The following is a 144,179-nucleotide window of genomic DNA, read 5'->3' on the forward strand; positions in this document are numbered from 1 at the left end:
AGTGAAAGCTAAAGAAATCAGGCATTTTTTAAAGCCTCTGCTTGCATCAAGTTTGCTAGTGTTCCATTTTCCAAAGTAAGTGTCCTGGCTGAGCCAAAATTCCATGTGAGAGACACAACCAGAGGGCACAGATCCAAGGAAGCAATCCTTGTATATCATCTAACAATCCTCTGCAGAGGCGGGCTAAGGAGAGGGGATGCATACAAGAAACACAGAGAAAAGCAGGAGGTGGCTTCCCATCAGCTGTGACCTCGATGCATGTCAGAAACTTGGACATGTCCTTGAGTAGGCCCCAAGCCCAAGTGACCAGGAAACAAGATGGGGCAGGGTCAGTAAGGAGATTCGGGTGGAAGATGTTAGTGTTGGCTTCTGCTCAAGACCCTGTTCTCCATGAACAGGTCTCATTTGGTACAGCTTGGTATTTTCTTTTCTATTTCCTTTCGGTTGTTAACAAGATTCCTTCCCCATGCCATATTAAATTATTTTCACTAAAAAAGAAATAAATAAATAAAGCAAGAGGCGAGGGTGCAGAGTAGGGGAGGGCGTGAAGCTGTGCACCCAGCATCAGATATGGTGAGGGCAGTGGGATCAGAGAGAGAAACCCTCAAGAGACTTGAAACGCAGGATGCCCTGCGGTGCGGGGATGGCAGTGTCCTACCTACATGCTCCGCAAGATCTCCCTGCTTGTCCAAACCTCAATAGACTTTGTGGCTTGTTTAAATAATGGAGGTCTCAGTCCCACCGATTTATCTTCCAGGAGAGAGACTATGAAGGAAGAAGGAAGACAGGTGTGGCCAGCCCCTTTACAATTTCCCATTGACTGGAGTTGAGAGCCATCAACTTTGTTTGGAACTTTCCCACATTGGTAACATTTGTGAGCCTGAGTCTGTGTCTCCTGCCACAGTGGGCCACAAAACCATTAAACAACAATGACAAAGAGTCAGAAGAGTGTATGAATGGCAGCCCAGCCCAACACTACAGAGACAACAGAAGGTACTCAGATACGTTTTCAGATTTGATTCTCAAACTGCCCTAGACTGTTAGCTTCATCAAGACAAGAGAAATCATGTCTGTTTCATCCACTGCATCCACAGTGCTTAGAGCAGTGAGTGGCACATAACAGGTGCCCAATCCGTATTTGTTGAATACATGAACGCTATGAAGCAAAGAAGACAAGTCATTATCCCATTTTATATTTGAAGCCTAGAGTCTCGCAGTTAATAAATGGCAGAGCCAGGCCCAAGTGGAGACACTCATCCCCAGGTCATTGCTAGCTATTTTGTCTTATGATGCTTCTAGGTCATTAGCCTCAGGTAGCAAAGAATCCGAAAGGCATTTATGTGTGGAGCAGCTGTACAGGGCACAGGCAGAACCTCTGGAGCTTTCTAGCACTAAGCAAGATTCACAAAGAAAGGACAGAGATGTGGATGAGTAGCTGGCCAGAAGCTCCCAGTCTTCCTGGTGCAGCAAAGGTGCGTTCCCAGCGCGCGGTCCCCAGCCAGGAACATTCGCAGCTCTTCAGCCTCTCCTGGAGCAGAGTTCCAGAATGGAGCCTCCTCTGGCAGCCCAGGTGCTCCCATGAAAGCCAGATCCAAACACATCAGGGTTATGTCTAACTCATCTGTGCACGGTCCACTGTTTAGATATTACCCATCCTAAGACTCAGGACCCATCACTGCCACTCTTTGTTCTCTGGAAGAGATAACCGTCTCAGGAGGAAATAGTCTTACTACAAATTAAGAGGCTAAAGTGCATAGTTGACCATCGAGAATGACTACACGACATTAAGTTCTTAAGGTCCAGTGAAACCCTGAAAGGACCACAGCCTGGGTCCCTTAGGCAAAGGTCTGGAAGCAGTTGAAACAACATGCATGTTGTAAGTGTTCTGAAGGAGAGAGTCCATGGCTTCCATCAGATCCTGACAGGAGTCTCTGATTCAGTTCCAGCCACAAGATCTAGAATGGACTTGTCATCTTCCCAACTACTTGGCTTTGCTCAAAGCCCCAGGGATGGGACATGTCCTTAGCAAGACAATGCATACTGTTTCCTGTGGTCACTGCCTGCCTCCCACAGAGAATGAAAAGTGAGTAGGTGGTCCCAATGGGACTAGAGCAATGCCTCTCCCTCCTCGTGTCCAACACACGGGGTCAGAGCCGGAACGGTAGCATGCAAATGCTGGAACAGGCTCCAGAGGACATCAGCAGGCATAGAAGATGATTTTATACTTCGTGTAAAGACAACTAATGCCTAGCTCCCCCAAAGTGGCGTGTTTCAAAAGAGATTTCTGCTCCTATGTCTCAGAAGAGCCTTACATAGAAGCCAAGCCTTGAGCTGGTGGCATCCATCAGCCTCAAATTCTAAAGGATGCTGCCCCACCCCTTCCAGGGTTCAGTAAAGGAGGCGAAACCCCGGGGTTTGTGCTAAAAGTGATTCTCTGGTGCCACCTGGTGGTCAGTACTTATGAATGCACCTTTTACAACACAGACTTCGTACTAAGTTTGTACTTTGCTTTTTACCGATTTCAAAACTGAACTCAGTTCAAACTCCGCCCATTACTGACATGCAAGTTGAAGCTCAGGGATGGCATAATATAGCAGGTGGCTCATCAGTGGCAGAGACTACATTGAAGCTCAGGCCTTCCCGTTCTCCTTCCGGAGCATTCTCCCACCCTGTGCAATGTTAACTTTTCGTTCCACTTCACCCTTTTCCCAGGACAGGAATTTTCCATCTGGAACCAATGTCTGGGCTGAATGCCCTCCTTTGTGCTCCTAAAGTCCTCTAAGTTTCCCTCTGCAATGGCCTTCTGTACCCAGGTTGTCCTACTGACTTTTCTGCATCCCTCACTCAAAAAGAGACCTTTGAGAGCAGAGACTGTTCAACACTCTGTATCCCAGGACCCAGCCTGGAGCCTGGAACACACGGACAGATGCATGAAGTTCCCCATCACCCAGATGAGCCGTACAGTATGCATGCGGGCCAGGAGCACCATTGCTGCCCCTGTCACCATGACCACTGTCTTCCTACTCCATGCTGTGGACCCCTTATAGTTCAGGGTCCTGAAGAGAACAAGACATGGTCCCTATCGTGTGGTGCTCCAGTCAGGGAGGAGACCCAGCAAGGTCAAGTATGGATCACAATATGATGTGGGGAGTCCTACACAGAGGTACCCTAAGGGCAGAGAGAAAACACTGGGGTGAGGCTGTGAATCTCGAGATAGTTTCTGAGACTTGAAGGTGAATGGAGGTGGCCCTTGGTAGAGGGCATCCGACAGCAGACAAAGCCAGCCCCAGAGGTGTGAACAAGTAGGTGTGGAAAGGGTATATCTGGAGTATAGGATGCATGTGAGAGTTGTGGGTGAGAAAGGCAAACTCGGGGGCCAACTCACAAGGGCTCCTCATGCCAGGAAATGGGAGCTTAGCCTCTGTTTCTAGGCGTGAAATCCCTGCAAAGGATTTTAAAGACAACAATGAAATGGGGGTCTGGGCAGCAGTGGGGTCAATGAAGTCGGAAACATTAGAATAAAGAACGTGGCCCAGGAAAAGTTTATAGAGCTGGTGTTCTCCAACTTTAGTGTGCTATGGGATCTCCAGGAGGGAGAGCTTCTAAAGCAGAGTCCCGGGACCCCTCCTGGGATTCGGCTTCAGCAGGTCTGGGCTTGTGCCCCAGCACTTGGCATTTTTAGCAAGAATTAAGCCTCTGCTACAAACAACTCAAGGGCCGCACTTGAGGCACCACTGGAGAAGAATGAGGGGAGCAAGGGCCAAGGACAGCGAGAGACGGGGCTGTGAAAAAGATGCTTTGTGGTGGGAGCTACAGAGGAACAATTGGAGGGGTAGGAAGGGACAAGGGAACAAGCAGTGCCTATAAGACCACAGGAAAATTGTTTTAAGGACAGAATGGTTCCCCAAAGCAAACTCACCAGGAAAGTTAAATTAGGTATGAAGAGAAAATGCGGTGATTGGCTTTGGGCAATGAGGAGGTCCTTAATGACTATCCTGCAAGCGGTTTTGTGGGAGCAGTGGGGACAGAGCCAGACGATAGAAGGTCAGAAGTAACTGGAGAAGAGAAATACGGACACTCAGGGGCTCTCCCTCCCTCTAGAAGCCTGACCTGGAAAGAAAATGAGAAAGAGAATGGAAGCCAGAGGGGGACGGAAATAGGTGCCAGAGAAGAATTTTGGTGTTCAGGTCGGAAAAGTTGACTATCTCTCTATGGTATGGAGGCCGAGTGGCTGAAGATCACAGCAGAGGGTCCAGGAGGGAAGGGTGGCCAGAGAAGGGAGCATCCTGGAGAGGACCGGGAGCTGGGGTGAGGTCCAGAGCCCCTCTCTCCTGAGGCCAGTGGGGAGAGGGAGGGGAAAGGTGTGCTTGAAAACAGGTTTGCAGGGTGATTCAAATGAGGTACAAAGATAACAAATACCATAAATATATCAACTCACTTTGCCAAAATCTGAGTTGAGATAAATCTGGGAGAAATAGTAAGATCATTAAACAACGGAACGAAGATCCAAAAAGATGTGAAGTGTCTAGAGTGAAGAGCTAAAACCCAGCTTTAATTTAGCAGACATGAACTCTGTACTTGGTTTAAAAGTCAGCTTCCACAAGCACAGAAGGGCAACTTGACTGAACAGCAGACAACGGTTTAAAAAATTAATTGACAATATTCTCCACTTGACCGAAAAGGATTACAAGGCTTTTAAAAGCTAAGGACCTCAGGTTATCAATGTGAGATCCCAGGATTTAGCAAAATTCTAGCCTATCCACTGTTACTTTTTCACACTTTTCTAAAGACGCGACGGTGGGGAAGAGTGGGTGGTATGATGGTTGAGACAGCTTAGTCTGTACTCTGCTTAATAAATGTTTTTTTAAAGTAACTCATTTGCAAACCTTGATATTTTAACAATAAGTGGAAGCCAGTTCCTTGTGATGGATCTCAAAACTGATTGAACTGATTTCACCAAACCAAGTTCACAAATCTCCCTGAACACCTGGGGAGCTTTGCGAGAAGACATCCCCAAGACCTTCTGTCTGGCCTCACAGAGATTCTGATTGGGTAGATCTTGGCGGGGGCGGGGTGGGGGGCTGTCAATGAACCACAGTGAGGTTTAGAAGACACTTAACTGGTTAGGAAATCTTTGGCGGTGTCTGATTCCCATCCTAAGCTGCTAAAGAGACGCAAAACATTCTTCCTTGTGTTTCATAGGTATTCAGAACCAACAGATCGTGTCTTTAGTGACTATGACGACTTACGTGCTTGAAGCTATGGCTAATTTTGGTATACTTTATAATTTTATAAAGTTTTTTTATAAAGTTTTTTTATAACAAATTTTTGGGAGACTTTATAATTTTGGTAGAATTTTGGGCATGTGTTGGTATCACATATAAAAGTGTTGGAAGACTGGCTTAGATTCATAAACTTCTTTTCTCAAAAGAGTTTAGTTTTCAATACAAATCTCTATATATCTATTCTAATCTTTTCAAATGGCTAGTTATTTATGAGCAGCATATCCATGCGTAATGATGCCGTGGGTGTTACGGAGAGAGACGGGTAAAGTTAGGAAGAGGTGGTTTGGAATGAACTCATCCCACCCAAAGATCCCAAAAAAGGGACCAATCATTTATCATCTTTACCATTTAAGTTTACTTTTATTGGCTGACGTGTCTCTTTGAGTTAGATTTTATATAAAATCCATCCATTATATATATTTTTTTGTAAATTTACACAGCCTTGCAACCATTCACCGCCATCTAGAACCCTGCCACCCTCCAGAAAGTTCCTTCACGCCTGTTGGCAGCCTGATAGCCTGTGTAAACCTCAGATCTATTTTCTGTCTCTAATGTTTTGTCTTTTCTAGAAACTCTACGTAAAGAGAAGCCCAAAGTACTTAGTCTTTCACAGTTGGCTTCTTTCACTTTGCTTAACACTTGTGAGGACATACACACAGTTTGCTCTCTACTTTCAGCTCTTACATTTCAGTCTACGATCTATTTTTTAATTCATACTTTTGTGTCATGAGAAGAGTCTAAGTCTATGCATTTGTATATGTGTGTATTTTTGCCTGTGAATATCCAATGGTGTCACTACCATCTGAAAAGGCTGTCTTTCCCCCTTGAGTTGCCTTGGCATCTTTATTGGAACCATTGATCATAAATATGTAGGTTTATTTCTGTACTCTGTCTTCGGTTCCATTGATCTACATGTCCATCTTGTAGGAAGGATAAACACTGATTTGTGAAAATATTGTTTCGGTTATATGTACTAGGTGAGTGTGTAAAGTGTATTTCTTACCGATGACTGTGGCAAACATATCTTCTTGAAAATTATTTATCTAAGCAGTGCCTGAAAATACAATAATACACAAAAAAAAGGGTTCTCAAATAGGCTATTGGCACCCACAAAGACTGTGGAATAGAGTACAGCCTCACACTTTGCAGAAGAGGAAACTGAGGCCCATAGGGAGGAAGCAAGTTGGCCACAGTTGTGCTACAATGCAAACTGGGGTGCCTTTCCCAGAAGCCCCCATTTTCCTGATGCTCCAGCCACCCCTCCTGTTGTTTTGTGAATCCTTGAGGGGCTCCCACCTCCGCCCGTTGCAATGAGGTCCTGCAGTCAACAGCTGGCAGAGCTCACATGGGCACAGGACCGGGCAGGAATCCTGGGGGCTGTGACCCGCCAATGCCCCCGTCTTCCCCTCTCTCTTCAGCCTCCCCCTGCAGGTTCACTGAAAGAGGTCTCCACAGACACTGCATTGCCTGGTGGGTCCGGCCCCAGATGACTGTTCTCTGTGCTCCTACTCCTCCCTCCCCACGGACTGCAGAGTTGGCTTTTCTTCAGGGACTCTTCTCAGAATGGAAAAAAGAGGGCAGCACCACGGACGTCAAATGGCTCTTACACAATGGCAGCATCTTGCTGAGAGTCATGTAAATAAGCCTGGGAACATACGGATTGAATTTCCCTCAACTTACCCAGGAATGTAATAAGTCAGGGCCATGGAAGAAGGCTGCCGCTCGGCCAGGCGCTCAGAACACTTGAAAGACTCCTCTCCCCGCCCCAGAGACATCTTACCCTGGAGGTCTCCATCCCTCTCAAGTTCCAGGGCTCCTAGCCTTGATGAGGCACAGACACTTGGCTCTGTCCCTGGCACGCTGGGCTCTTCAGAGGGAGACAGTGCTTCCAACCTCGTAAACTGGGCAGAATGTCTGTTCACTTCTTCATTCGTTCCGCCACTCGCGCACCTAGTGTTATTGAGCACTGTGTCGGGAGGGTAGGAATCTCACAGGATACAAGACAATATGGTCCTGCTGTCATGTCTAGTGAAAGAACTTTCTAGCACCCCGAGTTATCAAAGCTTTTGAATAAGGGCAGCTTCTCAGCATTGGCAAAGTTGGAGCAGAGGCTGGTAGAGACATAAGCCTCAGATGCAGAATTGGGCGGCTGACCTCCAAGGTACTTCTCAAGGGCAAGCTTCCTGAGGTCTGAAGTTGCTGGAGCACTGCCATTGCTTCCTTCCTGCCTCCTGCCTGCACGGCTCTCTCCCAAAGGCACCTGCAGGACCTTTGCCCCGGAGGTTTTTGTTGGAAGGCATGGGAGGTCCCTGGAGAAGCAACAGTGGGTCCAGAAAAAGCACAATGTTCATCTCTCCTGCTGAGAAAACCACTATCATTCTGATTTCTTTTTAGTTTCTGTCTTCTGTGGCCCCTCCGAAGAAATCTGAAATCTTTCTCCCGAGTGAGGACGAACTTGAAAAATAAAACAAAGGCGTATCCACCAACATAAAAGTTCTAGTTAAATTATTCCCATGGGGAAAACTGCATGAGGGATACACGAGGACTCTAGATTATTTATTTTAACTGAATGCAAATCCACAAGTATATCAAAAAAAAAAAAAAAAGGTTTAGTGAGACCTAAAATTTCTTGCTAACTACACTATGCGTATGTAAGATGTTATCTTTAGGGGAAGCAGAGTGAGGATGTAATGGGCATCTATGCAGCTTCTCCAATTTTTCTGTCAATCTGAAATGACTTCAGAGTAAAAAAGTTTAAAAGAAATTTGTAAAAAATGCAAGAAACTGCTTATTGATAGTGGGGGTGGGGGCAGAACACTGGACTGGAAATTAGTAGACATTGCCTTTCCATGTGACCTTGGGCAGGACCCTTCTTCTCTCTGGCCCTCAGTTTCACCACTCGTAACGTGAAGGTGCCCCACTCTTTTTATATAACATCCTGCCCCATCTGTGGTCCAGTTTGTGGCCCTGGGTCTATGTCAGTCTCACCCTCTCTTCACCCTTTTCCCAGCCCAGCTGCTTAGATTCCCCGTCTGCAACATAGGAGTAAATAACATTTATTTTTTTAATTGTTAAATTAAAGAGGAAAGGAAAGGAAACAGTAGATGCCAAGTGCCTGACTCGTAATAAAGACTCAGGAAATATTTGATTCCTGCCCCTTTGCCCCTTTCCCACAGAGCAGAATTCGCTGAGTTCCTCCACCTTCCATCTCTCACCGCCATGCCCTGACCCTGGAGAAAGCACACAGCCTTTAAGAAAAACCTGTGAGGTTCCCCCTGGGAATAGCAAGACATCAGATGGAGCACGTGGGTCCTCAGTTTCCCTACAACTGTGGTCTTCACACTTTGGGTGCATCCAAATTACCGGGGGCGGGGGGCAGAGCTTGTTAAAACCCAGAATGCTGGGCTCTGTCTCCAGAGTTCTCCTTCGGTAGATCTGGTGCAGAACTTTAGAGAACGTGGGATTCTAGCACGTTCTCAGGTGATCCTGCTGCTAACATGAGTTCTTAGCAAACCCAAAGGATAGCTACACACCCCATGTTGCAGAGGCAAAGCAGACTTGCCAGGGAGCTTGGCCCTAAGGGCTGGAGCAAGGGAGTTAAGCCAAGGAGAAAGAAATTCAGGTCTGGGGGAGGGTGACATCTGGGCTGGGCTCCGGGAGATCAGAGCAGGGACCTTTTCCTGAGGAAGGCTAAAGAGAGAGGAGCTGCTCCAGCTTTTCCTTTTCCTCCCCCTTTTCCACCCAAAATAAAGCACTGCCCCTGGCAGGCCTCCCTCTAGCCCATGGGAAGGCTCCAGAGCCATGTAAGGTCAGGGCTCAGGCTGAAGGGCTGACTGCAAAAGTAGAAGGCAGGAAAGACAGGAGGGGAGGAACGTCTCCAAAGCCCAGGACACACGAGCCGAAAGGGAAGTGGAAATTTAATCAATCCTGAACTGGTTTGTAGGGGGAACATTCCCGGGTGATTTGGGGGAGCTGCGTAAGTAGGAGGTTGGCTGCGGCCCGTGTTTGTCAACACCCACGTGCTCGAGTGGAAAGTGAGGCGAAAGATGAAGAGGAAGGAGGAGAAAACGAAGAAGCATCTCACTTTTATTGTTTAAGTAAGTGCACAGCCCTGGGCTAAGCACTTATCTCTGTGAAGCAGGCATTACCACGCCCCCCCCCCCCCAACTCCTTCACACATAGTAACTACTCCCAACTTACACAGGTATCCACATCAACGGACACCTGACTTCAGACCCCGCTCTCTCCACTGGTTTACTGCCTCATGACCTTCTGGGCTTTGTCACCTACAATCTGTGTGAATTTGGCCAAATCAATATTTCTCAGACCAAATTTCTCTGCCAGGGGAAAAAAAAAAAAGAAGTTGATATCAAGTACTCTCTAACGGGTTTTGAAGCAGAGAGAGAACAGCCAGGGAAAACTATAAGGTAAAATGCAGCCTGCTGTGGGTGTCTCAACCACCCAGCTAAAGATAACGACCGTGACTTCTAACATACAGGATGGTAAACACTTAGAGGTCTTATATTTGGCTTCTGGGCACCACTGGGTTAACATTTCCATCCTGTTGTAAGTAAAGCCATTACTCACCAGTGTAACTAATGTTTCATTATTGCTAATTCCAAAGCCATTACACCATGGAGCCAGAGTTTAAAAAGAATTTAATTGAAGACCAAAACATGCCCAGTAGCAATGCCTCTTTTATAAATAATTTCTGCTCCAAATTCTAACTTGGCATAAAAGCTTTTTGTGTCTATTTCATTTTTTTTTAATGTGTGATATACAATGTTTTCACTATATCTCTGGGCAGAAGCCTGAGATATTCAGAAAAATAACACCAGCCATAACAGTCCTTCTCATTTTAAAGGTGCCAAATGGTAGGCTGAACAATGACTCCTGTCCCACGAGGAAACACATACAGGCAAGTTACATGGGATGCCCAAGTTCTCAGAGCTGTGTCCAACCATCCAGGTAGTGTGGGTGTAGACCCAGTCCTCGTTTTGTCCCATCGTTCTTCCACAGAACATTGGAGAAAAAAACATGCCACCCCACCCAACGTCAATAGCCCACCCACCTACACAACCAGCTCTCTTTTCATGTGAGTGTGGATTAGTTCCTCACTGGGAAATGCCCCCTTAGAACCAAGACTATGGAAGGAGTTTGGAGATTGTCTAAGGACTGACATAAGGTACTGGAGTTCTGAGAAGTCAAAACAGCCTAGGATTACACCGCCAGAAGGGGTTAGGAGCCCTTTTCCACCATCCTCAGACCACAGAGATCTGAAGAGGGGGTGATTGGGTAAACCCCTGCTAGGAGAGGATGCTGAGCTAGGATGCACTCATTCCTTCCCAACAAGCCCTGATTTCTCAGTGCGCAGTTGTCAAGCAGTGAAGGGGACTTCTCGAACATCAGAACGTGAAAAACATTATGATTATTCTGGAGAGCCCCAAATCTAAATTTTCATACATGGCATTGAATTCATAGTCCATTTAAAGAATTATCAACTGCTGCTGCTGAATGAGATCCTAACTAATCTGTTTATTTTTCACACGGGGGTTCTGAAGTTCTAACACCAAATGTGACTTATTCAAAGCCACAAACATTTCACTGTGACAAAGGTAGGAATTAGTAACAACTACTCAAATTTAAGAACCAAACCGTGGGATGGGGCACCTGGGTGGTTCAGTCAGTTAAGCGGCCCGATTTCAGCTCAGGTCATGATCTCGTGGTTCACGAGTTCAAGCCCTGCGTCGGAATCTGTGCTGATGGCTCAGAGCCTGGAACCTGCTTCAGATTCTGTGTTTCCAACTCTCTCTGCCCCTCCCCTGCTCACGCTCTGTCTCTCAAAAATAAATAAAAAACATTAAAAAAAAATGGGTACCTGGGTAGCTCACTTGGTTGAGCATCCGACTTCAGCTCAGGTCATGATCTCACAGTTCGTGATTTCAAGCCCCACATCGGGCTCTGTGTGGACAGCTCAGCCTACTTCAGATTCTATATCTGTGAATCTGGAGCCTGCTTCAGATTCTGTGTTTCCCTCTCTCTGTCCCTCCCCAGCTTGCATTCTGTCTCTCTCTCTCTCTCTCTCTCTCTCTTTCAAAAATAGATAAACATTAAAAAAAAATTTAAGAACTAAACCATGCACCAGGCACACTGCTAAGAGATGTTCATGTAACATATCATATAATGCTTACAACAAATGAGGGATGAAGTGGAAGGGAAAATGGTTCTTCCCCATAATCAAATATCCAGGAAATGGCAGTCTGGATTCACAGCCAGGTCTGTCAGGCTGCAAGCTCATGTCTCCTCCTCCATGCACTATTGCCTCTCGTGATATTATGATTTATCATAAGAAACTCATATTTGGCTTTCATCCCCATTTCCGGCCCAATGCTCCCAAAACCTTTGGAATTTCCCAAGTGATGAATCATAAAGGTGTCCTTTGTTATGTTAATGAGATGACTTTTGGACCCTGCCTGAGGATGGGGGCCAGTTGCCAGAGGAATCAACCCAGTGATTTAGAGGGTTGGAACTTTTAGTCCCACTCTCTGACCTCAGGGAGGGGAGAGGGGCTGAAAGCTGGATCCATTGCTGAAGGCTGATAATTTAATCACCCATGTCTATGTAGAAAAGCCTTCATAAAGAACCCAAAAGGATAGGATTTAGAAAGCTTCTAGGTTGATGAATATGTGGAGATCTGGGGAAAATAGTCTGCTTGGAGAGTGTATGAAAACTTCATCTTCTTTCTCCCTACTTTGTTCTATGTATCTCTTCTATCCAGCCGTTCCTGAGTTATATCCTTGGTTCCTGAGTTATATCCTGTTATAATAAACTGATACTCTAATAAATAAAATGTTTCTCTGAGTTCCGTGAGCTGCTGTAGCAAACTAATCAAACTGGAGGAGGCGATCATAGGAACTTTGATTTATAGCCCGTTGATCAGAAGCACAAGTAACCTAGACTTGCAATTGGCACCCTGGGTTGGAGGGGGTTGTTGGAACCTTCAGTCTATAGCTGGTTGGACAGGAGCACCGGTGACAGCCTGGACTTGTGACTGGCATCTCAAGTCGGGGGAGAGGGGGACAATCTTATAGGACTGAGTTGTTAACTTATGGAATCTGAATCTGATGTTGTCTCTAGGCAGATTGTGCCAGAATTGAGTTGAGTTGAGTTGCTTGATGGTGTTGAGTTGCTTTGAGGCTTGAGATGCTTTGGAATTGGGTACAGGAACCCAAATTACCTCTCAATCTGTTTGAAAAGAATCACTGATGAGCATGGTGGAGAATACATGGGAAGTTGCAAGTCTGGAAAAATGAAAGCCAGTTCAAAGGTGCTCACAAAGTTCCCAGTGACACAGTGAGGGCTTGGACTTGGACAGTGGCAGAGGGATGATGATGTGGAGGTATTTTAGCATCTGCCCTATCCTCTGCTGAGACTTGGCATGGGTGTTAACATGAAGATAAATGCCACCATCCACAGGGAAGCTCCTATAGCCCACGGTATTTGTTCTCAGAAAGAGATAATCAGCTGTGAACAGGTTGGTTAAGGGTATTAACAACCTTTCTCTGAGCATCATAGAATGGACTTGGAGTACATTGCAGATGCAACTCTGAGCCAGGGCACAGTGAAGGACACCAGTCAAAATGGATCCATTTTTCTAAATTCCTCCAATCAAGGAGGATAAAAATAATATAAACCCATCGGGGGTATTTTGTGGACATCTTCACCTGGGTCCAGTGGGGTCTTTCTGAAATCCCAGCCCAATCATTTTTAACAATATTCATTCTGACAATCTTTTATTGATTAAACACATGTTTAGGGAGTGTGAAGCACGCCTAAGTACATGAAGCATTGCACAATGCTTGGGGGCTAGAGCAATGACGTAGTTATAAGTATATTACTCAAGAGCTTACAGTGTACTACAAAGTATAAAATACAGGTATAAATGACTGAAATGCAAGGGCGGCAGAGATACATGACTTCAGAAGGAATGTAGAATGGCTCTGAAAGTTGAAAAAGGACCCTTCTAGCTGAAGAGGTGTGAAGGAGAGAACAGTAAGGGAGGATTCCTGTACAGATGACAAATAAGAGAGTGATTTAGAGGATTTTCAAGTATGTTTACTCTTTATCTCCCAGATTCTCCAGGAAAACTCGAAGGAGTGCACTAGAATTATCATTATCATGTTACTATTGTTATCATATTCTAAAGAGGGAACTGAGTCGCAGGGGGGTAAGTTTATTTTTTAAGGTTCACACCACCAGAAAAAATAATAAAGGCAGAACTAAAACCCTGATCTTCTGCTCCCTACTAGTCCTATTAATCTACCAATTGGTTTGGCCACGTCCCTGAGGATATGTTGGAAAGGATCTTTCATACATCGTAAGTCCCCATTCCAGCTCCTTGAATAGCTGATTTTATAGACCATTTCCCAGGCACTGGGAATTACTTTGGACTGTTCTGAGCCAACCAGCTGTGTTGTGGAGCTTTGTTGATCATATTCTCTATAAGCATGTCTCTGGAGAGTTGTTCAGATTCACAGGGCTCTGGGAGTTTCCTGTTGAGACCATTGTCCTGGAAAGAATCTGGAATGACTCTTAAATGACTTTATCTTTTCTCAGAAATACAAGCATGAGGCATTTCCAGGAGTGTGTACTCACATGTCTTCTATTTCTTGATAGACAGTGGAATGTTGTGGTTTAAATTAGAGACACTAGATTCATGTGAATAATGTCACTTTGCCACTTGATAGGCATGTTGACACTGGACAACTTACCTAATTTCTCTGAGCTTCAATCTCCAAATCTGTACAATGCAAATAATAATAATACTGAACTCAGAGGGTGACATATGGTAAGTGCTTGATATATGTGAACTGTTATTTTAATTATACCTCTCTCACCCTCAAAATAGTATAGACTCTTCTACTTCCAGTGAAAATAGCTTTTAGAAAACAAGAGCAAAATAAAGGCTTTTCCAGATATACAAAATTTGAAAGAATTCATCAGCATCAGATCCACACACACACAAAAAGTGTTAAAGGTGTTAAAGGAACTCCATCATACAGAATGAAATAATACCAAATGGAAATATGGATCTACACAAGAGAATGAAGAGCACTGGAAATGCTAAGTACATTTTAAAAAACATGAGTTTTTTTACTATTATTTAAATCTACTTAAAATGTAATTATCTTTTGGGGCACCTGGGTGGCTCAGTTGGTTAAGAATCTGTTTCTTGATTTCAGCTTGGGTCATGATCTCATGATTCCTGAGTTTGAGCCCCATGTTGGGTTCTGTGCCGACAGTGTGGAGCCTGCTTGGGATTTTCACTCTCCCTCTCTCTCTCTCTGCCCCGGCCCCTGCCCTGCTCATGCTGTCTCTCAAAATAAGTAAACTTAAAAAATAAAAAAAATAACAAAATAAAATGCAATTATCTTTTAAAAATATAATAATACCAACATACTAAGCTGTTTGTAACATGTGTATAAGGAACATTACTGACAACAGCAGTATAGTGACATAGAGGAAAATGAAATTATGCTATTGTAAGGTTCTTATAATATACATGAATGTGTATAATGTCACTTGAAGGTAAACTGTGATATGTGAAACCCTAAACCAACCAGTAAAATAACAAAACAAGGAATTATACCTAATTAGCGCATAACAAAAGAGATAAAACTAAATTATAACACATATGCTTATTCTAATCTAAATTAAGCTAAAAAAAGGAAAAAGAAAAACAAACAACAGATGGGACAAATAGAATACAAAGACTTGTATGATACACTCAAACACAACCATATCAATAATCACATTAAATGTAAATGATCTAAACACATAACTGAAAGGCAAAGATTGTCAGATAAATTTTAAATAACAAGACCCAACTGTATGCTGTTTATAAGAAACATATATTATTATTTTAATGCTTATTTATTTATTTTGAGAGAGAGAGAGCATGAGTGAGGGAGGGGCAGAGACAGAAGGAGAGAGAGAATACCAAGCAGGCTGACAGCACAGAGCCCGACATGGGGCTTGATCTCATGAACTGTGAGATCATGACCTGAGCTGAAATCAAGGTCAGAGAGGAAATCAATGAAATATAAAACAGAAATTTAATGGAGGGAAAAAAATCAATGAAACCAAAACTAGTTTCTTTGAGGAGGTAATAAAATTGACAAATTTCAATATAGACTGATCAGTACAAAAAGAGTAAGAATACAAATTACCAAATTCAAGAATGAAAGAGGTTACATTACTGAAGATTTTACAAATACTGAAATCGTAATAAGAGAATGCTGTGCACAATGTTATACCAATAAGTTTGACAACATAGACAGAATAGATCCCTGAAAAGTTTACTCAAGATGAACTAGATAATCTGAATACTCCTAAACCTATTAAAGAAATTGAATTTGCAGTTAAAATTTTTCTCATGAAGTAAAAGGGAGGGGCAGGCCCAGATAATCTTTTTGGTAAATTCTATTAAAGATTTAAAGAAGAAATAATATCAATTTGTTTATTTATGTAGATAAACTTCCAGACAATTGAAAAAGAAGGACTATTTTTCAACTCACTATGAGGCCATATTTTGCTGATATTACAAGAAACCCAGACTAAAATGTTACAAGAAAATTTCAGAGCAATATTTCTCATAACCATAGATACAAAAAAAATTTAATAGACTTTTAGCAAATGAATTCAAACATATGAAAAAAATAATATATCATGACCAAGTGGGGTTTATCTCAGGAATGCAAAATTAACTTTCTGGAAAAATGAAGAAAATAAACCAGTGAAATTTACAATATTAATAAACAAAAAATGAAAAATCATATGACCATCTCAAAAATGAAAAATAAAAACAATCGGTAAAGTCCAACTGCCATTCCTGATGGAAACTCTCAGCACATTAGGAATAAAAGAAAACTTCCTCAGCTTGGTAAGGGGCAATCACAAAAAGCCTATGGTTAACATCTTACTTTGTGGCGAAAGACTGGGTATTTTCTCCATAAGATCAAGAGCAAGACATTTATGTTCACACTTCTACTCACTATTGTACTTTTGGTTCTAGCCAGTGTAACAAAGCAAGAAAAAGAAATAAAAGGCATCCAGATTAGAAAATAAGTAAAATTCTCTTTATTCTTTTGATGATATGATCATCCATGTAGAAAATATAATGGAATCTTAAATTTTAAGAAGCTACTAGAACTAAAATGTGAATTCAGCAAGGTTGCAGTATATGAGATCAATATACAAAATGAATTGTATTTTTATATGTTAGCAATAAACAATCAGAAATAATAATAAAAATCATTTACAATAAAATAAAAATTTATGAAATACTTAGAGATAAATATGACAATAAGTAGACAAGAACTATTCACTGAAAATAATAAATCACTGTGAGAAATTAAAGAACGATATAAATGAAAAGACATACTGTGTTCATGGGTCAGAGCATTCAATATTTTTAAGATGTCAACTCTCCTCAAATTCATTTATAGATACCACACAATCTCAGTCAAAATCCTAGCAAGCTTTCTGGTAGAAATTGACAAGCTTTTTCTAAAACTCCTTGGAAAAAGAACAAGGTTAGAGAGCTAATACTACATGATTTCAAGTCTTTTTCTAAGGCTACAGTAATCAAGATAACGTGGTGTTGGTGCAAAGATCAACAAATAGATGAATGGAACAGAATTGAGACACCAGAAATAGATCCCCACATACAGGACAACTGACAGAAGTGCAAGGGCAAATTGATCGAGAAATAATATAGTCTTTTTAACAAAACATGCTAGAACAATTGGATATCTAAATTAAAAAAAAAAAATTCTCCTAGATCCATTTGTCATGCCATATATAACAATCAGTTCAATGTGGATCATACACCTAAATGTAAAGCTAGAAGTATAAACATTCTAGAAGAAAATACAGGGAAAAAAATCATTATGACCAATGGACTGAATGCTTGTGCCCCACCCTCAAATTCATGTTGAAGCCCTAACCCCCAAAGTGATGGTTCTTGAAGAGGGGGCCTTTGGGAGGAAATTAGGATAGGATGAGATCATAAAGGTAGGTCCCTCATAATGAATCAGTGTCCTTATAAGAGAAGATACCAGAAAGCTTGCTTCTCTTCTCTTACTCCCATGTGAGGACACAGCAAGAAAGTAGTCTGCAAGCCAGGAAGAGGGCCCTCACCAGCAACGAAATCTGCTGCCTCCTTGATTTTGGACTTTGCCACCTAGAGAATTATGAAAAATAAATGTCTATTATTTAAACCACCCAATATGTAGTGCTTTAATATGCCAGACACTTGGGTTAAGCAAAGATTTCCTTGATATGACATCAAAACCATGATCCAGAGGGAAAAAGATTTCTAAATTGCACTTTATCAAAATTAAAAGCTTTTGGGGGCACCTGGGTGCTCAGTCAGCTAAGCATCTGAGTCTTGATTTTCGCTCACATCATGATTTCACAGTCATGAGATTGAGCCCCACACTGGGCTTTGCACTGAGTCCTCTCCCTCCCGCCCCCTCACTTGCTCATGCACATTCTTTCTCCCTCTCTCTCTCTCTCTCTCTCTCAAAATAATAATGATAAAAGCTTTTTTTTTCTTCAAGACATTAACAAATAGAAAACACAAGGCACCAACTAGGGGAAAATATCTGCAAATCATGTATCTGAAATGGATTTGTATATATAATGGTCTCAGGATATATAAAGAACTCAATAATTAGAAAACAAATAATATGATTGAAAAAACAGGCAAAAGGTTTGAATGGACATTTTACCAAAGAAGATAGAGATACAGAAAACAAACAAATAAAGATGCTCAAAATCATTTTCAGAGAAATGCAAACTAAAACCCAGCGAGATACCTCTAAAAATATATAAGAATGGCTAAAATTAGGGGCGCCTGGGTGGCTCAGTCAGTTGGGCGACTGACTTTGGCTCAGGTCATGATCTCACGGTTTGTGGGTTCGAGCCCCGTGTCAGGCTCTGTGCTGACAGCTCAGAGCCTGGAGCCTGCTTTCGGTTCTGTGTCTCCCTCTCTCTGCACCTCCCCTGCTCGTGCTCAGTCTGTCTCTGACTCTCACAAAATAAATAAACGTTAATTAAAAAATTAAAAAAAAAAATAATGGCTAAAATGAAAAAGACTGACCTTACCATGTGTTGGCAAGGATGTGGCACAACTAGAATGTTCACTTCGAATGTTCACTTTGGGAAATTGTGTCTACCATATGACCCAGCCATTCCACTCCTAGAAATGTATCCAAGAGAAATGAAACCATGTTTCCAAACAAATACATGCATGTGAATACACTCACAGGAGCTTTATTTGTAGTTACTGAAATCTGGAAACAACCCATATGTCCATTAATGAATGGATAGATAAAAAATTGTGGCTTGTGAACTAATGGTGCATGCAACATGGGTGAATCTCAAAATAATTACACTGAGTGACAGAAGCCAGACAAATATGGGAACATAACGTACAATTCCATTTGCACAAAATTGGGGAAAATGCAAATTCGTATGCATTGACAGAAAAAGCCCAGTTTTTCCCTAGGGAAGCAGGGGCACGGTGGAGGGGCAAGGAGAAACTACAAAGGGACACAAGGAACCTTGGGGGATGGTGAAAATGTTCATTGTCTTGATTATTGTGATGGCTTCAGAGGTGCAAACATATGTCAGAATTTATCAGATAGCACACATTAAGTTTGTGTAGCTCACTGGATGTCAATTATACCTCAAAACAGCTGTCTTAAAAATAAAATGACACAAGCTACTGAGAAAATAGGAGTATGAACACATGAAAAACAATTATTTATTGAATAATGAATAATTTCTCCTTAAAAAAAAATCATAGACTCGAGGTGCCTGGGTGGCACAGTCAATTGAGCTTCAGATTTTTTATCTCTGCTCAGGTCACGATCTCATCGTTCATGAGATCAAACCCTGTGTCAGGCTCTGTGCTGACCTCATGGAGCCTACTGGGGATTCTGTCTTTCCTTCTTTCTTCCCCTCCCCTGCTTGTTCCCTCCCTCTTTCTCCCTCTCTCTCTCTCCTGCTCTCACTCTTGCACTCTCTCTCTCAAAAGAAATAAACTTTAAAAAAATCATAGACTCTAAGGTTGGGAGAGTACTTGGAGATAATTCTAGATGAACCTCCTTATTTTGCAGATGAGAATAAATAGCAAAACTCAGAAAGAGAAAGCGACATGTCCAAAGCTGCACAACTAACGGGTGTTAGGTTATAGCGCTTTTTCCGTTAAGCCATCTTGTGGTGGAGAAATTGCAAGGAGCAGGAGACTTTATTTTTAAAAAAAAAATTTTTTTTTTGAACATTTATTTATTTTTGAGACAGAGAGAGACAGAGCATGAATGGGGGAGGGTCAGAGAGAGGGAGACACAGAGTCTGAAACAGGCTCCAGACTCTGAGCTGTCAGCACAGAGCCTGACGCGGGGCTCGAACCCATGGACCATGAGATCATAACCTGAGCCGAAGTCGGCCGCTTAACCGACTGAGCCACCCAGGCGCCCCAAGGAGCAGGAGACTTTAAAGATGTTCTATCAGGAAAATTTTCAAGCACACCCAAAACTAAAAAGAATGGCACAGAGAACTAAGTCCCTACCTCCATTATCATCTCATTATTTCCCACCCTAATTTTCTGTTTCCTTGTCTCTAAAATGGGGCTAACGATCACTGACTTGTGAAGATCGAATAAGAGAATGCATATACTGTCTGGCACACAGCACAGGCTCCACAAACGGTCAGCTCTATTATTCGTTGTGCATCATGCCTCCATCCCTGGCCTTCCCACCTCACTTTTTGCCATTTCTGTAGCTCCTGCCCGGCCATCAGCCTGTTGAAGTCCTATTCATTGTTGTTGTTGTTTTTTTTTTCAGTCCCAACCTGAAGGCCACTTTCTACATATACCTTTCATGATCCTTCTACCCTACTTTCCAACTATGCTAATAATTACTACTATAGGCTGAGACCCCAAAAATGGACGGTCGTTTTGCGGGTGGTTTAAAGATATTACCAGGGGGGTGCCTGGGTGGCTCAGTTGGTTGTTGAGCATCCGACTTCCGCTCGGTCGTGATCTCACGGTTCGTTGGGTTCGGGCCCACATTGACCTTTGTGCTGGACGTGCCGAGCCTACTCTGGATTCTCCGTCTCCCTCTCTCTCTGCCCCTCTTCCACCCATGCTCACACGTTGTCTGTCTCTCTCTCTCTCTCTCACTCGTTCTCTTTCAAAAATAAACATTGTAAAAAAATTTAAAGGTATTACCAGGGAAGTTGTAATCCCTGATCCTACAAACAGGTATATGAGCATTTTTATTTGAATACACAATTTTCTCTGGAGGGCAACAATTTTCATTAGATCTCTCAGAGGTGTGCATTATTTAAAAGCCTTTAAGAATAACTATGTCCTTGAAACAGTATGTAGGGAAAGTGTTATCATCACTCCCATTTATGGGAAAAAAATCCAAACAACTCAGGCCCAAAGAGTTGGGTCACGCCATGACTTACCCAAATGCCTTGCTCTCCTAATAATGCAGCAGTAAGCATCATGTGCTAAGTGCTTACCTAACAGGGTCTACCGGCAATGTCTTCAGATGAGTCACCCTTTTTTCTTGGTCAGACATGGTAAAGACAGAAGGTCCACAGAGCTTTATGCCCTTTCCACGTGGGCTGTGGTTGAGCCCAACCTTTATAACAATTGCCTAAGGGGTAGCCAGCTTTCCTGAGATGTTTTTTTTTGTGAAGAAGTATTTTGTTTGTAAGGTCCTGCTTTAAAAAAAAAAAAAAAAAAAAAAGCCGTGGTCATTCAGGTTTGCTGTGTTGTGACAACCGAAGGGTTTGAATTTGCCCTGTGGTTTGGCCCGAGAATACAGCCAGCCACAAGCCCCATGTGCTCCACATGAGCCGGAGCCTCAGCCAAGCTGTGCTCTGGGCTGGGTCGAGCTGGGAGGTCTTTCCAGCTCTTTCCCAAACTGCCTTCGTTTCATTTCATTTTCCTGAGTCTGGGAGTGGCAGGAGAATCGGGGGCCTGGCTACGTAGGTATTATTAGCTCCCGGGATATCCTCCAGGCTCTGACCAACTCACTTTAATCACCCCGTGTGCTCATTCATCAAACATGCATTTTCTTTTCCTTTCCTTTCTTTTCTTTTTTTTACTGTTTTTCCAAACGTTTATTTATTTCCGAGAGAGCCAGCGTGAGTGGGGGAGGGGCAGAGAGCGGGAGACCGAGGATCTGAAGCAGGCTCTGCACCAACAGCCGCGAGGCCGACGTGGGGCTTGGACTCATGAACCAAACCTCAAGTTCATGACCTGAGCCGAGGTCAGATGCTCAATCAACTGAGCCACGCAGGTGCCTCCAAACATGCATTGTCTAAAACACTGTCTGATCATGTCAGCCTTCGCTAAAAAATCTTTTCCGCCTTCCTGTTGCCTAAAGACTCAGCGGTAGTCCTCAACCCTTTCAAGATCCTGGACCAGTGGTGACTTTTCCACAGCTGGTGTGGCGCCCAGGGCTGGTGATCTGGAAAGCCCTGCTCTCCTCCTCTCTTCCCTGTCTCCGTAAGTGGTACCGGTGCCACCTGAAGTGAGCATTCCGGGTGCTCTATCTTTGCTTTTTCCCTTCCCTCATCATTCCCCACTCTCAATTTACGGCCAGGTTTGGGCTCTTCTTATCACAACACATATTTTGCCTTGGTCCACTTGGCTCCACTCGGAACCGTGCAAGCATTACTCTTTCCCAATCATGGCTGCTTTATGACTTTTGCGGGCTCTAGGCACTTCTGCCTTTATGAGCCCCTCCATCCATCTAAAACATGAATAAAAATCACATTTTAGCCATGCCTTGGTATAAAGGCAAATGTAATCCAAGCCAAGTGCATTATTATATATTTGTTTGTTTGTTTTTTAATTAAAACATTTTCACAGGCTCCAGGCTCCGGGAATGCCTAATGGATGAATGAGTCCTGTAACTAACCACTGCAACAGCCTCCTACCTGGCCTCCCTGCCTCCCATCCTCCAAATCCATTTTCCTCATGATACCCAGCAGGATTTTTTTATCATTGTGAATTGGGTTGTGCCACTTTGCTGCCTGAGCGCCCCTGACCAGGCACAAAAGGCTTTGCGGTTTGGGAACTAGGAATGAAGCCTCTCTTGACCACATCCACCACACATGTAACCGGTTACGTTGGCTAGATCTCCTTCCCACGCTTCCTTCTAAGACATATGCCAAATACATGCAAAATGTCTATGATATGTACAAGATATGGATTGTTTGGTGAGCCTATTGTTTTGTCATTCAATAAATAGTATCCTAACACATGTATATCATCCTTCAACCTTCCCTTTTCACTCAGTGCTAAGTCTTGGAGATAAATTCTTGTTGCTGTACATAGATCTTTCCCATTTTCTCTCACTGGTGCTCCATACTACATCTAACCACTATTTTACCGAGGCTCATTTTTCACCTTACAAACGATGCCACAAGGAACATGCTCGCCCATGTGAGTGTTTCTCTAAGACGGATATCCTGAAGTAACATTCTTGATTTGTAAGCTATGCACATTTTTGTTTTACCGATACCCCCAGCTTGCCCTCCAAGTGGCCATGCCACTGTCTGTTCCTACAAGCAATATACGAGTGTGCCTATTTCTCCACAGTTTCGTCAACACTAACCATCTCCAACATCCTCCGGTGATTCTTTCTGAAAAGACCTGCAAGTGATAAGCTTTTAGAGCCTGAGTATGTCTGTATTTCAGCTTCACTTACATAATCCTCTGGCTAATGTAGAATGACAGGCTCAAAGGATTTTTCTTTTGCACATTAAGATATTTTTTCCTTCCCTCTCGTTTCCAGGTGGCTGGCAGAAAATCTGGATATTAGTCTGGTTTTCATTATTTCTTTTTGGTAATTTTTAAGATTTTAACTCTACCTCTGATATACTGAAATTTCACAGCAAGGAATCGATGTATAATTTTATGTATGTATCTCACATGAGGCTCGGGAGATCCTTTCGGTCTGAGATTCATGGTTTCGTCTCAATTCTGGGAAAACTGAGACGAATGTTTCTTTCTTTCTTTCTTTTAAAATGTTTATTTATTTTTGAGAGAGAGAGACAGAGACAGAGACAAAGAGTGGAGGAGTGGGGGCAGAGAGAGAAGGAGACACAGAATCCGAAGCAGGCTCCAGGCTCTGAGCTATCAGCACAGAGCCCGACACGGGGCTTGAACTCACAGACTGAGAGATCATGACCTGAGCCGAAGTCAGGTGCTCAACCAACTGAGCCACCCAGGAGCCCCATGAGACCAATATTTCTTCAAAGATTTCTTCCTTTCCCTTCTCTTTATTCCATTTGTAATGAAAATTCCACTAGACACACATAGGATCTTCTGATTCTATACTCCCTTTACTTTTCCATACTTCTGATCTCTTTATCTGGGGAAATTCCTCAGCTGGATTCTTCAGATCATTCACTTGTGACCATTCATCCATCACATTAGTGCTGCATTTTATTTTTAATTTTAATACGTGTACTTAACATAATTATATTTAATGAATACAAAATTATTGGTTTAGTTTCACTGATTATCCAATTACTTCCTTTTGTGTTTCAATCTATTCTTTTTTCAGATCTTTCTCCTCTTCTTGTTTCATAGATGATACACCGTCCTTTAGCACTCCAGAGATAGCTTACTTTAAAATGCTGCTCTTACATTTCTGTTCACCCTATTTCCTTACATAACATTCTTCTCTTATTGAATTTATGATCCTTTTTCCATATACAATCTTTAAAAAAAATATCTGTTGATGCTTGCTCGGTGCCCTTTCTGTGTTGGTGGTTTCTATTTCTTAACAAGTGACTTCATGATACAGCCTTGTCAGAATCCAGCTTCCCCATGGGACCTTGATGGCTTTCCACATGGTCAGGATGGGTTCCCACAGGATGAGTTCCCATGGTCAGGATGGGTTCCCCGGATCACTGCTACAAATTCTCATCTACAGACCTCCTTGTGCAGACTTTCTCATCCACAGATCTTTCCTTTTCTTGCTCCTGAGTGCAGCCGTTCATTTATTTCTCTCATTTCTAGTCTTTCTTAGTATGTCTATGGATTGGGTACAGAAATTGGAAATTTCCATTTCTCTTGATGTCCAGGTAATATAGTCCACCCTTCTGAACCCACCAACCCTTCCTTAGCTGACGTGTACTCATTCTATTCAGCTGCCATATCACCATGACTTTGCTGACCACTTTTATAATGTAACACATGCAATAATGTAAAGTATGTATAAGGAACAAAGGTAGTATTTACTTCTCCACTGGGTGATCAGAGAAGATCTCCCAGAAAAGCTGACATTTACGCAAGATTTCAAAGGATAAATTAGAGAACGTTCTACAAGAAAATGAGGAAGAAAATAGCAGTAAAGAGCAAGAGAACCAAGTATATAAGTTCACGCATGCATGAAAGAGCGTAATGGAATCTGGAATAAACTATGAGTTTGGTACCAGTTCTAGACATTAAAGTGTGTGTGCCTAAGTGAGGGGAAGAATATAGACGTGAAAAGAGCAATTCGACATAAGAGCATCGTGTGAGTTGGGCTAGGCTAGATCATCTACAGAAACAAACAAAAACCAAAAGCTCTGTGGCTTTATACAACAGTTTCTTTTTCTCACTCATGCAAAGTGTGCTGTGGACCCAGCGCACTTGCCAATGCAGCTGTCCTCCACATGCTGTCTCAACACTGCAGACTATTTCAATCTCATGGCACCTCATGTCAACATGAGGCTTCAGGGTTCAAATGTTATTTTGAGACACTCTTATTTGCCTCTTTAAGCAAAGGAGGGCGTTTAGGAAAAGGTTTAACAAAGGAGAGAATTAATGAGTTTGTTTTTTTTTTTTTTTTTAAGAATGGTGCTGTAGAGAGAAAAACCAATTAGGAGGTTATTGAGACAAGCCAGTGTGAATTAATGAAGCCTTCCACTAGGATGCTGGATTTGCAAAAGACTTACATGCAAATAATGGGACTTATTGATTAATGGCACATGAGGAGAAAGGAAAAAAATACATCAGAGCTGACTCTCAAATATCTGGCGTGAGTTTCTGAGCTAATGGTGGTTCACGAACATAGGTGGTGCAGGAGAAAGAGCAAACTGAGAATGGAAAGATAGTAACCTCTGCCCAGTAGAAACCTCAGATGGAGGTGTGAACAGACACTTGATCGGTGGGCGAGGAACTGTGGGGAGATAATAGACTACAGAAATAGATTTGTGAGTAATCAGTATACAACAGCATTTAAAATTGTAGTCATGAAGTGCATGAGAAATATTCAGGAAGAAGGGTTAACACTAAGCTTCTGAGTTTCAGGGCCTCAGAAAGGCCATCAAGACCCAGACATTGTATGCTAAGTTTTAAGAGTATGTGCATATTTAAATTTTTCCCTGGGAGGAAAGACCATTCCACAAATGTTTATTAAGGTCCTACTAAGTACAAATCAAAGGCAGTGGACTGGAATTGGAAACAGAGCAGTAAACAAAAAATACAAAACTACTTGTCCACCTGGAGATTATGCTATTCCAATGGGATGGGAAGGGAGCAACAAACAAATAATAATTAAAATAAATTGTACCTTAGCTGGTGATCAGTGCCATGAAAAAAACTGGAACCAGGTCTGGGGGTTGTGAGTGTGGGTCGAAATACAAGCGATAGAATAGAGTGGTCAGGAAGGGTATCACTAAGAAGGTGACACTTTTAGAAAGAGTTGAAGGAGTTGAGGGATGGAACTATGGGGCTTTATGGGGGGTATTCCAGACAGGAGATCTAGCTTTCATTAGATTCGTAATGATTCACTAGGAAGATAAAGAATCATTCCTCTGAAGCAAGAGGAGAGCTGAGAAAACAGGGAGAGAAAGAATAGAATCATCTGGGGTCGCCTGGGTGGCTCAGTCGGTTAAGCGTCTGACTTCGGCTCAGGTCATGATCTCGCGGTCCGTGGGTTCAAGCCCGGCGTCGGGCTCTGTGCTGACAGCTCAGAGCCTGGAGCCTGTTTCAGATTCTGTGTCTCCCTCTTTCTCTGACCCTTCCCTGTTCATGCTCTCTCTCTGTCTCAAAAATAAATAAATGTTAAAAATTTTTTTTAAAAAAAAGAACAGAATCATCTGCAAAAGAATGCTGGCGATTGGTTGTGGGATTCAGAAAAGATGGAAAGGCAGGAGGACCTGATAGACTGAAAATAGAGTGGTGTCAAAGAACAGTATGTCTTGATGAGATTGAAGTCTACTGTTACTGCAATCTGTAGGGTGATGGAAGGAGCAAACGACCTAGAAAGATAGGACATGGTGGTCAGAAAATGGGGCGTTTCTTATGAGCTGAGGACTTCAGAGGTGGATGTGACTATGGATGTAGTAGGTGGTTAGGGTCAAGTGGAAGAAGTCATCATTGAGGATGAGGATGTTAAAGGATGAAGGCCTAGGGTCACTCAGGATGTCAGGAGGAACGCGGAAGGAAAGGTAAGCAATGGTGCCACACGCCTAAGTTCTTAAAGAAAGGAGCAAAGGATGGGAACAAGAGATTGGAAGGTGGCAGTAACAGCGATGAGCAGTTTGCCAGAGTGATAGAAGGGCAGGGGAATTTGGAAGGAGGGTGGAAAAGTAATAGTCATGAAATAGCAGTAGAGAGTTAGGGAAGTAAGGACCCTGACTCATCCACGATCCGAGTCTGCCCCCCAACAGCACCCCACGGTCTTACCCCAACTGTCCATTTGCTTCTTATGGTCTAAACAACTCTGTCCTGTGGTTGGATCTGCTTGGTCCCTGTGGCCTTAGCATCCGGGGAACCTCTGGGAGAGGGAAGACATAATGAGTGAATAGAAACTACTGTTGATATAAAATGGACTTAGGTGAGCAAGGGTAAGGAAGGTTGGGAGGGCTTATTGGTTTCCTAGGACTTCCATAACAAAATACCACAGACTGGGTTACTTACACAGCAGAAATGTATTTTCTCACAGTTCTGGAGGCTGGAAGTCTAAGATCAATGCGTTGGCAGGTTTGGGTTCTTTTGACACCTCTCTCCTCGGCTCGCAGATGGTTACCTTTTTACTGTGTCCTCACATGGTTGTCCCTAGGTGTCATCTGTGTCCTAATCTCCATTTCTTAAAAGGACACCAGTCATGCTGGATTAGGGACCACCCAACAGCACTTTTTTAACTTTAATTACCTTTTTCTTTTAATTCGAGGGAGAGAGAGAGAGAGTGAGCACAAGCAGGGGGGAAGGGCAGAAGGAGAGAAAGAATCTTAGGCAGGCTCCACACTCAGCACTGGAGCTCAACATGGGGCTTTATCTCCCCACCCTGGGATCATGACCGGAGCCAAAATCAAGAGCCAGATGCTTAGCCAACTGAGCCACCCAGGTGCCCCAACTTTAATTACCTTTTCAAGGCCATATCTTTAGGGGCGCCTGGGTGGCTCAGTCGGTTACGTGTCCGACTTCGGCTCAGGTCATGATCCCGTGGTCCGGGAGTTCGAGCCCCACGTTGGGCTCTGTGCTGACAGCTCAGAGCCTGGAGCCTGTTTCAGATTCTGTGTCTCCCTCTCTCTCTGCTCCTCCCCTGTTCATGCTCTGTCTCTCTCTGTCTCAAAAATAAACAAACGTTAAAAATTTTTTTAAAAATAAATAAATAAATAAATAAACAAATAAATAAATAAAGGCCGTATCTTTAAATGTTATCCTATTCTGAGATATTGGGGGTTGGGACTTCAACAAATGAATTTGGGAGGGGCAAAATCTCTGCCCAAACAGATGGTGTATGTCTCAACCACTTAAGAATCCCAGGATCATTCCTGAAACGTCACCTGTCCTCCTGCAAGGTCATCAAACAGAAAACCAGGTACCCTGTGTTACCAATGAGGCTAGTTCCTGGTTCCACAGACTTGAGCCCTCTAGTAAAGCTGGGCTAGATGACAGGGCTTCTTTGAGTCAGAAGTTTCAGTAGAGCATGCCCACCCCCTGCCAGAGTTTAAATCCTAACATCCTCCCCTTACCACTCTTTGGCAAGGAGCATAGAGAAAGAAGAGTAAAGAGAGAGCCAGAAGACCTAAAGAAGGCTAGTTGCTAGTTGTTGGTTTTTTTTACTGAATAAAAGAAGGCAGGAAGCAAGAGAAGCTGATGTGTATGACCAGTTGACTCATTTCCACCCATAAACTTAGACTCCAGCCTAAAGAATAAGGAAGAAGGTGGGAATCAGGTTGGGCTGAGAGGTGGGAAAAGGGGAGGGGTATCCTCTCTGATACAGAGCCCAAAGTAGATTCTAGAATCTATAAGCCTACTGGCAACTGATGAAGATTTTGCTCTTAAAGGGAGGTCCAAACACCTCAGCATACCTCTTTGTTCAATAAAACTGTGCAATAGAGAGCCAGCTGTGCTGGCCAGGCAAGGGTCATTTGGGGTCTTCCGAAAAACAAGCAAGTTTCTTTTTAAAGTACTCAGTTTCAAATAGAGTGGCCTACAACCTAACGTAAAAGAGCACTGGAGTAGGAAACTCTGACTCATATCTCAGCTCACCACCTAATTTCAGTGTGACCCTGGACAACACATTTCTCTCTCTAGGCCTCTGTTACGTCACCTCAATATTATTAATCATACATGTAAAATGCCGATAATAAGGCATGCCCTTTAATGGTTATTTTCAAGAGGAAAGCGTTCTTCTCGAAAATACTTTCTTCTGTTATATCCCAGAGTACACCCTCTTTGTAAAGCCACTTTGAGATCTAAAACATTAGTCCAGGATGGATAGTAATGCATCGGGTATGGTTCCACACACTGAAACAAAGCAATCTTAAAGTGTTCGAGAAAGGATACCCTTTAAAAAAAATAAAACAAAAACGAAAACAAGACTGCTAATCCAACATCATCATTGCGAATTAGAAATCCAAAGCCTAAGGAGGACAGACAAAAAGCTCAGGACTTCTCAGTGGGTTAGGGCAGAATGTGACCTCTGTTCTCAGCATCCTGACTCATAGGCCATGCCAGGCTGCTTCTATTGTGTCCCCCCTCTAGAGCAATGCTTCCAATATTTGGCCACATTTATAATTTTTTTCATATACATGAAAACATGTTTATTGTTATTTATTTGATATTTTTATTTAAATCTACTCCAGATTTGTTTTCTTTTTTAACTGAAATCCATATATGTGAAAGTATGTTGCCGCTCTAAATATAAAAATAAAAATAATGAATAAAACGTTGCTAAACTCTAGAAGAATAATATGGCCTCTGCAAGACTATGAATTTGGGACCCACCTGTCCTTGATAAAAGGGTAATTAGCATTTATGGCATAATGGCATCACCCTCAGACTTTCTTCTCAATACTATCAGGAGTGAAAGGGAAATGAAGAAGGCAGGACTTTCTTGGCATATGGTGTGACAGACACCGAAGGTTGACTCATGCAATTTCCGTTTCCAACCCCTGTCTTCCTTGCTGCCTGTCTCGGCTATGTAAGCTGTAAAACTAAGAATTGGACTTCCCATGTGACCCAACTCTGGTCTGTGGGACATAAGGAGAAGTCCACCAATTCCCTTTCCCTCTTCTTCCTTTTTTTCTGTTTAGAATGTAGACGTGACATGTAGAGTTACAGCAGCCTTTTTGTGACCATGAGGTGGCAAGCATGAGACTAAAAGCCCATATCCTAAGGCTGGCAGAGCAAAAAGAAAGAAAACAATGACCAGCAGCTGCCCCAGACCTATGTCCCTCCTCACTTCTTGCTATGTGAGGAAAATAACTTCTCTTTGAACATTAGTCAAGGTTTCTCTTCTTATCTACCAAACAGAATATCAGCTTCCCCGGCACTTTTGAATCCCATGTCCGTGGCATCTGAAAACGGCCTGACACCCTGCTGGCATGTGCTTCCTGCTTTTCAAGACCCTTGTGTAAGAGAACATGGGCTAGGGCTGCCGTGACAAAGTACCACATATTTGGTGGCTTAAACAGCATAAATTTATTTCCTTATAGTTTTGGAAACCAGCACTTCAAACTCGAGGTGTGGGCAGGTGTTTTCCAGTGAAAGCTCAAGGTGTTCTTTTAAGGCACCTCTCCTTGGCTTGCAGATAGCCACTTCCTCACTGTGTCCTCACATGGTCTTTTCCTCTGTGATGTCTGTGTCCTAATCTCCTCTTATCATAAGGACGCCAGTTACCGGTAAGATCGCCACCCCCCCACCCGCCGCAATGGTCCCATTTGAGCTTAATCACCTCTTCAAGTCTCTATCTCCAAATTGTCACATTCCGAGGTCCTGGGGGTTAGGGCTTCAACGTATGAATTTAGGAAGGACACACTTCAGCTCATAACAGAGCCTGATAGTTTATTTTTCAACAGATACACTTTTTGCCTTCCCTGAACTCTTGCAGACACGTGATAGCATGGCTCGTGGGTGTTCAAAGTCCACAGGCAGGATCGGGAGCCTGCAGGTGAAGGGAAAGAGTCCTGGATCCGGGGTCAGGGGGCCTAGACTCCACATGGCAGTTGTCCTCTTACTGGCACGGTCTCTCTGAGCCTCAGTGTCTTCCTCTGTAAAAATATGTGACTACTACATGTAATAATGTATATGGAAGCATCTGGCACATGCTAAGGATACTTCATCAAATCTAAAATGCCATCAATTTCTGTTTGGATGATCCGTCCATTGTTGTAAGTAGGGTGTTTAAGTCCCCTACCAATATCGTATTGTCATCAATTTCTTCCTCTATGTTAATAGTTGCTTTATGTTTGGGTCCTCCCATGTTGGGTGCATAAATATTTACAATTGTTAAAAAATATATATACAAAACTAAAAACTAAAATAAAATGCCATCAATGATAAGATGTACCATTATGGTGTATGTACCCAGATAGGCAAAAACATGCCATGATGACTTTTATTTTTTAATGTTTTTTTTTTAATTTATTGTTGAGAGAGAACACAAGCCGGGGAGGGGCGGGGGGGGGGGGGCAGATAATCCAAAGCAGGCTCTGCGCTGACAGCAGCGAGCTCCATGTGGGCTTGGGCCCACGAACCATGAGACCATGACCTGAGCTGAAGTCGGCCGCTCAACCGCTGAACCGACTGAGCCACCCAGGTGCCCCTAGGAGAGCTTTTAAAATTAGAGATTCAGGCTCTCCACCCCAAATTCACTGAATTTGAATCTCCTGGGACGAAGTTTAGGGATTGGTATTTCTTTAATCCCCCCCCCATATTATTCTGAAAATATGATAGGCTCTGAAGCAATGGCTTTCAACATAGTCAATGTATTGTATAACCCAAAATATAATTATAAGGTGCCATCTTTGGGGCTATTTACCAGTTTCTTAGATATTCTATAGGAAGCCTGGATTTCAGACTTTGCCAACAAAATCCCATTGCCCAAATACTTGACATTTTCTAGCACATTCATGGGATTCCAGAAAGTCTCGGCTCAGGAGTCGTATATAATAAATACTCGGTACAACATATAAACCAAGCCCGGTTCTAGTGGTAGGAATGCTGTCACATTTACCCTCTTAGTGCTGTATTTCTGACCCCTGTCTTGCACTCTAACCTGGGGCTGTTGAGCCCACCTCTGTTGTTCTACATTTTAGGATTCTAAATGAGGTACTGTTAGTTGATTGGATGTATATTTTAAGCGTTTTGTCAAACTTTTAAAAACCTAGGTGAATCTTCTTAAAAATTATTTTTCTGAATAACCACGACAGAATCCTGAGCAATGTCATGTGCGATGATCGCAGATAAAGCAAGTGTCGAGATTAGTTGGCCGCTCTAGACTCGACTCTCTTCGTAGGTCATGAGAGCAACCCTCGCAACTACCTTCACTGCAGGGTTATTCCACAGTTCTCACATCCACATTCATAGGTGTTCCATCATCTCAACGGGGTCCAATCCCTGAGTTTATAGTGGAGCAAAGAGATGACCCTCCCCTCCCTACCCCCAGCCAGGAAAGTCGCTGCCCAAGGTCACATACAAGTTAGCCTACTGACACCGAGCCTACTCCCAGACCAATCTCCCTTGTGTTCCTCCCACTTCTCATGGTCTGTTAATGATACTTCAGAGAGTGTTTTTTTTTTAAATCAAAAGGTCAGGACAACATCACCAATGTCTTCTAGTCTAATGGGAAACTTCCCTGAATCTCACCCAGATCATTCACTGAGCCAGCCACACACAGTTCCTGTTTTCATGCAGATTCCATCTGAGCCTTGGCGAACTCCCAGGGAAACACATATCAGATCTGCTGTCTATTGGCAGAACTTTGGCTTAGAACGTATTTCAAATGCCTCCCATTGAACATTGGCAGCCTTGAAAAAATCTGGCCAGGAAATTATTCTGGGAAGCTCAAGTGCTCTATGACACTTACAAGGAGACGCTGATGGCTTTCTCTCCCAAGCTCTTCCCTCTGTGCCCAGAACAAATGATTGCATATTCCTGTATGTGCCCTAAATTAGGAGAGGGCCAGTCCTGCTGCCACATGAATAGAGGGAATGTCTGTGACGGGCAGGGCCCTCTGCATAGCACACTGTGCTTTGAGCCAAGTTCTTTCTCCTTCGGTTTAAAAACCCTGGGGTATTCCAAGAGAAATGCAATCCATGTGTTTCTGATTCATTTACACTTAAATCATTAAAATGTTGTTTTGCGAGAGTTATTTGATGTCTGAGGAGCCTATGAGGCTTCTTAATGGGACTTTTAAACGTTTTTTTCCCCCTACCCTGCCTGAAACAGAAAGCAACATTTTGCTAAAACAGTGCCTGAGTTCAAACATATTCTCTCATCTCATATATTTGCACCCACATTATCGACCACAGCCTCTCACTAATGCCAGGCCTGGCAAGACTGACATTTGAAAGTGTTAAAATAGAGAAACTGGAGAGAAAACGGAGGCAAGAAGAATTCTGGGGGGGGGGGGGATTCAAACCCCTGTTCCCCCAAATCTGCCAAGGCAGCAGTACCCGAGAGTGGAGAGTACCTGTGTCCGTGACCTGGGTTAGACCGGGTGGGGGTCCCTCTCTCAGATACACCACCAGGCAGCTAGCAAAGCACTTCCACAAACATAATCACCCTGAAGCCTCGTAGCAAGCCTCCTTTCCCTGACACAAAGCAGGATCAGAGATGTTAATAAAGTATTGGGCCCAACGGTGCACAGTCAGCTCGCACAGAAAGGAAAGATTACAGCTAAATTCGGACTCCGAGCCTACTGCTCTTTCCAGAATGCCTCAAGTCAAGCTTCCCTGTGGATGCTGTATTTGAAATGCCAGACACATTATAATATATGAGTGAGGAGCAGTGCAAGACTGTGGGTAAGGTCTCAAATTTGTCCCCTGTCGCTTTCTAACTGTGTGATCTTGGGTATACTACTTAATCTCTCTGGGCGGTTTCCTCATCTGTAAAATGGGGCTAAGCCTACTACCCAACTCTACGAGATATAAAGATGATTGAAGGAAATTAACACATTACTAGAACAGTCCCCGACACAGAGGGCTCAACAAATGTCAACTCTTGGCGGTAGTAGCAAAGGAGTAAAGAAGAGCTGGATGATCTTGGCACCGTGTAGAACCTCTCTGAGCCTCAGTTTTCTCATCTGTAAAATGAGTACAATAGGGTGACCCTTACAAATCCTCGGGAGTACTTGAGACCATGCTTATGCTTAGCGCTGTTCCTAACACAGAAAAGCTTCTCCGCAAAATCTATTTTTCATGCCCAGATGTCTCTCTCCGTATTGAGTATTGGTTGCCATTGTCGTGGGGAAGTAACTGTCTTATTCAGCTCGACTTAGATCTGGTGCTGCATTTCTCCACAATCTCAGGGTGTAGGCTGGTACACAGGCCCAGGTGTTTCTATCCCCATAGGGTGCGGGCTCTCCTGCTGTTGATGGACCCGCACTGGGCTGAATTAGATCTCCGCACACTGAGCTGGTAAACAGCACAAGTTTTGCTTTTAGGTGGAGGAGAACCACTAGCCAACTGTAGGACTTGGGGCTCCCTCCCATTCCTGGCCAGTGGCTCTGTTCGCAGGAAAATCTGTTGCTGTTTGCAGGCTGTCTGAGGCTTTGGGATTTGGACCTTTTTTCTTTCCTAGTGTAGATGTCAGAATTGCCTTCTTAGTGGGTTGTTTCTGCTTCACTGGTGTCTTTTTGCCGGTGTCCTGAAGACGAGCAGAAAACTATAGCCATCTGGCAGGGGAGACTAAAGAGAAATTAGACTTTGTCCCTCTCCACCATTCACACACACACACACACACACACACACACACATTCTCTCTCTCTCTCCCTCTGTCTCTCTCACACACACACACAGATACAAATACCTTTTTGAGCTTCCCAGTTATTTTCTCTGAAGAGCTGGGGCCAGCCACACAGGATAAAGGAAGGAACTGGGAGAGCAGATCTTTTCAGGAAGAAGACAGATTCTGTTCTGTCAGGTTCCTATGAGTGTGTGTAAGTGAGAGTCAGAGGAGAGAGGGAGAGAGAGGAGGGAGAGAAAGAGAGAGAGAGAGAGAGAGAGGGAGAGACAGAGAGGAGAGAGAGGAAAAGGCAGAGGGAGAGAGGGGGAGAGGGGATCTGTTGCAGGCAGGGGAAGGCGTGACCTGAATGGAGAATGCCAGCCAATTCCAGAGACACACAGGGACCTCAGAACAAAGATAAGGCATCGCTGACACCACACCGGGGACAAGCTCACAGGAAAGTCAGACCGGGGGGACCAAGGCCAGGCAGCTAGGAGCACCCAAGGCTGGAAAATGAGGTGAGTGCCAGGGCAGGAGTGGGCACGGGTGCCCTTTCAGGAACCAGGTATCAAGCAGCCCTGGAGAGTTTGACCTTGTCTCTAGGCAGACTCACCTGGGCGTCCTGGGGGTGTTGCAGGGGGTTCTTGTCAATCCTTGGGGCTTTGAGAAGGGAGATGCGGGCTGGGCGCTGCCCTGGGACGGCGGGGACACCCCAGCTCGAAACAGGAGACTTTGTGCAAATCCTGCTGGGACACTGCCGAAGCTCAGTTTCCCCCTCTGCCAGCACAGGGTGCTGTCTGCTGGCAGATGTGACTTTCCTCCGGTGCCCGCAAGGCTGATTTTTTGTTTTCCTCCTCTGCAAAGAGCACTGATTTATCTCTTCCAACACTTTGTGAGTTAGGTATGTGTTTGTGTGTTTATTTGTTCGGACCGGAAAAGAAACCAGCTTCCCACAGCTCAGCTCTGTGGTTTCTTAAACCTTCAGAAGTTTGCCAGTCAAAACCTCAATTTAGAAGACAAAAAACCTGTCCCCATTTTACAGTTCCTTATAAATTTCTGCATTTCTCACTGAAATCAGAGGCAGCTGGTGGTATGAATCAGGCTATGAATTGCACCGAATGGCTCTTAAAGGGATACCACAAATTAAAAAAAGAAAAAAAAAGGAGTCTTTGGCGTTCTAAATCTAGGACTCTAAATTCTAATTGTTTTTAAACTCTTCAAGATTTCCTATTCCTCAGCTTATACTTAAGAGTTACTTGATCCTTCTTACCAGGCATTTCTTCTAAGTTTTCCTCTGCGAGTCTCAAAACCCAGCCAGTGCAATTATTTTTACTATTTCTAAGCGTTAATGCTGTTAAAAATACAGGGGGGAAAAAGACAGAAAAAGAAAAACACCCTGCAGATGTGTTAAGTCCCCGAGCACCTCTTTTCCCATTGATTTTCTTCTCAATTGGAAAAAGAGTTTCTATTTGTTTCTCTTCTGCAAAGTCACCTAGCAACTTTTCTGGGTCTGGGGCCACTGGGGGGCTTCAGACTGTGTTAACTCTTTGGGCTCAGATTACCTGTGGTTCAGAGAAATAATCAGGTGTTTACGATTCATTCTATCTGTTCTTTTAGAATCCATTGTAGCGTTAAGCTTCCCATCGAACTTCGTTTTCCTTTATCCTGCAAAAAGATAGGATTTCTGTTCATCTACGTGGAGTGACAATTTGACTGATGTGTCACTATTCAAATCCTGCTGTACCAGCCAATGCCCCAGCATGCCAACATACAGGCTGATTTACAGTTCTGTATCATCCCTTAGTGCAGAACCTCTCTCCTCCTTATTTTCCACCTGAAGCACCCGACTGTTCAAGCCACAGCTCAAACATGATGTCCTCTGCCCTGGCCAACATCCCCAACATAAGCATCCTGTCCTTTGCACGGTCTCTGTTCCTGGGAGCTACATCTCTTTTCGTCTTTGTAATATTTCACCGCTCAATTATCTATCTCCTCGTCCAAGACTGAATGCTCCTTAAGGTATAGGATCTAGGTCTGTTTATCTTAGTGTGCCCAGCCCCTAGCATAATGTCTGTTTCCTATTAGGCATTCAAAAAATAGTAGCTGAGCAGAATTCAGTTGGCCACCAGTGGAGACGTGCTCTGTGAGAAGTCTCCAAAGGGTCTTGCCTCTCGGGGACACAGCCCTTCAGAGTTTGAGAAGCACTTTTATAGGCCTGTCTCATCTGGTCTTCAGATTTTAGATGAGATGAGGATTCACGGAGAAGTGGGGATAAAAGCAGTTAAGCAACTTGCCCGAGGCCACCCTGATGATCTTGAAAAGGCTCCGACTCATACTTGGGTCTTTGGACTCCCAGTCCAAGATTTTTTTCTGCTACATTCCACCAGACTCTCAACCAAGTGTATTATCCTATACCAAGAGCTCTTGATTCTAGCTGTACATTAGGATCATATGTGATGCTTTCAAAAGGGCCGATGACCAGACCTCACTCCAGACCAATTAAACTAGAATTTGTTGGGGAGGGGCTTTGTTATTAGTATCTTTTCTTTTAATTTCTACGTAAAGCCATGAGTTTTTTAATTATTTTCCACAGGATTAATTGCTTTGGCCAAATGCCTGGGCATGATATGGGCATGGACCCAGCAGGTTCCTCTGTTAGCTTTTGTGATTCCCTTCTTCTGTGGAAGCTAATTCACCATCTGCTGTTGGGCATTACATACCACTTCTTGGGATATCCTTTTCATCATCCGTCAAATAAGGGCATTGTCCAAGGGATCTACCTATACAGTGGCTTTCAAATCTTCTACTTAAAAAAGTTTTGGTGCAGTGTAGGTTGAAGTGAGGGGAGGGAATAAAGAGGATAGAAAGTGCTATTTCTTCTGCGATCATTGACACACACACAGGCATTTTGTGCACTCCGGAGAGCCTCCTCGTGCAGGGGGGTCCATCAAGTCCCAGCTTTATGTATTATGTTTGACATCTCAAGCAAATGTAGCTAAACTTTTTGATTAGCTCAAGAATAGGTCGCAGGTGTGGGGAATTGTACAGCCAGTGCGTGGTGTGTAAGAAGCAAAAAACATTCAGAGAGTGTCACGGGAAACAAAAGCGTCCACTTGTGTTCTTCGATCAGCAGCCCCTAAAGCAAGCAAGCATATGCTCAAACCCATTATGTGCAAGGAGGTATTTGTTTCCTATGTTTGAAACTGTCTTGAGATGCAAACAAAATAGAACAGAAAGCTTTGCAGGCCTTCCTCCCACACTGGCTGGTTACCTACCACATGTGGGCCTTTGAGGCTGAATGGGGCTGTCAGCCGTCAACTCTTGACAAAACCAGCATTAGGAGGCTCCGAGTCTCCTCCATGCAGTCTGGAAAAAGCAGGCATGGAGAAAGTTGACCTTTCAGCCTTGCATAATCTGGGTGTCGCTATTGCAGGAAAGTCCAGCTTGGGAGCCAAAGCTCTTTCCTAACCGCTGCTTTTCGGGAAGCAGCATGATGGGAGTAATTATCACTAACATTTGCTGAGGGCTGGACGGTTAACAAAGTACTTTCTAATCCTCCTTTGCTCTGATAGCAGCCCTAAGGGAAGTCGTTATTACCACTACGGGATGAGGAAACTGAGGCATTACCTGGCTTCCCCAAGATGGGGCAGAGAAATCAAGTCAAAGGCTGGACTTGAATCTAGCTCTTCTGACCCAAGACCAGTGCCCTCCCCTCCCCAGGCGGAACTGAACCAGAACTCCCCGCCCTGGTAGCATCGGTACATTTCCTCGCTTGAATGTGGGGCTGCCTGGGCCCTGAAAGATAGAGTTTCTGGACTCCGCTTTCCTGTGAGTGCACTGGAGAGCTTGGACTTAGGCCTTCCCTTCTGTCTGCCTTGGAGGCCCTCCCTCCTAGATTGGTTTTTAGAAAATATTGACACTGGCAACTGGATTAAAACATTTTGTTTCCTTTGTTGAAATCTTACATGTTGCTATTGTAGGGACCTTGGAAAAAATTTAAATAACTTCATTATTTTCTTTTTCTTGAAAAAACAGTACAGCGGGGCGCCTGGGTGGCTCAGTGGGTTAAGCGTCCGACTTCGCTCAGGTCATGATCTCACAGTTCGTGGGTTCGAGCCCTGCATGGGGCTTGTGCTGACAGCTCAGAGCCTGGAGCCTGCTTCAGATTCTGTGTCTCCCTCTCTGCCTGTCCCCCACTCACACTCTGTCTCTCTCTGTCTCTCAAACATAAATAAACATTTAAAAAAATTTTTTAAAAAGAAAGAAAAAACAGTACAAGGTCCTTCCTGACAAGTGTGAACATTTCATATACACAAAGATGACATTTAAAATATTTATATTCCCATTTTAGAGATAACCACTGTTAATATCCTGTTAATATCCTTCTAGGCCTTTTGCATTTACCTATTTACCTTTTATGTAAATACAATATTGAGATGGCTAGATAATCTATATTTACAGTTATCTTGTGTTACATCTTCAAAAATTCATATATGTGTATATATGCATCTGTGTGCTGTGGAGGGAGAGTTGGTAGAAACAACTTTCTGATTAGCAATGATGGAATCATTACAATAGTACTGTTTATGCCTGGAGGATAGTTTCCTAGACCCTCCCTGGATACCTGAAACCACAGATAGCAGGGAACCCTGCTAGCAAATACAATGTATTTCCTCTATATACATACCTAGGATCAGGTTTAATTTATAAATTGGGCACAGTAAGAGGGGCCCTGGATGGTTCAGTCAGTTAAGCGATCGACTCTTGATTTCAGCTCAGGTCATGACCTCACAGTTCGTGAGTTCCATCACCTAGTCCAGCTCTGTGCTGACAATGGGGAGTCTGCTTGGAATTCTCTCTCCCTGCTCCTCTCCTGCTCTCTCGCTCTCTCCCTCTTTCTCAAAATAAATAAACTTTAAAAATTAGACACAAGAAGAGATTAACAATAGTAACTAATAATAAAATAGAACACTTATAATATACTGCAATAAAATCACCTGCATGTGATTTCTCAAAGTATCTTTAAAATTTTTTTAATGTTTATTAATTTTTGAGAGAGAGAGAGAGAGTGAACAGGGGAGGAGCAGAGAGAGAGGGAGACAGAATCCGGAGCAGGCTCCAGGCTCCGAGCTGCCAGCACAGAGCCCGACGCGGGGCTCGAACTCACAAGCCGCGAGATCATGACCTGAGCTGAAGCTGGATGCCCAACCGACTGAGTCACCCAGACGCCCCGATATAAGTCTTTCTCAAAATATCTTAACTGTACTGTACTCATCCTTCTTAGGATATGGAGATGATAAAATGCCTATGTGATGAGATGAAATGAGGAAAATGATGTAGGCACTGTGATGTAGCATTAGGTTACTACTGACCTTTGGACAATATGTCAAAAGGAGGATCATCTTGCTTCTGAACTGGGTCTGACCAAGGGTAACTGAAACCACAAAAAATAAGGTCGTAGATAAAGCGGGATTACTGTCATCCAAAGATGCTGGTATAATTTCCCAGTATTGACTTAGGCTGTAGAAGACTCAGGCACACTTTCATCCATCCATCCATCCATTCATTCATTCATTCATTTTATTCACCCATCACCTATTTTATACCAGGCTGTATACTAGGTCCTTTATATACATCATCTCTAATGCTCATGGGAGTCCTATAATTAGAGATCATACTCCCCATGTAACAGATGAGGAAACTGGGGCTCAGAGAGACTTATCTGGTATTTCACAGCCAGTGAGTAGAAGAGTTGGGATTTGAACCCAAATATCCGTCGCTCCAGGGGCTGCATCTGAAGCAGCCCAGGGTGATGCAGGCAGAAAGGAAGCATGTACGGGGAGCTGTGGGATCTGGAGGCGTGATGAGCGCACCATAGCCTGGGAAGCTGTGAGCTGGGTGGTGGAAGATAAATAAGACAAGCAGACGAAGAATGGGGATGGTACACGCAAGGGGACCGAGGCGTGGACAGGCATGGCATGCTTTCAGAATGACATGCCAGGGCACAGCTGGCCCCGAGCTGAGGCTGGACCCGCAGATCAGCCCTAGATCAGAACGGGCTAGTCCACGATCCCAGGGACAGAGGCCTGAGACCACAGCCACAGTGAAGCCGCATGGTCATGTGTGTTTTGGAAAATCAACGTCAGCAGCAAAGGGCTTAATGGTATCAAGTGGGGGACAGGGAGATTACTTAGGGTGCAATAACAATAGGTCAGATAAGAATGTGTAACGTAATTGACAGAAGAGAAGCGGATGGCCTGACATATGAAGCAGAATAAAGAGGACTTAGGCAAGACGTTCATGAGCCAGGTTTGGGGTGTTTGAGCTCAAGGTCCTCGGGTCTTGCAGAGGAACAATCTATTAGAGGCCTGCTGTGGTGCATATTGACCATTCGGGTTTTGACTAGCCGTGGACATTCTGCCTCGCCATTGCCTCCGCCACTTGGGATGTGTTCTGTGAGTTTTACTGGGTTTTCCTTGCCCCCGAAGCAATTTTTTTTAACAGTCCGTTATCTCTGATTCCTACAGCTGGAAATAAGTTGCAGGGTTTTGATCCTTTCATCGGAATACTTACCCAAGGGGGGAACATGTTTTGCTTACTCTTTCTTAATTCCAAACTTTGCGTACCTTGACCGATTTTGTCGAATCTGTTCGAGGTCCTGCAAGATCCCATCCTGGAGCATAAATCTCCTCCCAACATTACCACGTCACTGTTACTCACTTTTGACAAAACTGAATCCAGAGTCCAAGATCCTTAAATGAAGCTGAGTTGAAGGAAGGACATCCACTTTTACCTAATCATGAAACTTAAGTTTTCAACAGTAACATGATACGTGTCAGAGTCGCGACTAGGGGACTTTCTAGGAGAGCTGGATACTGTTAACAAACCTTCAGAAGAGCACAGCTAGAAGAAACTTTAGGAATCATGGAGTTACCATCTCCCTGTCGAATAGACTGGGTAGGCAAGCCCAGAGCGGGGAAGAGTACCCACAACACGTCAGCGGCAGAGATCTGCCAACAATGTGGTCTCCTGGCTGCGGACTTAGTTAAGTGGTGAGGACCTGTGTCCATGAACATAAGTAGATCCATTCATGTCTTTCAGGTGGCTCCTTCTCTGTCACGCTCTGTGCCTCTCCTTGTTGAAAGCTTCGGCCCATACCGTGGAACTTAACAATATGTTTGGTCAGATCCAGTCACCTGGCTATCCAGACTCCTATCCGAGTGATTCAGAGGTGACTTGGAATATCACTGTCCCAGAGGGATTTCGGATCAAGCTTTACTTCATGCACTTCAACTTGGAGTCCTCCTACCTTTGTGAATATGACTATGTGAAGGTGAGACCCCCTGATATTCCCTCACTGCGCCAGGTTCTCTACTGGGAATCAGAGAAGAATTAAACACTGTGTTTTCCCTCCCAGGGTAGCAGTCCAGTGAGGAAGGCACACAAAGTTACAACATGATGAACGAAGGTTGGGATGATATGCTAGGTGCAGGCTGAGTGGGAGATCTAGAAAGGACCACAAGGGAAACTGAGGCGGGCAAGGTGTAACTCAGCCAAACGTAACCTCCCCTGTTTTCTTTCTGTTCTCAAAGTCCTTAACGTTTCCACTAACCTCTGCTCCAAGGTCACCTTTACAAGCAGCAAGAAAAGGGCAGAGACCCCAGAGTAAGCATAACCAGACTGACACACAGCCATAATCATGTCCAAAGCTGAGGCATTTGAAAGCCTTGCCTACTTCCCTAAGTAATGATCAGGTATTTGGGAAGGCTGGGTATACAGTAGCAGACAGTGGGAGGTGAGGTCCGGTTGGATTGGGGTGAGATTCTGAAGGGTCTTGAACGTGATGCTGAGAAGTTTAGGTTTTCTCTGCAAAGGGTGTGGGCAAGGTTGGGGGGTCAGAATCAGAAGTGCATGTAAAGATCATGTGGAAGAGGAACAGGAAATGATTACAGCATCCAAGCAATATTGCCTCAACTTTAGAGGGACCCCACAAACATTTCCATGGATGGGAAGCTGTTCTCTGAAAGTAGGGCTGAGAAAGGTTGGAGTACGTCTGGGAGATCAAGTTTATTAAGGTTGTATCTGGCTCAAAAAGATGTGGAGACCTACTAATCTACTTTCTAAGCTCTCTCTGGCTTTCTGGAAAAGTTCTCACCAAATCACTCCAGAGTAGATTTTATATATTTTCAGTCTTATCGTAGTCTCTGTTTTCTACAGCCAGGAATTCAACAAGAGTTAACCTTGTATTAACCAGAATGTTTGACAACAGCAAAGCAGTGAGTTTACAATGTACATGGATACTTGAAATCTCATTCAATCTTTAAAAAAAATTCTATAAGACAGACACTTCACAGGCAAAGAAACAAACCCAAGAAGGTGAAGCGGTGGGTCAATTTACAAACCCATGTCTTGTGACTTTCATTTCCATGTTCTTTTGGCTACACCAAACGAACGGCTCTCAGGTCACACTCCACTGGGCCCCAGGATACTGCAGGGGCTTATAAGACCACTGTGGGGGTAGAGGAGGCTGATAAGTGGGACTATGAATCCCCACCCTGTTTAAATTTATTTTAAATGTTGTGTATTGCTTATTTTATACATTGGGTCTCCACCAACTATCTCATTTACGGCAAGGTTTCTAAGATTAAAAACTTTCCCAAATTGGTGGTCTACGACAGAGTGTCTTAGCTTCAGCGCTGTGGATATTTTGAGCCAGATCATTCTTTGCTGAGGAAAACCGTTTTGCGAATTTTAGGATTGTTAGCAGCATCCGTGGTTTCTACTCACTAGATGCCAATAGCACTCCCCTTCCAGTTGCGACAACCAAAAACACCTCTGGAAGTTGCCTATATCTCCAGAGGGACAGCATCTCCTAGTTTGAGAACCACTGCTCATTGTGATGCCGCCCGTCTGTGAATGTCCTATGCTAGGGACTATGAGAATTTAAAGATACAAAAGATCTGGTCCCTCACAGAGAGACGTGAGCCTAGAAGAGTGGCCATTGCATAAGATGGAAAAGAATAATGACAATAAAAGATTGACAGATCAAGAATGAGAAGAGGTAGATCTGGATGCTCTAGGAGATGATGTGGGTTGGCAATCTAGACTGACATATAGTTTCCCTAAATTAATTAAAAATGGAGCCAACTGGTCAGAGTCACAGGGATCCAGCAGGCAGTATTGAGCAAGACGTGAAGTGTTCATCATCCTAAATTGAAATTTCTGACAAATACATTAGTTATGTCTTCCAGGATGTAATCTAGCCTCTCCCATAGCCAGACTCCAGGAGAAGATGCATTATGGGTAGGGGACATTAGGTTGGCAGACTCTTCCAGGCCATTCCCCCAACTAATGCTGGTCATAAAACCATGGCATCCTCAAATATTTGCATTAGAAAGTGGTCTTAACCAGAAGGAAAATGACGAAACATTGGCTTAATACAACAGTAGTTTCCATAGGTTTAAACAAGGTTAGATGTGAACTTCCTAACTGCTTTCTTCTTATTTTCAAACATGTCAACCATCTAGAATTTTTTTGCAGTGGGAAAAAGAAAAAAACTTGCTTTTGCTAGTAGCTGAGGCCTTAAGACTGTGGAAATTACAGAATTTTTTTCGTTAGCTGTAACAATGACTTACTTTCATTATCCACCCCCCTTCCTCCACCCGGAGAATTGACTCTCAATTCATATACACTGAGCAATCATTTCTCACCAGTTTTCCTCTTGTTCAGACAGATGCCAAGCTTGACCTTGTTAGGACTCCTTTATAGAGATAATAAACACACAGCAGAGGATTTAACTCATTCCTTTGTCCCAAATAAATGGAGTCTCCTGGCAAGGCAGATTAAGGAGCTGACATCAGCTGCATTTTGTAATGGGAAAAAAACGACAAGGCACTTTTCCAGTCCAACAATAGAACCCAAAGACCTCTTCTGACACTGAATTAAGGACCCTGGAGTATTCTACCCAAAGCTTGACCTTTCTAGCTGAAGAATACTTGGGAAACTAACTGATAGTTTCTATCAGGGACTGTGAGACACCTTCAAGAAAGTCCAGGCAGATGGAGGTAGGTCCTCTGGAAGGGCAGCATGGTCCTGGATGCTTGCCCGGGATCCAGGAAATGCCTGGTCTAGTCCCCAGTCTGCCACTGACTCCTGAATGAAGGAAACGTTATAGCACTCTCTTCACTCCAGAATAAGACTGTGACCCCTGGACATAGCAAGGAAGCAGTCTGCTACCTGAAGTGCCCCACAGTCCTCGCGTCTCTGGTTCAGACACCTTTTCCCAATTCGAAAAGGGATTCATGTAGTGGGCAGGGAGGGCAAGATGTATCTCTCTTCTTGTGCTGACTGCCTTCCAGAATGTTATCCCGGGCATCAGCATTAGCCTCCCTACAGAGGTTCCAACGGCCACGGGACCTGAGCAGGCCTCCCCTCGCAGGACGTTGCACCCTTGTTGGCTGGTAACTCATGCTAACATAGCAACACGCTCTGTGCCCCTGCCCACAGGCACCTGGCGGAGTTCCTGTCTGGAGTCATGAACTCCCAGAATGTCAAGTTGCCTTGGCCCTCAGGAGACTCAGTTAATCCCCCACTGTTGTTGTTATTATTGTTTTTCAAACATTTCCGCCCCGTGAAAGTTTTCATCTAACAAATTTCTGGGAGGCACGATAGAGAAAACACAAGAGTGGCCGGTGGGTAGAAGGTGGCTCTGAAGCTCACTCATCCTCCTGGAGCACCCTGAAGGTCAGCATTTATGACTTGAATACTGCTTTAGTCCCCACCAGACAGAAGAGGAGACTGGGAGCTCCAAATTCTGGCACAAGGCTAGTACTCTGGCCTCTGAACTTCCAAACCCAGAAGCCTTCCACATACAGTTGAAATCCATTCACTTCTAACTGCCCCCCTCCCTCTGCCCTCCAGAAAAGGTGCCTTTCCTGGCTATGAATGAGAGGGAAGCTCCTTCCCTTCCATCTGAATAAAGCAGGAACATGCCATGTCACTCCTGGGTAAGTCAACATTCCTCTCCAAAGTTCTATTTTCTCATCTGTTCCACGATGGGGTGACATGAGATGATCCCTAAAGTCTCTTAAATTCCTAGACTCTAACCCTAATGCTCCTCACCAGAACTTTCCAGATGACCCCACCAAACCCTCATTGTCCTAGTTAGGATAATGCCAGAAAATGGTAATCATATGTTACAACATCCACTTCTCCAAGTTCTGTGGCCATAAGCATTCCAATGAGAGCCTACCGTCCGCGGGGGATGTCATTTAGAGAAAACTTGTAAACACGCCATGCCACCACTGTCCTTTCCCAAGCAACTTTAAATATCCCTGATGTCCCTTTGGTGGGACATTATCCCCTATTTTGAGGCTTTTACACTCTGTGACTGAATTCCCCTGGCAGGCCTAGGAGTAGATTTAAAGCACCCTCGAGCTCACAGGGACCCTTGCTGGCCCAGCCTAAACTCACAGACACAGACTGTCCTTCCCACCCAGGCCCATCAGGGTAACAATAATGGAACTGCTGACTCCATAGTTCAGAGGCTTGAAGAAGAGCAGGACCCCAAGGCTGTGGTCTGGATGCTCTCATTTTATGAAAATTCCTCTCTGGCCTGATTTCCCGCAGTCCTTGGTCTTCGAGGCGTGTGCACATCTGCACGACAGCATCTGCCTCCTTGGAATGTGGCTGCAATGTGTGGATTCCTGCAGTGCACAGATGAGGCAGATGAGTCACAGCTGGTTAGCACTGCAGGCACGGGACACAGCACGGACGCTGGCTGTGGTGGAGTCAGAAGGGTTGGACTCTTGGGGTCATTCTCCACTCACTAGCCTTGGGCAAGTGAGTATTTCTAGAGGGGATTCAACTTCCTCTTTTCTCATACAAGGCAAGTTGAAACAGACGGTCTCCAAAGCCACCCCGGCCTGGATATTCTATGCATCTAAGACCTCAGAAATCATGGTTCAACTCCACGACCAGACCAGCATGACCGAAGCCTAGGGAAGGGGCCATTCGTTGGCCAGGGCCACACTGAGAATTTGTATCTCAAGACTCTCAGTCTTTTCTTCTTTAAAAAAAAAAAAATTGGGGCGCCTGGGTGGCTTGGTCGGTTAAGTGTCCGACTTCAGCTCAGGTCACGATCTCACAGTTCATGAGTTCGAGCCCCGCGTCGGGCTCTGTGCTGACAGCTCAGAGCCTGGAGCCTGCTTCAGATCCTGTGTCTCCCTCTCTCTATGACCCTCCCCCTTTCATGCTCTGTCTCTCTCTGTCTCAAAAATAAATAAACATTAAAAAAAAAAATTAACAGTGAAGTCCCACCGGGTGGGTGCTTAGGTTTTTAACATAATGTAAATGTAAGTAAGTGCCATGAAGGCCAACATTGTCTCTAGTCAATCCTATTTGGTCTCTTCAGTACAATAGAGCACAGAAGAACCTTTTGTCGCAGGAATACAGCAAATTAGGTCCTTTGGTTGGGCATCAGATGAAGTGGTGACTTGTGCCTAGAGAAGGTCCCCGGAGCCATGGTCACTGGAAAAGGTCCTGAGAAACCAGAACCCCCAAGGGAACACCAAAGTCACACACCCTATCTTCAAGTTCACTTCACAACATCTGTTCACTGGAAAAAGAGACAATAACAACCTACATTTGGTTTCTATTCTCTCTCTTTTTCTCACTGAGTACATATAGCTCAGTTGGCATCTGCCAGATGCTCCTGTGACGTCTCACCAGTGTTCTCCTGTTAACCCTCTGTCCTCGACGCGCTCGGCGTTTCCTCCATTCTTCCCACTGTTGGCACCTCCATTCTAATTCTTATTCCTCTCACCACGTCTACTGCAATTGCTTCCTAAACGTCTACCAGCTGTCAGTCTTTCCCCATCCAGTCCACCTTCTGCCTGTGTCCAGAGGTATCTTTTTTTAAAACAATTTTTTTAGTGTTTATTTTTTTTTTGAGAGAGACAGAGACAGAGTGCAAGTGGGGGAGGGTCAGAGAGAGAGGGAAACACAGAATCTGAAGCAGGCTCCAGGCTCCGAGCTGTCAGCACAGAGCCTGACACAGGGCTCGAACTCACAAACCAGGAGATCATGACCCGAGCCGAAGCGGGACGCTCAACTGACTGAGCCACCCAGACGCCCTCAGAGAGATCTTCTTAAAACACCTTTTTGACTGTGACACTCTCTAATCTTTCAGTGACTCCCCATGGCCTATGGAATACAGTCCAAGAATCCCATTGAAAACCTACTGTAAGCAGGACACTGCACCAAAGACAGGGCGCACGAAGATGAGTGAGACAGTATCTGCCCTCCAGGAATTGGCAGTTTCATAGCGAGTCACGAGACAAATATCTAATTAATACATCAAAGCTGTGCAAGTAACACAAAGGGGGTGAGGCAGTATACAAGTCAGGGAGCAGTCATTTCCAGGTGTTCAGGAAAGACTGGGGAATAGGAATAATACTAAATAACAATAAATAGGAATTCACAGCGCAACTCCCTAAGCTTCTCGATCTCCCTAAGCACTGGTTTTATCGCTAGTACAACAACAACCAAAAGAAGTTTATCATGACATGGTACCTTCCTGGAAGGTGGTGGGAGGGTTTAAACGAAATGTTGGCTGGAAGTAGAATTCATAGCGCAAGGGGCAAGCACACTCAGTGGTTCCGAGATCAGGCTTTAGAGCAAGTCAGACGGCGGGGGCCGGGGCTGGGGCGGGGGGGGGGGGGGGAGTCCTGCCTCCACCCACCTCTTACAGCAAAATGGGGGATAATATAATGCCTACCTCATGGGCTTATCGCAAATGCCAAACGAGGCAGAATTTTTAATGACATCTGTCCAACACGTATGGAATTCACTCAGTAATGTTGTCATAGCAGTAACGATGGCAACCGTGTGCATAATAAAGTGCCTGCTGGTATCGCCAGGTGCTGCATGAGCATCGCGTTTCTCATCCACTCTGCCCGTACCACTAACTGGCTACCCATGACCTTGCTCGTGCCCCTCGGTTTCTTCAGGCAACTTATGGGGGAATATTTCAAAAGGACTGGTCAGATGCGAGAGGTCATTTCTCCTGTGTGTTTACCTTTCAGTCACACACATTTGTGTGTTACCTTTCAGTTACCTTTCAGTAACACACATTTGTTCCCCATGTATTGCAGCATTTGATTCTTGGGGGAAGAGCGGGGACCATTACACCTACTTTACAGAAAAAGAAATCATGCAAAGAACCCAGGTGGACTTGTCCAGTCTTTACAGAAAGCCAGTTCTCAGGCCCTGGTCTGCTTACCCCCAAGTCATAATTTTGTCTCTCCATTTAGTCATTCTGTTAGAACAGGCTTTGTCCTAGAAGAGACCTTTTGGTATGCTTCCTGGCTATGTATTACTCCTAAGGCAACCCTGCCCGTCAGGGTAATTTAGTAAAATTTGGTAAAACAGAAGGACTTTGAGGGTCCTGGTATTGTCTAGAATCTGTTAAAGAACTTTCTCTTTTATCCTCACTTGGAGACGACATCTATTTTACAAAACTATCAGGAAATGGAGACTGAGCTGTGAGGGATGAGGGCTTGATTTATCTGTGTATGGTACACACGCCCTAACAGTGAACTCCAGGTCGTTTCACTAGACCGTCAGCGCTGGCACCTTGGGACCCATGTCTAGATTTGTTTCCAGCGGCGAGAGCAGGCAGAGCAGGAAAAGGCCTATGTGTCCCATTAGTGAGCATAAGGAAAGGGCCCTGGCCTAGAAGGCAGCCACTGACTCCTGCTGAGATGCTGGACGAGTGAGCTCCCTGCTCTGGGCCTCAGTTTCCCCAGCTGCCCAGTGAGGGAAGAGGACTTGTGGGCGTCTCCAACCCCTCCCAGTTCTGACGGCCTACAGCTCTCAGTCCAGTGCTCCCTTCTCCAGGCCTCATAGGGTCAGTCTGCATCCTGCTGTGGAATGGCAAGATAAGTCCCTCCCATGGCCCTGCTCCAAGCCCGAATCCCCTGACCCCCGGGCTCCTAATTTCTGTGCAGTGCTCTGTGTTTACTCAGAACATGCCCTCGACCTTCAGGCTGTGGCTGACCCCAGCTACCGCAGCAGCTCTGCTAATTCTCTGGGAGTGGACAGGCGGCCTTGGCCTCTGAAGGAAACGAGAGGAGGGGAGATGTTTCTCATGAATCTCGGTTGTAGTCCCTGGGGGTATTCTTCCACTCCTGAGATAGTGGGTTCCAATGCTAGGGACACAGAACCCAGGAAGTGGAAATGAGCTTCAGAGAAGTGTGACAAATGCTCATTTTATGCAGGAAGGGCAAACAGCGTAGGCTCTGGGGGATGGAAAACAGAAGGAAGGTCCCAATGCCGGGGCAGGGCACACAGGCACACTCAGATGGGTGTGAAGCGGGGGTGCTCTGGGGTGCCGGGGCACCTGGTGCACAAATCTGCATGCCTGTGTGTGCGCAGACCGATCTCTGCTCCACCTCGGTGAACAGCAGAGCTTGAATCTACTTTGGTGTGCTCAAAGAGGGAAAACTAGTTACTAGAGCTTGGGGTACAGCAATAATGAAAACATACAGGAACCCCTGCAGGGTTCTTATATTGCCCTGGGGGGAGACAGATAATACACACCGAACATAATCCATAGATAAATTATACAGGGCGTAGTAAGGCGATAGGCAGAGACACGCAATGCAGCAGGATAAAGGGTCACGGTGAGGCAGGGCAAGGGTTGTGATTTAAACGCGTTGGTCAGGGGGTGCCTGGGCGGCTCAGTTGGTAAAGTGTCACTGTGGATTTCGGCTCAGGTCATGATCTCATGGTTCGTGAGTTCGAGCCCCACGTCGGGTTCACCGTGTAGAGCCTGCTTGGGATCTCTGTCCCCCTCTCTCTGTGCCCCTCCCCCACTCGCTCACACACACTCTCTCTCTCAAAAATAAATAAATACACACTTTTTAAAAATACAAAATTAAAATAAATAAACACGTCGGTCAGGATAGTCCTCATCGACAGGGTGACCCTTGAGCAAAGACTTGGAGAAGTTGAGGAAGTTAGCCATGTGGCTTGCTGGGGAAAAGCCTTCCACCCAGAAGGAACAGCCAGGGCGCAGACCCTGAAGGGGGCACGTGGCCAGTCTGTCTAAAGAACAGCAAGAAAAGCAGTGTGACCGGAGCAGGAGGTACAGGGATGAGAAATGGAGACAGGTGCAGGAAGGGAGCCGGGAAGGACGGCCAGATCACCAGGCGGCTGGGAAATAGGGTCCCTGCTCAGCGCCCACAGCAATGACAGACTTTACAAGCTGTTTTCATGCCAGTGTTTCATGACCTCTCAACTCCTAGAGGACACTATTAACATCCTGCCCCCACCTTAGATGCTTGTGAACACTGAGGCCTGATGACAGAGGTGTGCTTGTCAATGATTAACAAGTGGCTCTGGACTTGGGGGTAGGCGGGGAGGGCAGGGAGAAGAGATGCTCAGAATTCACACACCGTTCACCATTCAGGTACCCTAGACACTCATTACCTCCAGGGCATAGGTAACCAGTTAAATACTGACAATGGGAGGTGATGACCTTCTGTAGAAGTTGTCTCCAATATAATTTAATTAATTGCAACTTTCTGAAACGGAATTGTTAACGATGGCTGTGTTTTAACAACCGGCTGCAAAATCTCCGAAAAGTTGACCCTTTGCACTTATAAACTGGTGGCAGCCAGCTCTGCCACCCTACTGTCTGGGGAGGTTAGGGTGACACATGCCATGAGAGGCAGGGCGGGCACCCAGGTCCTTTGGTCCTTGTTCCTGTGCTCTGCAGGAGTTTTCCCGTGAAGATCTGAGGATGTTCATGAGGGCCGGGGCTGGACAGGGTCCTTGGCAGGAGCAGAAGAATATGCCAGCTCACACATTCCTGGGAACTCTGCCTGGGGACCCTGGCCTGTGGCAGGCCCCTTCGCTGCGCTCAGCCCTTACTCAATCACGGTTTACACCCCCAGCCTGCCTGTGACATACCTTGAGCCAGGCTGCCTCTGCTGCAGAACACAACCCTGCTGTGTTTTCTTGCCCTTGGACTGTTTTCGGGCTCCAAACAGTTTGAGGCCCAGCCCCCCCCCCCCCCCCCCAGTCTCTGAGAGGATTTGCATGTGAATGAGCCTGGCTCTGAAGTTCCAGAAGGCACGGGGTGGGGAGTCTTTCACAAGCTGGAGAGAGTGAATCCTTCCTGGCCCTCCTGCCCAGCCCCAGTTCCCAGACTCTCCCGCCTACCCCCTCTCTACCCCGCTCCTGCTGGGACAGTGGGCATTGCCAGTTTCCCACCTGCGGGACGCCCCGCTTCCCAGGCTCTTAGAGCCCCTCCCTGCCAGCCCTCTTTTTCTCCCCATGCTCCTGCTGCCTGGAGACCATCCCCTTTTCTGTCCAGAGCCCTTCTTGCAAAAGGGCAATCCTTCCCGGGAGCAGTGGGAGTCTTGGACTCCGAGGACCCGCCAGCCATGGCTCAGGACCCCACGCCGTTAATGGTGTGTGCCATTTCCATGGACACAATACCTTCTTAGGGGCTTACCCAGCTCTGTTAGGAGCTTTTTACTGTGATGAACACATAAGTAAGAATACCGTACTGGGACTATGGGACACACCCCTGCCGTTATCAGGCCATGTGGCTTTGAAGGGGTTACTCCGTTTCCCTGAGCCTCACTTTCCCACGTAAGAAAGAGAAGAGATAAACTTGGTAGCCTTTCATATCCTTTCTATCTCTGACCTTCTGTGGTTCTCTGGTTCCAGTGACTGGACCAGGGCTGGAAGTCAGGATATCAGGATTTTGTCTCAGGGCTGCTACTCCTAGGCTGTGTTCCCTTGGGCACTCATGTCACCTCTCTGGGCTCAGAATCACAATGTGTGCCTGAAGTGCATTCCTTGCAAGAGAGCCAGCAGAAGCAAATATAATAAAGAAGGTGAAAATACCTGTCAGCTGGAAAGTTCCACACAGAGGAGGGAAATGACTGTTACCAGTGCTATTATTACTATTATTATTATTATTATTATTACCTTATGACCAAATGACTTGGCTGAAACCCAAGCATCAACCTCCAGCCCCTCTCGGGTAAGGCCAACTTGAGCCTTAGACCCACCAGCTGTGCTATTTTACTTCCATGGCTTTCAAGAGCTTCCAGAATGCAATACACAAAACGCACTCATACGGACACACACACCTCCTTTCTTCTCCAGTCCCAGGCTCTTGTCTGGAATCCAGTACCCGTAATTTGCTCCTTGTCGTGATCTTTAACTGAAATCTGGGCAAGTGTGTAAAGTAGAAGATTGAGCTGTCCAGCCCTGGCCTGGTCCCTGGAGGTGATAGACTTACTGAGAGGGTGGCTTCAGGAGCACAGAGCACTCTCTTGCGAGTCAGAAGTCCTAGCCCAGGGCTGCAAGTGAATCCCTGACCTAAATTCCCACATCTAGAGCAATCCTTTGTTTTTTGTTTTTGTTGTTGTTTTTTAAATATAATTTATCATCAAATTGGCTACCATACAGTGTGTAAAGTGTGCTCTCGGTCTTTGGGGTAGATTTCCGTGGTTCATCGCTTACATACAACACCCAATGCTCATCCCAACAAGTGACCTCCTCAATGCCCATCAGCCATTTTCCCTCTCCCCACCGCACCCACCCCCCCCCCCGTCCACCTTCAGTTTGTTCTCTGTATTTAAGAGTCTTTTGTGGTTTGACTCCCTCCCTCTCTGTTTGAAACTATTTATTCCCCTTCCCTTCCCCCATGGAATAGAACAGTCCTTTGAAACACAGGGAAGTGAGGAGATTCCTGGACTTATATTCCCTTGCGGGATGGAAACTTTGAGAGCTCCCTCACATTCCTCTGTGAAATCAGTGTAATATCCTCTGTCTGTCACCCACCTCCCGGGATTGCCAGGAGACGCCTCGAGTGCAGAGGGCCAAAGGAACTTAAGATAGACGCCACCTGCCAAATGAAGTGGCCGGGCTGTGAGGGGTCTCAAGGTGCCCCTCCCTCTCCATCGGCCTGGGCTCTGGGGTCCTCACAGGATGAGATGTCTGTGCTGATGGCTTCAGTGAGATCGGGAATGAAGGTATGAAATTGGAAACCAGAGGGGACACGGGGACAGTTCCAATCTCTCCCTCTTCTTCAAACAGTGAAATTACCCATGCCCACCCAGCAGGGAGTGCAGAAGGGGGTCATCTTGGATGACCGGATCTCAGCAGTCTTGTTCTTCTCACTGATATCCTGAGAGCTGACTAGATTCCAGGTGCCCTTCTAAGTGTTCTACGCGTATTAACTCATGTCACTTTCACAACAGTCCTGTGATATTAACGCTATCGCTGTCACCATTTCCCAGATGAGAAAACCTGTATACAGAGCATAGCCGTTTCCTAGGGCTGCCATCACAAAGCACCACAAACTAGGTGGCTTATAACAGGAATGTATTGTCTCACAGCTCTGGAGGCTTCAAGTCTGAAATCAAGGTGTTAGCAAAGCCACTCTTCCTCTGAACGCTCTAGGGAAGAATCCTTCCTTGCCCCTTCTGGCTTTTTGGTGGTTGACTGCAATCCCCGGCATTCCCTGTGTGTGGCAGAATGTCTCCAATCTCGGCCTCTGCCTTCACACTTGACTCCGTGTGTGTCTCTGTGAACAAACGTCCCCCTTATAAGGACACCAGTCTTTGAATTATGGGTCTACCCTAAGCCAGTATGAGGTCATCTTCCCTTGACTACATCTGCAAAGACCTACTTCTGGATAAGGTCGAATCAAATCCAAGGGTTAAGACTTGAATATATCTTATGGGGGGGGGGCCACAATTCACCTACAACGCAGAGAGTTTGAATGATTTTCCCAGCATCTAATAACTGGTGAAGACTCATGTGCAACTCATGTAAAGATGAGGTCTCACATGATCCAGTGTCAGTAAGGGATTACATTAAAAAAAAGAAGAAGAAGAAGAAGAAAGGAAAAATTTTGGTGGCGTCTGGGTGGCTCAATTGGTTAAGCACCCAACTCTTGATTTCGGCTCGGGTCATGATCTCATGATTCATGGGATTGAGTCCCACATTGGGCTCTGCACTGACAGCACAGAGCCTGCTTGGGATTCTCTGTCCCCCCCTCTCTGCCCCTCCCCTGCTAGAGCTCACTCTCTCCCTCTCTAAGTAAACAAACACTTTATATATATATCTATAGATAGATAGATAGATAGATAGATATGTGTGTGTGTGTGTGTGTGTGTGTGTATACAGAGAGAGAGAAATTTAAAAATTGAAAGCAATTCACAACTCAACTCACTTTCTTGAGAAACCAAACCCAAACAGAAATGCTTTTACTATACTCTTATATGCCCCCACCTCGCTTTCTCTCTCTCTCTGTCTCTCTCTCCCCCTTCTATTACTTCCCCCAGTCTCCAAGAACTCCACACCAAAGAACTCTTCTGTCTCCCCTCCTCCATCCACTTACACACCATCCACTGACTCCCCCTTGGACTTCATGATCACAAAAACCATTCATGCACTGCCATATGTGAATTTTAGTTATTCTGAGTTTCTTGATTGTTTTATCAGAGTTCTACTTCTTACTATATTATCTGTGTGGAATTAAAGCAAAGAGCCTCACCTCTTTTTCAGCTCTGTTGGGACCCAAGGGCTAGAAGAAAACGTTAGGAGGTGACAGAGTGGGGAGGAGTCACCATACCAGAGATTCGGGTGGTTATGAGAGATAGAGGGACCGCAAACCAACCCTGAACTTCCAGGCTGGGTTAGTTGCCGCTCTTGTGTGTTCCGTGTTTGTTGACCTAAACTGACCAATTTTATGCCACTGGTAGAATGAGAAGGAAGTAGCTTTGGGCCCAGGTTTCTTTTTAAAATACTTTTAAAATATAGAAACAGAAGAAAGAAAAATTACCTGCAGTTCAACTAGCCATTGTTAACAGTTTGCTCTAATTCTTTCTCCTTTTTATTTTCAATGCATTTCTTCGACATAATGCATTGTGGTAATTACGCCATGTATATGTTTAATATGCGCAATATAACCTACTAAGTTTCCATATCATTGCAAATTCTTCACTAATGTGATAATTAATGCCTAATATTTATTAAGTTAAGGCTCATTTAGACTGTTTCCCCTAGAATTGGATATTTACCGTTTTTTTTTAGTTTTCTATCATTATACATGACTGCTATAAACATCTTTGTCACAAAAGGTTTTTCCACATTTAGGATATCTTCCCCTAAGTTTTATTCCCAGATAGGAGGCCAAGCAAGAACTTTGTAGGTGGAGGATAATCCAAACAGCCTGATCTGCCTTAGAAGGTAGTGAGTTTCTCATCTTTGCAATTGATCTCAAGAAGGCGGCATGATTTTTTGATAGGGGTGTGATAGGGAGATAAGGAGTCAAGCCAAGTAGCTTTCAAGGCCCCAAGAACCTATGAGATGGTAATTCTCCAAGTATCACTTCATAAATGTCACTCTTTCCCTTTGTCCCAAATTGCTTCCTACTCCCCATAGCATATCTATTCTTGTGCAACAAACCACTGTAAAACTTAGTAGCTAAAACAACATCCATTTTACTTGCTCAGATCCTTTGGTCAGAAGTCTGGGCTAGGCTCACAGGATGGTCTTTGGCTGGATTTGCCTGAGGTCATTCGAGTATCTCTAGTCATTTAGAAGCTTAACTGAAGCTGGAAGGTCCAAGATGACCTTCCAAATGGTGGTAGCTGTCAGCCGGCTGGTCTAGAGACCTCAATTGGGATAATTCCTCTCTGGCCTGTGTGACCTTTGCTTCTCCAGTAGGCGTGACAGGGCTTCCTCACATGGAGGCACACAGGGAAAGAGCTACAAGGCCCCCTGATGCCTGCAAGAGCCACAGGGCCCCTTGGAAGTGGCACACCAGCTCCACATGTCACATGCCTTTTGTCAAGGCAAGTCACAAGGCTTGCACACTGAAGGACTACTCCTTCCAGAAGCGCCTTGCCACGTACAGCTAGAAACACATACTGACGCTTTCAACACTGTCCAGAGATCTCCTTAGCAGATCCACAAGTGCACTGTGTACATTTTTCTGCCATCTACATTGCCACGGGCAGGTTGTACCAATCATCTCGCCACTACGTGACGCAGGTTGTCTTTGTCAAGCTCCCCCCGTGGCGGTTTGCTCATTGCTCTTCTAACCTCTACTTGCTAGCCAGTCCCAAAACCCAAGCCAAGGGTCCTGTTTGCTACAGCCCCATACTTCTGAGGCCGGTACCTGTATCAGCCAGAGTTCAGTGAGGAAAGCAGAGTGAGAAATTGCTCTGTGAGCAATGAGACGTAAGAGCTATTTGGGGCCTCAGAAATCACATGACTAGAGGAGAAGCTGGGAAAGTGAAAGCAGAACTGGGGAGCCGGAGGACCACGGTCACTAATCAGTGCTCCTGAAAACCGGACATAGGTGGAGATGTTGGCACCTGCAGGGGAATGTGAGAATCCAAGACCTTCTAGGAAGCCAAAGTAGGCCCATGAAGGGGGGCCCACGGGGAGAGGTCTGCAAGAAGCTGTTGACTCTGAACACCTCTGAACCACCCACAGAGGTGGAAGCTGTTCAGAGTGGGTGGTGGGTCTGAGCCACTGTTGGTCAGCAGAGCCAGTAGTTGGAAAGAAGCGCTGACTGCAGAGTGGAGGAGAGTGAGGGCAAGTGGGAACCCACTGGGCGCATCTATGTCTGTTCATTCTCCGTAGCTGATCACGAAACAGCCTTCAGAGAGTAAGGACTGTTGTGTTCTAAACTCACACAAGCCTCTCTTTTGGCCCCCTCTACCCTGGAGCTATACAGAAAGGGAGATTCTGAGAAATATCGTTCCCAGATTAACTAAATTGACCGCAGAATAATCCAGCACATTTCCTGAATATCTGCCTAATTAAAATATCTGCTGGCCTGTCTTAGTTTTGCCAAGGTTTGTGCTGTTTCTACTAAGTTGAAAATTCATAGAAAACAGACCCTGGCTTCTCTTCCTTAGATCTCTCTTCCCAGCTCCCTGTCCTCAACACCTTTCCTATGGCAGGTGGTGATGGGAAAGGAGGGATGGTTGAGTCTCTGAATACCCCCGGGACTTCACTATTCCCTTAGCCTAGAAGCTCCTCCTGCTTTCCCCAACTCTACCTACTATTTCTACCTCCCTAATTCCTATTCATCTTTCAGGCCTCAGTTCAAAGAACATTCTGTTCTTCCTAAATGTTTTATGATTCCCCTCAGCTGGATGGAATTTGTTTCCTTCTTTAAACCCCTGGGGCTTCCTATCTTTCATTGCTATAACTATGCCCTGACAGGTCCTGAACACATACCCATTTGAGTACTTATCTTACTGTCCTACTAAATTTCACATTCCCAGAGGCAGGGGACTTGCTCATTAAGCTCATGCAACAAATAAGTAATTTTTGGCATCCTCCACATTACAGTCCAGACAGAATTTGGTACATAAATATTTTTTGAATTGAGTTGAAAGAAAACAAATTGAGGACATGCATCCATGTGTTGGGGCCCTAAATAACAATAGCCTGAAAGGGTATGGTTGCCATAATAAGAAATAGAAAAATGAAGAGTCTGTGATCCCTGGCCAGATGGTTCTCTATTATTATGAATTTTGTGTCTTCATTTGATAAGGTACTTCCCATAATCACGTTCACATGATGACCCTAGAAATGGGACAGTCCGAACAGAAGCCAGGGCTCAATCTTTTGCCTGTGCTCAGAGGTAAATGATTTTTGTAGAATTTTACAATTGTTAGCAGGGGCTGCAAATATTAACCAAGGTCAATGACCCCTCTGTTTAGGTTATGACTGGAGCTGTCACTGAGCCACATCCTCTCTGGGAGACAGTCCATGCCCCCAAGATAAAGTTTCAAGAGGCCCTCGAGCCAGAAAAGTTGTTTGGCAAAGTGCCTATGTCTTTTGTCATGTACTCTCTGGGCTGGTGGGTTCCTTTCTCCAGGGTCAGAATAGTTCCAAAAGCAAAAGTGCTATCAGGAAATGCTCATGGTTATCTGTCTACTCCTGAGCAAGTCACTGGCCCACTCTGGACCTCAGGTTCCTCTAGAAGGAGGGGGATTGAAATAGCTCTTACAGGTCCTTCTCTCCCAGCTCTGATATTCCAGGACTCTATTCTGAGCAGCAGGCTGAATTCCCAGGCTTCCAGAGCCTTCTATCCCCTACTCCTAAAGATATAGATGGCTGAGATTTTCCCATGGGCCTCAGCCAGAACATGCTTACCTGTTGTCTGGAATAGTGTGGCTCTGTACATGATGACTGTTTATCTGCCATCATGAAAATGTCTTTTATCCTGCAAGTTATGAGGGAGTTTGTTATCACAGACCCTCATTATGTCTCCCCGTGATCCAAGTTATCCCTGGTTGATTTCACTTGAAAGTGTCCATGCCCCAGGCACTATAGGATCCAAGAGACTTTGGGGGATACCAAAGTACAAGCAGGAAGCTGCTGAGTCTGGAAGTGTTAATGCTCAAGTCATATGACTACTCGTTAACTAACTGACTTTGTATGGCATGGTTATAGACCACAAACAAGTTCAAGTTCACCAAGTTCTCTAGCAGAAAACAATTGGTGTCTTGAAAATTCTGCTCACCATCCTCCAGTTGGCCTATTGAATGTGTGGGTGTAACGATTTGTTAGAATACTAGTATGTCACAATTAGAAGAGAACATATATATAGCTCAGCTAGTTCAAACCCCTGTTTTATCAGGTGGATAACTGAGAGTAGAGAGGAGGCAGCCCTGTGACGGTTTATGGTAGAGTCAGGAATAGAGCTCAGGACCTTCAACTGCCAGGTCAGGATATCTTATATTATCAATATTAGAACTCAGAGTTAGAGGTCACCAAGATAGGGTCCTCCAGTTCACGCCTTTCCTAGGCCTTTACTCTGATTTCCATCTTACAACATATTTCAGTTTAATAAACTGATTTTTAAAAAGACACAAAATAAAACACTACATAAAGGAGACCTAAGAATTGCAAAGGCATTATAGTCCAGGAATATTCGATGCAGGGCATGCGACATTAAACAACTCAATATCCCCAGAATGATTGACATTCATAATAATGTCCTTGGGTCGCCAAGAAAGGGTTAGCATGTTTCACCTACAAAAGCAGGGATTTGTATAAAGCACTTTAAAAAGCATTACACTAAATAATAATGATGATGATGATGATGATGATGATGGTTATTATTAATTATGGTCAGGTAAAACTTCGGCTATCTGGAAAACTCAGATAACCAAAATAACAAACAAGCCATGGTGGTCAAGGAAGTGACTGTGTACAGATAGGTACATTCTACAGTAACAAGGCTGGTGTGAGTTTGGCTAGTATCTGCAGAGAAGAGGAATAAACAGCAAAGCCATGATCTCATCTTCTGTTTACACTTCAATTCCCAAAGTTAGTGATTAATTGTCTTGTGTTTTGTTGCCAGGGCAAATTGTTTTTCTTTAAAACTCCCACTTATCTTAAATAAATAAATCATTAGTTTCAAAACAGAAGTGTCAAATGTCAAGATACTTCTGACATACTAGGCTAATGAACAAAACAATGAATGCATTAGAAGCTACTAGAGGTACGCAGAGCCTTTGAGAACTTTCCCTTAATGACTTTAAAAGGCATCAGAATCATTCTTGGTAAGAGATTTTCTCACGCATCTTGGCTAAAATGTCAATCTAGAGGTTGCAAACACAAATACAGCCTCAAAAGAATCCAGTCAGTGTAATGATAGAGTGGTAGGTAGGCCAAGTATTCATAGTCAAATAAACATACCAACCAGCTACCGTATTGTACTTCCCAAACCAAACTCACACAAAATCAGCTTTAGGCACCCAATTTAGGCTCTCCGCTGGGGTCTCTGAATTTACACAGGGTCTCTGGCTCCTCCAAGGAAGGGAATTCTTTTAGCAAACAGGTAATTTTTGCATCTGAGTCTTAACACAAACACAAATGTTTCAGGGATGATTCCAGTCATTTCTGAATTATTAAGACTACCTACTAAATATAGTTCTAATTATATAATTTCCCTGTTCAAAAGTTTCCAGTGTCTTTTCTTTACTCAGAATTAAGAGTCACATAGTGTTCTTATGGTATTCAAAGTCAGTCATAATCTCGTTTCAACCTTTCCTACGACTTTATGTTCCCACAGACTCCCTGGCTTCTTGTTCTCAGAAAGAGCCTCACACTTTAGTTCTTGGTAACAAACATTTGTTGGGTAATTGCTAGGTGCCAGGTCCTGCTCCATGAACTAAAAACACATCTACAAAGAAAACAAAGTCTCGTTCTCCTGTAGTTTCCATTCTGATGGGATCTTTCATCTTCTGAGTGCCAGTGCGTTCCCAGTGACTGCGTTCCCGTTAAAGCACTTGTCACACCGTATAACAGCTCTGTCTGTGTTTTCATCAGTCTGAATATTGGCTCCCCAGGCACAGCTCCCATGCTTTACTCAGTGGCAGGCACACACTGAATGCTCAGTGAATGCCTCGGAGTTCGTTTCTCATCTTTGGTAATGTGGTCAGTTTCTGTTGCATATGGAATCCGTCTGTGAGGTTATCTAAGTCTGAGTTCTAATAGTGAGTTAGTTTTGACAGATGAGTCATTTTTTTGTCCATAGGATGACAAATGTCAAGCTACTTCTGATGGACCTAAACAAAGGAATGAGGCAGTGACTATGCAGCCACATGGACTTAACCTGCACTGGGTCTTTCCTCAAGTCCCAGAGTCCCAAATCCTCTTTCTCTGGGTTTCCCAGGCTGCCTGGTCTGTTCGTGGGCAGCCCCTCCCTCTTTTCGTTTAGAGACCAGCAGGGAAGCTAATTTTGGAAGCTACTCATCTTGTTCCCTTCCTCTTTGATCCCAAAGGTAGAAACCGAAGAGCAGGTGCTGGCAACCTTCTGTGGCAGGGAGACCACAGACACGGAGCAGACCCCTGGCCAGGAAGTAGTGTTCTCCCCGGGCTCCTTCATGTCCATCACTTTCCGGTCAGATTTCTCCAATGAGGAGCGATTCACGGGTTTTGATGCCCACTACATGGCTGTAGGTAAGTTGGAGAAATGGGTGGCTCACCCCAGGTCTCCCCTTCTCTCTAAAGATTAAAAGTACCTCATGCTCGTTTCTTTACAATGAACACCTACATACTCACCATAGAGATTCTGCCATTAATATCTTCCTGCATTTGCTTTATCACATATCTACCCATCTATCCATCCTCAATCTAGCTATTAATCCCCTCTTTTTGATGAATTTCAAAGTAAGTTGCAGACAGACAGTGGTACACTTTTTCCTAAATACTTACTCGTGCATTTCATTTTGCTGAAGTTCAATATCTATTCACAATTTCCTTTCTTTTAAAGTAAAATGTACAGGGGCGTCTGGGTGGCTCAGTCGGTTAAGCGTCCGACTTCAGCTCAGGTCATGATCTCACGGTCCGTGAGTTCGAGCCCCGCATCAGGCTCTGTGCTGACAGCTCAGAGCCTGGAGCCCGTTTCAGATTCTGTGTCTCCCTCTCTCTCTGCCCCTCCTCTGTTCATGCTCTGTCTCTCTGTCTCAAAAATAAATAAACGTTAAAAAAAATTTTTTTAAATAAAGTAAAATGTACATTCAGTGAAATGCATAAACCTTCAGTACATTTGTTGAGTTTCAAAAATTTTATATTGTATGTAACCCAATCCCCTAACAAGATGTTGAGCTTTACCATCAACCCAGAAAGTTCCTTTATGCTCCTTCTCAGTCACAGTCTGGTCCCATCTACCTTAGAGGTGACAACTGTTCTGATTTTTTTTTTTCCACTATAGATGAGTTTTGCCTCTTCTTAAACTCCATATAAATGAACGTACACAAAATATATTTTGGAAGTGAGGATTCTTTACTCAGAATAAAGTTTTTGAGTTTCAATCATGTTGTAATGCGTCGGTAACTTGCTCCTTTCCTGGCAGAGTAATTTCCCATTGTATGAATATAATACTGTCTGTTTATCCATTCTTTCATTGGTAGACACCTGCACTCTATCCATTTTTTGACTCTCACTAATAAAGTTTCTATGCACTCTTGTACAACTCTTTTTGTAAACATATGTTTTCACTTCTGTTGGGTAAATAGGTAGGAGCAGCATTGTTGGGTCATAGGGCAGGTGTATATTTAATTTTATAAGAAATTACCAGGCCTTTCCCAAAGTGTTTTTGTACTATTTTATATTCCTTCACCAATGTACAAGAGTTTGATGTCAATTTTTTAATTTCTAAAATTTAAAATTCTGATGGGGTATGTAGTGGTACCTCATTATGGTTTTGATTTACATTTCCCTGGTGACTAGTGATGTTCAGCATCCTTTCATGTGCCTGTTGGCCATTCTTTTAGCTTTTAGGGGGAAATGTATGATCAAAATTTTTTTTGATGTGTATCTATTTGTTTTGAAAGAGAAGGAGTGTGGGAGTGGTGTAGAGACAGAGAGAGAGGCGAGAGAGAATCCGAAGTAGGCTTCCAAGCTGACAGCATGGAGCCCAATGTGGGGCTTGATCTCACAACCATGAGATCGTGACCTGAGCTGAAATCAAGAGTTGGGTGCTTAACTGACTGAGCAACCCAGGTGCCCTTGCATGATCAAATTTTTAAATTGGGTTGAGAACATGCCTTTCTTTAATGTCTACGTTCCCACTGCCCAGGGAAGTGGGATATATATAGAGAGATAGGGGCTGCATGGACTAGAAAGAAAGAATGGGTTCTGGAGCTACCCTACCTGGGAGTGAATACTGACTCCACCTTTTATCATCTCTATGACTTGGAGTAAGTTCTTTAAAGGCCCCAACTGTCTGTTTCACCGTCTGTGGAAAGGGGATGGTAAGAGTTCTACCTGCTATTATCACAACTCTTACGGGGTAGTGGCACCCGTGAGAGGCAGCTTGCCTGGCCTCGAACCTGGCTTTCGATGGTCTTGGATAAGTTGCCTCCGTTCTCTGAGTTCCAGTTGCTTCATTTGTAAATGGAGACAATGGCTACTTTGGGGCTTTATGTGAGGCTAACACAGGGAGTGGCCCATACTGTGTGCTCTGTACATGGCTGTTGTCTTCATCGTCCCACATGGACTGACTGACCAAAAGGCTCTACCTGCCCTGCAGATGTAGACGAGTGCACTGAGCGGGAGGACGAGGAGCTGTCCTGCGACCACTACTGCCATAACTACATCGGCGGCTACTACTGCTCCTGCCGCTTTGGCTACCTCCTCCACACGGACAACAGGACCTGCCGAGGTGGGGCCCAAGGATGACTCCATATATCACCACTTTGTGCCATGTTTCTCGATAAGATTAGGGGAGGCTCAGAGGCGGAACAGATATGGAGTAGAAACAAGTAAAAATGAAGCCAGAGAGCTCTGCCTCAGATACCCTATGCCTGAAGATGCTGAAATGCCCGCAAGCCGGGAAGTCTGCGTTCAGGTTCTCAAAGGACCACATTTGTGAAGCCTCTAGGCCATCTTTCTTCCTGGACAGCAGGAACTTCTGCTCTCCTACTGTAGGTAACTGGCCTGGCCTCAGTTATGGGAAAAGCTGGGTTCCCAGTCCTTTCTCAGCCATGCACCCGGCCTCACCCAGCCGTTCCTTTGCCTCTTCACTCCCCTGGCCTCACAAGTTCCTCTGTGATCGAGAGAACCTCAGTCCAGAGAAAAGATGAGGAAGGAGAGAGGCAAAGACAGAGACAGTGAGGAACATGCCCCATTCCTTCCATCTCTGGTTTCCTGTCTTAATCAACACGCTCACCCTGCTGCCACCTCCGGGCAGGGCGAGGATGGAGAAATGGAAGACTTCAGCCACTTTCCATGAGGGCCTCCCTGACTAGTGGGGTTATCAGCACAGAAGCAAGTGGTGAAATGTAGCAAATGCTGTGGGCTCAGCACAAGTGACCTAAGTCTGCACGGTACCGTGAGCAGACATGTCCCAGAGATGGTGGCCCTTGGCAGAGTGGGAAGAAGAAGGAAAAGGAGAGTGCTCCAGGCAGAGGGAACAAATGTTCAGAGTCCTGATAGAACTTGGCATGTTTGGGGCATTGCCATCAGATCAGTATGGCTGCAGGGTAAAGACCTGTGTTTTAGGAGGGTCACTTGGAAGCTGAGTGGGGGATCATTGGAGGAGAGAAAGGCTGGAAACAAGACTTCTTTTCCTTCCTCCTTAAAAAATTTCTACTTTCTTCTGAATAAAACCCTCATGTGATCCATCAGTATAAAGGAGGCACATACAGGAGTTTTCTTCAAGAGGGCTGTATTTTCCTTGGTTTTTATTCAGTAGGTATTTATTGAGTATCTACTACATACTGAGTCCAGTGGGGACTAAGAATGAGCAAGGCTTCTCAGTCTTTGTTTTCATTTTCTCCTCTGCCTCCAGGAGCCTTTTAAAACATTATCTTCCTAATTTCCCCTACCCATGAAATTTTAATACCACAGATAATACCGTATATATGTTTATATACTGTATGTCCCGTTTGTGTATTATGCATAAAAAGAGTAGCCCTGCCTTAAAAAAAAAAAAAAAAGCCTCCATGGGCTAAATGCCACCCCCCAGAGAGTGCCTGGGGTAAGAAATGAAAAGAGGTGGGAATTCAAGAGGCCTCATCCTAACCATAGTCTGCAGCTCACAGCTATAGGACTTTAGGTTAGCCATGCCCCCTCTCTGAGCCACAATTTTCTCATATTCAAATGAGCAGGATAAACAAGGGTTTAGAAAGGATTGACATCCCAGATCTGGGAGGGGTCAGCCCAAGGACAAAGGTTCAGTGGCAGATAAAGGGCCTTGGCAGGGCTAAGCCATGACCAGGGTCCCAGGACACTGGATCCTTGGTTACAGCTACAGTGGCGAACAAAGCAGAATCCCTGAGCTCAGGGAACTTACAGTCAACTGGGGGCAAGAAAATCCCCCAACAAATATATTGCACAATGTCAAGCAGTGGTCAGCTGCATGAGGAGAAACAGAACAAGGTCAGGGGCCAGAGAATACGGATATGTGTGAGTGTCCCGTGTTGGATGAGGGATCAGGAAGGCTTTGAACAGAGACCTAATGGAGTTCTGGGCTGAGGGGAGAACAGACAAAGGAGGTCTAGAGGTTTCCCCCTACCACTCTATCTCAAAACTTTTCCTTCTCAGACCCCCTCTGCCCCACACCAATACCAGAGAAGCTGATGAGAAGGTTTATCACACTCACTGCCTTTGAGTCTTGACTCTGAATATTATGAGGTATGTGACCTTGGATACATCACTTCTCCCTGAACTTCAGTCTACCCATCCATAACATGGGGCTAATGATGCCTTCCCATTGCCTCTCAGGACCAGTGGGAAAGTCATACAGTAACCGATGAGAAAGGGGTTGCTGTGGCCATGGCTGTAGTGTGCCACTTTGCTCTGGTATGTTTCCCACAGTGGAGTGCAGTGATAACCTCTTTACCCAGAGGACCGGCGTGATCACCAGCCCCGACTTCCCCAACCCTTATCCTAAGAGCTCGGAATGTTTCTACACGATAGAGCTAGAGGAGGGTTTCATGGTCAGCCTCCAGTTTGAGGACATTTTCGACATTGAGGATCACCCTGAGGTGCCCTGCCCCTATGACTACATCAAGGTAAGCCTACAATGGACATTTGCCCTGGCCATGCTGGGAAATCTTGGCTGAATTGGGAAAATTGATATTCTTGGTCCTCCAGTTTCTCCCAGGATAGAAGACCAAGACCAAAAATTACTTAAAATAGTGTCTACCAGCTTCATCAGCTCCAGCCTAGGGATCTTCCCTGATCCAACACTAGCTCCTTGGCCACCTGTAAAATCCCTTTTGCCATGTCACGTGATATCACCACGAAGGAACACCAGAGGTGAAGGTCACGAGGACCATCTTAGACTTCTGCCTACCACGCGTAGTATCCCAGGAGCTATGCTGTAAACCTTCTCCAGGCGCTTAACCTCATGGGGCTTCACTTTTCCCCCATTCACAATAAGATGACAAGATGGAGATATCACCCAAGATTGTGGAAGTCACCAGATGAAGGGTCAGGAGTCCTGGTCCTCGGAGGTGGAAGAAAACACGAGTTAGAGGCACAGGAAGGACCCATACCTGGTAGTCAGGAAATATAGATCAGCTAATAGTGTCTACTTCTTTCTCTCCATCCCCACTGACTCCATTCCAGGAAAATCCCTCTTATCTCCTGGTCCGTGGCAAGGCTTCTAGCTGTTTTTCTTGCTTCTAGCCTTGCCCTACAGAGTCTGTTCTCCATGACATCAAGGCTGATCTTTATAAAATCCAGATCCAATTAGGACTGCTCTTGGAAGTAAACATAAACCCCTCAATATCATGTGGTGCATACCTGCCTTTCCAACCTCATGCTATGGCACTCCTTCTGTTCCAGCTACTCTGGCTTCCTTCCCTGCTCTTAATGCTGGGCTCTTTCCCACCTTTGGCCTTGACCTTTACATATACTGTTTTCTCTGCCTGAAAAGTATTCTTCCCTCTTCCTCAAGTGACAATCTTCTACTCATTCTCCATGTCTCAAATCCAGTGTCACCTCTTTGAAGAAACTTTCCCTGACCATCTATTTAAAGTTTTGTCTACAAATAAACAAATAAATATTTTATCTATTATATAAATGATGAATTATATAGGTTACATAGATTTTACTACATACATTAGAAATATATAGCATATACTTGTATTATATATATATATGTATATATATATACACACACACACACACACCATCATGATTATTTTTTATAATTATTTTGCTTATTTATTGTTAGTCTCCCCCTCGCCTCCATCCTCGACTAGACTGCAGTTTCTTTAAGAGCAGAAGCCTTTTATATCCTATGCACCTAGACAGGACTCTGTCCCATTCTGAGACATAGTATGTTCATCTTGGAGCAGAGGACTGCCTTGTCCACTTCCAAGTCCATTGTAATCTACAAGTGAGAGAGTAGAGATGGAACTGTTTGGTGAATGCTAATGCCCACTAAAAACATGAGTGAATACTATGGGTTCACATGGAAGCTTCCAGAAAGCCAGGGTTCAGTACAGAGATGGTCCCAGCAGCTGCCACCACAGCTCAGATGTGACCTTTTTCTCTATCTTGCCCCTCACAGATTAAAGCTGACCCAAAAGTTTGGGGGCCCTTCTGTGGAGAGAGAGCCCCAGAACCCATCAATACCCAGAGCCACAGTGTCCAGATCCTGTTCCGCAGCGACAACTCTGGCGAGAACCGGGGCTGGAGGCTCTCGTACAGGGCAACAGGTAATACAGCCTCTTCCCCCATGGGTCACACTTAGTCACCATGCTCAGCCCTCATGGGACAATAGCTGAGGGATGAGGGATGCAGGCCTGGGACTCCTCTGGGGACGCGACAGGACCCTCAGCTCCGCTATAAAGGAGGTTGGGGCCAAATACATTCTGTCTCCTGACTCAGTTTACCATCCAGGAAATGGGGGCAAGGGCAGCAATAATGGTGGGATTAGACTAGACATAGTTTTCAAACTTGCCGCACTTCAGAATCACATAAAGAGATTTAAACAAGAACAATAATAAACAAACTAACTAACAAAAAAAAACTTATTTCCTGAACTCTACTCTTTCACACTGATTCATTGGGCCTGGAGAGAACCCTCCCAGCTCAGCCCTCTCCAAGTCTGGGGCAGGAATTTGAGTGTGGGCCTATAGCTCAAAACATTTCCTTGTGGCAGTTTGCCTCATGTGGCCCCCAGACTGGCAGCCTCCATAGGCCTCATTCCCTAGTACCCCAAGGCAGCCAGTCCTGGCCCAAAGCCTGATAGAGCCATGTGCCCCAGGGGTCTGCAGTAAGCCGAGGAAAAAGAGGGTACTGGTTGTGGCTGATCTCATAGATCTGATATCCTGGCCTTGCCTGCATTATCACATCAATGCCTGGTTCTGGGGAAGGGAATGGAGAGTGTATTAACAGAGAGTTTGTCCAGGAAAAAATGTCAGGGGTGGAGCCAGACCTGGGAATCCTGTCCAATTTAGGCTTCGGAAGGGCAGACTCAGAAGCATATGGTCACGGTCTCTCTCTAACACTCTGAAGAACGGTCTTGGGGAGAAAGAGCGATTAAGTCATACTGAGCTGCCCAAGAGAATAAACTTTGCCCAGTGAGTGCCAATGACAAGGATATAAATTTCAGTGAAATAGGAAAACACTGTTCCTTTCATCAGAGGAGTCCAGTAGGAAAGGTACAGGTTTGGGAGTTATTAAGCTCCCTGTCACTGTAGGAATGCAAATAGATGTTTGACATCTACCACGGAAGATGTTGTAAAGGAGGCCTCAGACAAGGGTTGCACTCAATGACATTTAATATCCTTCCTACCATGTGTTGTGATTAAATCATTTGGCCAACCCGCTCATTTTACCAATGAGGACATAGAGGTCCAAGTTGGAAAGTGACCTGCTCAAGGTTCCAGAATAAGTCTTCAGAACCTAGTAGGTACAGACCCCCAACACCTAGTTCTGTGGGTCTCCCCTGCACCATACCTTGCACTGCAGGGGCTCGCCACCTGATGTAGCCTTTTCCTTGTTTTCTCACCCACCGCTCTTTCATTGCTCCCCACCAGGGAATGAGTGCCCAGACCTACAACCTCCTGTCCACGGGAAAATCGAGCCCTTGCAAGCCAAGTATTCCTTCAAAGATCAGGTGCTCATCAGCTGTGACACAGGCTACAAAGTGCTAAAGGTACAGGGTCCTGCTGGGGGAGGAAGGGCCACCAGGCCAGAGAGATGCTCCTGTGCCTCCCAGGCCAGACGGGCTTCCCGGAGCTTGCCATGGCCCCTCCACAGTATTTACCAACTTCCCCATAAACCTCCAGCATGTTCCAGAAATGCCAGCCCTCTGAAAATCCAAAGCATGCATCCCAGACTCTCACTTCTAGAAATGGCACAAAAGTCATTTATCAGAGCTTGGGCTGGTTTGAATTGCAAAAACAAATCAAGATCCGTTCAGCCCTACAATCAGGACAAACAACCTTAACGGAGTTCATCAGTCAGGCCGATTGGGGGAAACTGGGATGGGAAGCAGAGATTTGAGAGGTGGCACATGGCTCACTCTTCCCAGGAGCCTCCTGGCTACCTTGGAAAATAGAAACAAAAGCACCTCCTAGGCCTCACCTGAGATGAATAAAAGCGGGATCTCTGGGGCAGGGCCAGTGATTGGTTTTTCTGTTATGTTACCCAGGTGAGTCCAGCGCGAGCCAAGCTGGAGGAGCTCTCACGGAATGGGTCTCCACGTGGGGTCCCCACCACAGCATCACGTCACTCGTTAGAAATGCAAACAGCAGTCTCCAAGCCAGGCCCACTGAATCAGAAACTCCGGGGGTGGGGCCAAGCAGTTTGTGCAAAAGCCTTTAGGCATACGGATGCTTATGCACATTTGAGAGGCCCTGCTCTGGAAAGAGAGTCAAGGGTACAGATTTCCCCTCCAGGACAGTTGCCCCAGCCCTTCCTCACACACAGCCCTTGCCCCTTTCCGCGGTCGGAATGGGCACCATGAATTCAGACTCTGTCTTTTCCATGAAGTCAAGCTTGCCCTTGGAAGCCAGTGGTTGGAAAATGTTAGTCGAGGACAACTGGGTATGGAATTTGAGCCGGTTGTACTGGGGAACAACCACCAACCCCACCCCTCCTCCCTCTTGCCACATCTTCTTCCTGTTTCTTCCTAGGATAATGTGGAGATGGACACATTCCAGATCGAGTGTCTGAAGGATGGGACATGGAGTAACAAGATTCCCACATGTAAAAGTAAGAGAACAAAACTGGTCTATGATAAGGATAATGAGCTCCCCAGCATTGGTGGGTTCCAATCAGAGACCACACAAGGGTGAAAACCTGACGGGTGTGCTCAACGAGGGGTAGGGCCAGTAACTCAGCAGACACGTGAGGGCCGGACCGAAAGACTATTGTTTGTTTAGGGAATACGACATTAGGATTCCAAAAGAAACTTCTTGTTGGTCCCGGTTTACTTCCCAAATACTAACTTTACCTCTGCCTGCAGGCAAGTTGCCAAACTTGCTAAAGAAGTAGCTTGTCCCCAGCTCTGAAACTAGCTCTGGCAATTACTAATTCAGGAAACTATTTTAGCACCCGTGCCCAGAGCCAAATGACCTTGCCAATCTCTATGTGGTCATCAGCCATACCCACTAAGGTTTCTACAACAGCTCATGATTTAGGGCCCGTCAGGAAAGGCTGTGAGGTCAGTAGAACTGTGCGAAGCAGGGGCCAGGGGCACAGCTCTGTACTGGCTCTTGAGACCCTGAGATTTTGCATTGACTCTGCTCCTAACCCACCCCGTGATCATGGACAAGATCCTTCACCTCAAATGTGCAATAAAAAGTTGAACTAGCTTTCATACTTTAGAATACATTGGGGCATTTCTCAAATAATATATTCCACATAAATCACCTAGTGTGCACTGTGAAAGTATAGATTACCAGCCACCACCCTGTCCCCTACCCAGGTCGCTCCAGTTAGAGACTTGTGAAGACCACAGTTTTAGGAAACTCATTATGGCAGCATGGGGGAAGGGAGGTGTGGTGACGGGAGGGTGGGAAGGGAAGAAAGGGAAGGGGCAAAGAGAGGGTTGGCTTTAGGAGGGAGAGGTGAAAAGGCAAGAGTTGGTCCTGCCCACCCCCGTTTCATGGCTTGCCATAAACAGTGGAGTAGTATCCCACTTCCCTGTAGTTAGGAGAACTAAATGGCTCAAATTCTCTAGGCAGGCAGATCCACTCCCAAAGCCCCAGGGGGGGACTCTGTCAGTAGGAGCTCTCTTGAGGCAAATCCCAGACAGAATTTTAGAAAATACACTTGCTTTTCAAATCTTTCTTTTTTATATGACAACGTGGCTGGAGTCAGAGCCCAGGGTGGGAAAAGGCAGGGCAGGGGGGTGCATTTTATGGCTTCCACTAGTTGGATGCCTATAGGAAACAGAAAATTCAGGTAGAAAAGAAAGGTCCAGAAACTGAGGAACTCAAAGGCCAGCAGACATGTCCACCACCTTCTCCAAAGCCTGGCTCACGTGTAGTGCTGCGACTAAGTTCTGTGTGAATACTGTACAAGGCAAAGCAAGGGCACATTGTGAAGGAGGAAGCAAAAGAGAATGTGGTGTGGAGAAGACAGGATGTTTGTAAAGTCAGAAAGTTCTAGATCAAATCCAGACTTGACCAGTTGAGTGTCCCTAAGCAATTTACTCAGACTTCCGGCCTCAGTTTCCTACACTCTTGATTTTTCTCAAGACCAGTTGGGCTAATGTACCTACTGTGCCAGTGGAGCACCAGGAATAAGTGAAAGTTCATAAAAGCTTCTCTCTTCCCTCCCCACCCCCCACATCCAAACTCCTCACTAGGCAGAGGTTTGGTTTCTCTCATTCATACTTTTGGAAGGTAGAAAAGTTTAATAGTAATTTTTCCCCAATGAAGCATGCACACGTCGATTACAACAGAAGTACTTCATTTGATGGTACTATTTTAAGTGACTTACTTTAGTATACAAAAGAATGGCCATCATTTTGTACTAAAGAAGAGGAATATTTTTTTTTTCTCCTGAATATGGCCTGGTTCTCCCAACATAGCCCAGATTAGGGTTATTAGAATCCCAATTCAGGCATACCTGGCACCTGTACTCATTCACTGAATAGGTTTTCACCGAGCATCTCTGCATCCCAGACATATGCTGGGTCCTAGGTGCAAAGATGAGTAGGACTAAGAAATTTCAAGTCCCTAGGGAATGTGGGGCAAGAGTTTGGGAACAGGAAGTGTGCATGTGTAGTGAAGAAACTTGCACTGGAACAGGAAGTGGAAATGATGGAGGGTTGTCCTGACCCTGCCTCCACCTTGCCATGGCCACCCAACACAAGTACTCTCCATGCTGAATGCCATATGTCAAATGAAGGTTCAAACCAGATGAAAACAAAGCTCGCTTCAGGGGCAGAATGCTGGAATCCTTGTGAGCCAGGACTTATGACCCTGCAAATTCTCAGAATGGTACAAATTCCACAATCCCAAACTGTCATCCACACTGGCTGTACCTAAACTGCATTCTTAATCAATCTGGTGGAGCGATTTCTGTATTTCCTGCATGAACTGTTTCTGCTTTGCTTGCTAATTTTTCTCTTTCTCTCCTTTCTCCCTCTCTCTCCCTCTCTTCCTCTCTCTGCTTTCTTTCTCTGCACCTCCTGACCCCTCTTTGATCTTCACCACGGTGGCAGAAACCGAAATGGATGAGGAGAACGAACTCGGGTCAGAGCAAGAGGCAGAGTGAATGACGGGACCCCTCAGAGTGCAGACATCCAGGAATGGACCATACCCAAGACCCTGGGGCCCCAGAGCTACTCCACCCCTCCCTACCCCACCAACGCTCCATTTCCAATTTCTGTGCGGATTAGTGTGGATGCTGAACAAGGCAACACAGCGTCAAGCAGTTGAAACTGCTGTGTAATGGAGAACGGTTCCCTCCTGGAGGGCCCACCCATCATTCAAACATTACTCTGGAAAATAATGAAAAGCCAAGGGGGATTTTTTTTAGCACCCTCCAAGCGGACCGTACAATTCTCAAAGGAAAAATGACTTTGGTTCCAGAGACACAAGATTTCATATACAATCACATGGCCCTAGGCTGACCAGGTCAAAGTGAGCCCTGGTTCCTCATCCACTCCACACTTCAAGTTGAACTGGGCCAGAAGGCCTGTGACTTTATGACTTTAGTATTTTTATCTGTTGCTACTTTCTAACCATAAGTAGGTGTGAAACTAACCATAACTCCCAGAGCATGGCTTTTTAGGAAATCTAGACCTATTCTCATCCACAGAAGTTTTGCTTCCACCTAGACCTAACACGGGACTGAAAGCCCATTATCATTATCATTATTAGTATTCTTTCCTCTGGACCAGGGCTTACAAATTTTGCATCTCTGAAAATTCCCTGATTAAAGGTTTCAAAAGATAGGTATCACGCTTGAAAGCACAGTCCTCAGCTCTCGCGCCATGGGCCATCAATGGGTCACGATAAAGGGCTCTGTTAGTGGCAGCAGGAATCTCTGCTTCAGCCTGAACAAAATCAGAATAGACGCATCTGAGAAACCCTTCATTACTGTGACCAGTCAGTCAGTCTATGTGGTGATTAATGAGGGCAGAATCCTGCACAGGTGGACAATGGCAGGTCCGGAGACGGCAGTGCCAGCCTAGGGCAGGGGTGCCCCCGAGAGCGGAGATGAGGTGGGCAGTCAAGACGGGCATCAGTTAAGTCAATACATTTAAGCCCACAATGTGTAACAGATATTTTACTCAGTGTGATAGAGGGGATCCTAACTTAGTCAGAAGATCCGATATGGACCCAAATAATTGCAACACTGGGCAACATAAGATGCACGCATCAGAGAGATGAACAGAGGCCTCAGCAAGGGGAAATAGGGAGGCAGCCCTCTCCAAGTAGAAGATGGAGAAAAGGCTTTGAAGAAGAAGAAGCAGCGCTTGATCAAGGCCTCAAGGGTGGCCAGAGCGTGGACCACATGGTTTCCCGTGTGGGGAAAGCAGGCGAGTGAGCAGCACAGTGAGGGTGTGTGATGCTGGAGCACAGGTGCACTGAGGGTGGGGACCAAGAGATGCTGGGGTGAGTGCCAGGGGAGCCCATGGTGCATTGTTCTGCAGGAAGCCCCAGATTGTGGCAAAGCACACTCAGGATGGCAGGTCAAGAAAGATGTGTCGAAGGAAAATCAATGGCAGCCAGTAGTGACAGCAGAGACAGGGTGTGGGGTGCGTCCCATCCCAGGGAATGATGAGAAAGGGCGTCCACGGGAATGGAAAAAAGGAAGAGCGTTTTGATTCCAGAGTGGGGAAGTGGCCAGAGGGAGTGTGAGAGAAAGGATGAGACCCCTTCCAAAGCAAAGAGGCTAGGCTAGCTGAGGAAGGAGGCTCTGGGTATAGCATCTTTGATTGCACCAGGTGGGGCTCAAGGCCCCTGGGAAAGGGAAGTTGCCTCCAGGTCCCAGAGAGGCATGGCTCTTCACCTGATACTATAGACTTGGGAGAAGTCCCAAGCTGAAGCGACCCTCTATTATATACTATTTATCACCTCCATCTGCCTAGAGGGCCAGCAAAGTTCCTTCTCTAGAGTGATGAGAAAGCAGGTACTCAAGAAATATCTCCCCACCATTGCTGGCCAAGTAACAGTCTCTCAATAGACTGGACTTCTAGCCAGGGCTTCTAGGATCTAAGCCCAACCCTGCAATTCCTCCCCCTGGAACTATGTATTAGGTCCAGAGGATAGGTAAAATGAACCAAAGCTCAGAGACACAACAGTAATACCAAGGTCCAGGCACCAGTGAATGGTATTTCCTAAAAAAGGAAGAAAGATCTGCTTTGAGACTCAGCAGGAAAGCACATTTAAAACTGTTTTATAGCTTTAAATAATAGATGTTATCACCTCTGGTGACCCTAGTGCTGACCTTCATCATACAGAGTAGAACAGTGTCTTTAGTTTTGGGTTATCAAAATGAGTGGGAACGATTTGTCTAGGGAGACTAGAGGTCAAGACAAAACATTAGCCAGTTCTCTTGGCTTTTGCCTTCCTTGTGGATAGGAGACACCTGCTGTTACCCTCAGCTGTCACCGCTCTCCTCCACATTGAAGGGCCTTGGAGCCATCTATGTTTTAAATTAGGTAACTCTTTATTTGATCAAAATGATAAATTTAGAGTTCTAAACTTAAAAATCACAAATTCTGGGTAGCATCTCAGGGGGAAATTGCCCTCTCTCTGCTTCCCAAGGAGGGGGGATTCTGGAAGTTCTGCTCTGTGGAATGCTGTCCTCTGAAATTATCAGAAGATTAATAGTTAATGTCCATCATTACCCAGCTAATACTGATTTTAAGCCATTTTACCTAGAAAACAGATCCTTAGGAATTGTTAGTTGGTTTTCTCAAAAGAAACCTGAATTCAAAATCAGGTCTAGTTTTCTGATTGTACCTTGTTGTGTGACCTTAGGCCAGTCAAGTCTTCTCTCTGGGCTCATCTGTAAAGTAAAGATATTCTGGATTGTCCACCTTTGGGGTTCCTTATGAACTGCAAAGTTCTATCTATGACTTTTCTGTGATTCTTCAACTCTGACATAGGCTGTTAGCCCTAAAATGAAGATGCCCTTAGAAATGAGCACCACCCCCTAAAAGAAGTCCCTGAAGAGACCGTTTGATAAATTGGGTCCTCAGCCCATGACCTGGGCTTCTGACAGACTTGTACTGGACTTTGTGCTGGCAACCCCCTAAGACCACCTCTGAGGAGCAGGCATCCTACCGCCAAGCCCAACATCCAGCCCCAACAATTGGAGAACATAAGCAGGTGAACGATTCAAACTTAGCCCACCCTGGGCCCCACCTCCCGTCTTCTGTGGCCAAGATGCCCACAGAAAGCCAGCAGGGTGGGGCTGTGTGTTCATGCAGGAGCTGCTGTATTTCTGTTTGTTTTTGGTATTTTTATGCCAGGCACCAATGTGAGCACATTAACTGCTCTTGCTCAGCATGTGGTCGGGTCTGGAAGAACTGATGATTCCTTGGTTCGTGTCAGCCAGAGTTTTTTCAATGAGCTACAGGCTTCATTCTTGGGCAGGAGAGACTAAGAGGATTGCACAATAGAACTGGAAGTCAAAGAAAGGACTATGTGGGGAAGAGACTGGGGTCTGCTTAAATCTCAGCAGCCCTGCCCCTGCCCTGGAGTTGACACGAGGCCAGGTGAGTTGGCCACACAGTAGTGCCACAGTAGATGGAAGAGACCCCAAAAGCACAGCTACTCATGGCGGCAAAGGCCCTGTAAAATCTCTAGGGTACCATTCTCATAGACTAGAGCACTGCTCTCTGAACTTGTGTGCAGTGCACAACCTGCACATCTATATGAGACAGATCCTTCATATGGTCCCAAGGAGAAGAGCACAGGGTAATTAAGAGGTGTTACTCTCTTCTCTCAGTTGCAGACTGTGGAGCCCCAGCAGAGCTGAAACATGGGCAAATCACCTTCTCCACCAGGAACAAACTTACCACATACAAATCTGAGATCCGATACTCCTGCCAGCAGCCCTACTACAAGATGCTCCACAATATCACAGGTGAGCCCTCCATGCTAAACCAGCCCACTCCCACCTTGTACCATTTGGGCCTCAGGGTTGGACGGGGGGATGAGGCAGCCAGTCTACTGGCCAAAGTTTGGGAGGAATTGGAAGGAGAAACACCTGGGGGCATGTCTTACCTCTCCCTGCCTCAAGCTGACATCCCACGGGTTAGGCCACATGGCACCCCCAAAACCCTCACATGCACACTCAGAGCCCCTGGCAGAGAAGAAACCCTCAGGGAGACGGTAAAGCCAATCAGTTTTGCCTCTGCCACAGACTGGTACTAAGAAAATTCTCTAAGCTTCAAAGCCTTCACTTTTCAAAAGGGGAACTCGTAGAGCTAATGTGAGACTCAGATGAGATGGCGGACACGAGTGTGGACACGAGTTTATTAAGTGGGGAGAGGAGGGCAGACAAGTGCGCCACGGGGAACTGCAGGAGCAAAGGGCTGGTGACTGAGGAGGAGGAAGTGCCTTCCAGGGGCTGGGCTGGATCAAAGGAAGGGGGCAGCCCCAGACAGACAGGAGTCAGATTGTACAGAGCTTTGGACACCATGCTGAGGAGTGTGCTGTTTGTTTGTGAGGGCAATGGGGAGCTCTTAGTGATTGTGAGCAGAGGGAAGGCATAGATTCTAATTTTAGAAAGGTCCTTCAGGGTGCAGAGAGGACTGGCCTAAAGAGAATGGCATCAGAGAGACCCCTTGCAATGGCCTACTATAAAAGAATCAAGAACCCAGATCTATTTTCCATATGCTACAAATCAACCATTCTCTCCCTTTTCTCCCATCTATTTTCACTCTCCCAGGTATATATACCTGTTCTGCCCAAGGAGTCTGGATGAATGAAGTACTGGGGAGAAGCCAGCCCACATGTCTACCAGGTACCTGACCCTCAAGTCCTCTGCCTCCAGGTCTCCCATCCAAGGCTACTGTTGGAGAGTGGATGGGGAACATGATGCTTTGGTCCTTTGTTAAGGGCTACCTCAGAAAGCCCAAGATCAGGTCTTGGCAAACCATCCAGCCTCTACATTCAGCCTCTGTTATCACGCCAAGAGCCTTCCTGTCTCTTCTCTCTGCAGTTCTGCTCCATTCCCACCAGGCTTTCCCTCCAACAGTTTGTGTGTGCACTTCCTGTGCACCAGGGAAATCAAGAAAGTGGGCACTCTGTCCTCAAGTACTCACTGTGTTGTAGAGATGAGCAACATAGGACAAATAACGGACAACTATAGGACAGAATAAGAAGTTCCTCCAAAGAGCAATGTATTCAAGTCTTACTGACCACTGCAGCCCCATGGCTCACCTACTCACCCCACTCTAAGATGAAAAAAGAACTTTGTGGTAACAGAAAGTGTCACTGTGCATAGAGATTTGGGAGACATTTTGTAGATATTTGTGTTAGCATTAAAAATATAGGTGATTTGCATTGCAATCATAGTGCACACATATATTCAAATCAACTTTCTAGAAAACTGTAGCCTCAAACACACTCTGTAGGGTGAAACAAATAATCCACACCAAAAAGAAAATTAATAGTCATGGCACAGAAATATACACTCTTAATAAAAGCAAAAATAGCAGAATTGACTTAATTAATCAAGCAGAATTCATTAAAAGATACAACCATTCAGGACAGCACTGAGGAGTGATGCTGACCCCACCTACATATTTGCTGGAACAGCAGGAGCTTTGCAGTATAGTTAAATGTTGCGTGGCATTTGTATTTTACTGAATTAGAGTGTGGGGTAAACTGAGACAGTGTATTATCTGAACGGTACCTTTTAGTAACCCTCAATATCCACTCAGTAGGCTTCTATATGTTAGATATAGATGTTAAAATAGAAAGACTATAGGGTTGTCTACCATTATCTGTAAGAACCAAAGAAAATGTTAGCATTCTATGTTGGCCATCACAGTTGCTATGAGATCCTACAGAAGGAGGAATTCACTGCGTGTGGTAGTCTGGGAGTGGAGGAGTCAGGACTGGTTAGGAAGACTTCACTTGGGAGGGTTTTATACTTAAGAAAGAATTTGGAGGAGGTGAAGCGGAGGAAAGGTCAACCCACTCATACCCTGGTGATCCCCATCATCTTATTCAGGCTTAGCCAGGAGCACACCCAAGGGCACAGAGCACACCCAATGTGAACCCTCAGAGAAGATGGGGAATGGTGGAGCTGTGGAAAACTGGAAAGCCAAATCCCCATGTTGCTAAAATACTATGTGGGCCAAAGGTAAAAGCATTGCAGGTGGATTCCATCCTGGGCAGCCATATTGCAACCTCTGGAAGGGGAAGAGGCATTGAGCTGGGAGTCAGGGGCTTGGGTCCTAGTCCTGGTGCTGTCATTTTCTTATTGTGATCTTTGGTAAGTAATCTCTGGGGCTAAGATTCCATACCTCAGAAGTGAGGGAGTAGGACCAAGTGATCCATAACATTCTATAACCTGCAATGGTTATCATCCTCTATATTTACACAAAGCATCTTGGATATAGTGAGTCATGAAATTCTTTTAACACCTGGTATTGGGAAGAACTGTGGTTTACCATTGGACCATGCCAGAGATTTCTAAATCCTTTCCTCCTAAGACACCAAAATTGAACCCAAAAGCAAACCAGAAAGGAGAAAGCCATTTTATTTAACATCATAACATCCACCTTTCCAAAGAATCTTATTAAGCAAATACTCTCTGCCCTTCATTTTACATGTGAGAAAACTGAGGATCGGTGAGGGGCACTGATTTATCCAAAGCTATTCACAAAGTTAGGGGCAGAGCTGGAAGATGAAGCCAAGAATTTTGCTGTCAACACAAGCAATGTTGAGCCATTCTTCACTCTATGTTTCATGGCATCCTCATGGACCCAGAATTCTAGAATATTATATTTTTGTTTTAAGGGCCCTCCCTCAGTGCCTCCAGTGCTCTAGAGTCTGAATTTGGCTTCAGTGCAGCTGAAGCTCTAGTTTTTCAAGAAGATTCCTTTATTCCAGGAAAGATTGGATGGAAAAGGGTAGCAGCCAAAAAGAAGGTCCCATTTCAATGAGCTCGCTCAAGGCTTGTTGCATCATTCAACCTCTTGAAAGGACAAAAGCACATCAAGATGAAAAACAGACTTTAGTGCAGAAAATAAAACAAGAGTTAGAAGAAACAGGCTCTACTTCTGGCTCTGTCACTAATGACTTTGAGTATGTCACTTGCCTTCTCTGAACCTCGATTTCTCCATCTGTCAATTAGTGGTGCTCCAAGCTTCCCCAGCTCTGACATTGAAGAAAGGCACCATTCAGAGCTGGCTTTGTTGTAAGCATGAACTCAACCACAGGCATGTCCCTTACCAGATGAGGCCCTTTCAGCACTAAATGAGTTGTTGTGCAGGGCCAGTCACAGATTGCCTTGAGATGTCACCTTGTAGGCTGCTGCTTGTAATTGGGAGTCTGGCCTTCAACTCTGAAAGACCAGGCCACAGAAAATTAGCAAAGGCCAGCTCACATCTGGCCTGATGTGAAGGACAGAGTGCCTAAGGATCATGTCAGAAGCTTTTGGCATCAGGAAGAAGAGCATCTGAAAAACATTGGGTCGCTGAAAGCCTGACCTCCCAAAGTTGCCAAGAAAACACAAATATTCCTTGGTCTTTAGAGGATTGTTGAAAGTATCTAGAACCAAAGAATGTAGCCCGGCCATGTGCAACCAGGAGGAAGCCCACACTCACACCAGGCTCACCTCCCAAGCCTAAGAGCCCTGCTGGGAAGGCCCATGTGAGCTTGTTCTTGGCCAGCAGGGGACTGGTACTGAAGACCCTCTCTGCTCATGGGCCAAAGACATTTGGCTGCAGGAGGCTGGTGGTGCATGTGCATGCTCGGGGTACAACTCAGTGGAACGAAGTTTGATCAGACCTTTCTTCTTCCCCTGAAGGTACTACATGGTTCCTGGGTGCAATGATGGGTGGCTCAGAGCAGAGCCCATGCATCATTGCTTGTAGATTATGCCACTTTCCCCTAACCTTCGATGCCCTGGGCATGCATTCATAGCATGAGTCCTTTAGGCCAAAGAAGAAAAAGTTACAGAGCCCATGACCATGATCTGTATACATAATGAGGTACTGTGGGATATGGGACAAGACATTGATCTTAGAATCTAGTTAATTCCCCTACTAACTTAATGGTCATGTGTCTTGGGCTAATTGCTTAACCTCTGGAGAGTTTTACTCCCATAAAATGGGGATGGCCATGGAAAATGAAATAAAAATTGAGGGAATTTGGAATTTGAAGGATCCATGGAGATCATATTGGCCAACTGCTTCATTTAGCAGATCAAAAATTAAGAGACAAATTTACTTAGAGTCACACAGGACATAGGAGAGAGAAGCTGGGTCAAGTCCCCAGGTATCTTGACTCCCAGCCCAGTGTTTGCTGTGACCCGCTGGACAGTCTTTTAGTTTCCTTCCATCGCTCAAAGCCCATGACCTATGGTTTTCAGAACTTTTCTAAGTACCCACAGCATGGGCCTCTTCTGGAATATGAGCTGGTCAAAGCCAAAAGTGATGTTGGCTGGAAATGATTCAGGATGGTGAAGCCCCCACACATGAAATGGTCTGGTCTGTCGATAGCACTGGCTACAGAAGGGCCAGACCATACACAGGCCAGACCAGAAAGACAAGTCGAAGATGACACCTGTGCAGAACTCTCCCAGGCTAGTGTGGCCCTGTGATGTAGAGTAGGGTCCCGTGTGGCATAATCTACAGTGAATGATGTGAATTTCTTTCAGCAGCTCTTTCCATATGTCTGACCTGACCAGTCTCTGTCTCTTGTCCCCATTCCCTCCTTCTCCTTACAGTGTGTGGTCAGCCCTCCCGCTCTCTGCCCAACCTGGTCAAGAGAATCATTGGGGGTCGGAATGCCGAGCCTGGCCTCTTTCCGTGGCAGGCCCTGATAGTGGTGGAGGACACCTCAAGGGTGCCAAATGACAAGTGGTTTGGGAGTGGGGCTCTGCTCTCCGAGTCCTGGATCCTCACAGCAGCCCATGTGCTGCGCTCCCAGCGAAGAGACAACACAGTGACACCGGTCTCCAAGGAGCATGTCACCGTCTACCTGGGCCTGCACGATGTGCGGGACAAATCAGGCGCTGTCAACAGCTCAGCTGCACAAGTGGTGCTCCACCCAGACTTCAACATCCAGAACTACAACCATGACATAGCTCTGGTGCAGCTTCAGGAACCTGTGCCCCTGGGACCCCACGTCATGCCTATCTGCCTACCAAGTCCTGAGCCCGAAGGCCCGGAGCCCCACATGCTGGGCCTGGTAGCTGGGTGGGGCATCTCCAATCCTAACGTGACAGTGGATGAAATCATCAGCAGTGGCACACGGACCTTGTCCGATGTCCTGCAGTACGTCAAGTTACCTGTGGTGCCACACGCTGAGTGCAAAACCAGCTATGAGTCTCGATCGGGTAACTACAGTGTCACGGAGAACATGTTCTGTGCCGGCTATTATGAGGGTGGCAAGGACACGTGCCTTGGAGACAGCGGTGGAGCCTTTGTCATTCTGGATGACTTGACCCAGCGCTGGGTGGCCCAAGGCCTGGTGTCATGGGGGGGCCCTGAAGAATGCGGCAGCAAGCAGGTCTATGGGGTCTACACAAAGGTCTCCAACTACGTGGACTGGTTGTGGGAGCAGATGGGCTCCCCACAAGGCCTGGGGGCGCTCCAGGTGGAACGGTGAGCTGACCGACTTCCTCAGGGCCTGCCTGCCCCACCCCAGCCCGAGTGAGTCTGCACACACACTTCCGACAGCACACTCCACGTTACTCACCAGACCAGATGGAATGGAACGCGCTGTTCTCATCCTCCCAAGACAGCCCAGGGGCCCTGAGAGCCAGCAGTGTGGTATAGGAAAAGGCTGTATGAGAGACCTGGGTGCATGGCCCTGAGCAAGCCCCTGCCCCTCTGTAGGCCTCACTCTCCCCGGCAGCACAGTGAGGGAGACTAGACCTCTGGCCAATCCCAGCACTCCTCTTTGGGAGCACTTGACCCCGGTGGCCTTATGCACTCCTAGTCACTTACCAAACCCACTCCTTGCAATGTTGGTGTGCCCGAGCTGGGACCTGATTGTTAGAAAATCTTTCCTTATGTTGACCTGAATGCTGAGTCTGTATGTTTTCCCTGATCAGCCCTGGCACAGAGAAGTCTAGTCTCTTCTAGGGTTTTAGAAGACAGGGATCAGACCCCCGAGGCTCTGTCTCCTAGGGTGATGCCTTGGAGTACTTTTGTTCCTTAGGTTTCTCTCCCAAAAGCTTCTTGTAGTCCAAGCCATACGCCTGTGTTCTCTATTAAAGGAATTTCAAAGGACAACGAGAAAGCTGGGAAGGTGTTGTGGTGACCAGGAGGAGGAGAATATCAGTGGGAGGCCCCCCATCCCTGATAAATTCCTATTGTCAATTCTGAACACATCATTTAGACCCATATGTTACTCTCCAATATCAGCTGACAACATTGGCGTCCACACCTGCCGCTCCAGACAAGCATGAAGCAAACTTCCAGCTTTGAAGTGTATCATCTGCAAGGGCGACCTGAGCCCCAGCCCTAGGCATGGAGACCCAACTGGATTGTTTAGAAAAAGAGAAGGCCCACACTGTGTCCCGTTGGGCTTCTGGGCAAGAAAATGGAAGAAGGGTGGGCTCAGGACATTAGGAGTAACCTGATCTCACCAGACTGCCCAGCGTGCCTACAGTCTGAGCTCTTCAGAGAACCCACCTGGCATGGATGTTCAGAGAGATCCACCCCTCCGGTTTCCAGGAGCCCGAGTCATGGGAAGCAGAGACTTGCCCATGAAAGGCAAGGAAGAGAGAGAGACAGCCAAGAGTGTTGGGTTCCAGTCCCCTAACTGGCTGTATAACTTCTCACAAATCACTTTCCCTTTCTGGGCCTCAGTTTCCTCATCTAGAAAAGGAAGACATCAGATCCCTCTCAGCATTCTTCTAGTGCTAGCATTCAGTCTTCTGACTGCCAGAGCCTTTCCCTGGCTCTCACAGGGCTGACTGTGTTCCTCCTCCCCAGAGCTTGCTTTTCTGGAGATTCTCCGTCAGAGAAAGGCAGCCAGAGAAGTCTCTTGAGAAGAATTCCAAGAGAACATTGGGAAGTGTCCGCTTGTCCAATCAGTTCATGAAACACACTCCTATGTCTATGAACAGTGCACATAGAGAATGCTGTATTTTGTATATTTCATACCACAAGCTTCACTACTCTGCAAGGTGCCTCTGTGCTCTGTTTCTCCTGTCAGGGGTCTAAAGTGGAAATAAACCCTCTGTGGATAACAAACAGCCTTCATTCTGAGGTTTGGTTATTGTTGATGTTTGTGTATTTTGACCTTTTGAAGGAAACTGGCCCCTCATTAAGCTACTATCTCTCCCATTACAGAAAAGGTACAACTTTTTGTCATTTGGACATCATCCAAGAAAGGGTAAAATGAGGAATGGAGTCAGTTATGGACATGTGTCCCCCCAGGCTGTGTGCCTTCACTGAAGCACCTGTCATTTAAGTCCTTAACTTCAAAGAGGCCAAACTAGCATGCAAGACAGGGTCACGTGCATCCTTGTCTCACACAGGTGAAAGCAGTGAAGTGTCGTAAGAAGAGTAGAGATCACAGCAATGTGGGCACTTGAAGGCGGGAGAGTCACAGGGCTGAAGGGGATTTGGGGAGCTTTATAAACAGGCTGCAGAGAACACACCAGGAGACAGGAGAGAAGGGCCAGTGTGGATGAAGATCAAGCAGGGAAGCATGCCTGAGTGGAGAGGTGCATCAGGGAATCAGGGAAGGTGGAAGGAGTCTTAAAGGCCATACAATGGTTGCACTATGCCCTGTAACCAGTGACTCTCTAATTGGGAGTATATTAGAATCACCTGGAGTGCTCCTTAGAAATGCAGATTCCTGGGTCTCACTGGCAGAGGATTCTGAGGGTGGGCAGCACAGTGTGGGAAGTGGGGGAAGGGGGAAGGTGCTGGAGAAAAAGGTGCAAACCCACCAGACCTATGGCTAAGCCAGTGCAGATGTGGGAGCTGGGGGAGTTTAAAACCTTCAAATGATGTATTCAGCAGGGCTCAGTGTATAGGCCTGGTGTGAAATAGTGCAGACATGGAGCTGGTGGGGAGGGGGGGGCACAGCTAACCTGCTCATGAGGGCTCTCCATGGATGTGCTCATGGTTTGCCTTTGTTTGGGGTTCGTATCATAATGAAAATATCATGTTTTTTACACTATTGAGAACTAAAAGAATCCTAAATTATGCTTGACATTGTATATGTAGCTGGTCTTGAGCACTATCCTGTCTTGCGTTCTAATGTGTTTCAGATTTTTACTATCCTCTAAATATTAGGACTTTATGTTGTGACATATTGAGACACTGAGGTATCATGAGGTTACATGGAAACCACCTTGTGACATGGCAGGGAGGAGTCACATTACTCTCTACTTCCCCTGGTGATTTTTTTTTTACCAGCTTTAGGATGCAATCTATGCAGACCTTAACAGACATCTGGAATATCAGAGGGGAGAAGGTCACGAGCAATCCAGCTGGAGATGTAAGGAATGAATAAGCAAGAAGGGAATCACTGAGAAGTGAAGCCAGGTCAGAGATACTGATTTGGAATCCATCAGGGTACAGTAGGATGGCCACAGGATACTGCTATTATCTACCGGAAGTGTCCAGAAGAATGGGCCAAGGACTGATCAAGGGTGCCACAGCATGGAAGGCATGGAGAAAAGAGAAACTCCAAGAAAGAGACAAAAAAGAGGGGTCAGAAACACAGGCAGAGAAGTGCTTCAGAAGCCAAGGAGGCAGTATCAGGAAGGGTACAGTAGTCAACAGTGCCAATGCCACAGGACAGTCTGAAGCTAACCTCCAGGCAGGATACTCCCCAGGGACAAGGACCCAGCCTCTACTGTCCACTCAGAGGCTCTAGGAAGCAGGGCCCCTGCTTGTGTTTAAATCTCCAACTCTCCTTCCTCCTCCTCCTCCTCTCTTCTCTCTCTCTCTCTCTCTCTCTCTCTCTCTCTCTCTCTCTCTTTCCTTCCTTCCTCTCTCCCTCCCTCATTTCCCCCCTCTGTCTCCACACTTTTCCTAGGTTTTATCTCTCTCTCTTGAGGCAGGCAACTATCCAACTATCCTTACATCCACTTTTCTCTATGACTTACAGTAAAAATTATATGATTATATGCTTAGTTCTCTGGGTTTGGATTCCTTGAAACCTACAAATCTTTTACCACAATCCTTGACTCTTCAAATGAAAGTTTAAATTTCCAACTTTTCTTTCTACTTTGCTCTTTCAAAAGTCAGAATTGTATCCAGCCTCACCTAAAACAATGGATGCTCAGCTTTAATAATAAGGAGCCAGAGGACAAGGGGAATTCCTGGACATAGAGAATATATGACAGAAAATTTCAAATCCTGTTTTCCTACACATGAAAACATGTCTTTTGAAGTCCCATGTATGGGTCCAGAGTCATTCTACCTCCATATATTGTTGTGGATCTACTAAATGTCCAAATAGCCACTTTATTTCCAAGTGTATGCACAGTCTGGCACTTTCTTCTTCCAAATCCACCTCCAAAGGAGAGGAGAGGATGTGGAGACTAACTGTCAATTCCTCTTTCCATAAGTTTGGCTATGGAAGGGAGGAGAAGGAGAGACTGTAGAATGAATGAGAAGCCAGGAAAGTGGAAGTGCAATTTCAGGATGAGAACACGGCCATGTTTTGGAGGTGTGGGCAAAGGAAAGATTCAAGATATCAGAGAGGGATGAGAATCTCCCAAGCCAGGTCCCCAAGAGTGTGGAAGTGAGAAGATCCAGAGTCCAGAATTAGTTCTGAAGAGAAAAAGGTTTATAGACAGGGGAAGATGGAGAGAGAATGCTTGGGAGAGTTCCCACCCAGTGGGCTCTGATATTCTGCTGGGAGTGGGGACAGGACATTAGCCTGAGACATTAGCCAAGGGCATGTAGAATGAAGCTACTGGAAGATACTGAAGATGCAGTCAAGGTTAAAGCACATCCATCTGGGATTTCCCCAGCCCTACTCAGCAGCCTGGTGACAGCTACCAAGAAGGCAAATGGCTACCTGGATCCAGGGGCTTAGGGTATGAGTGCTCTAGGAAGTCACATAGTAAGAGTTAGTGGTGCTGGATATGGTGGGAAAAGCCCTGAAGTCAGGAGACCTAGATTAGAATTTTGCCACTAACTCATAGAGTAGCTCTTTGCAAGTTAATTCCCTTCTTAAAGCCTCAGTTTCCTTAGGTGTATGATGAGAGGGATAGACTAGATGGTCTCCAAGGCTGTTCAGCTGTAAGGTGCTGTGTGTCTGTGTCTGTGAATCCAAGTCAGTGGAAACAATATGGATCAGGGAGACCCTTGGAGGGGTCTTCAACCCCCCAAGGCCCTGAGGAAGGGCTTCTCTGAAAAGAGATCCCCCTGGATAGAGCATGAAAATTCTTTATTAGTCAGGACTCTTTCATTCATGTAAAAGAAACCCAATACAAATAGCTTAGGGAAGAGAGAGAGGGCAGGGGAGGGAGGGAGGGAGAGAGTGTTTGTGTTATAGGCTCACATAGCTAAAAAGTCCAAATCACAAGACTTCAGGTATGGTTACATCAAGGAACCCAAATATCAGGATACAATCTCTCTCTTGCTTCATCCTTCATCATCTAGACCCACTTTTTTCCATTAGTAGCATCATTCTCTGAAGACTCTCAATGAAGTGATCATTGATAGATCTTGGATTATAACCAGCAGCTTAGCAACCCCAATAGAGAAAGGCCTTCTCTTTTTCTAATACGTTTAGCAAAATTCCCAAGGCCAGCTTTCATTGGGCTAGCCAGGGTTACATTCCCATCTCTGAACAATTGTTGTCCCCAGAGGATGAGAGGATTTAATTCATTAGGTCTGAGTCACATTCCTATGTCTGGAAACAGATGTAAGATCATTCCAACTCAGGACATAATGGACTAAGAATGAGGGAAGAGTATACCCCAGAGGAAAACTGGGGTGCTATTACTTAAAGTGCAGTGAATGCTGGGAAATCAAAAATAATAGATGTTCCTAAAAGACGATGATGAGCTCATACCTCTAGCAAAGAGCAAGATGAAGCCCAGAGTGTGATCTGTCCCTCCCTCCTTTGGCTGCAGTGTGTGGGCTCCCCAAGTTCTCCCGGAAGCTGATGGCCAGGATCTTCAATGGACGCCCAGCCCAGAAGGGCACCACCCCCTGGATTGCCATGCTGTCACACTGGAGTGAGCAGCCCTTCTGTGGGGGCTCCCTTCTAGGTAAGGAGATGTGGAAAGGGTGGGGGACCCAGGATTCGGGGACTGGGTGCAAGTGAAGGGAACCAACCTTCATTCTAGAGACTGATCAAGATTTCTTCATTGAGAATCACTGTCCACACTAGTAGCAGGACCCAGAAGGACAGTGTGGTAGGAAGAGTCCTTAACTGCAGCTAGGAGACATGTGTTCCTGCTCTAGGTTGCTCCTTCAGTCAACAAACACCTATGAAGTCCTGGTCAGTCTCTGGCACTGGGAAGGACTAAGTCAAGGAGTCAGACCCTCAAACATGAATTACAAGGCACTTATGTGCAGCTCAAAGGCATGGTGACTAGGGCTGTGGGACTGGGGAGAACCAGGAAACTCACCCTGGAGAAGTCAGGGAAGGGAGATTTACAAAGGCCCTGAGTGCCATATTTAGGAATTTAGATCTCTCCTGAAGGCTGCTGCAGATTTATAAACATATTATGGAAAGTTCTTGCCGGGGTAACACGGATTGAAGGAAGAGTGAATCCAGAAGCCAGGAATTCAGTGAGGTAGCCATTGCAATTGTAGGGAGGGAAGTCATTAGCCTCAGCATGAGGACATGGGACAAGGGAAAGAAATAAGGCAGATTCGAAAGGATTAGGAAATAGGACGGTCAGGATTTTGCAAGGAGTGAACGTGGGTGGGAAGGGGAGTAAGGGTGGGAAAGAAATGGCTGGCAGCTCTTCCCAAGCTCTTGCAGTTTGGTCCCGATGATCAAAGATCCATTCCAGCTCTGACATCATAGGAAAAATGAATAGCAACCTAGAGTCCCTGGCCAGTTCCTGGTCTGATCTCTGAGAGATCAGAAGGCATGAATGGGTCCACATCTGCCTGGGCAGCTCCCAGGCTGCCAGCCTCGTCTCTCACTGACTCACCTTCCTGACAGTACAGTCAGGTAAGGACATGTCCGTGCTAGATCAGTGCTTTTCAAACTTTAATATGAATAGGAATTACTTGAGGGTCTTGTTAAAATCCCCAGATTTTATTATAGAATTAATAAAGATTCTATTTCAGTAAATCTGAGGCAGAGCCTGAGAGTCTGCATTTCTAAGAAGTTCCCAGTTGAGGCTGATGCCTAAAGGGTAGCCAGTAAGCACAAGGCTTTTTGCGGACCCATCTTGGGCTGTGTGGAGTTCACCAAGCCCATAGGTTTAAGGGAGCCCTAAAATCCCATTGAAGATGTTCAGTCTTGGCCTCTTGGTTAGAATAGATAGATGAAATCACAGATTTAAATCCTCATCTTCAGATTAGGGTCAAATGAGTGTCTGAATTCGGGCTGTGAAACACAATGGAAAGGGGAAAGCCTGAAGTAGTCTGAAGCTCTCACCTCAAGGCAATAGAAGGCAGGAGGGGGAGTCTAGGGCAGTACCCATGTACAATTCTGTTCTCAGGCTCCAGCTGGATTGTGACCGCGGCTCACTGCCTCCACCAGTTACTCAATCCAGAATACCCAGCCCTACAGGACTCAGACCTGATCAGACCTTCTGACTTCAAAATCATCCTGGGTGAGTGAGGGGCAGGCTGACTCCTAAAGCCAACAGTGGTTCTGGGCATAGACTGTGTCCACTCACTCACTCATCAGGGCAGGACACCTGGGACGAAGAATGATCTAGACCTGGAGTCCAGAGGCCTCAGTCCTAGCCCAAGTTTATGATTTGCAGGTAGTGAGACCATGAGCAAGTCGTTGAAGTCCAGCCCTCAGTTTTTATAAGTAAAATGAGGATCCCAGTCTAGATATTTTCTAAAGACACTTCAGGCTTCTATGAATCCATGGTTTCAGGTAAGTCACACACAGATGATCCAAGCTGACCCTCTCTTTTATAAAATCTAGACCATCAGCTGATTCAGTTCGGTTCAGCACATACTTACCTACTGACATTATGCCGGGATCTAAGAACACAGTGTAACTAAGAGCCAGTTCCTGCACCCCAAGGAACTTACAGCCTACTATGAATATGAACACAGAGACCTCTAGTATAAGATAGGAAGCAGAGAGTCCTATAGGAGGGGAACAGATGAGGTACCATTGGAATTCACAAGAAAGAGACTTCTAACTGAAGAATCTAACGCAAGAATCGGGGAAGCTTCATGGAGGAGGGAACACCTGACTGAGGCACTGAAGTGTGATTATATAGTTTGGACATGTGGCAACGATCATCAGAATGAGGATTATAAGGCAATGGGATCAGTTCAAGAAGAAAGCCAGAGGTAGGAGCCCATGACTTTGCAGAAGTCGAGTAAGGGGATGGCTGGGAGAAGAGCAGTGAGAGGCAGAAAAGGGTTAAGGCTGAAAGCAGGCTGGGTGGGACAGGGGGTGACTGGGGACAAGGTGTGATCTTACCCTCCATGTCTCCATTACCCCCATGCCTCATGGGCCTTCTCTTGCCCAGGTAAGCATTGGAGGCGCCGGTCAGATGAGAATGAACAGCATCTCAGAGTCAAACGCTTCTTCCTCCATCCCCTGTATGACCCCAACACATTTGAGAATGACGTGGCTCTGGTGGAGCTGTTGGAGAGCCCGGTGCTGAACGACTATGTGATGCCCATCTGTCTGCCCGAGGGGCCCCCACAGGAAGGTACTCTGCCGCACCCCTGCTCCTGCCTCTGCAGAGCAGCAGGTGCCTTCACAGGGACTTCTTCTCCAGCCCTGGGGAGGTTCTGGTGCCAGCCGAGCCTGCTGACCATGTCTGCGTGATCCCTCCGCTGCCTCCCCTAAAACAGCTAAGTCAGAACCGGCTCCATGGCAGGACACAGTAAATAGGCAGGCTTGACCAGTACTGTAAATACTATGTCAGTCAGGATCCAGATGAGAAGACAGAAACCAGACTAGTTATCGCAAGAGAGAGAATTTAATACAGGGCATTGGAGGACTAGGGCAGTAAAGGGGGATACTAATGCTAATGTAACACAGGTAGTACCCACAGGAAGAACCCACCCCTCCTGGGGCTGGGGGAACAAAGGGGGGAGGGGGCAGTCACAGGACCTAGAAACTTGGAAAGGGGATTCAGAAGCCTGAGGAGAAAGCCCTGTGCTGAGGTGCTGGGGAAATAGCCAGGGCCAGCCCCCAGGGCTAGGGCAATGCCAACAGTAACAGCAAGACTTCCTGGAAACGCCCCCTATTTCTGGGACCCCTCCTCCTCAACAAAGCACAACTCCCATTTTAGAGCCTCATCTGCAGCATCACAAAGCAGAGTAAAGAGGAAGCTTGGGCCCGAGAGACAATGGTTTCATCACCACACAGATTCAAAACCCCACCCTGCCATTTCCCAATTGGGTGACCTTGAGACAGTGTTAGACCCTCAAGGCCCTTACCTCTACACAGAGGATAATACCCCATAGGGTGGCTGTGATATTTAAGTTCAATAATACACTCAAACACACTGGCTTTCTTTTCATCTTGGTCTAAACCCAGTAGTGCCGCATCGTAGCTAACCTTCTTCGGTTTGATCAAGTTATAAAACATGGCTGAATAGAGCTGAGCCAACAGGAAAGGCACAGCGATGACTCTGCTTTATCAGATGTCATGTGCCTACCATGTACCAGTTGCTTTGCTTTTGTTAATTTATTTATTACTTCTAAAAGCCTGGTGAAGTGGTATTGTAGTCCCATTTTCCAGATGAGAAAATGAGTCCTCGCAAGGTGAAGTGACTTTACCCAAGATACGGTTTGTAAGAGGCATAGCTGGGACCAGAAGCCAGGTTTTCCCTCTTAACACCCAATGCTGTTTCCAGTGTCCAGGCTCTTTTTCAAATGAAGAAATGACTGCTCTATCAGAGCTCAACCCATTTCCACACTGTCCCAATATTTGCCAACTTCATAGACTTCTAGAATATCAGGGCTGGGAGAGGTGTTAGAGAATACCAAGTCCAGCCAATTCATTTTGTTTTATGGACAGGGAAGCCAAGCCTCAGCAAGGGAGGGAGGTGAGGGGGCTCCCCGAAGGCATCAGAGCACACTGTGGACTAGGCTGAACTTTTTAATTTCTCACCATTATTGATTGAACACCTACTATGCACCAGCACTGCTGGAGGCATGAGGATATAGCAGGGAAGAGAGAGAAAGCTGAGTCTACTAACTTAATGGAGCCTAAGTTCCATGCTAGTTGGGAGCGGGAGAAACTGGACAACAAATTAGCCAGCTAATGAGTCCTAGAAACAAATGTCCAAACCTCTATTGCAGGTAAGCTCCAACCCAGCAGTTCTCCTCTCCACCATGCTGCCGTTCTCCAAGGGGACAAATTCAGCCCTTCCTTCCCATGCAGGGAATGATGGGACAGCAAGACTCAACCCTCTGAGAACCCCACAGACAGCCTCTCTTCTCTCACTGTGTCTTCCTTCCTCCAGGCGCCATGGTCATCGTCAGTGGCTGGGGGAAACAGTTCTTGCAAAGGTTCCCAGAGACACTGATGGAGGTGAGGTTCAATTTATGCCCCATAGAGAATGATGCCTCTGCCCTGCATTGACCCTTTCTGCTCCATGTTCCCCTCAGGGATTTAGAGTTTTGGGTGAGAGAGACAAAAGGGGCCCAGACCCACCTCCAAAGTTCACTGGGACTTTGAACCCCAACAAGTTTGGTCTGTTTGTTCTACATGGGGCACTAGTCTCTAAACATTGTTCAGTATTTCTGTAACATATTAAAGACTCAGCTCATGGAAATTCTTCCAGAAAACAGCAGGCTTGGACACCCCAAAAGGTGACCCATCAGTATACCGTAAAGATTCACATACCAGAGAATGGGCTAAAGAATGGGCTCTTGAGAGCTGCAGTTCTTGTAGTAATAAACTTGACAGTTGCATTTAGGAGTTCACATTTATATCATTTCATAAAAGAACACTGAACCAGAAGTAAGGAGCCATAGCTCCAAGTACTGGTTCCTACTAACTTGCTGGGTGATCTTAAACAAGTCATTTGCCTCTCTAGATCATTGTATAGTATCTCGAGCTGCAAAGTTAGGGGCAATGCTAGACGGCCCCCCAAGATCTGCCTGACTCTGACATGACTGGGGTTAGTGACTGCCACAGCTAATTTTTGACCTTTCAACATATGTTATTTTAACACACTTCGAAATTTCAGATTTGCAACAGCCATTCATCCTTTCCTTCACTAACTTCCAGGTACTTATTTGGTGCCTCCCATGTACCGGACATTGTACTAGTTACTAGGTATGCAGGGGGGTAAAAGGACAGATCATGTCCCTGGATCTTATAGGGACTGGATCTGCCCTTTTAGTCAAGTGAGGGGGACAGAAAGTAGTTACCAACATGATAAATGTGATGAGGAAGAAGTGCAGGAGGCTCCAGAATGTATAACAGGAAATCCAACCTCATCTTAAGGGTACAGAAGGGCTCTCCAGAGAAAATAACACTTTAATACCTGAACAATGAATAGAGGTCAGTCAGGCACTTGATGGTCTGCTGAAGATATGTGCTTGTGACTACTCTGTGCTTGTGACCGCTCTGCCCTAAGTTTCTCTCCCCAGTGATTTGGGAAGGCCATGGCCCAAGAGGGACTGAAATGGCAAAGGTCAACAAGAACTATACTTTGGGGTCCCATTCAGTTCTTGGTGTGGGTAAATGAGACTCATATGTTTCTTCATTTTATCCCAGACATCTGCTCCAACATTTACCCCCAAGCTGAATCCAGGGCAATAATAATCACAATACCTTACTTTTACGTATCAATTTATTGCTTCAGTTAAAAAGACTATTCCCTGAGTATTGACTCTGTCCCCAGCTATGTAAGTAGAAGTGGACAAAATACAAACCCAGTGTCCAGAAGCTCATACTACTGTGATGCCTGCTGTAAGGCAAGCAGTGGTAACCCCTATGGACTTAACATTTATCCGGTGTTTGTAATTTACAAAGTATCTGCTTATTCCTCTCCCCTTTGGACCATTCCATGTGATTCGTATGGCAAGTAGTGTGACTTCCATTTCTCAGATGAGGAAGCGATCTCAGAGGTCTGAAAAGCAGTAAGTAAACTATATGCCGCAGGTCCCACAGACAGCAATTGTAGGGATGGGGGCGGGGGGAGAAGATTGACCGTGTTTTGTATACATTCCCATATTTGAAATAATGAATGTGCTAGGCAAGTATTATTACAGATGAGAAAAATGAGGCCCAGGGAGGGCAAAAGACTTGCTCAAGGTCGCACAGCAAGTTCATGACTAAGACTGTAGCAGAACATGATCTCCCCATTCTTCAGTGTTCCTTCACCTGCACAATAGGATAGTCTCTAAGACCAGGTCTAAGGTTCGACCTAAGCTCATCCAGGAAGGAGATGGGGAGGAGCCAGCTCTAGGGGTATCAGAACAGCAAGAACTCCTCAGCCAGGGGTAGAGCCAACAATGGCCTTATCTTGCAGATTGAAATCCCAATTGTTGACCACCGCACATGCCAAGAGGCCTATGCCCCTCTGAAGAAGAAAGTGACCAGGGACATGATCTGTGCTGGGGAGAAGGAAGGTAAGTCAAGAGGATGGCATACAACAGGGCACCACCAGCAATGGAAGGACTGGAGATCGTCCAGTCTTTAAGGCTGAACAGAGGAGGACTCAGAGAGGAATGGGGGAGGTCACGAGAGGAAGGATTCCACTGGAGAATTACACTGCGTCAGAGAAACGAGTGCTAAGAAATTCCCATCATTCCCATCTCCAAGCCCAAGGATTCCCCTATGAAAGGAGAGTCCCGAACCTGCCTGCAATAACTGAAATCACTGAGCTCTCGGGAGACCGGACAGAACTGCAGAGTCCAGGTTTGGGTCACATGGTCTGTTGCGCCCCCTCGTGTTCAAATCTCTGAACTGCAAGTCAGATGTAGGGAAAAGGAGGCTCCTTTGGATTTATTTGGGGCTAGGAAGGGGAAAGCTTTAACATGCATCTCCTTTTCATTTAGGGGGAAAGGACGCTTGCTCAGGTGACTCCGGAGGCCCTATGGTGACCCTGGATAAAGCGACAGGCCAGTGGTACCTGGTGGGCACGGTGTCCTGGGGCGACGACTGTGGAAAGAAAGACCGCTATGGAGTGTATTCCTACATCTACTACAACACAGACTGGATCCAGAGGGTCACCAGGATAAGGAATTGAATTCTGTTCCTCACCCCCAACCGCCTGCCCCGGGTCACTCAGCAGCACAGGATAATTATCTGATGCAAGATGGCCACCCCTCACCTTTCACCCATTTCGTTCAGCCCACCCATTACTGGCCAATAAAGAGGTATCTCAGCCCCCTCTCCACACTCTGTAAAGGAGTAGAGTAGCTGAGTGATCAGAATACAAGGCTGAAGCCAGGCCCTATCACTTACTGACATTGCGTCATTGGGCAGGTGGCTTTACCTCTGAATGGCTGTTTCTTTGTCCATATTATAAAAATGGCATACCTTACCTACCTCAGAAGAGTCTGATGAAGATAAAATTAATTAATATATACGTAGCACTTAGCACAGTGCAGACATAAGTCCTCAATAAACATGACTTAGCAAAAGTCATTGTGTTTACCAGGCAAATGAAGTTCTCCCACAAATCCCGTCGGGTCTTAGGGCTGCTCAGTGTGTACCCTTCCCCTCAACCTTGACCATCTCCTTCATCTGCCTGAAAATGTTCCATGATTCTTTGCTACCATGTACTTTTCTCAGTCCCAATCCATGTTCCCTATTAAAAAAAGAAAAAGTGACAAGTTTCTAAGTCCAATAGCATGTCCCATAGCAATGCGCTTGTGAATGTGAGCTGGACACGAAACTGAGAGAGTGCCCGAGAGAAGCAGGACAGGAGGAGGGGGGCAGACCAGGAGCAGTGGACTGGGAAGTCAGATGCCAGGTTTTACAAATAGCTCTTCCCCCAGCTCCTGTGTGGCTCTATGCCAGTCCCTTCCCCTCATCTGAAAGGACCCTCCCAGCTCTGACAGTCTAGGATCCAACAAAGACATGTTTCTCTAATGAGATGACTTGAAGCTGAAGTAACCAAAAGGCAAAAATTACTTTAAGGTTCAACAGAGCTTTGATGCAGACCCAATACTGCATCCACTGCTCTCCCCATCCCCACCCCGTCTACCATGCCCTGGTTTCCAAGAATGTCACCTAGCAAAGTGCTAGCCAAGGGAACTTTCTACATTCCAAAGCAGAGCATCTGCTCCTACCCTTCCTGGGAACCTGAGCTGCACAAGGTCAGCCCTGGTAGGCTAGACTCAGACCCCTGAACTCTTCCTTCTTATGTCCCCAGCTAACCCCAAGCAGCAGTGCCACTGATTTCACACCCTGTCCCTCACCCTGAATGCCCTGGCACTGCAAGATCACAAGTGTTTCCCAGGCAGAATGCCTCTCCCCTCCAAGAACCACCTCCTCTCTGGGGAGACCTCATCCCCTCCAGAGCTCTGAGATTTAAGCTCTTCAAGGGTCAGAAGCCCCAGGTTCCTGTCTTCTATTTTATCAAAATTGGTCTTCGTTGGAGATTCTAGTTCTTAACCTGCACTGCGGTTGGTGGACTCAGTCAGAACCTCTTGTTGGAAGATGAAGATACCGAGGGGTGAGAACTCACAGAAACTAAGCACTAGGCTGAGTGCTCAGGGACAGCAATTCACAGCCTGCTGCTGGTTCCATGAGCAAGTCATTCTACCTCTCTGGGCCTTGTGGTCCATGCTGTAAAGGGAAGATGGCAATGGGTACCCAACTTCATCAGATATATGTCCGACGAGCTGGAGCTCTATCTCAGACACCAAAGAATTGCAATGCAAAGTTTTGGAGTTGCTGTAAGACATTCCAAAACCCCATACCTTCCTACCTCACAGCACTGCCCAGGTGTCCCCATGTGCTAGGCTGTGCCGACGGGGCTATGGAGAATACCAAGTTGAGGGAAGCATGGTTCATGCCTTCCAGGAGCTCCTACAGGTGGAACTGACACATCCACAAGTGACTACCATGAACAGAAGGAACCCAGCCAAGTACTATGTTTGGGAGCAGCATGGAAGCAAAAGAATAGCCACTCTGATATGGAGGCGTGCGAAAGAAGAGGGGACATCAGGAAGGAATCCTAGAGGAGATGATGTTGGCACTGACCCTTGAGGAGGGTGGGCATTCCCACAGGTAAAACAGAGGGAGGCATTCCAGGTGGAAAGATCACAAGAGTAAATGTCCACTCAGGTTTTCCTCATATTACACTAGCTTCTCCCACAAAAATGGTGGGTTTACTAGGCCTGGAACAGAGAAAGGACATTGTTCTGATTCTGGGATCAGAATCACCATCTGAAATAGCCTTTCTTCTAAAAGTCAGGCAACTATAGGGTTTGAAATAGCCTCAGGATTTGTGCATAAATACTCGCTACTTGCTGGACCCAGTTCATCCTGTTATTTCCCCTTTATCCTTATTCTGAGGAAATGTCTAAATGTGCTCTGGAACTCCAGCTTACCCTTGATCAACAAGCATTTATCAGCCGCTGCACTGCTGCTGAGTTTCAAGAAACCCAAACTTCTCACAGAGTTATAGAAGCAGAGGGTTGGAGGGTGCCTGGGTGGCTCAGTCAGTTGAGCGCCAGACTTTGGCTCAGGTCATGATCTCATGGTTTGTGGGTTCGAGCCCTGCATCAGGCTCTGTGCTGACAGCTCGGAGCCCGGAACCTGCTTCGGATTCTGTGTCTCCCTCTCTTGCCCCTCCCCTGCTTGTGCGCGCGCGCTCTCTCTCTCTCTCTCTCAAAAAATAAATAAACATTAAAAAAAATTTTTTTTAAAAAGAAGCAGAGGGTGGGAGTGTCTATTAGGACCATCTTATCTAGAGGTGGGAAACTCATTAGCTCCAAATGCAGCCCATTCCAAATTCAAAATGTGCTGCCTCTTAGGGTCCCTTTTCTATGTAACAAAACTCCACCTCCCTAGAATAGAGTTTGTAGCTGTGATTCCATACCATGAATGTTCTTTGCAATAATGATCATGCCAACTTCATTAGCAACAAATGCTATTGTTTTTGTGAGTAGCTACACATTTGTTCCAATAAACATCTGCGTTGAGTCAAAGAATCCTGTTTGGCTTGTATGTTTTTCATGCACTAATGATTCTGGTAAGTCGTACTTTCATTTATCAACACTTCTCTGAATCTGATTAGTATCACCGTACTATGAACAGAGATAGTGGGGGAGATCATATTGTCAATACAATAGCAGGTCTTAGGTTTTTCAGGTCAGTTCTGATTAAACACCTTGTCCTATTATTCCTATAAATTATCAAAATATTCCAGGATGCTTATCTTTGAGCATCCAAATTACATTTCTTGATTGTCATCCACTCCCAGAATAGAAAAAAAATTTTTTCATCATGTGTTCAATTGTTTGGTTCAGAAAATATGGCACCATGTCTATGAGTGCACTCTTTTGAATTGTAGTGTGTACTTTCCTTTTGCTATGAGTTAATCTTGTTCCGATGGCAAGAATCAGAGAATTAGCACCAACAAGAAGCCCTTGAAGCAATGATAGGTAGGATTAGGTAGAATTAGAAAAATCTATACTGATCATGTGGCAGAGATGGTGACCAATTTGGGTCTAGAATAGGTCTTGAAACCAAGAGACTTAGGTTCTAGTGCAGCATAGGTTGACTCTCTTATCCACTTAATTTCTCCATCCATTAACTGGCAGAAAAATCTTTGCTTTACCTGTCTGAGGGTTGTAGAATAAGATTAATTACCATATAGGAAAGAACTCTGGAAACTAAATGTAGCTCAAATATAAAAAGTTCTGTGGGAGATAATCACTAACATTTCTGAACATTCACTATCTGATTGAGACCACACTAAGCTCTTACATAATTCTCTCATCTATCTTCACAAAGTACTCTTACTCTCTTCTCCCCATTTTACAGGCAAGAAAACTAAAACAGTGAGGTTAAAAATGTGGACCAACCTACAAACACCAACACCCCAGTAGCAACAAGCACACCTAATGTCCAGATTTTGGTTTCTAACACTATTCTTCAATAAAAGGAACGAGGGATCCTTAAAGAAATGGCTGATTCTAGGACTAGCACAGAAAATATACAAGATGAGCCTGGAGTATGTTGTTCCAGAGAATAAGGTAGTCACACACAGTGATGGGGGGTATGTCAAAGGGACACAGGAGCCAACTGGAAGATCTCTAATGACCAAAGCAAGAACACTTTGAGCAACAAAGCAAAACAGAATTGGATTGCAACCCAAAGTATAAAATACATATCCATAAGTGTATACTTACATGCGTAAGTTATTGAATGAATAAGTAAATGGGGGAGAATAGATAAATCTCCCATGAAGAATGCCAAATGGTTCATATAAATAATTTGCTCTAAAGGAGATGGAACATAATTCTCCCTCCCTTAAGTGTGGGGTGCAAATAGTGATTTCCTTCCAAAGTGTACAGTACGGAAATGGGGGAGCTGGGGGTGGGGGTGGCAAAGTAACTTTAGAGTGGAGAAACCTAACAAAAACATTACCCCAGCTGGGTGATCACAGTTAATATTAACAATGATAAGTCATGTTGATAGTATATGACCTTGATATGTCCTAATGAAAATAGCACTGTATCTCTGCACTCTTCCTCCATTCATCTCATAACCCCAGCCTAAAATCATGAGAAACAGATCTGAAAAATCCCAATTGAGGGATAGTCTATAGAACACTTGACCAATACTCCTTGGAATTGTTAAGGTGATCAAAACTACTGGAAGTCTGAGAAACTGTCCCAGCCAAGAGGAGTCTATAATACGCTGAACTGTATCCCTAAAAAAGATACATTGAAGTTCTCATCCTCAGGACCTCCAAATGTGACCTTATTTGAAAACTGGGTCCTTGAAGATCCAACTAGTTAAGAAAAGGTCATACTGGAGTAGGGTGGGCCTTTCACCCAATATGACTGGTGACCTTATAGGAAGAGAAGATGAGACACAGAGACAGAGACTTATGAAGGAGAACGCCATGTATGATGGACGCGGATAGAAGCCAAGGAAGGCCAAGAGTCACTAGCAACCACACGCTGGGAATAGGCAAGGAAGGATTCTCACCCCCCAATCCTATTCCCGAGGTTTCAGAGGGAGCGTGGCCCCACCAATTCTTGATTTCAGACTGCTAGCCTCCAGAACTATGAGACAATAGATGTCTGTTGTTTTAAGCCATGCAGTTTGGGGTGCTTTGTCATGGTAGTCTGAGGAAACTAACACAGAGCCTAAGGATACTTGAAACTAAATGTGTGACATAGGACCCTAGATGGCCCCCTGGAATAGAGAAAGGAAATTAGGTAAAAATGAAGGAAATCTGAATCAAGGATGGACTTCTCTTAAGAATAACACATCAATACTGGTTTATTAATTGTGACAATTGAACCATATACTAACATAAGGTGTTAATAATAGGAGACACTGGGGAAGGGTTTATGGGAACTTTCTGTACCATCTGTACAATTTTTCTGTAATTATAAAACTATTTTAGGGACCTAGGTGGCTCAGTTTGTTAAGTGTCTGACTCTTAATTTTGGGTTAACTCATGATCGCAAGGTCATGAGATCAAACCCCGAGTCAGGCTCTGTGCTAACAGTTTGGAGCCTGCTTGGGATTCTCTCTCCCTCTCTTTCTGCCCCTGCTACTCCCTTGCTTTCTCTGAAGATAAGTAAACTTAAAAAAAGAACTATTTTAAAATTAAAAGTTTCTATTTTAAAATGTGACCCAAGGTCCCTCGGTCAGGAGATGGGGAAACTGGGATTTGAAACCAGTTCTGATGGACTCTGGGTTCCACTGGCTCTACCCCAATGGTTCTCAAGGTAGGCTGCACACAGGAGGCACCAGAAACACCAATGTCTGAGTCTCAGCCCCCAGAGACTCAAATATAACCAGGAGTAAGTCTTGAGCATTGGTGGGTGGGATTAAAAGTTCCCCAGGTAACTCTAATGTGCATACAGTTTGAGAACCACATTTCTAAGCTATCCTGCCAGTGTGTGGCTCCTGAAGAATGTTGGGAGCCTCTTTTACTCCAGCTTGGGTCTTTGACTTAGGTCATGTAGCTTTTGGGAAGCAGAGGTGAGGTAGGCACCCTGCTGCTCTAGCCCACAATCCAGAATGTTCTGACTCTCAGCCACAAAACCATCACTATGATATCTCTGCATGAGTATTTTCCTGGAAAGAACAGTCTTTTTTACTTTGCAATGGTAAACTGAAGAAGGGGAAAGTATTCCAGGCATGGGGGAACAGCATATGCAAAACAAAGGATATGAAAGGGCAGTGGATGTTTGGGGGAATCTGAATGACTTGGTGTTCCTGGAAAACCAGAAGAACTAGGAGAAAAGAGAACACCATCAGGCAGATATGATGTGCAGGCCTTGTATGCTCAGCTTGGTTTTGGGAATGGGGAAACATTTGAGTTTTTTGAATGAAAGGGAGATATGATCACTTGACTTTTCCAATGAGGCCTTAATGCAGAGAAGTAACTAAAGGAGAAGACACCAAAGGTAGGGGATTCAAGATGGCTTCTGACATCAGGCAAGGGACCTTCTGGTCCTGAATGAGTGCAGGCCTGTATGGAGGGAGGACAGGAATCTGCTTTTCAGAGGTCTGAGAACCTAGGGCTAAGTCCAAAAGAGACACTGTTAAGAGATTCCCAGCTTCTGATAATACTTCAGGATGAATTAGCAGAGAAGCAGAGAGAAAACAGGGCATAGACCAAAACCCAAGGGCAGTAATGGTTTTCCAGGCCCCTGGTCTTTCTGTGAGCTGCAGGCATGAGTGTGTATCTCCAGAAAGAAAGCCATGGGCGTCTCTAAATTTGAGGGAAGGACACAAACACGGTTTTTTTAACTGTCTCCTGCATCTGATGTGTGTTGGCCTCTCTTTGGAGACGTTAAGAAAAATTGTTTGCATGTAAAAACACAGGCTCAATTCCCAGCAATGAGCTTCTGATGCAGGAAAAAGAGCCAAGACCCTTTCAACACCTAGGCAGATCACAAAGGCTCCAAGGGGGTCCCCTCTGAAGAATGGGGTATTAGGACAAGACAGTATTATGACAAGAGGAAGGTGTGTCAAGCCCAGATGGTGCCGCAGGGCAAGCGTGCTGAATGAACAGATCCACGTGTGTGGGAACACATCTCCTCCACCAACATCTGCCAGTCCCAGTGGAAGCTTCTGCAAATGAACAGGTTATGACCCCAAGCCATACCACAGGCCAGAATCAAACAGAGCAAGCCCTGGGAATCTGGAGGGCACCGTGTAGATGTGGTCCAGACCCAAGTTTCAGAAGATGCTGACCTATTTTGAAAGAGAAGACCTACACTTCCCCCTGAGCTGTTTATCCTGTGACATTATTCCATCTAGCCCATCTCCTGACACGATCTGGTTGAATTTCATCCATGCCCAAGTTTAAGTGCTCACACATGGCCCAGGCCTGCCAACGGGATCCAAGACAACAGAATCCTTCCTTTAAACAACTCCGACAACATCTTCCTTTGGTCTGAGTTTGTGTGTCCAATGCCCAAACCCATCCTGGCTGTCTAGGCCTCCCACAAAGCCTTTTTAATTTGAGTGCATTTTAAAATTATGAAACACTTCAAACACACTGAGAAGAACAGAAACAAAAATCCCTGTCCTGCTCAGACTTGACGAAACACTTCCCGCACAAGGGAGAGGGGCAGGACTCCCATCCAGAGAGCAAGCTGGAGCCATGACAGAGAAGGTGCTTTGGGCCAGGGGGAAGAGCTCTGCACCTTGACGCTGAAGACCTGGGCTCCAGTCCAAGCCCTGCGGCTTGATGGCTCTGAAAGCTCAAGCAAATCACGTTCTCTGTGCCTCAGTTTCCACAGCCCCTGGTGGATTGCTCCTTCTTTTCAACCTCTCTACTTAGAGAGCCCCAGACTCAGTCCTTGGCCTCTTTTCTATCTAGCCTCACTCCCTGAAAAATCTCAGCGAATCTCATGACATTTCATATCACGTAGATGCTGACTGCTCCAATTATCTCTCCAGCTTGCGCCTTTCCTCTGAACTGCTGTTATGAACATTCCACTGCCACCTTGCATTTCTTACATTTAATGTCTAACAGAATGCCTACAACACATATCAAGCTTTACATGTCCATAACCAAGCTCCTGACATCGCCCCCAAATCTATTCCTCGCATAGCTTTCCTTGTCGCCGAAGGGGGTTGGCCAGGCTAAAAACCTTGGGGCCTCTTTGGCTCCTCTTTCTCTCATGTCTGAGTCATCAGCAAATCCTCTCAGCTCTACTTTTAAAATATACCCAGACTCAATCCAACTTTCCACCTCACTGGAACAGGTCATAATCACCTCTTTTCCTAGATTACTGCAAGAGCCTCCCAGGTAATCCTCCCTCTTTTATTCTTACTCCTCTATGGTCTTCTCAACATGGTGATGATAAATTAGATGACATTACTCCACTGCTCAAACCCTCTACTGACTTCTTGTCTCATTCAGATTAAAAACCAACGTTTTGACAATACCCTGTGACACATATGATCTGACCCTCATTAGTACTCTAATCTTTGTTACCCTATTAGTAATGACTACTAAGCCTGAACTGCACCCCAGCCACTTTGGTCTCCTCACAGCTGAACATTCCAGGCTGCTCCTACCTCAGGGCCTTTGCACATGCCATCCCCCCCCTTCCTCAGTTCACCTCTTTAGCGAGACTCTCCCTAGTTACCCAATCTAAAATGGTAACTCCAGTCCTTGCTTTTCTATCCCCCTTGCCTACTTTATTCCTCTCCTTAGTACTTAACAGCCCCTAATATATCACACATCTTACTCAGACTGTTTATTGCCTAGTTCCTCTACTAAGCATACGGTAAACTATTTGGTGGCTTTGCTTTCCCCTCTATCCACAGTGCCTCGAACAAAGCACAACGTATAATATGTACCCAATAAACATTTGTTGAATGAATGAATAATCCTGGAAACAGGGGAAATCTTATTACATCTTCAAAACGTTACTGTAACCCCACTATGATGAAGTGAAGAATGATTGAGCTTATTTTAGAAGTGAGGGGACAACAACACAGACTGAAATTCCATGGCTACCACGCAAGTCCCTGTATAAGGCAGCACCTCTCAAGGTAACTGCCTTTTCAAATGCAGATATCACTGCAGAGAGGTCTCGTTAGGGTATGATGTCTCAAAGTTTGCCTCCAGAAAGGAAAGGGGAAAAGGATCAAACTCCAAACCCACCTGCACCTGGTCAGACTGAAGTGCTGAACTACATGACCCACCAGATGGGTCAGGGTCAAGCGCCACCCCAAAGGAGTGAGGACAAAGAAGGCCAAGCTGCAGTGTATGAGCAAGGTCAAGGCTAGTAGGGGCCCTTCAGATCACCTTACTTCTTTGCTTCACAAATGAGGAAACTGAGAGCCAGGAGAGGAGAAAGACCCAAGGTCAGCAGCCTAGATGCCTCGATGACATCTAACCCAGAGCTGGGACCCATGTTGCCCAAATCCCAGGCCAATGAGTTTTCTGTAGCACAACCACCACCCACCTACCCACACAAGATTCGTCACAAAATAGCCATACAACAGGCGGATTTCATTTACCTGGTGCATGTGGCAGTACCCACGCCGTGCCAAAAAAACGATTCCAAAGGAATTTCCTTAGCTGGGAGTCCTACAGAGAACCAGAATGGGACTTGGAATAGAACGAAATTCCTTTTGCGGTATTTCAGCCAATGGGAATAGAGCCCAGAAATCACTGGTGTTTTCTGTTTGGGGTGATTTTTATATAGCTCTCTTTGAAGAATGAAGAGTGGCTACCATGCCACTGGAAAAATGAAGTCACTGCTTTGAAATAAATTTGAGACGAAGAAAAGAAATGACTCTACATTACATTTAAATAAACCAGGTCTCAGCCTTGGGCTGGAGGAGTTAACCCTTACCTTCCTTTTTCTTTTTTCTTTCTTTGCTTCCCCCCCCCCCCAAAACATTTACCAGCAGAGCTGAAATCACAAAGAGAAAGAGCCCCTCAGGGAGTCAAAGGGGAGGCTGCCAGATGAAAGGCAAAGGGGAAGAAGGAAGAGGGTGAGCCTATGCTCTGTATCAGGCAAAGTTACTGCCAGTGCCTCATTTATTTCTCACAATAGCTCCGCAAGGCACGAGTGTTATTCCCATTTTGATGATAAGGGAAAGGGGGCTCAAGGAGTTTAAGTAATTTGCCCAAGGCTGTACAGCTCATAAGTAGCAGAACCTGTTTCTGAAGTTTGAATTAATCATCTTCCCTGACTCTGTGCATATAACGCTGGTCAAATTTCTTACTTTCTCTAGGCTTAAGTTCCTTACCCATGACATAAAGGCCCTAGATCGAAGCTGCCTTACAGCTCTGATGGTCTATGGACTATGTTGGAAATTGTCCTGAGCTGGTGATTTCCTTTGTTCTTAGGGCTCCTGACCCCCAGGAAGTGTTCTCCCATGGAGATGGCCCTGTCCCGTGAGTGAGGGAAATGATCCAGGCTGCATTTCATGCTGATACCACACTGAGGAGCTCAGCCTCTGGAGCCACAATTCAGAGCCTGTAGGTCTGCTCCTGGCTTGAACATCAAGACTAGTACCCGGAAGCTCCAGTGGGAGAGGCTGGGATCTTGAAATGTCTCCGAGAAGTTTATTTATAATGCCTAGGGCACATCTAACAAGTTCATCATGTGGCACGGGGCAATGTGTACAAAGGAAGGATTGTCCCAGAGAAGTCTTTGCCAAGATGAGGCATAAGCCAGTGAGCAAACCTAGACCCACCCCCGCCCCCCAATCTGTAGCAACAACAATAAAGGAAACAGTGGAAGCCTCCGAGGGTTGCAGATATCTTCCTACAGAGGAGGAAGAGGCCTAATGCTTTAAAAAAGAGGCCTGAACTAAAACTAGGTAAGGGTTGGACTTCTTGCTCTGCCACTAGCTGGCAAGGGAACTTGAGGTAAGCCACTTCCACACTGTGGTCACATTCCAAGAAGGAATACAGCCATAAGCAAGTACTTGTAACAAAATTTGATAAGCATCTGGCAAGAGTGGTCGAGCTCAATGATGGAGACTCTCAGAGCAGGACAAAGCCATCATAGCAGAGGACAGGCAGGAACCAGGAGTTTTGAGGGAAAGTCAAGTTCCCAGGACAGAGAGTAGGGGGGTAAGAGGGAAGCTGAGTCCTAGTCCTAGAGAATCCAAGGCAGGGCCATCAAGGGAGACCTCAGGGCTCATCATAACAAGACTGGGTGCAAAAGGAAGTCTGTTCCTCAGCGAGAAGGCCTTATACCAGGCAGCGCAGGTGGACCACCTGGGAGTCTTATTCCAATTCAGATGCTCAGGCCTCATGCCCAGAAATTTTGATTCTGTTGCACTGATGTGGAGGCCGGGAACAGACATTTCCTTAAAAAGCTCCCCAGGATTTCGAAAGCACAGCCAGGGCCAGGAACTTCCTCAATAATAAGCAGGGCTCTCTGGGAGACAAGGCCTGTCTCAGTGCCCACTGGATCCCAGCACCCAAATCAGGGCTTGTCAGACAGAGGGTGTTTGGGGTACTTGGCCTGGATAAAGGGATGAGCACTGTGTGAATAAAGCAAAGGACATCGGCAGCCAGGTGCTAGAATTACAGCAAGGGCAAGGGTACGACCGGCCTTAGGCTGAGTCCCCTGGATGACTGACTGCGTGCTGCCTGCATTCTTCCTGACCTTCATGATCAGCCCAGACCTTGAAGCTGGAACTAGATAAAGCCTTATATGGGAGCCCAAGAGAGGGGAAAGAAGGAGACAGGGGGCGTCTAACATATCAGGGACCACATATCAGGGACTTGTAGTGGGTCTCAAGCACACATTCATGACTACTAAGCCTGATTGAAGATATACAGTCTTTATTAAAGTATCCCATCTTTATATAAGTGGCCCTACTCCCTCCACCACTACAGACAGTGGTGACTTTCCATTAAAAAGGGGATCGGTAGGGGACACAGGAAGAATCAAGTTGTTAACAGAGGCGAGGTGAATGAGGACCCTAGAAAGTGCAGGGTGGCATCCCATCTCCTGCCTTCTGCCTCCCCCCACACCCCATCCATACCCATACCCTCAGAAAGTCTCTCCTCCCACCCCAAACCATACATATCCCAGTTTAAAGTGATACAAGGTTCTCTCACATATCTATGCACTTCTCTATGGGTAAAGCACTTCATGTCTTTAATGTTCCCTCTCTTGCTAATGACACCCCATCCCTGTGGTTCTAGATGGACAGCTAATGGTTGGTGAGAGGGCCTATGCATGGCCGAAGTAGGGAAGCCTCTCAACTAGCATATCAGCAAGGTGCCCAGGAAGCCAGACCCCTAGGTGTCATGACCATCAGAACTGCTGAAGAATCGGTGAGGCTGGGTCCCTGAACTCTACATACTCTTCATTATAACAGAGCATCATATATTTGTTTCCTAGGGATTTTGTGCCTTGCGTCTAACACTCTACCTTCCGAACCTCCCCTAAATTCTCTGTCAGTTCATAAGCCATGGGTAGGAAGCCTTGTCTATGGAACTCTACCCCAACCACCATCTCTGAGACAGGTAGGCCTCAGAATCCATCCTGAGTGGAGAGAGGCTGCTGGAAGCTAGGGGTCTGGGGAACAGAACCAAGGAACCCTGTGCATCCAGCAGCAAAGGGACAGCCTAATGCTTCCACCTCTTCTCTTCAAGAGAAAGTTCTGCTCTGTGCAGGGAGGCAGAGTTGAGGAGGAAGCTTCTCCATAGGGGCCGGGGGTTGACAAGAGAGCACAAGAATGAGCTCATCACTGTGGAAAGGCCTTTTGAGATCACCAAGCCCTGTGATGGTCAAGCTTTTTTTTTTCTTTTGAAGCAGTTGAACCTATTTGCATCCACAACTCTTAAATGCCACTCCAAGATGTTCTGATCAAGGCGAGATGAGGAAGTAGGAGCCAGGAATGGACAGTGTGACCAGGATGGGAACCCTACTCACCAGGCCTACCTTCCAAATCCAAAAGTCCCTGAGCAACAGCTATGCAGAACTTGGGGGTCCTGGGTTTCACTTCAGAAACCCTTGATTTTATGGATGGTAAGGACGTGTGATTTGCCCAGGGTCCCCATGGAGTCCGTGGCGGCACCAGCACTAGAATTTAACCCACTCCCACCCCAGGTCTCTCTTTGCCCCCTCCCCCCAGCTGGCTGGCCCCCATGGGCCTTGGGCCGCAAAGAGTTCCCCTGCGCCCACTAAGGGAATCTTAGACAGAGCTGCGGAAGGAGAACTGCAGGTAGATGATCAGCAGCAGGACCGTGGCCCAAAACAAGCACCAGGGTATCGAGCAGAAGTTGCAGCCAGAACCCGCCTCCGCCTGTGGCTTGGTGGGGCTGGGCGCCCGCGAGAAGGTGTAGGTGGTAGCCTCTTCCTCCAGCAGCTTCTCGCTGGGCTTCCAGTGCACGATGCCCTCCTGGCAGGCCTCGCAGAACTCGCCGCGGTGCCGCCGGGTGTCCTGGCGGCTGGCCACGTGGATGCGGTACTGGCCACCGGGCTCCCCGTAGCACTGCTCGCGCAGGCTGGTGATGAGGTTGTCCACCAGGCTCTCGATGTTCTCCTCCAGCATGCTCGACTCGTCCAGCCGCGCGGTGCCGCACTCGTAGCACAGCTGCTTGAAGACGCGCATGCGCACCGAGCCCGCCCGCTGCTCGCGGTCCAGGTACATGTGGAAGAGGATGACCACGTGTGGCGACTGCCAGGTGTGCCAGCACCAGGAGCAGTGGAACCTGCGGGGAGGGGTTGAGGCAGGGGGAAAGAACTGTGTGCTGCAGAGGCCCCTGCCTCCTGCATCCCAGTGCCTTCAGGCCTTGCCCTTGGGGCTTTGGCTCTGGGGATATTTCCTCATCTGCAAAATGTTCAGGGGGCACCAGATGAGTCCTTCCTGCTCAGACCTGTTTTAAGTCTCACGGCGGGGATGGCCTGGACCAGCTGGGAAACGCACCATCCGTCCGCACAGTCTTACCTGTTAACACTGACTGTGAACAGGTTAGACCCAAATCAGGAGAAAAATGACACCGTTACTGCTGCTGGGCCTCCACGTGCACACAGCCAGAGTCAGAGCCAGTAGCCAGCACGTAACAAGTGCTCAATAGATTTTTCTTGAATTGAATTGGATGGACTGAACCAGGGCAGGAAGTAAGGCCTTGCTTCTGACCCCCACGCTGCACCATGGAGCCTCCCCATCTTCTGTCCCAAAGGGAAGTCCTGCATAATAGACCCATGGACAAGAGTGCTGGAAAGTCATCTCAGATATTGCTGTACATCTGAATCACTGAGAGACCTTGTTGACATGCAGGTTCTGATTCAGTAGGTCTAGAACGGGACTGGAGATTCTGCATCTTTAACAAGTTCTAGATGATGCTGGTGCTGCTGGTCCATGACCCACAAGGTAGGGATCTAGTCTAACCTCTCCTTTCGCAAATGGGGAAAGTGAGGTCCAAGAAGGAAAATGAATTGCTCAAGGGCTGTGGAGCTCATAGTAGAGCCAGTTTCTAGAACACCTCATGTGTTCAGTATTTTATATTAAGTCAGGCCAAATTAAATAGATTGAAATTGAACTGTCCCAGGACCAGAGCACAGAACTCAGCCTCCATAGACCTTGAGCCCCCCGTCTCTTGGTTTTCAACCCATTTAGAGGATTAAAATCTGAAAATATGTAAAATGTCAGAGGTTAGAACTAGTAAGTATGTCCCACCTCTTCGTCAGAAGCAGTAGCTAGGACTCAGAGAGTGAAAGCTACATAGGAGTGCAGAGGAAGAGCTAGAATGAAACTCCAGTATCCCACTTCCCAGTGAGGGACTCTTTCTCTGCCTCCCAGTCTATACCGGCCCAGTGAGACTGACCCTAAGCATCTGGGTTCTCTATATCTCTGTTTCTTCTTGGAAGGTGCCCCCAGCCTGCCAGGCCCCTACTGCCCGGGCCACTCACCTGCCCGAGGCATGCAATTCCAGGTACTGCTTCCAGCCAGGGGCCAGCACGTTGTGCTTGAGGTTGGGATCTATGATGAGGTCCCAGCTGTCGGCCGGCTTGGCCTCCTCCATCTTCTCATAGAAGACCTTCTTCCATTCACCTGTAGTCACGCTTTTACACATGGTCTCGTCAGTGGCAAAGGAGGGCAGGCTCCACCTGAGCGAGAACACGGAGAGCGAGGGCAGGTGTAGGGCAGGGCAGCGCAGTTTCCACGGTCTAAAAATCCTCATCGACAGGACCGGGAGGAAGCAGGACCCAGCTCCCTCCTTTGTCCGCAGTGGAACCTGTTTCCACAGCAACCAGGCAGGGCGCCAAGAGACAGAGCTTGGGGAGGAGGGACTCTCCAAAGGGGTGTTGGAAGGCCCCGAACTGAGGCTGCAGAGGCAAAGTTTGTGGGTCTAAGTGACCTGAGGCAGGTGGGGGGCCTGAAAGGAGGCTGAGCTTCAGGCCATCTCACTCTGGCCTGTGAAGGGCATGCAGAGGCGAAGACCCGGGAGCTGGCTCAGCCTCACCTTGCTGCCCCTGGAGGCATCATCAGCATCTGGCTGCTATGGTAACCATGATGCCTTAGGGAGCCAAAGAGACCTTAGGGATGGGATGCTGTGGACCTGTTAATAGACGCAGCAATAATAATAAACTCTCTGCACTCCCACCCATTTGTGACTGGCATTGGGCCATTTACAAAAACTATTGGCAGTCCTTTGACCCACAATCGTTATTGTCACTCTACAGATCAGGAGGCGGGACTCATCTAGCTTATAAATGGCAGAGAGCTCATATTCAAATCCAAGTGATTGAGCCCATACTCATTCATTTAGGTCATTCATTTCATAAACCTTTTTTTTTTAACGTTTTTATTTTATTTTTGAGACAGAGAGACACAGCATGAACGGGGGAGGGGCAGAGAGAGAGGGAGACACAGAATCGGAAGCAGGCTCCAGGCTCTGAGCCATCAGCCCAGAGCCCAACGCGGGGCTCGAACTTTCGGACCGCGAGATCGTGACCTGAGCTGAAGTCGGACACTTAACTGACTGAGCCACCCAGGCACCCCTAGGTCATTCATTTCAAACACACCCCTGTACCAGGCTCTACGCCAGGTGGTAACTGTGTATGTACCCAATAGCCAGAACGCAACGGATCTGTACTTGGACAGCCTTGTACAAGAGCAACTACCTTTGCACAAAGGTGGGTACCATTGCATCAGCCTGGTAGGAGGAGAAAAGATGATTTTCAACCTGATGATAGAAGACGAGAGCAATATACGTGGGGGAAAACAGCCTTTATTCCTGGTGCCTCTCCTGATATTTTTTAATAAACTATTTTCCTTTATAAAAGTCCCAGTTTTATTTAGAAAAGTTGGAAAATATAGATAAAAGCAAAAGTAAAACTCTTGCTAAAACTCGTGTTCAAAATAATCACTGTTAATATTACAATATATGCATCCTGACTGCCACTTATCTGTGCTTGTGTGTGTGTATATGTGTGTCTGTATATATATACACACATACACACACATTCTACATGCCCCACTGTGATCTATGTTTTAAATAACGATATATAGTGAATATTTTTCTAAGTAATTAATATTATTCCATCTTGTGGTCTGCCTATATTCTGTGATCTAGTGGAGCATAATTTATTTAGCTACTCCTCTATTTGGGGGTACTAAAGTGTTTTCTTCTAATCTTTTATAATTTCATTTTTGCTACCTATTTGTATACAACTTATTGATGAAGTTCATGGTCCTGCATTCTAGATCTCACAGACAGTGCCTCCTGCAGCTGTAAAACACATCTCTTGACTCTACTCTCTGCAGAAGCTCAGAATCTGAACAGGTTCTTCAAACAGTGTGACTTATGGGCAGCCTGCAGATCCTGACGTTTGCAGACGAAAAAGAAAGGCCTAAAATTCCCATCTGGTACAGGAGCCCACCTTCCAAGTGCTCCTCCTGCCCCTGCATGAATGCTTGATGCCTTGACATATTTTATCTTAGCCTCAGTTTATTCACCTTGACAACGGGATAACAAGGAAGCAATATCTGTAGAGATGAAAAGCAAGGGCTCTGCAATCACTTGCTTTGATTGTTGTTCTTGTTTGTCTGATTTGCAATTCTCTTATATAGGTAGCAATTCTCTCTCATAGGTAGCCATTCTAATATATTTAATGTGTGTCATTTTGTTCTGGCAAAACATGTGTTTTCATGTGAACATATTTTTTAATTTGCATAGAAACAGCAATCACGATACAGCACTTACTAGGTATCAGACATTATCCTAAGTGCTTTATACATATTAATTTATTTCATCCTAATAACAACCTCCATAGGTAGGTAACAGCAGCAGCAGATCCATTTTGCAAATGTGGAAGCTAAAGCAGAGAAGCCCAAAATTCAACAGATAATCATTAATGGAACCGGGATGGGATCCTATATGACTGTCTCCAAAGTCCCAGCTTTGATCAGCTTTGTCCAGCATGGGATCTAGAACAAAATATTCACAAAATAAACGTCTTTCTACCTTCTCATCACTCAATATGGCCATTCCAGACTCTGAGGATTGAAGTTCATGTTTTTCCAGCAAGTGGTTCACTAGAACCTACCGAGGCCACAACTCTGGGGAAGAGGGGTGAGGCGTATTTGACCCGTCAGGCTCCCTGTCACTGCTGTAGGGGTCCATGGACCCCCTGATGCCCAATGTAAATATTTTAGAGCTGAAATAGAAATTCATCTTGAAATCTTACCAAAGAAGATCTAGTGCATAAAGCCATCTGTGTGAATACCGTTCCTGTGAAGCCTGTAACCAATTGATGACAGGCACCCAGGTGCAGTGGAAAGAGCACTGAACCCGAAGTTAGGAGATATAAATGTATATCCCAGTTCTGCAACTGGCTGGCTTTGGTTCCTTGGACACGTCACGTCTCTTGGCCTCTGTTTGTCCATTTGTTCAATGGGGTATTAAAGTATATGGCAACACTAAGGTCCCCTGTGACGATACCATGTACAGTTTCAAAGAGCTTTATACTTATAAATTGGAATCCTTCGGGTACAGGAGGGAAGATACAGGCCACTGGATGGAGGAAGGAAGCTCTTAATGAGGCATTGTGGGTAATGCCTGGACTCAGGGTCTGTCTCCTCAGGGGCCACTACATAACTGAAGAGCTCTGGGGAGGTGTCACTCTACCAGTTTTATACTGGACACGGTAAGAAAGGCAGAATTTAAATTGTAGCCACTGAACCTTAACACTGGAAAGGATTTCTTTTTATTAAACTTTTTATCCTTCAAGTCAGTATTCTTGTCTCTGAATTAAGGCAATCAATGCCCAGAGAAGTGAACTGACTTAATCAGCCTCAGAGGTATGTTGGGAGCTGTCTCAGGTTGTAGCCATAAGCCAAGGTGAGAACGGAGGCTGAGGACATTCCCAGAAAATATGTGAGGTTGAGGGAAGCTTATAAACCTCGCCCTGGAGTCAAAGCATATCACCCAATACCAGGAATGAATTCTCTAGAAGCATTTTGCAGTTGTTGCTACAGTAAACATTATGATGAAAAACAAGAACATAGAAGGTAAGAATCACCAGAATTGTGTGTGTGTGTGTGTGTGTGTGTGTGTGTGTGTGTGTGTGTGTGTAACCAGCTGATGCAATCCCCATTGGCACAAATTAAGTTTAATTTAGAACTTGAGCTTGCTATGCAGAGGCCAATGTAATACCTCCTTGTGTATAGCAGGATGTTTTCTCCAATAAAATAGTACTTCTATCAAGATAAATAAGCCTATGGTATTCCAACTTATTCTTTATCAAATGACCTCACTGAAGGTCAGCCTGCAGGCTGTCTGGGGCACCAGTACCAGAAGCTGCATTTCTACTCTGCATTTCTCAGTTTCCAGGAGCGAAACCCCTGCTCAGGGTGTCTGACAAGCCCCACCAGAAGAGAGATGGATTTCACACCAGATAGAAGGTCAAGGGGCCCGAAGCCCCATATCTGAGTGCCCATGGGGAACAGGTGCAGAAGGCGCAAGGACATGAACACTCCAACCCAGACTGGCCAAGTCTGCACCAGAGGGAACTCATGGGTCATAGTGACTCATGCTTCCTTTTACAGTGCAGCCACCCACGCCTGGCTAGCCTTAGGACTTTGGTGTCCATAGCCTTTTCATTTTATGCAAAACCTTTGCTATTTCCTGTAGACTCTTCGCCATCGTTTGACTAAATTGCATTTCAGACATCTGGGACCCTTGCTTCTGGAAGCAACCAACATCTGGTATGATGTGGTACAACACACCTCTGCACATAGATCCACATCTTAGTTGTAAATATGATACTCAGTACATATCTACGTATAGAAACTCTCAGAAACTACAGGAGAGAAATAGTGTTAGCGAGAACTGTGCAGAAAGAATGGGAACGAGAAAGAGAAATGGTAGGTCTGCCGTTATGTCACTGACTTGCTATGTGACTTGGGCTCTCTGGTCTTCCATTTCTCTGTCTGGAAAATTGGTAGAATTGTAGCACGTGTCTGTAAGTTTCGTCCTTGCCCTAATAATTTGTGGGCCCCCAATTAATAACCCACCTGTAGCTCTGGTAAAGACAGGATTTCCCTCTCCAAAACCCCCCCTAGAGCCTCGGAAACATGCAAGGAACAACTCTCTATTTTCCCAATGAGGACATGATACCATGCCCATAATTTTTCCTTACTAAAGATTTTATAAACAAATAAGGGCGGCTGGCTGTCTAGAATCCTTCTCAAATTGTTAAATGACCAAAGTTATAAAATAACCACCCTCTAACCCAGACAGCTGTAGGTTATATCTTTGCCTGGCAATGAGTGTTCCAAGTTTTTTCTGACTCCAACTAGACTCAGCAGGGTCTACAAAAGAAGGATGCATAAATGTGGAAAGCAACCCATTTTCATACTTTAAGGCCACTTTAACCCCCCTGAGTTAATTGCTTAGTGTGGTTCTCAAGCTCCCCCATGACCGGGTCTCAATCTAATTCACCAAGCAGAGCTTCCACTACCTTACCCTTTCTCAACCCACCTGACCGATGCCTCTCTACTCCCAGAACAGGTTCTGGAATCCCACCTCTTCCTTTGTCCTTGATGTCTCTTCCCCCTGAAATGCCTGAATCCTGTCTTCATAGAGCACCACACTACTCAGCCTGGTATGCTTACTCCCCTATACTGGGTCGAGGCAGGGAGTTCCTATGCTCTCTATAGCAGCCCACATTTCCGTACAACAGCATTTATAAGGATGGCTAGCATTTATTGAGTGCTTACTATAGGCCAAGCAGGCACCCTGTTAAAGGTTTACATTTTATCCTCACATCAAATCTATAAAGTACGCTTTTGTTTTTCTGCTTTTTATGGGTGAGTCAAATAAACCTTGAAATGGTTCAACAATTTGCCCTGGGTCACTTGGGCAGCAGGTGGTACGGGAGGGATTTGAACCTGGGTAGTCTGATGGCAATTCCTGCTCTGCTAAGCACTATGACAAGTAATAGTAAATGCTGAATAAATGCTAGTCATTGTTATATCATCTCTGACTTGAAATGGGCTTTAAAGATCATCTAGATCAACTGTGAATCTCAAAGAAAGAATCTTCTCTCTAACCTTGTCTGCATTTACAGCTTCTGCTGAAATATCTTCTGTAGTCAACTTATTACTTCCTAACCTACTTGGTTTTGACAAAGCAATGTCTTTCATTAAACTTTTCCTTTCAATGAGGTAAGCCATCTCTTTCCTGTTTCATGCATATAGTAATCTCAGATTTGCCTTCTGGATCCATATTAACTAAGTGCTAGACCCCACCCCACCCCACTCCATGGCACCCTTCAGATCCCTGAAGGCAGCAGCTATTACAATCCTTAAAGTTCTCAACCTCGTCTCAAGGCACCAGCCTCAGAAATGGCTTTGTGACTAAACTTCCATTAAATATAGGATGCTAAAGTTATGGGGTCTCCAGGGAACACCTCCATACCTGTAGCTTCCTGCCATCTTCGAGGTTTTAATTCATGCAAAACATCTCCAGGGAAAGGCCTCTTGGGTTTTCTTTCCACTCCGTTTTATGCTTTATCACAAGTCTTTAAAGACGCTTACTTTGAGAAATCAGCACTTCCTTATTCAAAATAACCTGGGGCTTGAAGACCTGCACAGACTTTAAAGTATAGGTGACCCCTGAACAACACAGGTTTCAACTGCATGGGTCCACTTACATGCAAAAAAAAAAATTTTATAAATGTAAATACTATAAATGTATCTTCTCTTGTGATTTTCTTAAAACATTTTCTCTTCCCTAGTTTACTTTATTGTAAGAATACAGCATATAATGCCTATAATATACAAAATATGTGTTAATTGACAACGTTATCAGTAATACTTCCGGTCAGTAGTAATCTATTAGCAGTTAAGTTCTGGGGGAGTCAAAAGTTGTACATGAACTTTTGACTGGGCAGGGGATAAGCACCATTAATCACCATGTTGTCCAAGGATGAACTTTACTTCAAAATGACTCCTTCTGTCTACATTTTAGCTGCCCTACACCTCACATCTACCTATCAAATCTAGTGTTTCTCTCAGGGCCAGTTCAAAGCTACTTCCCCCAGAGAGACCCAGATCCTCCTCTGAGGTTGGTATCTCCCTTCTTAATCTTTTTCTCGATCCTTTATTTTTTGGGTCATTATCACTTTGTACCTTGTATGAAGACCGAATCCGTATCTGACCCTCTGTCTCATTCATCACTGTGATAACGAATGAAGGAGTGTATCGGGTGGATGGTTCTAAAACACCTAAATTATGTACATCCCTAGGTAGGACTCCAGATCACCCACCCAGATTGTCTCCTTTCTGTAGCTGCTCCTGTCCCTCAGCTGGGAATATTAATGCTGATGGCTCACTGAGAATTGCCCTTCACAGTAGACTCCCCAAGGCCAATGACTGACTGATTCAAGGATCCAAAGGCCTGCCCCCCTTGCCTGATTTGGGACAACTCTGAAAGGCTATCTCAGTTTCCGAGTTCCCCTTAGGATCAGCTGAGTCTCATTTGCAACCATATGGTGTGACAGTATCTTGTCTATCTAACCCTCCCTTCCACACCTCCCCACAGGTGTAACTCCCGAGAGCACTTCCCAGTAAACGCTGCATGCAGCTCTCCATCTCTGCACCTGTTTCCAGAAAATTCAATCTGAGGCACCCTTAGACTCTACACAGGGTCACTGCTGCCCCACACCTGTTGCATCTTGCCTTCTTTAACAAGCCTCAACAAGGGAACATGGATCCAAGGGACTCTGATGTAAGACATGATGTCAAACGCTGCAAAGAAGCTACAGGAAGAGATTTCCCCCGGGAGGCTCAGGACTGAGAGGACCTGGAACTTCAGTCCCCAACAGTCCCTCTGTGACATGGGATGGAGAACAAGGGGAAGATCTAAAGATGCCCACCATGTCCTCGTTAGCAGGGACTTCGTAAACCGAAAGGGATAAGGGGAAATAGGAAGAGTAAGCTTCAGAAGGAGGGAGGGCAGGTGGAGGGGAAGAAAGAGAAGAGAGTCTGGAATACTGAAGGACTGAGGAGAGAAGCAAGCGAATCACAGGAAGAAAGAAAGAGAGTTGGAGAAAAAAGAAGGAAAGCAGATTCTTCTAAAGCATGCTTTTGATTCCTATAGTAACTTCTTCTAAATTTGTATTTTTTTTTAACATCTTTAGAGTATTATTGTGTTTTGTGGCTTCTTGTTATGGATTCCATTTGGAGTGGGCTTATATTTTTCTTTGGCTTGATTTGGTTTGTTTCCCTACTTGCTCAAATTTGAAAGAAATGCATGCAGTTTCGATATTTTCCAGCAGGCAGGTAGCATGGATTCCCCTCACTCAGATAACACCCTAGATGGAGGTAGACCTACATCAGGATTGACTCACCCAGACTAAGAAGGAATCCTTCCATTTCTTCCACTGCCTCCTTGTGAAGAGGAGATGAATTTGAACCACCATGACATCATTCATTAAACAGAGACACAATAAAGGGGCACCTGGGTGGCTCAGTCGGTTGAGCCTCGGACTTCAGCTCAGATCATGATCTCGGGGTTCGTAAGTTTGAGCCCCGCATCAGGTTCTGTGCCAACAGCTTGGAGCCTGGAGCCTGCTTCAGATTCTGTGTCTCCCTCTCTCTCTGCCCCTCCCCCACTTGCGCTCTCTCTGTCTGTCTCTCTCTCAAAAATAAATAAAACGTTAAAAAAATTAAAAAAAAACAGAGACATAATAAAAAGAAGCACAGTCCAAAAAGGCATTGAAAATTAATTTACATTTTTATTGACATCTTTCCGAGAGATGCCAGATGGGGAATTACATAGTGTAACACAAAACAGAGTACCCTAAACTTCCTTGCCACCATCCACTTCTGACTTATCGTAGCAGATATTCCTCTAAAACTTTTTCTTTTTCTCTCTGCAAAACCACACAGAAACCCATCTCCTGCAGGCTTTCCTAAGTATCTCCCCAATAAAACCTACTTACTTACTAGTTCCCCCTATCTTTTACTTCTGTTGGCACAACAAAGGTAAATGGTAAGAGGGAGGGGCTGGGCAGAGCTGTCTCAGGAAACCAAGCCCTTGCGTGCACTGTCCCCAGGCTCTGGTTTTCTGCCTGGCTGATTTTATATCTTGCCCCAGGAAGAAACTAACACAGACTCTTCCTCTATTTTCCTCCCCCACAAGGAATTGCATAGCCATGGCTGTGGTGACTTGGAGATGGGGAGTTTGCATGGCCTGGAGAAAGGAATTGGGGTGAGGAGTGTCAAATTTGCTCTCTGGTATCACTATGACTGCCTCGCTACTGTGTCACAGGTCAAAGTGAAAAGTTTGTCATGTTAAGCCCCTCCACATCTCACTTAGTGGGAAATTTCCCAGACATTGGCAAATGGTGCATCACCATCCTTAATTCCCGGTGCTATGGCAGTTGTGTCCTTTGTATGTCTCGGCACATTTCGGTAGGAAGTAGGGAGATGGCATATATCAGGGATGGTCAGACTGATGCTATTAGACAGCCATATTTTGCGAGGGGCAGTCAGCTGGCAGCATGAAGGGCAGACTGAAATGCAAAACAGCCAAGTGGCCATCTCAAGGCCATGGCCATAGTCCACTCCAGTTAGGACACAAGAGGAAGCACAGTGGTTAAGAACATGCACTTTGGAATCAAAGATTCAAGGCTGAACTCAAGGCTCTACCACTTAACTGGGAGTGTAACTTTGGAGAACTTTGTATTCTTGAAAGCCTTGTTTCCTCATTTGGCTGATCTGGGGTGGGGGCAAGGGGAATAATGGTTCCTACCTCATAGGGTATCAGTGAGGGTAAATGAGACGAGTGCATCTGACTCTTGAACAATGTGGGGGTTAGAAGCACCAAGGCCTACGCAGTCAAAAATCCACACGTACAACGTTTGACTCTGCAAAAGCTTAACTACTAATAGCCTACTATCAATTGAAAGTCTTAGTGATAACATAAACAGTCAATTAACACATAGTTGATATGTTACTGTATTATATACTGTATCCTGACAATAAAGTAAGGTAGAAAAAAGAAAATCATAAGGAAGAGAAAATATATCTACAGTACTATACTGTATTTATTTTTTAAAAATCAGTGTATAAGTGGACCGACCATGCAGTTCAAATCCATGTTACTCAAGGGTCCACTGTATATGGAAGTTTTACATTTACTTTGAAAATGTTGAGCTGAGGGGCATCCGGGTGTCTCAGTCTGTTAAGCGTCTGACTCTTAAATTTGGCTTAGGTCATGATTCCAGGATCATGGGATCAAATCCTGAGTCAGGAGGGAAGGAAGGGTGGAAGGGAGGAAGGAAAAGAAATAAAATGTTGAGCCGAAACCAGTAGTGGGTAGAAAAAGGGAGAGTTGTCTTCAGGGTAAGTGTCAATATCAGTACAATAATAATCCGGTTCTAAACTTTGGGCAGAGAGAAAGCAGAATCGACCCAGGTTCCCAGATTAAGGCTGAGCAAACAACTCTGTGTCTGTTACTCCCCCCAGACTCCGGCAAATGGAAGTCTCGATCCTCTCTGGAAGAAAGAACCGTGAATTCAAGCCCCAGTTTTCCACAGATGGAGATGGACTGAGGAGAGGATTGCCAAGCACTGCCCTCAGTGCCCTCAGGGAACGGGTTCCCAGTTTAGCCCTCAAGGCCATCAGGGACCAGGCCAGAAGGCTGCTCTCCTACGAAAGAATCCTGTGAAGGGCATATGTAGCTGCTCCCTGGTCTCTGATCATGGGCAACTGACCTCAGTTTCTCCTTAGATGGCGGCCACACCCACCAACATTTTGACAACCTGGCCTATTCTGTGCAGCTAATGCATTGGCAGTGCTTGGAGTCAGGGTTTATTTTCTGTTGCCGTGTTTTTTCTTCTCTTTTGGAGATGTTGCCAGTGATTCATATAGTTTCATTTCAGGAGATCTGGATTCAAGCATTAGGATGTAAGCGGACGTCTGGGATGACTCAGCCTTGCCTTTAGGTCTGCTTATAATTAGAAAAATATATACCTACATGGTGGGTACATGGATGGGCTTCCAATGCTACCTAGGTTGGTTCACATATATTAATCCTCACATAAGGGATTTCACACTGACAGCCAACTTAAATCTCAACCCAGTATTCTCTGCAAACGCATTAGGCATTTGTATCACGAAGACTCGACGCTATGGTCCACACAGGTCCATCTCTACACGGCATTATGTTCAAGATGCATGCTGCAAGAGCCAAATAAGTAACTACAGAAGAATCGTATTCACTTACTTTTTCAAAAGGAGACAAAAGTGATCAAAGTCACAAGCTACAGCAGATTTCTCACATTCCTATGTTTCTTCCCCCCACTTCCCCCCTTCCAAGTCCCCTGGCACCCCTCACTTGCTACCTCTACCTTCCCACCACATTGCCCACCTCCAGCCTCTGTGGCCTCGGCTTGCTCACCTCCCATCCCTCTACCTTTCTCCCTGGGTAGCTTCTTCACTGCCCTAAAAACCTTCTTGACCCATTCTCACAAAAGGCTAGACACTGGCCCAGCAGTGACAAGTTTAGAGTGTGAGGGGTGGAAAAAGCATGGGGGGAGAGGAGGGAAAGGTTGATCTGGCAATGACGGCATTTGCTTTCATGGGGCAAGAGGGAAGTATATGGATAATCCCTGATTAATATTCATTTTCACAATAGAGACTCATGCCTGTAAATGATAGATATACAATCAAATGTATTTTATTCAGTGCCTTCTAAAGCATTATTATAATAATGAAAATAACAATTAATTCATGCCCAACTTTCTTGAAAAAGAGTTCAGAGTAGCTTTCAGATACACACAAAATACAGTATGTTCTACATTTTAACATAACCAAAAATACGTGACAAAATAATATATGCATTTCTCTTTGACTCAGCAATTCCATGTTTAGAAATCTATGCCTTACATATACTGGCAAAATTCGAAAATGATGTGCACAAAAACCATTTACTGCAACATTATCTGTAGCAGCCAAAGACTGAAAACAACCTAAAACCTTATTCATAGGATAGATGAATAAAATATGGAACATTACCCAATGGTAGATGTTGAACAAAGGAAGGAAGATTATCTCCATAAGTTATGCAATCATCTCCAGTATATACTCTTATCTTTAAAAGCAGGAAGGAGGGGCACCCAGGTGGCTCAGTTGTTCAGTGTCCAACTTTGGCTCGAACAGTGGCTCATGGTTCATGGGTTCAAGCCCCATGTCAGGCTCTGTGCTGACAGCTCAGAGCCTGGAGCCTGCTTCAGATTCTGTGTCTCCCTCTCTCTCGCTGCCCCTCCCCTGCCATGCTTGCCGTCTCTTTCTCTCTCTCTCTCTCTCAAAAAAAAATTTTTTTTAATTAAGAAAAAAACAGGAAGAAATTAAAAACAAGGTCAGGCGCATATAGAGATTGCTGTTTTTGACCTAAGTGTGAGAAGTAAATATTTGCATATATTAAAATAAATGGAAGGATAAATAAAAAACCAAAGAGATTTCCTGCCTATCAGAGAAGGAGGGAACAGGATGGATCAATCATGAAAAGAAAAGCAACAGGACACAACACGCCTCCTGATGGAACGTTACAGGAATTGTACAACACTAACCGTAGAATATTCATATCAAAAAAATTAACCTGAATCTGCTCAGGCTTCAAGATCGTCTAGAGGAAACACAGGATAGGGGATATCACGAACAGCACCTCAAGAATGCTATCAGCAAAGTCCAAAACATGGACATTTTGAAAATGCAAACCACAAGACACATGGTTTTGTGGCACGGCACAAATAATAAATAAATGGCAAAGGAAAAATAAGAGAGGGGGGAACCATTATAAATTAAAAGAGAATTGAGATCTACAACCAAATGTGATAGATGGACCTTCTTTGGATACTGAATGAATCAAACAGAAAGACATATTTAGGATGACTTGAGAAATCTGATTACAGACTGAGTTAGCTAATTCTGAGGAATTGTTAATAATTTCATTAGGTGCGACAATGTCATTATGGATTTTTAAGAATTTGTCCAACCAGAGGGGAGGTGGGTGGGAGAACGGGTAAAATAGGTGATGGGGATTAAAGAGCACACTTATCACGACGAGCACTGGGTAATGTATAGAATTGCTGAATCACTGTATTGTGTGCCTGAAACTAATTTAACTGGTGACTATCCTGGAATTAAAATTAAAAACGCAATAAATAGGGGTTAAGCGTCGGTTAGGCGTCTGACTTCGGCTCAGGTCACGATCTCGCGGTCTGCAAGTTTGAGCCCCGCGTCGGGCTCTGGGCTGATGGTCAGAGCCTGGAGCTTGCTTCCGATTCTGTGTCTCCCTCTCTCTCTGTCCCTCCCCCGTTCATGCTGTGTCTCTCTCTGTCTCAAAAATAAATAAACGTTAAAAAAAAAAAAAAACGCAATAAATAAATAAAAAAATAACCTGTCCAAATTTTTTAGACATGCTGAATGAAGTACGTAAGGATAAAATGGCATGGTATTTAATGCTTGTTTCAAAATTCCCCAGCCATGGACAAAAACATAAAAGGAATCAATCAATGATGCCAATGTGGTACATCTCGATAACTTTAGTCTGGAGGCTAGACCCACGGAGGCTAATTGTACTATTCTCTCTGCTTTTAAGTACGTTAGAAATTTCATCCAAAACATTGTAAATCAGTAAAAACAAAAGCAGAGGGTAAACAAGAATAGAACTGTAAATAAGATGGATCGAGAACTGGAGTCTGTGCACAAATGAGTTCCAGGGACTCCTATACACGTGTTACAGGAATGGCCACAAAATTGGTAACTGCCAATGTGAAAAAGGAAACAGGAGTAGTGAGAAGGCATTCAGTGTCTATACGGCAGAAGCAAACAAGAGTTTCAAGTACAGCACTGTTCCCAATGCTGAGTCCTAAGCAAAACCTCTCCTATGGGTCTTCATTAGAGAGCCACTGAGAGGTGCCCTGAAAGGCACCGTCCTCAACAACACATTCAAAACAAACCCAGGAAGGCTTCCCTGGGGTTGTGACTGACCTCCCGGGCCTGAACTTCACCATCTAGCTCTCTTAGTTGTGTGAGACTGTGACCCTCAGAAATGCAGATAGGTCAGAGGAGGGAAGCAGTGTAGACATGTCACCCGCTCAGTGTAGACATAACACCCCCTCATTTCCTTCCATTTTCTCTGAAATGCTCTGGACCGAGGACTGTTCTCTGCTCTTTCCCACTGGGGAGTCTTTGCCGAACCTGTGGTTGGTCCTCTGCGATACTCTCTGAAAGAATGTATGAGGATTGCATTGTTAAGGAGCCTCTATGAGGCAGAACTGGGATTCAGACCCGGGTCCCCCCAACTCTAAGCACAACACTCTGCATGTAACCAAGACAGAGCTGGAAAGAGAGGGCGTGAGAAGAAATAAAAGTCAGGAGGGGAAGAAATTCTATATAAGGCAGAAGAGGCTGAAGGGCATCCCATACTTTGCCAAGTCCCAAGCTATGAAAAAGCCTCAGCAGCATTCCCTGTGGATCAGGGTCAGGGATGCTTCCTGAGGGGGTCAGAAAAGGACCGGAGAGAAGAGTAGCACAAGGCTACTCCAACTCCCTAAGTTAGATCTAATGATGTCACCTACTTTGTCCACTTTTTCCCATATCAGTCCCTGAGTCCACCTGTCACTGGCATTCTGCTGGAATAGGCTGATGCAGCTGAGGGTTTGACACTTGGATGTATCTGCCACCATAGAATCCATCCACAGCATTCCCATCCTCTATAGTAGACTGAGGGTTCCAGATGGGGTATATTAGGAGGGAGAGTGTCAGGGGATAATCAGCAGTCTCTGCCAGAGTCCCTGCATGAGATCCCAGGCCATCCTCATTCTGATCAGATTTTAGATGCTATTTCACAGGTGTAATTCAAGCATGCCCTTAGAAATCCCTACCTGTTGTATTTACTTAGGGGATTGGATACCATTAGAGTCAAAGACTCCAATATTACAAGGAGCTACTCGTATATTATGACCTTACGTCAATTAAATACTGTTTGGTCATCCTCAACCTCAACACCTAAAAATAAAACAGTATCTATTTACGTGACAATTAATTTTTTGTTAATTATTTGAGTGAAAATTACCTTACCCCAATGGTTAACTGAATATCCCAGTATTTGTTCAAACATTATTCTGGTGGTTTCTGTGAAGGTGCTTTTGGATGAAACCGACATTTAAATCAGAAGACTGAGTAAAGCAAATTGCTCTCCCTAATGTTGGTGGGCTTCGTCCAACTAGTTGAAGGTCTGAAAGAAACAAAAGGACTGACCCTCCCCTGAGTAACAGAAAATTCTTCCTGCCAAATAGCCTTCTAAGGCAGGCCAAACTAAGATAGGCCTTTTCATGCCTCCAGACTCCAGTGGAAACATCAACCCTTCCTGAATCTCGGGCCTACTGGCCTCCAGGCTAGAACTAAACCAGCGGCTTTCCTGGGTCTCCAGCTTTCTGACTCACCCTAAAGATCTTGGGATTTGCTGGCCTCCATAACTATATGATCCAATTCATTGTAATTAATTAATTAATATATCTATATATAGATATAGATATATAGTTTCTGTTCCTCTGGAGTATGTGACTAACATAGTCTATAACTAAAGAATATGTATTCATAGCTTTATAATATGAAGCTATAAACATCCATATAAGTATGAAGCTTATGTATAATGCTGGAATCCATAAGGATGTGGGATAACATTTTATATGTATCAGGTATCTATGAAAGGCCATTTGGATGAAAACCTACAAATATTTCAATAACTACACTGGTCAGCTAAGATATTATTACTTGTCTTATTCCAAAAAAAATTAAGAAGAAATAATTCAATGATCAAATGGTAAAAAATTTACATCAAATAGGTGAGAAAATGTGGTCAAAGAGAAATCAAGAATAAAAAAAAGTAAGGTGAAACAGATTTGTAAGGTTATTCAATTTGTACTTAAAAAAGGAGATCATTTGGGTGCTGGGTGGCTCAGTTGGTTGGGTGTCTGACTTGGGCTCAAGTCATGATCCCGTGGTTCATGAGTTTGAGCCCCTCAGCGGGTTCTGTGCTGACAGTTCAGAGCCTGGAGCCTGCTTTGGATTCTGTGTCTCCCTCTCTCTCTCTGCCCCTTCCCCACTGGTGCTCTGTTTCTCTCTCTCTCTCAAAAATAAATAAACATAAAAAAAATTTTTAAGAGGAAATTGTCCACACAATTGCAGCCATCTGACTCTCCTGAGCCAAGCCAGCACTTTGGATGCAATTGCAAAAGCTTGGTTAGTACTCTGCCTTCTAATGGTGCATAACCGGGGGTGGGGGAGTGGGAGGGTTCTCCTTAACTTTTAAGCCATTTAGATGCAAAAATAAGTTTCTTTAAAATTTTTCAATGATTTTCTTCCCAGCACACCAGAGAGGCATTTTTTAAACTTTTTCTTTTTTGGCCTGCCTTTCGTGTTGGCAGATATAAATTCAAAAGCCACAGAAGCCACCTGAAATATTGATCCATCTTTAATGAGCTCAACTACCTGTGAGTGTGGATTACATTTCTTGAAAACTTCCTGATTGTCTTTAGTCATGATTTCTACATCTCCCCTCCCTGGTCTTAAGGCAATCTTTCCCAACCAAACTTCCAGCCCATCCCCTCCTACTAAGATCAGTCTTGCCAAGGTCATCAATGACTTCCATCCTGGAAAAATGCAGTGGTCAATTCTCAATTCTCATCTTACTTGACTTCTCAATAGCATTTTTTTGGGAGTTTATTGCTTTCCTTCTTTAACTATTTTTAAAAATAGTCTTCTGAGGGGTGCCTGGGTGGCTCAGTCGGTTAAGCATCTGACTCTTGATTTCGGCTCAGGTCATGATCTCACAGTTCACGGAATTGAGCCCAGCAGCAGGCTCCATGCTTAGGATTCTCTCTCTCTCTCTCTCTCTCTCTCTCTCTCTCTGCCCCCTGTCCTTCCTGACTTGCAAGCATGTGCACACACATGCTCTCTCAATAAATAAATAAACAAACAAACAAACAAACAAACATTAAGAAATAAAAGTATTCTGAGATGCTAAACTCTCTTGGCTTCCCTTCCATCACACAGGCCATTCCTGCTGCTTCCTTTGCTGGCCCCACCTCCTCTTCCGGCTGTCTAAATGTTGAGTGTCCCAGAATCCAGTCCTCAACCCTCTCTTCTCCTACTCACTCCTTAGGCAATCTCATTCAGTTCCATTTCTTCCAGGTATCCTACATGGATACCTCCAGCCCCAATCTCACTCCCAGACTTACATACCACTGTCCACTGGATGTGTCCACTTGGATGTGCAATAAGCATCTCAAGGTCAATGCACCCCAGTAGAACTTGAGATGGGCCCCTTCCCTGCCTACTCTGACCTCCACCCCTCCACTACCAGCTAAGCCCAAACCGGGTGTCGTCCAGGACTCCTGTTTCCCTCAATCCCCATCTGCCTGTCCTGGAGGCTCTGTCATCAAAATACAGCCTGAATATGACCACTTCCTACAATCTCCACCATTTCATCCAGTCCAAAGCTACCCCATTCCGAGGAAAGTGCGATTTTCTTACCACACCTACAGTGTCCTCCCTTATCTCTCCAGCCCTCTTCCTGCTGCTCTGTCTCTTCTGCTCTTACCACACCCACCTCCTCACTGTGCTTCAAACACACCAAGATCTTTCCCACCTCAACAATTCTTCCCTTACTGTTTCTTTTACCTGTGCTCTTCCCCTGGACCTTCACATGGCTTGCTCCATTATTTCATGCATATTTTTGCCTGTCGCCAGCTCTGAGTGGCTTTCCGTGGACCAGCCCATTACCCTCTATTTCCTTACCATCTTCTTTTTAGTACTTATCACTAACTGGCAGATTATTATAATAGTTCTTTCACTCTTTGTGTATTAGATTTGCTTAGTTGTGTCATCTAGTGCCTCGAACAATCTCAGACTCAGTAAACATCAGGTGGATAAAAGAAATACGCATTGAAATGAATTACTCCAGCCTGCTTTTACAGGAGGACTTGATGTCTGAATAATAATATCGTAAAAGATATTCTTTTTAAAAACAGTCTTTTAGGCTTCTGAGACCCTCCCAACTCTATCCTGACGAATCTATTCACACAGAATTCCTTTCTGTCCTGGTGACTCAAACCTCAAGTCAGAGCTCACCCTGGTGCAGGTAAGAAAACCCTCTCCCTCTTCAGAGCCCTTTGCAGCTGAGAGGTGTGGTCTCCTCAGCGCCAGGTGTAATTTGAGCAAGCTGGACTGATGAAACTCCAGCTGGTTTTTGGAGCCCTTCTTTGGCTTGTAAGGAGTAAGAAAAGATACACCCAGTGGTGTTGTTATGGTGACAGTAAGACACCAGGGGGCAGCAAAACCAGCTATTTTTTTTTTTTTTTAATTTTTTAACGTTTATTTATTTTTGAGACAGAGAGAGACAGAGCATGAATGGGGGAGGGTCAGAGAGAGAGGGAGACACAGAATCTGAAACAGGCTCCAGGCTCCGAGCTGTAAGCACAGAGCCCGACGCGGGGCTTGAACTCACGGACCGCGAGATCATGACCTGAGCCGAAGTCGGCGGCTTAACCGACTGAGCCACCCAGGCGCCCCGAAACCAGCTATTTTTAAAGGTGGAACAGGTGTTCTGAAAACCACAACTTGTTTAACGAATAGGATAAATAGTTAAGTACGTCCATGGTTAAGTACGTCCGTATGATGAGTACTAGGAAGCACTGGCAATGAATGAACTATAACTACAAGCAGTAACACGGGGGAATCTGACACACGTGATACTCAGTGAAAGAAGCAAGACTCAGAGGAATATATATGGTGTGATTCCATGTACTTAACGTTCAAAAATAGGCAAAACTACACTATATTGTTTCAGAAGAGTACATGGGTGGTCCAGCTATAAATAAAACAAGGAAATGATAGTCACAAAAGTGAGACTCCAAGGGCATGTGTGCCTGTGGTCAGAACAGCACATAACAAAGGCCATGGATCCTAGAGATGATCTATTTTCACCTTTGCAGGAGTTACATAGGTGTCCAGTTCATAATTATTTGCTAAGCCTTATAGTCATGTTTTGTGCCTTCCTCATATGTATGCTTATATTTTACATTAAACGTATTTTCAGGGGCGCCTGGGTGGCTTAGTCGGTTGGGCGTCCGACTTTGGCTCAGGTCATGATCTCAGGGTCTGTGAGTTCGAGCCCTGTGTCGGGCTCTGTGCTGACAGCTTGGAGCCTGGAGCCTGCTTCGGATTCTGTCTCTCTCTCTCTCTCTCTCTCTGTCTCCCTCTCTCTCTCTCTCTGACCTTCCCCTGTTCATGCTCTGTCTCACTCTGTCTCAAAAATAAAATAAAACATTAAAAAAAATTTTTTTTAAAAGGTATTTTCAGGAAAAGGAAAGGGAAGGAAAGTGAGGGAGAACAGACAGATGCACAGAGATGGGTCAGCGATATAAAGAGATAAAGTAGCAAAGAGACACTTGGTTAGATAAGAAGAGAAGAGATATGCTGAGAAGGGAGTAAAAGAGAGAGGGGGGGACAGGTGAGAAGAAAGAGAAAGGACCAAGAGAGCCCAGAAAGAAATGTTTAAAGGAAAACAGTGTGAGGGAGAGTAACAAAAATCAGGAGGAGAGAGAAAAATAAAGAAAAAGAAGAGATCAGAGAGCAGCAGAGATGGTGAAGAGGGTTACAGACAGAAAAAAAAAAAGGGAAAGATGCAGAAACAGCTATCGGGAGGATAATTCAAACAGAAAATCCAGAAGGATAGGGGACACGCAATATGGCAAGGTCAGGGCTTGGCAGTCAACCCAGGACCTCAGGGAGGCTCCATCTTGCAGTAGACAGCAACTAGGATAGGATGAAGGCCAAGAAAGATGCCAGGAGACCCTAACATGGAGGGTCTCAGGAAGGGTTTTCATGTGTCTGATACAGGGCTGTGAAAGGTGGGACCGGGGCCCAAGCAGGGATGATGATCCCCAACAGCCATCAAAAGTACAGACTCAAGACTTCACAAGTACCCTTCTTGCCGGGGACTTTCTGCTGGTACTCTAACATGTTGAAGATATTCTGGATACCCTAGAGACACCCATGGCCTCCATGCTGGGGAAACAGGTGGGACAGGTCAGGCCACATTCCATCCTACGGCTCAGAGAAAGATGTGCACTCAAAATTATACCATGAGTAGGTAAATCGATGAGTTAAACAGGAGCTTCAGCTCCCCTGCTCAGCACCTTATCACGACTTGCTTTCTCAGCAACAAAGACATCTATGGTTTGAAAAAAATTCCAAGTGTTTTCAGGAATTGGAGTCTAAAAATGCCACTTGTATCTAGCCCTGCCTCCTCCTCTTAGCCAAACTGTGCCTTCCCCACACAGGGAATTGGTCTAGAGGCACAACTCTGGGGACCCAAATCCCAGCTCTGACTTGTGTTGAGAGGCCTTTCTCCTGGAGGAATCTAATCATAAATCTAGCTTAAGTTCAAACCTTGGCTTCAGTCATGAAAGAACAGATTGGCCAAGGAGTGAGAGCCTAAGTGCTCCCAGAAGGAGACAGCTGACGTGCTCTCTGGGGCCATCTGAAGCTTTGTGAGGTGCCACAGGAGGATGTGCTGTCCTGCGCACGAAGTGGGGCTTCTGCTGGGAACGGGATTGTGAGAAACTTGAACCCTGCTTGAAACCGCTGGGGGCTGCACCTGGCTGAGATGCTCCTTGGAGTCCACACTTGTAGAACCCTTTCCAATCAAACTTCATAGAAACACAGAAAGGCGTGTGTGTGTGTGTGTGTACACAGGAGAGAGAGAGAGAGAGAGAGAGAGAGAGAGAGAGAGAGAGAGAGAGTCTTCATCTGTAACAGCCCTGGGCCACAAGGAATGGTGTCATTAGTGGAGCAGAAATTTGAAGACAGTTTTTCAGGGAATGACATGGATAGGATGAGGTTGAACAACATCCTGACCAACTAGTCATATGTGAAAAGATGGCTGGTATGTAAACGCCAGAGACCAGTGAGTGAGTAGGAGCCCTGCCAGCACCTGCAAAGCCACCAAGTGGAGCGGAACAGCTGGGGGCAAGGGCAAGCCCCGGACAGCTGGGGTTCTGGCAAGAAAAGACGAAATAGAAAGAAGTCCGTGGCAAGCAACAAACTACTCACTGCAGATGCAGTTATAACACACTGTAAGATTCTACAATAATTCTTGAGAGACACGCTACACAATGCAAAAAAAAATGGGGGCACCTAAATGGCTCAGTGGGTTAAATGTCTGACTCTTGGTTTCTGCTTGCGTCATGATCTCACGGTTTCCAGAGTTGGAGTCCCGTGTCGGGCTCTGGGCTGGGAGCACGGAGCCTGCTTGGGCTTCTCTCCCTCTCTCTCTCTCTCTGCCCCTTCCCCACTAGAGCTGTCTCTGTCTCTCTCAGCATGAATAAACTTTAAAAAAGTTTAATAACCCGTATAACTTAACGGTACTAGATGAGTTTTAGTGAGTAGACATGTTCAGACTCTACACCAGGTGTAGTATGTGAATCATCTCATTCAATCCTGATATAATTCCAATATAGCGGATCCCATACTTCTATCCATTTAAAAGATTTAAAAAAAAACAAAAACAAAAAACAAGGCTCAAAGAGAACTTGACTAAAACTAGACGGCACCAAAATGTTACTCGGGCTGGTATGACCCTGAAGCCCCGGCTGTAAGTAACTACAGAATGTTTCTTCTCATGCAATCCCAACAAAACTCAAGAGCACATGACATGGGCAGAGCTACATGCTGTGAAACCTGTGTTTTATAAACTGCCCTGACTCAAACGCACCGCGTGATATTCTTGGTTTTCCCACATGAAAACGTAGTGTGGTTAGAGCACACGTTCTTTAAAATCCCTTCCAGCTCAAACAATTTGTGAAGCTGACCCCCCTGGAGACGCTTTCAGGAGTGATATTGCGGGGTTTTGTTTCGCTTGGTTGCTTTTTTAAAAGTTCGCGTTTGATGGATGACGGCGAATGAGAAAGTGCTGTGAGGTCCTGGCCACAGATAATTCTCGCTTCGGTGTTTTCCATGCTGGGCCTTTCAGGGTACATTTACTCTCATATTTGACAGTTCCAGATAAAGGTCCAGTCCTGCGGTGGTATCTCCCTGGTGTCTCAGTCAAAGGGAAGAGGCAGGGATATGATGCGAGTCAGGTGACAAGTCAGGTGACTGGCGGCTCTCCACCCCAGGACTGGCACGATCCTCAGAGTGCCCCAGGCCAGCCCCGTCACTCGCACGTCAGCCCCAGGGCTGTGTGCTGGAGGCTAGGAGGCAGCCGGTGGTTCAGAGGCTTATGGACAAGACACAGCCTCACCAGTGAGCCCCAAGCCCTACAAACTGCTCAAGCCAAGTCACAGGTAAGCCCTGAGGACCCGCTGGTACTTCACTCCCACCTCATTCGGCACCCCTGCTTCATCTCAGGGATCTGGATTCTTCTACTCACGGAGACACTTGATTCCAAAGCCTAGAGTCTCCTGAGGAGCTTTAAAGTTATCTCTGAAAGAACTGTTGCTTTGTCTATCTTCATCTTCCAAAACAAATCCATCCCACAGGGCCTACCTCAAATGCCACCTTCTCTGGAAGCTTTCCTTGATTCTCCCAGTCACAATTTCTCTCTCCTCTGACCCCAATGTTCACTTCACGCTTTTCTCCTGTAGCCCTCATTGATAGTGAGAGGCACAGCATCCCATGATACCAGCAGCATGCACAGAGTCTACTGGGGAAAGCTGGATCGAGGTACAGGCTCAGCCCTTGGTGTGTCAATTCCTCTGGCCCAGACCTCGCCGCGGTGCCCATCCTAATGGGCTCATGTTAATTATCGTAACACATGTTCCCTGGCTCGTTGTGTGCACCTGACCCAAGAAGCAGATATCCCAAGGAGACCTCTCAGCTGAGACATGGGCCACGTGGGACACACAGAAGAGGACCCACCCAGCGCAGAGCCTCTGCTCAGCCTCAGCTGAGGGTGCATTCTGAATGTGGGACACCCCCTGGCCACGTGCATAGTCCATTCTCCAGCTGGAGGTGCAAACAAGGGTATTCAGGGACCACTGCAGGCTGGCAGGCAGGCTCAAATCTTGTTGCCTTCCTAAAACCAGACTACAGGGTGCTTAGAAGCTGCCCTATCTATGCCAGTCCCAGGTAACCCAAAGTTCCAGAGCCCCCAAAGGACATGACCAGGGCAGCTGCCCCTCAAAGGACATGCCCCAGGATGTCACTGCTCATGAGGGTCCTGAACACATGGACAGGACAAGGGGGGAGCGGTCAAGGAAAAGTGGCTTTCTGCTCCATGCTAACACTGTGAGCTCACACAGCATGCAGGCCCTACTCTAGATGCTCAAAAAAACAACTGATCTCCCCAGGGATGGCATTCTGACTTCTTTGGCCTCTCTTAGCATTGTGTATGTGGTGGTCAAGGTCACACCTCTGCTGGCCAGGGACCTCTCAACACTGCCCAGAGGGAGCAGCAGGAATGAGAGGCTCCAGGGCAGGAAGAAGACCCAGATTCACCAACCCACAGCCAGAGAGAGGGAGGGATCAGCCACAGAGCTTCCCTCTCCTCCTGGGCTAGGACGACTGGGGGAGAAAAGGGGCCATAGCAGGGGAGAGAGTAAGAAAAGAAAATGAAGAGCCAAGAGTGGACAGAGAGGAAGAAAAAATGTAGTGGGGATAAATGGGCAGCAGGGAGGAAGGAGGGGGATGGATGAGGAAGAGCAGAGAGAGGGAGGACAAAGAAAGTAGGGGAGAAAAAAGAATCTTTAGAAAGAGTTAAGCAGAGGCTAGAGGGAGAGATAGAAGATGGGATAGCAATAAACATAGAAGATGAGGAAGAGAAGCAAAGGAACAGAGTCAGACACAAGAACAACAGGAGAAATCACAGGAGGGAGAACAAAAAGAACACAGAGACGAGGCAAGAAAGGCGAAGAGGCAGAACAGCAAGGAGAAGGAAACTAGGGAAGCAGAGGTAAGAAAAGCACACAGAGACAGAGACTGACAGACAGAGAGGCAAGAGGAAGGGGGAGGGTCTGAGATGCTGAGATGAGATGAAGGAAGCCTAGAGTGAGGGAGACTGCATCAGAATGGCCAGAAAGCAGGCAGGGAGAAAGGGAGAAGGGCGGGAGATGAGGGAGCATAAACTGGGAAGAGGGGAATTGGACCAGGAAGAGAAAAGGCTGAGGAAGAGCAATAGCACAGAGAGAAAGAGTTGGGGAGGGAGGCAAAGTACAGCTAAGAGGGTGAGAAGCAGAAGAAGGAAGTGAAGGGGGTAACATAAATAGAAGAAAGACAGACACAAAAAGAAAAGGTTGGGTCAGAAACAGGACAGAAACTGTCCCAGTTTTCTCAACTGTAAAATGGAATGCTTACTTCACTAATTTTTATGAGAATTAAATACAGTGATGTGGGTAAAGCGCCTGAAATACTATAGTCACTTAATGATTTTCTTTTGTTTTGTGGATCACAGTTCCGATGCTGACAATGAACTAAGTGTCAGAAAAACTCGCCTTCTTTTATTCACCTTTATACCTTTGTCACCTAACACATGCCCTAGCACATAACACACTTGTCGTGTGTGTTCGAATGAACTGAACAAACGGTCAGAGAAAGGAAGATATGGAATTAATTCTTTGAAGCAAAGAAGACAGACATAGGAAAAGAGAAATGGAGACAAGAAAGAAACAAAAGTAAGGAAATGAAACTACAAAGAAAAAATGGAGGGGTGCCTGGGGGGCTCAGTCGGTTAAGCATCCAACTTCGGCTCAGGCCATGATCTCACGGTTCATGAGTTCCAGCCCCGCATTGGGCTCTGTGCTGACAGCTCAGAACCTGGAGCCTGCTTCGGATTCTGTGTCTCCCTCTCTCTCTGCACCTCCTCCATTCATTCTCTCTCTCTCTCAAAAATAAACATTAATTTTTTTTTTTTTAAATGGAGGAAGAAGATCAATGAGGAGGAAGGAGAAAGAGAAAGCAAACTTACATTGGTAGCAACCAGGCAGCTCAGGCCAGAAGCTGCCACTCAGCAGTGGGCCCAGCAGTTCCACGGACCTCAGAAGGCATAAGCTGCCAGGCGGATGCTCCTGGCTGAGACATGGCGCTACAGTGAGTGATGGGGCAGGAGCCAACTTTGTGATCTGAAGAGCTCGTGACCATCGATCACCTTTGGGGACTTAATAGAAACCCTCCAGAGCCCAGCCTAACTCCTTTGAGCTTTATCTAATTTCAGCATCTTATTCCCGGGCAATAAACTCTGCTGCCACCACCACACCATCATACTGCTAGGGCACCAGAGATCTCAGCCCCTGGCTCCCTTCAGCAGATTATGAAAAACAAGGTTAGTGAAGGCTCAGTAACCATCCCACTGGATAAAGAAGTTTGCCTCAAGGTACAGCGTAAGCAGGTAGGATGGATTAATTGATATATCAACCAACCAGTCCCTTTCACACCCTGCCTGCTACACACCTGGCCACACCAAGGGAACCCTTGGGAGCCCACTGCCTTGATGAACAACTAAACATGGGGCTTGATGTCAGAACCTATACCTTGGATTAGTAGGTATTCGGGCACATGATGGATTGACTAAACTAGCCCATTAAAAGCAGTGAGCATGGAAAACAACTTGATGACCCAGTGACAGGAGATGGGGAGCGACTCAACAGTTGCTGGGTACAACTGCTCGTCATGTGTCCTGGGGAATGGGGTAGAGAGAAAGGTGGCATGAAAATAAGAACATGCCTTCACTAATCGTCATGTGCGACACTGAGGCACGGCACCACAGTCATGGTGGCAAATGACCAAATATAAGAAAGAGGGGGGGACGTTCTTCCCCATGGAACGCCACAGAGCTTTGGCACGTGAGACCTCCACTGCATCCTAATCACCCGTCCCAGTGGGAGTTATGGTACCCAGGAGAAGAGCAGCAACGCCCAGTGGGTCAAAGTGGTACCTAATGGGAGATGATGGTTCCTGAGAGAAGGTAGTAGAATTCAGAAGAAAGTAAGTAGCAAAGGTATCCAGAAATGAGGATAGTGTGCAGCCAAAAAGTGGCAATGCGGAATCATGAATTTAATGAAATGAACACAACTAGAGTGAGTGTCAGCAGGGTTGCCTGGGTGGCTCAGTCGGTTGAGCATCCGGCTCCTGATTTCCACTCAGGTCGTGATCTCACGGTTCATGAGTTCGAGCCCCACGTAGGGTTCTGCGCTGATGGTGCAGAGCCTGCTTGGGATTTCCTCTCTCTGCCCCTTCTCTGCTTGCTCTCTTTCTCTCAAAATAAATCAAATAAACTTAAAAAAAAAAAATGAGTGTCAGCAGAGCTTGCGGTCAGCAGACGGAGCAACATCCCGCGGTAGAAAACCAGGACGGAAGTAGGAAAACACAGCTGCCCTGACAACTCCTAGAGATGGTTGTCGGGAAGTGGTTCCTTTATTAAGACACTGCTGCGATCCCCAAAACTGCCAGGGGTGGGAAGGGACTCTGCTAGTTGGGAGACATAGCAGACTCTATCTATGGTTCTCCACCCACTGTGTTGACCAGGAACTGGCAGGCAACTTGCAACCATGAGGGAAAGCCTGCTTCCCCTGACGTGACTGAGTCATGGCTTCCTTCCAGACTTATGTGAGAGAATTAACTCCGGTTTCTTTAAGCCAGTGCCAGACTAGTTAATGTCACAATTAAAAGCATGCTATTCGCACCCTTGAAAATAACTGGTTTATCCTTTGGAACATATAACTACTATATGTACCCCCTCTCAGAGCCCACACACCCCAACCCATTTCCATGCTTCTTTTTTTTTTAATTTATTTGTATTTATTTTGAGAGAGATAGGAAGCAAGCAAGGGAGGGGCACAGAGAGAGGGAGAGAATCCCAAGCAGGCTCCACAATGTCAGCACAGAGCCCCACATGGGGCTCCAACTCATGAACCCTGACATCATGACCTGAGCCGAAATCAAGAGTCGGACACTTAACTGACTGAGCCACCCAGGTGCCCCCCCATGCTTCTTTTTACTGGGTCCTCTGTCAGCTACTGAAATTATTTGTGCCAGTAGCCATCTATTAGCCATTACCCCCCAAATACCTTAAGCATAAGACTCCTTAGCGTTTAGATCTGTGAGAGAAAGAGCTAAAATAAAAGAGAAGTAGACCTACATTCCAGGAACCATTTGTTTGGGGTAGGAGAGGGGGATACTAGGTTTTTAATTTACCTTATGAATTTTTAAATGTTTATTTTACATTTATTTTTGAGAGAGAGGGAGACAGAGCGTGAATGGGAGAGGGGCAGGGAAAGAGGGAAACACAAAATCCGAAGCAGGCTCCAAGCTCTGAGCTGTCAGCACAGAGCCCAACACGGGGCTTGAACTCATGAACTGTGAGATCATGACCTGAGCCAAAGTCGGATGCGTAACCGATGGAGCCAGCCAGGCGCCCCAGGATTTTTTAATTTATTTGAGAGACATGCACAAATTTCTACCACCCATAGAGAGGGAGCAGTTGAAAATACAGAATTCCAAGACAGTGAATGATGGTGTAAGATAAAGGGATTTTTTTTTCTTTTTGAACAGGAGAACAAGTTCTTTTTTCCCAGAAAAAAAGGGAGGTGATCACTAAATAAAGTTTCAGATATGTGGGCAGGACATTAAAGAGGTCAAGTTGAAGCGAAGGTTCTACTGGGTGGGACTTGTGTACAAAAAGGTAGGATGGAGATTTGGGGTGAAGTAATGATGTTTGGAAAGACCTTTGTCGGGAAGGGAGGAGTAGCTGTTTGAAAGGGTGAGGAGGCCACCAACAGGATTTGCCCCAAGCTTACGGATAATCAAATTAGACTTCTGGTTAGAAATGGCAACAGTCTGAATACTTGCTTTTATTTCCAGTCCCTTCCCACACCACATAAAGACAAGACAAAACAACTTTTTGAAATATGTAAATCCATAAAGACGGACGGAACGGGAAGTGAGACTGCGGATGTCAGGAGAATTTAATACAATCTTGGGAAATGGAATTAGTGGGATAAATCTTAAAAGAAATTAAATTGTCACTAGTCAGAAAACCTGAGGTAAAATGCCTGCAGATAAAAGAATGAGTCACTCACCTGCGGTATCAACGCAGCCTGGAAGTGTTCAGAAACACAGATACTTTGGCCCCACCTAAGAGTCTCTGGAGGTGGGACCCAGATCTCTGGGATTCACCAAGTTTTTCAGGTAATTTGTATACACGCTGAGTCTGAAAAGCACTGCAGTACGCAGGGCGTTAAGACCCAGAGTCTGAGGAACTGCAAGCGTCTGCTCTCTCTGAGGATAAAGGTTGAGAGGCTAACCCTCAACAGAACTACCTCAAAATGTGTTTGAAGAGAGGTGAGAACCGCAGATTTCTTCTTTTCGGTTCGAGCAGCCAGATGACTGTACGAACAAGAGGTGTGCTTTCCGAAGACGATGTAGCGGGTAGACTCAAAGCAGATGGACCAGAAATGGTGGGGAGTAAGAAAGAGTCCATATACTCGAAACAGGGAGGTTGTAGCAAAACCTGCTTGTGACTTCTTCGGCCTCTTGGCTTCCAAACTGTTGGGCATCAAGATTATCACGATCTCCCTGCCCACGCAGGAAATGGGAGAATTCCTATGTAGGTGGACGGAGTAACCTACAGACACTGACATGACGGGGTAACCCCCTCCCCTTAAAAATGGCTGTGTCTCTTGCTGCCCATCTACCCTGCAGTGAAACCCACCACCCTACAAGCCCCACAGATGCACTTACAATTGCTATTGTAGTGCTCTCTTAAATGTGAAGAGGCAGCCAAAGACCACAGGACATCCGGAGAAAGAATATAATGATAATGTAACATTGTATGTCAACTATGCTTCAATTTAAAAAAAGGGGGGGGGGGGCGGGCACCTGAGTGGCTCAGTAGGTTAAGCGTCCAACTTCGGCTCAGGTCATGATCTCACGATTCGTGAGTTCAAGCCCCGCGTCAGGCTCTCTGCTGACAGCTCAGAGCCTGGAGCCTGCTTCAGATTCTGTGTCTCCCTCTGTCTGTCCTTCTACCGCTTGCACTCTGTCTCTTGCATTGTCTCAAAACCAAATAAAAACATTTTAAAAAGGTGGAGGGACATAATGCAAAAGACACAAAAGCAGACCAAAAAAAAAAAAAAAAAAAAAAAAAAAACAAAAGGAACTCTAAGGAAAGAGAGATTATGCAGGAAGCAGAAAACTATAATTAATGTACAGGCCCCTTTTAGGCAACAGGCTTGAGCAATGGAAACCTGAAGAAGACAAAAGGGCCCACAGTGACCACCGACCTGAATGCCAACAGGCTCATTAGGCCACCCACCTCAAAATAGCCAGCCTTAGCTGATCAATGGGCTACTTACATCCAGGCACAGGTACCAAAAAAGGAAAATGCCATACATCCCCATACCTCCTCACTCCCTCACTTAACCATAGCAGCCCCCCCACCCCACCACCACCACCACCACCTCGTGGCAGAGTCTCTCCTTTGTTGTCCTGCCCACTGCCCCCTTGCAGTGTATTCAACAAACTTCTCTCTCCTTTGTCCTGCCTTGGGTGAATTCTTTCACCTCCCGTGTCACCGGCTTCCACCCCACAGTCAATGCTCTCTGAAAGTTAAGAGCGTACATGTAACAAGAAAACTGTAGAAAAGAGTACCCAGCAGAAAGAGAAGAGTTCTTAGAAATTTTAAGAGTCCTTAGGAGAAATTAAAATTGCAAGAAAAGAACTGAGTGGTAAAGTTGAGGAGATCGCTGTGAAATCACAACAACAAAAAGGCAAAGAGAACATAGAAGAGAAAAGACAAAGAAATCAGAGGACAAATCCAAAAGATTCAATTTCTTTTTTTTAATATGTATTTTTTAACATTTACCAATTTTTGAGAGAGAGAGAGAGAACAAGTGAGGGAGGGGCAGAGAGAGAGAGAGGGAGATACAGAATCTGAAGCAGGCTCCAGGCTCTGAGCTGTCCACCCCAATGCTGGGCTGGAACCCACAGACCACAAGATCATGACCTGAGCCAAAGTCAGATACTTAACTGACTGAGCCACCCAGGTGCCCCACAAAGATTCAATTTCTTGAGGAACCTCAACACTGCTTTTCACACTGGCTCTACCATTTTGCATTTCCACCAACAGTATGCAAGGGCTCTAATTTCTCACCAACACTTATTGCCTTTTGTGTTTTGTTTTTAATAACAGCCATCCTGACAGGTTTAAGATGATATCACATTGTAATTTTAATTTGCATTTCCCTGGAGATTAATGATGTTAAGTTTTTTGTTTTTTTTTTAAATGTATTTGTTGGCCAACTTATGTCTTCCTTGGCAAAATATCTGTTCAAGCCCTCAGCCTATTTTTAATCAGATTAGGGGCATTATGCTAACTGAGTTATAGGTGTTCCTTATATATTTTGAATATTAACCTCTTAACCACCATATGATCCACCAATCCCACTGCTGAGTATTTACCCAAAAGAATTGAAATCAGGATCTCAAAGGCATATTAGCACCCCTACGTTCACTGCCACACGACTCACAATAGCCAAGAAGTGAAAACAACCTTACGGCCCACTGATGGATGAATGAGTAAAGAAAATGTGGTATACACGCACAATGAAATACCACTTGGGCTTAAAAAGATGGAAAATATGCAATATGGGACAACATGGATGAACCTTGAGAACACTGCGCCGAGTGAAATAAGCCAGTTACAGAAAAACAAATAGCGCATGGTTCTACTTACCTGAGGTATCTCAAGTAGTTAAATTCATAGAATCAAAGACTGCAATGGTGTTTACCAGGAGCTGGGGAGGAGGAAGTAGGGAGTTACTAATCAACAGGCATAAAGTTTCAGTTAAGCAAGATGAATAATCTCTAGTGTTCTGATGTTAAGTGTTCTTACCACAGTAAAATAAATTCAATCTAAGATATTAAATATTCAATTAGTAGCTGTTCCAGAAAGAGAAAGCTATAAAAAGAGTTTCCCAGAACTGAAAAACATGAATTTCTTAACTTAAGCGACCCACCAAATTGTGGCTCGTTTATTTATAAAAGGAACCACAATAGACATTATTGTGAAATTTCAGAATAGCCATAATAAATAAAAGGTAATAAAACTTCCCAGCCATGGGGAAAGGAAGGTTATGGATGCAAGTTCAAGGATCAGATAGGCATCGAATTTCTCGAAGCTAGCACATGGAGTAAGACGGTCAATATTCTGAGATCATGTGATTTCCAACCTAGAAGTCTATACTCAGCCAATATTCTGATTAAAATGAGGGATGAACAGAGATGTTTTCAGACATAAGATGTCTCAAAATATTTTCCTCTTCTGCACACATTCTTAGCAAGCCACTAGAGGAGGTGGGGTTACCCCAAAAGAAGAGAGTAAATCAAGAAGAAATAAATAAGAAGAAATCAAAGAGGAAGGTCTGTGCATATAGTAAACAGAGGACCTGACACAGGAGAAAGAGGAAGAGAATTCTTAGTTTGATGATGCAGGGAAATCTGTTGCCCTAAAAAGCAGCTGAGGATGGATGCTGAAGAGGAGACATCTCTTCACGACGAGCACATTGCTGGGCTTTGCTTCCCCTGCCACGATCTAAAGTGTCTTTGTGTCATTTCATTTCAGGTGTTTCAGGAGGTAGGAAATGTTGAAGTCCATTATTGGAAGGAGATTTGGGGTGCATCAAGTTCATTTATGAGAACGAGGAATATTTAGGGGGCTCACAAAGGAGATGGGAACTAGGGAGACAACAAAGGTTGGGATAACATGTATCACACAGGAAACGGGGACCTGGGAAAACATCATCCTTTATCTATTTAGGCTACAAACTGGGACCATTTATCTGGCTAGAAGGGCTCATTACTAGGACAAAGGTCAAGGAAGAGTTACCATACTAAATATTCAAAAGGAGAGAGCTAAATAAATCCACCACTGGAAATTCTCACTGGCCACATTTCTCCCACATACTCCTGTCTCTACATGCATCAAAAAGAGGCTCCAGCAAGTTCTCACGGTGGGAAGTTGGAAACTGCGATTGACAAAACTCCAGTGAGGTCAGAATTCAGTTACAGGATCTCTCGTTTGAAGATGGTGCTTGAGGGGCACCTGGGTGGTTCAGCCGGTTAAGCGCCCGACTCTTGATTTCTGCTCAGGTCATGATCTCACAGTTTCATGAGTTCGAGCCCCACATCGGGCTCTGTGCTGACAGTGCAGCAGAGCCTGTTTGGGATTCCCTCTCTCTCTCTCTCTTGTTCTTTCCCTCTCTTTCTCTCTCTGCCCCTCCCCAGCTCACGCTATCTCAGTCTCTCTAGATAAATAAATAAATAAATAAATACATACATACATACATACATACAATAAAATGAAGGTGAGGCTCGAGGTTTCCATTTCTTCCTTTTGTTGGCAATCATCCTAAAGCCATCAGCAGAATGAGAAGCAGAAATGCGAAGTCTTCCTTCAAAGAAACAAGATTGCTGAAACCTCTAGGCACAAAACTGGAAGAAGCACGAAGGGGTAGGACAGGTGCTGGAAGTGCATGAAGAGTATGGAAGGAAGTGGAAAGGAGACTACAGAGCTCAGAAAGAGATCATAGAGTACATTGTCTAAGGACAGGAGCACACTCTGAGTGCAATACCAAAATCTTTTGTTTGTGACTGAGGGATATAGCGGTCACAAAATGGCAGGTTCCCTGGCCTTGGTTTTGATGTGAAAAGTGGAGCAGGCAAGGTTGAATTACACAGACAAGACATAATTTCAGGCAAGAGTCTACCCATGTGGTTGGGGGAGAAGAGACACTTGCAAAGCAAAAAGCACCATAGCAGCCTTTTTCCATCACTGAGATGAATGACAGGCTGTCAAAACCCATATCTAAAACTCAGATTCAAGGGGTACCTGGCTGGCTCAGTCATTGGGGCATTCAACTCTTAGAGTAGTGAGTTCGAGCTCCACATTGGGTGTATAGGTCACTTAAAACTAAAATCTTAGGGGCTCCTGGGTGGCTCAGTCAGTTAAGCGTCCAAACTCTTGATTTCGGCTCAGGTCTTGATCTCAAAGTCGTGGGATCGAGCCCCAAGTGGGGCTCTGTGCTGAGCATGGAGCCTGCCTGGGGTTCTCTCTCTTTCCCTCTCTCTCTCTCCCTCCCCCTATGCCTCTCCCCCACTCACACTCACTCTTTTTCTCTCTAAAAAGAAAATCTTTAACAAGTAACTAAAAATAAAACTCAGATTCAAAAGAAAATTTCTGCACACTTAAAACACAGGTGTGGCCCCACCTCCATGTGAACCTTCTGCAAATATCTGACACAGGAAAAACTCCCCACTGACTCAAAAATGAGGTCACAAATAGGAACTGCAAAAGATCTGTGCAAAGTTCCCATAAAAACAAATGAGAAAAAGAAAAATAAACAGAATATAAAAAACAATTTTCAAGAAAAAAAGTTGCTTTGAACAGCTTGAAAATTATGTAATTTTTAAAAATAAAAGATTTAATTTGCAAAATTGGAAGGACACACAGTTACCCAGGACAAAGTAACACAAAGACATACTGTCACAAAGCTACTAAACTTCAAAGACAAAGAGTCCTTTGGGGAGCCATGCAAAAATATTAATTCATTTACAACGGAAAAAAAATAAGGCTGACCTCCGATTCCCCCAGAGCTAATTCCCATAGCAGGAAATAGTAGACCAATGTTTATAATCTCCTCAACAAGATAAGACCAAGGACTATTTTACTCACTCAAAATTTCATTCAAGTATAAAGGCAAGAAATGAACATTTTGAATATCTGATGAGCCCTTCTTGTAGAAAACACTAGAAGATGAAGTTCACTCAGCCAAGAGATAAATGAAAAAACCGCAGGCTTGGCATTGAGATTGAATCTACTTTGCTGTAAAATAAAGATTAGAGCAAATGTAGGGATTATGGTAACGATGCAGAAAGAAAACGTAGTAATATCGAAAGCTGACCTCTGTTCTCTGGAGCTGAAATACATAATGTAAAGACAGAGTCTGGGTATAAAAAGGAAGATCATTTATTGCTTTGCCAGGCAAAGGAGACTGCAGCAGGCCACCAAGACTGCAAGGCCACCTGGGGTAAAAACCTGTGGGGTTTTATAGGAAAATGCAGGATCTGAGTAGTTTCCATTGGAATCTGGTACATGCTGCCAGCCGAGTCCCTCCTGTCTTCAAGGTGGTCTCATGACTAGCACTGGTGCCCCTTCACCAAGTATGCACTGAGGTCAGTGAGATCAATATCCATACCGAGTCCCTGGACAAAAGATTCTACAGAAAACAAGTGAAGGGGAAGGGGAGACCTCAAGAATGAGGAAGATAAAAATGTATTCAGTTGGAAGTCAAGCCTTGCGGAAGCACTAATGCGTCCCTCTAAATTTCCATCCAATAATTCTTACCATATGGAACGGACATATCTAACAGATTTGAGAAAGAATTTGGAGAGTAAGTAGCTAGTAGTGAATACTGAATTCACTCATCCTCTATAATACGGGGCCAAAAGATATCATTGGAAGCTGAGAAATCAAGTGGAAATAATGGAGATTTATTTAGCAATACAAAGATAAATGCTAAGAACAATAGCAATTAAAATTGAATGGAGGGGTGAAAGGAAAGAAAAAGGAAATATATTAATTTGTCGCTGCTCACAGTGGGGAGTTAATAGATTCCGAATAAACAGTGGATTAAAGGTTTTATCCTAAATTATGTTTATAACAGTAAT

At 45.4% G+C, this 144,179-nt stretch overlaps 2 protein-coding genes and 1 long non-coding RNA gene across 5 annotated transcripts; 1 reads left to right on the plus strand and 2 right to left on the minus strand.

Annotated features, from left to right (window-relative positions):
• Positions 1 to 31,433: 31,433 nt before the first annotated feature.
• Positions 31,434 to 48,487, minus strand: LOC122230593. 2 transcript variants are annotated; one of them, XR_006207590.1, is made up of 5 exons: positions 48,326 to 48,487; positions 39,921 to 39,982; positions 36,111 to 36,213; positions 35,162 to 35,404; positions 31,434 to 34,470 (listed from the first exon to the last, which is right to left on the minus strand). It is a non-coding gene; the product is annotated as an uncharacterized LOC122230593 (long non-coding RNA). The 2 variants fall into 2 exon arrangements; XR_006207589.1 differs by having other exon boundaries at positions 31,434 to 34,511.
• Positions 35,000 to 95,592, plus strand: MASP1 (MBL associated serine protease 1). Of its 2 annotated transcripts, XM_007083572.3 has the most exons (16): positions 35,000 to 35,066; positions 41,650 to 41,881; positions 61,398 to 61,575; positions 63,650 to 63,781; positions 65,938 to 66,134; positions 67,643 to 67,790; positions 69,117 to 69,235; positions 70,218 to 70,296; positions 76,501 to 76,638; positions 77,446 to 77,520; positions 87,793 to 87,930; positions 89,344 to 89,457; positions 90,343 to 90,528; positions 92,296 to 92,363; positions 94,315 to 94,414; positions 94,844 to 95,592. In XM_007083572.3, exons 1-16 carry the CDS (start codon positions 35,062 to 35,064, stop codon positions 95,032 to 95,034), a joined length of 2,100 nt encoding a protein of 699 aa, XP_007083634.2. In that variant the 5' UTR covers positions 35,000 to 35,061; the 3' UTR covers positions 95,035 to 95,592. The 2 variants fall into 2 exon arrangements, with proteins under 2 accessions (XP_007083634.2, XP_007083632.1); XM_007083570.3 differs by lacking the exons at positions 87,793 to 87,930; positions 89,344 to 89,457; positions 90,343 to 90,528; ... (1 more) ...; positions 94,315 to 94,414; positions 94,844 to 95,592 and adding an exon at positions 81,460 to 83,936.
• Positions 95,593 to 108,125: 12,533 nt separating this feature from the next.
• Positions 108,126 to 110,118, minus strand: RTP1 (receptor transporter protein 1). The gene is made up of 2 exons (XM_007083642.3): positions 109,847 to 110,118; positions 108,126 to 108,645 (listed from the first exon to the last, which is right to left on the minus strand). Exons 1-2 carry the CDS (start codon positions 110,116 to 110,118, stop codon positions 108,126 to 108,128), a joined length of 792 nt encoding a protein of 263 aa, XP_007083704.3.
• Between the last annotated feature and the right edge of the window lie 34,061 nt (positions 110,119 to 144,179).

The sequence above is a fragment of the Panthera tigris genome, chromosome C2, assembly GCF_018350195.1.
Source record: "Panthera tigris isolate Pti1 chromosome C2, P.tigris_Pti1_mat1.1, whole genome shotgun sequence".
NCBI classification, from domain to species: Eukaryota; Metazoa; Chordata; class Mammalia; order Carnivora; family Felidae; genus Panthera; species Panthera tigris.

What these genes read in the sequence shown, in the direction of transcription:
- MASP1 (XM_007083570.3), top strand. An exon ending in GTGAATATGACTATGTGAAG is followed by an intron (nt 41,882 to 61,397) that starts GTGAGACCCCCT and finishes TTGATCCCAAAG; the next exon opens with GTAGAAACCGAAGAGCAGGT. An exon ending in TGCCCACTACATGGCTGTAG is followed by an intron (nt 61,576 to 63,649) that starts GTAAGTTGGAGA and finishes CCTGCCCTGCAG; the next exon opens with ATGTAGACGAGTGCACTGAG.
- RTP1 (XM_007083642.3), bottom strand. Translation starts at nt 110,118, where the DNA reads ATGAGGATTTTTAGACCGTGGAAACTGCGCTGCCCTGCCCTACACCTG. An exon ending in GAATTGCATGCCTCGGGCAG is followed by an intron (nt 108,646 to 109,846) that starts GTGAGTGGCCCG and finishes CCCTCCCCGCAG; the next exon opens with GTTCCACTGCTCCTGGTGCT.